Here is a 144,179-nt window from a genome sequence, read left to right as displayed (position 1 = left end):
TAGTTCCAATTCCACCATGGTCATTTACTAGCTGTGTGATCTTGGGCAAATTATTTAACTTCTCTGTGTTTTCATTTCCTCATTTATACAGTGGGGATTAAAGCTACCTTACAGGGATTTTTAGAAGGAATTAATGCACACAAAATGCTTATAACAGTGCCAGGCATGTGCATGCTACTGGAAATCTAAATGTTATAAATGCTTGTAGGACTTTCTAAATCTAATATAAATTCATGATATAGTGAATGCTACTTTTATTCTTATCCAGTAGCATTGGATTTTCGTATTAGTGTTTGCTTTTTATACAAATAATGTCATGATCACTTCATAGCTTTTAGATTTATGTCTCCATCTCACCTGATCTCCAGGTTCTTTTCTCAACCACCATGTTTCTGATATTGGTGCCTCCATTATTAAGTCTAAACCCAAAACCTTGAGATCAAAGAGGGGTGACTTGACCAGATTTGAGCCAAGGTCGGAAGCCAGGAGACAGAGACAGAGTCCCATCTCACCACTAACAGTTGTGTGACTTGGAGGTGAGGATGTCTCTGTGCTTCTCTTGTCTATAAAATGAATATAAATATTTCTCTTGAGCCTATGAGGGGCTGTCGTAGGAGTCAGTTCCAAACCCTTACAGTCCGTCTTCCTTGTACAGGGTGCAAATGTGGATCTGAGTGGTTCCTAAACTGGGAGCTTCCTGAGGCGACGGTCACACCTGCCTATTCACCATTGTATCCCTCTGCCAGGCCACATGGTTGACGCTGAAATGTTTGTTGAATAAGTGGCTTACAGGTAAGAGCTGCTTCAACTCTAGTGATGACAACTGCCTAATTGCCTCAAGGATAGCACACAGGGACTACCCTTAATAAGCATTTATTCAGCACAAAAAAAAATTAGGCCAAATCACTTTCTGGGTCTCTAATATTGTTAATCCCAGTGACTAATCATCCCAAGTGAAGGCTGAAATTTATTTGTTTGTAATACTGCTTTCATTTTAATTTTAGTCTGACAGGCTTTTTTACATCATGGATTAGTGCTGCCTGCAGGGATATGCCTTTAATTTATTTCTTTTCATAAGACTTCATTTTTTTAAAAAAGGAGAAAATAATTGAAATTGCTTGCGTAAGTTTCAGGAACAAACCATGAAATTTTTGGGGGGGCATTTTATGAATGTGTTTATAATAGTTCCTTCCTCATGCAGTCACATCGAGGAAAATACATTGCCCTTATGTGTTATGTTTCTTTGTTTCTGTTGGTAAGTTTAGAATAACCTTTGGCAAGGTTGACTATAGATTATATTTGTAAAGCTATATCGAGGCTTCATTATTCACTGTATCATGGATTTATATTAGATTTAGAAAGTCTTACAAGCATTTGTAAATTTTAGGTCTCCAATAACTTGCTAAAAGGGGGATCTTAAATAATTTGTTGTGTAAGGCATCAATGAAACCAAAAAGGACTTTATTAAGGCAATAGTTGCTGCAACCTCTTGGAACAAAAGCCCTTTTCCTGTCGTATTTACTGTGTTCAATCTCTAGTGTGTGAGTTTGAGAACTAAATGTTTAAAGACTGAAATTTGATGGTGGCACCAAACAGAGCATTCAGATGAGCATTAATTTTTTTGGCATTAAGTATTAATAGGAGGTATTTGTTATGATACTATACCTATATAGTATCATATATTACATTAAATTTATGATATATATATTTCAGAACTTTAATAAACACCTCCGGCTTATTACATAGATAACAAAAATAAATGCGTTTGTAAGCCTTGAGACATCTCAAATTCAGTCTGGATTTGTGAAATCCAGAGAAGGGCTCTATTTATTGAAAAGTTGTGCCACAAACAGGGCAAAAAAATCACCTCACTGGGCTTGCCATGAATAGCGAACATGAGAAGTGCAACTGAATTGGGCCCCATTCATCCACTGAACAAATATTAAATGAAATTCTGAGCCTCAAGTCTCCATTAAAGGTGGAAGGAAAGGCAAGAACCAGTCGATAGAGTCCTAGTTTGATTTTTCTAGTGGTTGTATAATTAAAATGTCAAGGTATGCAATACATAATAGGAATATTATTCATTCATCCCACACTTATTAAACCTCACCATAAGAAATCCCTGAAGTAAGGGCATGAAAGCAGGAATAAAATCCAATCCCAAGCCTCTCGGTTATGGCAATTACTTGGAATATAGAAATAATATGGAAAAACACAGTGTTGGTCCAAAAACCCGAAGCAGGAGATCACTAAATCCCAACTTTATTTCTCCTGTTTACATACAGTCTAAGTGGTAAAAGCTGCTGCGGGTCTGGGCAGTGCTTCCAACTATGATTTCACTGGGCCCTTCAAGTTCAGTTCTGTTTACTGGGCTTCCCTCCATGTTGTGCCTGCCCAAGAGGAACTCAACTGCCCTTTTCTAAAAAAACAGCCTGCAGTCTCCAAGAAGCCTCATCAGTCCAGTTGTTCTCTCTGGCAGGAAGCCGAGCTACAGGCTCTGGCTTTGGCGGTGTGCCTGTTCACAGGCTTCTTGACTTCTCTGCACTCAGCCATAGCTTATGAGCCACATCGTGGCCTATGCATTGTGCTGTTTGCTTCTTTTTCTGGTCCTGCTTGTCTCTGGGAAATAAATGTGTTGTGTTCTGTATTCGTTGCACTATAGTCCACAGCATGTCTGCCTTTATCTCATCTCCTTCAGTTGTCTTGATGCAGCATTTGGTATAGTGAAGTAGAAGGACAAGGTCTGACCCTACCTTTGCTGTTTATAGGAGTTGTGCAATCTTGCAAAACAGTTAACCCTCTCAGCCATCCACTTAAAAATTTGTTTAGAAATACATTATTTTAGAGATGGGGTCTCACTCTATTGCCCAGTGGAGTGCAGTTGGTGTGATCATAGCTCACTACAACCTTGAATCCCTGAGCTCAAGCAATCCTCTTGGCTCAGACTCCTAAGTAGCTCCGAATACAGGCATGTGCCAACTTGCCTAGCTAATACTTAAAAATTTTTTGCAGCAATGGGGTCTCGCTATCTTGTTCGGGCTGGTCACAAACTCCCAGCCTCAAGCAATCCTCCCACCTCAGCTTCCCAAAATGCTGGGATTATGGGTGTGAACCACTGTGCCTGGCCAGTCCTCCAACTTTAAAGGGGATAACAGTTTTTTAACTTCATCTGATTGCTATGAGGACTAAACGAGCTAGTTTAGGTAAAATGCTCAGCATATAATTGTGCTCAATACATTGTAGTTAGCATCTCTTCCCTTCCAGTTCCCCACTCTAATTAGCCAACCTCCATACTTACGCACCTGAACAATTTACCAGTTTAGCTCCTAAAAATTCACTTATTACACTCATCAACCAAGCTTCCTCCAGCCCTCCAGAGCCCCAGGCCCCTTGCCCATTGCCAGTCAGGGAAGGGGCAGTTTTCATTACCCATCCACTGTTCATGAAATGAAAGTGGTTCCCACGGACAAGCTCATGCATCTTATACACAATCAGTGCTCAAAAAGTGATTATTCAAATGAAGGGGATGATGGGTATAAGAATGAAGGCTTAGCTCAGACTAATTCCTGATGGAGCACATATCATACGCCAGGCAGTAAGCTGGGTAATGAATAAGCCAAGTATGGATCCAGTTGTCCTGGGGCTTTCAGGACAACTTTTTACTTTGTTTTGTAACTCCTCTGAACACCAAGTAAAATGGTTTACATGCAATGGATTTTGATAAACTTGTTAGACTCTAAGATCAGTTAACAGGGAGCCAGAACAGAATTCTTATGGCAACAAGGCTGTGTCCCCTTGGTTAAGTGACTTACCTGTGTGGAGTTTCTGATTCCTTATCTGTATGATGATAGGCTTGGCCTATGTTGTCTTCAAAGATCCCTGCGTGCTCTAAATGGTTGTAACATTTTAAGGTAATTTTGAGGCAGGTACACTAGTGTAACCTGTGTTTTAAGTGAGGGGGTAGGACTTTGAAAAATAAGATAAATTACCATAGCATTTCTGAAAGGAACATGAAAGTCTTTAAGATCAGTTTTGTCGATTGATTTTGAGTTATCACGGCCTCAGTGATAAGATTTTTGTTTCAAAACGAGAATATAAAAATTCAAAATGAGTTAAGCTAACATCAGGTACAGCATGGAGTTAATATTGGGTCGTTTAAAGCCGCTGATATGAAATTTTTGTTTCTCTATAAATATTTGGTGACAAAGTCTCTTCTTCCTGAGAAAGGTAAATATGCCACTTATCCAAAAATCACTACATAAAGGGTAAAATTATTCACAAAACTTAGCTCAGAATGAGTCTGAGGTAATGACTTCCATGGACCATTAGGTGTATGCATCCAAGTTTTCTACAAATTATACATATTTGTATTTACAGTTTGATTTGTATTTATTAAATGACTGATGATTGAGAGAAAAGTATTTATTGTATAATCCATGCTTCTAAAATAAAAAAAAACAACCTAAATCCCACCATAATCAATTTTGTTAAGTGCAAAAATGTCAGGGAAAGTATATTATAGGTTCCCCCATTTTTTCCTTACATCAATATTTGAAGTTGGGTTATACCCACACAGACTTTTAAGAAACCTAAAAGGTAGTTCATTAAAAATCTGCCATTTTGCAGAGCCTAAAATAAGTGACCTACTCAAGGTCACTCCATGAATTAATAGCAAAGCCAGGATTCTAATTCTCTTCTTTGATCAATTAATCCCAAAGATTCTGTACTCTGAATGTGGAGCAAATGGACACAGATCATATTTGCTACTTGTCTTTTAGAGGTGTTCAGTTTAGACAGCTCAGAATGTCCATACTTTAGGGATCCTTGTTTAGCTATTTCTTTCAGTCAACCTGCTCATTCCTCGGCTATCTATTTTATTTCTTCTTATAACTAAATACTCCTTATACCTTTAACAGTTTCCATTCTACCTTTGTCTTTGTTTCTATTTCTGCATCTTGTATATTTACCTTCACTTATTTCACTTTTGATCTCACTGGACTTGGTCCAAGTGGCAATGCAGGTCCGATGAGCTCTATGACATCTCTATTCAGGGTTCTTAGAAGGATTTTACTTTTGATTTTGAAAGTTGGTGCATGTGCATTCATATTTGGTATTTTTTTTTATTTCAATTATCTTTGAGTTGATATCAAACATTTAATGTTGACTGTGGAAACTTTTTATCTCTCTCGTCTGACACTTTGAAGACAAATTCCTTTATCCTGGATCATCCTAGGGAACCACACTATTAAGTACTGGATGGAATGCCAGATATTACCTGACAGACTTGTTTGCTAACAGTAACCTTTTAGAGAAGACAGGAGGTGGGGCAATAAGCACATAAAATAACTGAAGGAGAAAGTAATTAAATTTTTGATGCTACTTAGGTGAAGAAAGTTGTTACATTAACTGATGCAGGTGGTTAAATACCAGATTCTCTCATTCTAAACTGGTGAAACACATTCTCTAAGAAATACAGAGAAAAACACACTTTTCTTCACCTCAGCTTCCTCCTGGAACTAAAGTCATTTCCCACAGCTAAGTGAATCTATAGGTTTATAATATCTCAGTTTCCAATATAGGCTAACTGAGCTAAAGGGAAATTAATCACTGGGACACTGAGTTAATAACATACCTCTAGAAGAGTCAATGTAAAAATTGATGGGGAGGAGTTCTTCATCTGGTTATATCAGATTAGCTTGTATCAGACCAACCCTCCCATTCAATACAATTATAAAAGCTAGATAAAGAAAAATGTTTCAAGGCATCCAAGAGCTTCCTCTCTGTGCTTGAGAGAATGTGATGCTGGACAGAAGGAAAGCACAGAAAGAATCTGACATTTGGCTCAAAATTTCATCGGAGCCATTTTCTTATTTATAAGCAGTGGCTGAAATATAGAGAAGCTGAGTGGAGTTTTTGGCAGGCTCACGGAGATGATGAGATAAAAATTGGAGTATAAGACCCAAGGAAGAAAAGAGCTGGTTAAAAACTTCAGGCTTTCAGTCCCCACCCTACACTAACTCCCCCACACTTGATGACTTAAATCTTAAAACAAATAAGAAATAGACCAGCCCTCACAAAAACAAAAACCAAGATTTGAGTCACCTCAGTCCCCAATTAGATTAAAGTGATCTGTTTCTAACCTAATTGCCTGACAGAGGCTGAAGTATATTTTATCTAGGAGGAAGGTGACATCATCCAGAGCCTCAAATTATCTCTACAATCTTTCAAAAACAATGTCTGGCATTTAATAAAAAATTAGTTGGATAAAAAAAGAAGAAAAAAGTCTTTATCAGTCTAGTTTAGGCAAAGATTTCTTAAGCATGATACCAAAAGCACAACGTACCAAATAACAAATTGATATATTGAACTTCCTTAAAAATGAGACTTTTTGTTTTTCAGAAGACATTGTTAAGAGAATGAAAAGACAGCTACAGAATGAGAGAAAATATTTGCAAATCACATTTCTGATAAAGGACTTGTATCCAAAATATGTAAAGAACTCACAAAACACAATAATAGGAAAAGAAGGAATTCAATTTTTAAAATGGGCAAAAGGACACTTCACCAAAAACAATATGTAGATGAAACTAAGCACATACAAATGTTAAAAATCATTAGTCATTAGGGAAATTTAACTCAAAGTCAGAAGATATTACCACACACCAGTTATAATGGCCAAAAAATAGACAAAACCAAATACTTGCAAGGATGTGAAGTTGCTGGTACTGTCATATATTGCTGGTGGGAAGGAAAATGGTACAGCCACTTTGGAAAACAAAATTTGCTGTTCCTTATAAAGTTGTGCATACACTTAAAATATGACCTAGCAATCCTATACCTTTCTTATTTTCCCAAGTTAAATGAAAATTTGTATTCATACCAAAACCTATAATGTGTATAGTGGCTTTACTTATAGTTACCCCAAACAGGAAACAACCCAAATATCTTTCATCTGGGAAGCAGGTAAAGAAACTACAGTACAAGCTTTCAATTAAACACTATTCAGCAATAGAAAAGGACAATGTACTGATACACACAACAATATGGATGACTCTCATGTGCTCTGTGCTAAGTTAAAGAAACCAGTATCAAAAGGCCACATACATGTTGTGTGATTCTATTTATATGACATTCTAGAAAAGGCAAAACTATAGGGACAGAAAACAGATTAGCAGGGTGAAGGAAGGAGTTGAGCAAGAAGGGGTATGGGGGAGTTTGGGGATGATGGTAGTTGTTACATGATTATATGTGTTTGTCAAAATTCTCAGAAATGAATTTCTCCTTCTTGAAACATATTTTACACCAAGACATAAACATAAATAGACACATTATTCACGAAAGACAATGAAAAACTCTGGCCTTTATGCATAAAACAAACAAGACTGAGAAGTAGAGAGAAAGCATACCAGCTAGAGACCTTGGGTCCCAAGGAAAAACACCAACAGACTGTGATCAGTTATGTAAAAATAATGTGATAATGTAACAAATAATAGAACCACTGGAAAACTGTATAAAGGGATACACATTGCAACAATTTAGATAAATTAAAAAGGAATTCTAAAGAATGTTCAAGTAACCCACAAGGAGAACAGAAAAAAGAAAACAGAAAAACAAAGAAGAAACGGAAAACAAAAAATAAGATGGCAAATTTAAGCCCTAACAGATCAATAACAACATTAATACAAATAGTCTAGTACACTCATTAGAAGACAGAGATTGACAGAGTGGATTAAAAAACATGACCCATCTATATGCTATGTATAAGAACCTTTCTTCAAATATAGCAAAATAGGCAAGTTTAAAGTAAAAAGATGAAAGATGTATTATGCAAACATTAAACAAAAGAAAGTAGAAATAGCTATGTTAATATCAGATACAGTAGAATTCAGAGAAAAAGAATATTAACAGAGACAGAGAGGGATATAACATAATAGTAAAAAGATTACTTTACCAAGAAGATGTCACAATCCTAAATCTGTATGCAACAAACAAGAGAGCTAAAATGTATGTGAAGTAAAAACTGATGGAACTGAAAGAGGAAACAGACAAATCAACAATTATATTCAAATCTTTAACACTTATTTCTCAACAATTGAAAGAACAACTAGACAGAAAATCAAGAATGCAGAAAACTCAACATCATTAACCAATAGGATCTAATCTATATATAGAACACTCCACTGAACAACAGCAGAATACACATTATTTTCAAATACCTATGGAGCATATACCAAGTTGCACTACATCCTGGGCCATGAAACAAATCCAAAAAATTTAAAAGAATTGAATTATACAAAAGAATCAAAATGAAGTCAAACTAGAAACCAATAGTTTAAAATAATCTCCAAAAAATTGGAAATTACATGACACACTTCCAAATAATGCATAGGTTAAAGAGAATGACTCAGGGGGAAAAAAAACTTGAACTAAATTAAAATGAAAAAACAACATGTCAAAATTTGTAGGACGTGGCTAAAGTAGTGCCAAGAAGGAAATTTATAGCATTAAAAATACAGCATTAAATAGCATAAACATATGCACATATTAGGATATAAAATGTCCTAAATAATCTAAATTTTCACTTCAAGAACATAGAAGAACAAAATAAATTCAAAGCAAGCATAAAGAAAGAAATCATAAAAATATAAGTACAAATTACTGAAATTGAAAACAGAAAAATAATAGGGAAAATCAGTGAAAGAGCTGGTTCTTTAAAAAGATCAAAACAAATCAGAAACTTCTACCAACACTAACAAAGAAAAAAGAAAAAAAAAAGAGAAGACATAAATTACTAATATCAGGAATGAAACAAGGGATATCGTTACAGACCCTGCAAATACCAATAGGATAATAAGATAATACTGTGAACTTTACATTCATAAATTTGACAACTTAGGTGAAATTTATTAATTCTTTAAAAAGTACAAACTACTGAAATCCATCCAATATGAAATAATTTGAATAGCTCACTCACTATTAAGAAAATTGAATTCATAATTATCAGCTTTCACAAAAGCAATCTCTAGATTCTGATAATTTCACTAGAGAATTTTTATAAACATTTAAAGAACAATTAATAGCTGTTCTATACAGTGTCTTCCAGGAAATAGAAGAGGAATGAACACTTCCAAATTTACTTCATGAAGCTAGTACCAGACAAAGTACATAAAAAGAAAACTACAGAACAATAGCCTTAATGCATATAGATGCAAAACCTCTTAGTAAAATATTGCAAATAGAATTCAGAAATATAAGAATTCTGTATCTTGACCAAGTGGAGTTTAGTACAGGGATGTAAGACAGGTTCAATATGTCCAAATCATTCAATATAATTTAACACATTAACAGGCTAAAGTAGAATAATTACATGATCACATCAATTGATACAGATAAAACATTTGACGAAAGTTAAAATTAATTTATGGTAAAAACTCTCAGGAAAAATGGGAACAGAGGGGAACTTCCTTAACTGAATAAAGAGCATCTACAACAACTTACACCTAAAATTATATTTAATGGTGAAAGATTGAAAGCTTTCTCCCTAAGATTCAGGACAGGGCGAGGATATTCACTTTTACCAATTGTATTCAGTAGAGTGCTTGATGTTCTAGCCAGTGCAATAAGGCAAGAAAAGGAAATAAAAATCATATAGATTTGAAAGAAAGAAATAAAACGGTCCTTATTTGCAAGTGACATAATTATCCATATAATCCCAAAGAACCTGTTAAAAAATTCCCACAACTAATAAGTGAGTTTGGCAAGGATGCAGGATATAAGGTAAACATTGAAAAAAAATCAACAGGCAGCAGTCTTTGCTGTTCTGAAGCCTCCACTGGTGATACCCAGGCAAACAGAGTCTGGAGTGGACCTCCAGCAAACTCCAGCAGACCTGCAGCAGAGGGACCTGTTAGAAGAAAAACTAACAAACAGAAAAAAAATAGCTTCAAAATCAACAAAAAGGACTTCCACACAGAAACTCCATCCAAAGGTCACCAACATAAAAGACCAAAGGTAGATAAATCCTCAAATATGAAGAAAAACCAGCTCAAAAAGGCTGAAAATTTCAAAAACCAGAATGCCTCTTCTCCAAAGGATCACAACTCCTTGCCAGCAAGGGAACAAAACTGGATGGAGAATGAGTTTGACGAATTTAAAGAAGCAGGCTTCAGAAGGTGAGTAATAATAAACGCCTCCGAGTTAAAGGAGCATGTTCTAACCCAAAGTAAGGAAGCTAAGAATCTGGAAAAAATGTTAGAGAAATATCTAACTAGAATAGCCAGTTTAGAGAAGAACATAAATGACCTGATGGAGCTGAAAAACACAGCACGAGAACTTTGTGAATCATACCCAAGTACCAATAGCTGAATTCATTGAGTGGAAGAAAGGATATCAGAGATTGAAGATCAGCTTAATGAAATAAAGCATGAAGACACGACTAGAGAAAAAAAGAATGAAAAAGAATGAATAAAGTCTCCAAGAAATACGGGATTATGTGAAAAGACCAAACCTACATTTGATTGGTGTACCTGAAATTGATGGAAAGAATGAAACCAAATTGGAAAACACTCTTCAGGATATTATCCAGGAGAACTTCCCAACCTAGCAAGACAGACCAACATACAAATTCAGGAAATACGGAGAACATCACAAAGATACTCCTCGAGAAGAGCAACCCCAAAACACATAATCATCAGATTCACCAAGGTTGAAATGAAGGAAAAAATGTTAAGGGCAGCCAAAGAGCAAGATTGGGTTACCCACAAAGGGAAGCTCATCAGACTAACAGCGGATCTCCCTGCAGAAACCCTACAAGCCAGAAGAGAGCGGGGGCCAATATTCAACATTCTTAAAAAAAAGAATTTTTAACCCATAATTTCATATCCAGCCAAACTAAGCTTCATAAGTGAAGGATAAATAAAATCCTTTACAGACAAGCAAATGCTGAGAGATTTTGTTACCACCAGGCCTGCCTTACAAGATTTTCTGAAAGAAGCACTAAATATGGGAAGGAAAAACTGGTACCAGCCACTGCAAAAACATACAAAATTGTAAAGACCATCAACACTATGAAGAAACTGCATCAACTAATGGGCAAAATAACCAGCTAGCATCATAATGACAGGATCAAATTCACACATAACAATATTTACCTTAAATGTAAATAGGCTAAATGCTCCAATTAAAAGAAACAGACTGGCAAATTGGATAAAGAGTCAAGACTCATCAGTGTGCTGTATTCAGGAGGCCCATCTCATGTGCAAAGACACACACAGGCTCAAAATAAAGGGATGGAGGAATATTTACCATGCAAATGGAAAGCAAAAAAAAAAAAAAAAAAAAAAAACAGAAAAAAAGAAAAAAAAAAAAGCCACGGTTGCAATCTTAGTCTCTGATAAAACAGACTTTAAACCAACAAAGATCAAAAAAGACAAAGAAGAGCATTACATAATGGTAAAGGGATCAATGCAACAAGAAGAGCTAACTATCTGAAATATATATGCACCCAATACAGAGGCACCCAGATTCATAAAGCAAGTTCTTAGTGACCTACACAGACTTACACACCCACACAGTAATAGTGGGAGACTTTAACACCCCACTGTCAATATTAGACAGATCAATGAGACAGAAAATTAACAAGGATATTTAGGACTTGAACTCAGCTCTGGACCAAGTGGACCTAATAGACATCTAAAGAGCTCTCCACCCCAAATCAACAGAATATACATTCTTCTCAGCACCACACTGCGCTTATTCTAAAATTGACCACATAATTGGAAGTAAAACACTCCTCAGTAAATGCAAAAGAACAGAAATCATAACAAACAGTCTTTCAGACCACAGTGCAATCAAATTAGAGCTCAGGATTAAGAAACTCACTCAAAACCGCACAACTACATGGAAACTGAACAACATGCTCCTGAATGACTACTGGGTAAATAGTGAAATTAAGGCAGAAATAAATAAATTCTTTGAAACCAATGAGAACAAAGACACAAAGTACCAGAATCTCTGTGTCACAGCTAAAGCAGTGTTTGGAGGGAAATTTATAGCAGTAAATACCCACAGGAGAAAGCAGGAAAGATCTAAAATTGACACCCTAACATCACAATTAAAAGAACTAGAGAAGCAAGAGCAAACAAATTTAAAAGCTAGTGGAAGACAAGAAATAACTAAGATCAGAGCAGAACTGAAGGCGATAGAGACACGAAAAACTCTTCAAAAAATCAATGAATCTGGGAGCTGGTTTTTTGAAAAGATTAACAAAATACATAAACCACTAGCCAGACTAATAAAGAAGAAAACAGAGAAGAATCAAATAGTCACAATAAAAAATGATAAATGGGATATCACCACTGATCCCACAGAAATACAAACTACCATCACAGAATACTATAAAAACGTCTATGCAAATAAACTAGAAAATCTAGAAGAACTGGATAAATTCCTGGACACATACACCCTCCCAAGACTAAACCAGGAATAAGTCAAATCCCTGAATAGACCAATAACAAGTTCTGAAATTGAGGCAGTAATTAATAGCCTACCAACCAAAAAAAGCCAAGGACCAGATGGAGTCACAGTCGAATTCTACCAGAGGTACAAAGAGGAGCTGGTACCATTCCTTCTGAAACTTCTAAACAATAGAAAAAGAGGGACTCCTCCCTAACTCATTTTATGAGGTCAGCATCATCCTGATACCACAACCTGGCAAAGACACAACAAGAAAAGAACATTTCAGGCCAGTATCCCTGATGAACATCGATGCAAAAATCCTCAATAAAATACGGTCAAACTGAATGCAGCAGCACATCAAAAAGCTTACCCACCACGATTAAGTTGACTTCATCCTGGGATGCAAGGCTGGTTCAACATGCAAATCAATCAACATACTCCACCACAAAAACAGAACCAATGACAAAAACCACATGATTATCTCAATAGATGCAGAAAAGGCCTTCGATAAAATTCAACACCCCTTTATGCTTAAAAACTCTCAATAAACTAGGTATTGATGGAATGTATCTCAAACTAATAAGTGCTATTTATGACAAACCCACAGCCAACATCATACTGAATGGGCAAAAGCTGGAAGCATTCCCTTTGACAACTGCCATAAGACAAGGATGCCCTCTCTCACCACTCCTATTCAACATAGTATTGGAAGTTCTGGCCAGGGCAATCAGGCAAGAGAAAGAAATAAATGTACTTAAACAGGAAGAGAGGAAGTCAAACTGTCTCTGTTTGCAGATGACCTGAATGTATATTTAGAAAACCCCATCATCTCAGGCCAAAATCTCCTTAAGCTGATAAGCAACTTTAGCAAAGTCTCAGGATACAAAATCAATGTGCAAAAATCACAAGCATTCCTATATACCAATAATAGACAAACAGTGCCAAATCATGAGTGAACTCCCATTCACAGTTGCTACAAAGAGAATAAAGGACCTAGGAATAAAACCTACAAGGAGGCCGGGCACAGATGTTTCACGCCTCTAATCCCGCATTTTGGGAGGCTGAGGCGGGTGGATCACGAGGTCAGGAGATGGAGACCATCCTGGCTAACACGGTGAAACCCTGTCTCTACTAAAAATACAAAAAATTAGCCGGGCAAGGTGGCGGGCGCCTGTAGTCCCAGCTACTTGGGAGGCTAAGGGAGGAGAAGGGCATGAACCCGGGAGGCGGAGCTTGCAGTGAGCCGAGAGTGCACCACTGCACTCCAGCCTGATCAACAGAGTGAGACTCTGTCTCAAAATAAAAAAAGAAAAGAAAAGAAAAGAAAAAACACCTACAAGAAATGTGAAAGCCCTCTTCAAGGAGAACTATAAACCACTGCTCAAGGAAATAAGAGAGGACACAAACAAATGGAAAATTATTCCATGCTCATGGATAGGAAGAATCAATATTGTGAAAATGACCATGCTGCCCAAAGTAATTTATAGATTCAATACCATCCCCATCAAGCTACCATTGACTTTCTTCACAGAATTAGAAAAAAACTACTTTAAATTCATATGGAATCAAAAAAGAGCCCATATAGCCAAGACAATCCTGCAAAAAGAAAAAAGCTGGAGGCATCACGCTAACTGACTTCAAACTATACTACATGGCTACAGTAACCAAAACAGAATGGTACCAGTATCAAAACAGATATATAGACCAATAGAACAGAAAAGAGGCCTCAGAAATAACGCCACCCACCTACAACCATCTGATGTTTGACAAACCTGATGAAAACAAGCAATAGGGAAAGGATTCCATATTTAATAAATGATGTTAGGAAAGCTGTCTAGTCATATGCAGAAAGCTGAAATTGGATCCCTTCCTTACACCTTATACAAAAATTAACTCAAGATGGATTAAAGACTTAAACGTAAGACCTAAAACCATAAAAACCCTTGAAGGTAGGCAATACCTAGGCAATACCATTTGGGACATAGGCATGGGCAAAGACTTCATGACTAAAACACCAAAAGCAATTCCAGCAAAAGCCAAAATTGACAAATGGTATCTAATTAAACTAAAGAGCTTCTGCACAGTAAAAGAAGCTATCAGAGTGAACAGGCAACCTAGAGAAAATTTTTGCAATCTATCCATCTGACAAAGGGCTAATATTCAGAATCTACAAAGAACTTAAACAAATTTACATGAAAAAAACAAGCAACCCCATCAAAAAGTGGGTGAAGGATATGAACAGACGCTTCTCAAAAGAAGACATTTATGTGTCCAACAAACATTTGAAAAAAATCTTATCATCACTGGTCATTAGAAAAATGCAAATCAAAACCACAATGAGATATCATCTCACCCCAGTCAGAATAGCGATCATTAAAAAGTCAGGAAACTACAGATGCTGGAGAGGATGTGGAGAAGCAGGAATGCTTTTACACTGTTGGTGGGAGTGTAAATTAGTTCAACCGTTATGCAAGACAGTGTGGTGATTCCTCAAGGACCTAGAACCAGAGATACCATTTGACTCAGCAATCCCATTATGGCTATATACCCAAAGGATTATAAATCATTCCACTATCAAGACACATGAACACGTACATTTATTGCAGCACTATTCGCAACAGCAAAGACTTGGAACCAACCCAAATGCCCATCAATGATAGACTGGATAAAGAAAATGTGGCACATATACACCATGGAATACTATGCATCCATAAAGAAGGATGCGCTCATGTCCTTTGCAGGGACATGGATGAAGCTGGGAATCATCATTCTCAGCAAACTAACACAGGACCAAAAAACCAAACACTGCATGTTCTCACTTATAAGTGGGAGTTGAACAATGAGAACACATGGACACAGGGAGGGGAACATCACAAACCAGGGCCTGTTATGGCGTGGGGGACTAGGGGAGGGTAGGATTAGGAAAATACCTAATGTAGATGATGGGTTGATGGGTGCAGCAAACCACCATGGCATGTGTATACCTATGTAACAAACCTGCACGTTCTGCACATGTATCCCAGAACTTAAAGTATAATAATAAAAATAAATAAAATGCAATACCATTTATAATTGCTGAAAGAAAATGAAATAGGTGTAAATGTAACAAAACATGTATAGTATTTGTCTGTTAAAAAATACAAAGTGTTGATAAAATTAAAGAATTAAATAAAAGTAAAGAGATATTGTGATTTGAATGAATAAATATAATAAAGATATAGTAATGTATAGTATGTCAATTATCATTGTATCAAAATACAGTAAAAATGTCAATCCTCCCCTAAATTATATACACATTAAACACAATTCCTATCAAAATACCAGCCAGATTTTCTTTTAGATGTAGACAAAATTATTTTTTTAAAATTTTTATTTATTTATTATTTTTGAGACGGAGTCTCACTCTATCAGTCAGCTGCAGTGCAGTGGTATGATCTTGACTCACAGCAACCTCTGCCTCCCGGGTTCAAGTGATTCTTTTCTCTCAGCCTCCTGAGTAGCTGCGATTTCAGGCGACTGCCACCACACCTGGCTAATTTTTGTATTTTTAATAGAGACAGGGTTTCACCAGGTTGGCCAGGCTGGTCTCGAACTCCTGACTTTAAGTGATCTGCCTGCCTCAGCCTCCCAAAGTGCTAGGATTGAGCCACCACATCTGGCTTATTATTACTATTATTAACTTTTAAGTTCGGGGTACATGTTCATGTTTGTTACATAGGTAAAAATGTGTCAAGGGGGTTTGTTATGCAGATTATTTCACCACCCAGGGATTAAGCCTAGTAACCATTAGTTATTTTTCCTGATCCTCTCCCTCTTCCAACCCACCACCCTCCAATAGGTCTCAGTGTGAGTTGTTCCCTTCTATGTGTCCATGTGTTCTCATCATTTAACTCCCTCTTATAAGTAAGAACATGTGGTATTTGGTTTTCTGTTTCTGCATTAGTTTGCTAAGGATAATGGCTTCCAGCTTATTCTTTTTTATGACTGCATAGTATTCCATTGTGTATATGTACCTCATTTTCTTTATCCAGTCTATCATTGATGGACATTTAGGTTAATTCCATGTTCTTGCTATTGTGAATAGTGCTGCAATGAACATATGTGTGCTTGTGTCTTTATAACAGAATGATTTATATTCCTTTGGGTATATACCCAGTAATGGGATTGCTGGGTCAAATGGTATTTCTGTTTTTAGGTCTTTGAGGAATCACCACACTGTCTTCCACAATGGTTGAACCAATAGCGTATAAGCATTCCTTTTTTCCACAACCTCGCCAGCATCTGTTATCTTTGACCTTTTAATAATAGCCATTCTGACTGGTGTGAGATGGTATCTCATTGTGGTTTTAATTTTTATTTCTCTAATGATCAGCAATGTTGAGCTGTGTTTTCATATGATTGTTGGCTGCATGTATGTTTTCTTTTGAGAAGTGTCTGTTTATGTTTTTTGCCCACTTTCTAATTTTTTTTCTTGTAAATCTGTTTAGGTTCCTTATAGATGCTGGATATTAGACCTTTGTGAGATACACAGCTTGCAAAAATGTTCTCCCATTCTGTAGGTTGTCTGTTTATTCTGTTGATCATTTCCTTCGCTATGCAGAAGTTCTTTAATTAGATCCCATGACAAAATTATTTTAAAATTATATTGATAGGCAAATAAGCTAGTTAAAATAATTTTGAAAGTAATGAAGAAAATGGACGAAATCAGTGCACCAAATTTTAAGACTTATTATGTAGCTAAAGTAATCAAGATTTTTATTGGATGGATAGACATATAGATCAATGAAACAGAATAGATAAAAAACAGAGACCCATACAAATACAGTAATTCATTGCAAACAACATTTCTATCAACAATGGACTGCATATATGACGATGGTCCATAAGATTACAAAAGAGCTGAAAATTTCTATCACTTATTGACTTCCTGATGACACTGACCCTTTGTAGGTCTAGGCTGATGTTTGTGTTTGTGTCTTAGTTTTTTAACAAAAAAGTATAAAAAGTAAAAAAAAAAAAAAAAAATGTAATTAATTAAAAATAAATAAATTAAAAAGCTTATGGAATAAGGATATAAAGACAATATTATTATACAACTGGGCAATGCATTTTTTTATGCTAAGTGTTATTAAATAAGAGTAAAAAAGTTAAAAAAATTAAAATTTTATAAAGTAATAAAGTTACAATAAACTAAGGTTAATTTATTATTAAATAAAAATATTTTAAGATAAATTTAGTGTAGCCTAAATGTACGGTGTTTATAAAGTCTACTGTAGTGTATAATAATGTCCTAAACTTTCATATTCATTTACCACTCACTAACTCACCCAGAGCACCTTCAGGTCCTACAAGCTCCATTAATGGTAAGTGCTCTATACAGGTGTACCATTTTTTGTCTTTTATACCACATTCTTATTGTACCCTTTCCATGATTAAATATGTTTAGATACATAAATAATTATTATTGTGTTACAATTGCCAAGAGTATTCAGTACAGTAACACGCTATACAAGTTTGTAGCCTAGGAGCACTAAGCTATACCACATAGCCCAAGATTTACTTGACTATACCATCTAGGTTTATGTACGTTTGCACAACAACAAGATTGCCTGATGATGTATTTCTCAGAATGCATCCCCAGCATTAAGCAATGCATGTCTTTATGCCCAACTGAGAGTTGACAAGAGTGCCATACCAATTCCATGGAGAAAGGATAGCCTTTTCAACAAATGGTGCTGAATCAATTGGGCCTCCATAGTAGGGTAAAATTCCTTGCCTTAATTCTCACACTTCATACAAAAATAAACTCAAAATGGGAAATTGATTACCTGTGAATAGTACAACTGTAAAACTTTAAGAAATAACACAGAAGAAAATCTTCAGGATCTAGAGTTAGGCAATTCTTAGGTTTGAAACCAATGGCGCAATTCATAAAAGAGATAATTGGTAAACTGGATTTTATCAAAATTAAAAGCATTTCTTCTGTGAAAGATACTATTGAAAGGATGTAAAAACAAGCTGCAGATTGGGAGAACATATTTGCACACCATATAACCAAGAAAGAATAGTATCTAGAATATATAAAGAATTCTCAGAAACTAACAGAAAAAAACAATCTAATTAGGACATGGGCAAATGATATAAAAAGATTTAAGAGAATCTACAAATGGAATATCAGCACATAAAAAGACACTTAACATCGTTAGCTATTAGGGATATGCAAACTGAAACCACAATGAGATTGTTATACACTTACCCTGAATGACTAAAATACTGTAACAACATTTTTACTTTTACTGGAAATGTCAAATGCTAAAATCACTCTGGAAAAAGTTTGGCTGAGACAGAATGAAGCAAAAGGAATAACTGAAAAGAGAATGGTCATAAATTTTCAAGTGACAGATTCAGCAGATGGTACCAAAAAAAAAAAAAGGATAAATGCAAAGAAAAACACACCTAGGCACATCACTGTAAAACTGTTAAAAACCAAGACAAAGAGGAAAATTTAAAAACAGCTAGAGAAAAAAAATACTATCAAAAAGGCAAAAAAGAAAGACTGCACAACAACAAAAAGCAGAAAAAAAAAAACCAAACAACCCATCTTACTTTGCAATAGAAATAATAAAACCCAGAAGACAATGCAGTAGCATTATCAAATAGTAGACCCAAGAGAGCCATGCTTATACTTTCTCAGTATAAGAAAACTGAAAAATAGATGAAAATGAGTGAAAATGGATTGCACCCATTTTCTTATACTTTCTTAGTGTAAGAAAGCTGAGGTAACTATATTAACATCAGAGAAAATAGAACTATTACTAGAGACAAATGAGACATCTCATAATGATAAAAGATCAAAAGTTTAGGAAGATATAACAAATATAAACACATACACAGCTAACAACAGAGGCCCATAATATATGAAAAATGTATTCCAAATAAAACTTAAAGAAAAAAAGACAATTATAGTTGAAGATTTTTAATATTTCACATACAACAACTATTAATTTATAAGCACTCATGATCATATCTTTAAAATTTATAAAGAAAATATTAACAGAAGTAAGAGGAGAAATAGACAAAGGGGAAATTTTATCACACTTCTGTCAGTAACAGATTGAAGAAGCATACAAGATTAACAAGAATACAGACAATTTAAACAATATGACTTACAAAATTGAACTTGTATCTTGGAAACTCGATGCCAAAACTGCAGAATATACTTTAGTTTCAAGTGTTTTTGAATTATTTACAAATTGAACTACACTGGGCCATAAAATACGTCTCTACAAATTTCAAAGAATTGAAATAACAGCAAATTCCCCGACCACAGTGAAATTAAGCTTAAAAAGTCTGTCTAAAAACCTAGGCAATATCATTCAGGACACAGGCATGGACAAGGACTTCATGTCTAAAACACCAAAAGCAATAGCAACAAAAGCCAAAATTGACAAATAGGATCTAATTAAACTAAAGAGCTTCTGCACAGCAAAAGAAACTACCATCAGAGTGAACAGGCAACCTACAGAATGGGAGAAAATTTTTGCAATCTACTCATCTGACAAAGGGCTAATATCCAGAACCTATAAAGAACTCAAACAAATTTACAAGAAAAAAACAAACAACCCCATCAAAAAGTGGGCAAAGGATATGAACAGATACTTCTCAAAAGAAGACATTCATACAGCCAACAGACACATGAAAAAATGCTCATCATCACTCACCATCAGAGAAAAGACACCTGAAAATGTGAAAAGACACCTGAAAATGTGAAAGCAACTTTGGAACTGGGTAACAGGCAGAAACTGGAACAGTTTGGAGGGCTCAGAAGAAGACAGGACCGTATGAGAAGGTTTGGAACTTCCTAGAGACTTGTTGAATGGCTTTGCCCAAAATGCTGATACTCACATGGACGACAAAGTCCAGGCTGAGGTGGTTTCAGGTGGAAATGAGGAACTTGTTGGGAACTGGAGCAAAGGTGACTCATTATGTCTTAGCAAATAGACTAACAGTATTTTACCCCTGCCCCAGAGATGTGTGGAACTTTGAACTTGAGAGAGATGATTTAGAGTATCTGGAAGAATAAATTTCTAAGTAGCAAAACATTCAAGATGTGACTTGGGTGCTGTTAAAGGCATTCAGTTTTATAGGGAAAGCAGAGCATAAAAAGATCGGAAAATTTGCAGCCTGACAATACTACAGAAAAGAAAAATCCCATTTTCAGAGAAGAAATACAAGCCGGTTGCAGAAATTTGCATAAGTAACAAGGAGCCAAATGTTAATCCTCAAGACAATGGGAAAAATGTCTCCAGGGCATGTCAGAGGTCTTCACAGCAGCCCCTCCTATCACAGGCTGGAGGCCTAGGAGGAAAAAATGGTTTTGCGGGCCAGACCCAGGGTCCCCCTGCTGAGTGCAGCCTAGAGACATGGTGCCTTGCATCTCAGCCACTCCAACCATGGCTGAAAGGGGGCAACATATAGCTCAGGCTGTGGCTTCAGAGAGTGCAAGCCCCAAACCATGGCAGCTTCCATGTGGTGTTAAGCCTGTGAGTGCACAGAAGCCAAGAACTGGGGTTGGGAACCTCTGCCTAGATTTCAGAGGCTGTATGGAAACGCCTGGATGCCAAGGCAGAAATTTGCTGCAGGGGTGAGGCCCTCATGGAGAACTTCTGCTAGGGTAGTGCAGAAGGGAAATGTGGGGTCAGAGCCCCACACAGAGTCCCTACTGGGACACTGCCTAGTGGATCTGTGAGAAGAGGGCCACCATCCTCCAGAACCCAGAATGGTAGATCCACTGACAGCTTGCACCGTGTGCCTAGAAAAGTCACAGCCACTCAATGCCATCCCATGAAAACAGCCGGGAGGGAGTCTGCACCCTGCAAAGTCACAGACGCAGAGCTGCCCAAGACCATGAGAACCCACCTCTTGCATTAGCATGACCTGGATGGGAGACATGGAGTCAAAGATCATTCTGGAACTTTAAGATTTGACTGCCCTGCTGGATTTTAGACTTGCCTGGGGCCTGTAGCCCCTTTGTTTTGGCCAATTTCTCCCATTTGGAACAGCTGTATTTACCCAATGCCTGTACACCCATTGTATCTAGGAAGTAACTAACTTGCTTTTGATTTTACAGGCTCATAGGTGGAAGGGACTTGCCTTGTCTCAGATGAGACTTTGGACTGTGGACTTTTGAATTAATGCTGAAATGAGGTAAGACTTTGGGGACTGTTGGAAGGCATGATTGGTTTTGAAATGTGAGGACATGAGATTTGGCAGGGCCTAGGGACGGAATGATATAGTTTGGTTCTGTGTCTTCACCATATCTCATCTTGAATTGTACTCCCATAATTACCACATATTGTGGGAGGGACACAGGGGGAGATAATTGAATAATGGGGGTGGTTTCCCCCATACTGTTCTCACGGTAGTGAATAAATCTTATGTGATCTGATGGTTTTATAAGGGATTTCTGCTTTTGTTCTCTCATTCTTTCTTGCTGCTGCCATGTAAGAAGTGCCTTTCACCTTCCACCATGATTGTGAGGCCTCCCCCAGCCACATGGAACTGTGAGTCAATTAAACCTATTTTTCTTCCCGGTTTGGAGTATATCTTTATCAGTAATGTGTAAACGAACAAATACTAAGTTTTATCTAACAAAAGCCTATAGCTAGTATCATACTAAATAATAAAAGAGCAAAAGCATTCCTCTGAGATTGTGAATGAGGCAAGGACATTTGCTACTGATACTTCTATTCGACATTGTCATGGAGATTCTGGACTGAGCAAAAAGTCAAAAAAAAAAAAAAAGTAAAAGATGTCAAGATTGGAAAAGAAATTGTCATTATTCATTGACAACATGGTGTTATACAACGAAAATCCATCAGAATCTATAGATACTCTATCAGAATTAATAAGTGAAGCAGATGAACATACCTATCAAAAAGAAGTAATAAATGAATATAGCAGTTTCTTCATACTAGAGCAGCAAACAAAAGCAGCAACAACGGCTATACATAGAAAAGCAGTTTCTATATATAAGTAGCAAACAAGACAGTAAAAATTTAAATAATACCATTTTGAGTAGCATAAAATCCAAATTCCTAAAACTAAGTCTAATAAAAACTATATAACACCTTTACACACACACACAATTTAGAGAAAATATGGTTCAAATAAATAAGGAGATATGTCACCTTCAACCATTGGAAGACACAATATCATAAAGATGTAAATATTCTCCATCTTACCTTCAGATTCAATGCAATCCCAACCAAAATCTATTTTTTAATGATTTTTTGGTGAAATTAACAAGCATATTCTAAAATCTAGGTGGGAATATAGAAGGTTCATTCGGGATGGCTGAGAAAATCTTGAAAAAGATCAAAGTTGGAGGACTTACATGAGCTGACGTCAGGATGATAATCAGGACACCATGTTATTGGTGCAAGGATGGACAAATAGGTAAATGGAAAAAATTAAGTTTAGAAACAATTCCACATGTATGGGCACTTGATTGTTCACAATGTTGTCAGTGCAGAACAGTGGGGGAAATATTCTTTTTAATTTGGTGGTGGTGGTGAATCAATGGACAACTGAAAAAAATAAGCCTTTATCCCTACCTCACACCTTACAAATAATAAACTCAATTGTGGGTTGTTGGGCTAAATGAGAAAGGTAAAATAAAGTCTCTGGATGATAATATAGAAGATCTTTATGACTTGGGGAGGGGGGTTGCAAAGACTTTTCAAACAAGATCAAAAAGTATTATCCAAAAAGGAACTATTGGTAAATTGGACCACATTAAAATCATGAACAGTTCATCAAGGACCAGGAAGAGAAGAAAAGAACTCACAGAGTGAGTGCATTAGTCTGTTCTCATGCTGTTAATAAAGACATACGTGAGACTGAGTAATTTATAAAGGAAAGGGGTTTATTTGACTAACAGTTCCACACAGCTGGGAAGGCTTCACAATCACGGTGGAAGGTGAAGGGGAAGCAAAACATGTCTTACATGGCAGCATGCAAGAGACAGCATGTGCAGGGAACTCCCCTTTGTAAAATCATCAGATCTCATGAGACTTACTCACTATAACGAGAACAGCATGGGAAAAGCCTGCCCCCATGACTCAATTACCTCCCACTGCATCTCTCCCATGACATGTGGGAATTATGGGAGCTATAATTCAAGATGAGATTTGGGTGGGGACACAGCCAAACCATATCATTGGGAGAATATATTTGTAATACATAAAATCAAAGAAAGGATTTGTAAGAGGATATATAAAAACATCCTAGAAATCAAAATAAAAAGACAGAAATCAATAGAAAACAATGGACAAACCCTAGAACTGGACCAAATTTATGAAAGAGGATATCTGAATGAATAATAAAATTATGAGAAAGTATTCAATACAATTAATCATTAGGGAAATGCAAATTTAAACAACAGTGATATACCACTACATACCCAGCAAATTCATTAATTTTTAAGAGACTGACTATGGTGAGTTGGCAAGGACATGGTACAACTGAAACTTTCATCTTTTTCTGGTACAACTACTTCAGAAAAGAGTTTTGCAACATATACTAAATCTGAAAAATTACATGTCTAATGATTCAGAAATCAACTTCTAGGTATATGCCTGACAGAAATGCATAAATATGAAAGCTAAAATATGTATAAAAATTGATAGTAGCATTATTTCATAATATCCAAAACCTGGAGATAACCCAAATGTCCGTCAACCATAAAACAGATAGATACATTGTAGTAGACTTACATAATGAAAAACTAAGCAGCAATGAAAAAGAACAAATGACTGCTATGCATGGCAACATATACTTACCTCAAAAATATAATATTAAGGGAAAAAGATACAAAAGAGTAAATACTGTATAATTCCATTTATATAAAGTTAAAAAGCAGTTAAGACTACTGTGGCATTGGAAGTCTGAATGGGTGTTACTTTTGGAGTGTAAAAGGGCTGAAGGGAACACAAAGGTTCTGTTGTGCTGGAAAGGTTCTGTTTCTTGATTTGTGTGGCAATTACAAGGATGTGCTCATAGCACAGGAATTAATTGAGCTGTACATTTATAAGTTTTATGTGTATATATGTGTGTGTGTGTGTGTGTGTGTATGTATTATTTCAATAAAAATTGTTTGAATAAGACTAGTGGGAAGTCTTAGGTAGGAGCACCTCCCAGTTAAAGGAATAGCAGAGCAATAAAATTATTTCTCCATAAAAATGAAAAATGTTCTGTCATCCAAAGTGGTAAGTAGCATCATTTAGACAGAATTAATTCATGCAAATAGTCTTATGCTCTAGGTGTTTTTATTTCTCTCATAGGAAAGGCAGGTTGTACGTTAATGTGACATTATAGAAAAATACTTTTCAATATTTATAATGAGCATTTCCTTTGTTCTTTATTTTATCTCTTAAAAGTGCATTTAAGGAAGTGGCTATTTCCTTGTGAACACTATGTTCTAAAAAATGAAAGAAAGCTGAAGTATTTCTTGTTCAATCACATTTGTGCTGCTACTGAAGAGGGGCCAGCAGAAAAGCAATATTCCATGTTAATAAAAGTGCTTGTCACAAAAGAAGGGAAAAGGACACACACAAAAAGATGCATTGTCAGAGTTGGAATTGGCTTTAAATGCCCCTAAAATTAGTAGGCATGTTCTTTAACTGGTTAAAAATAGATAACTAGAATTGTATAGAGATAGGAATAAGGCCAGTGAAAGAAGGTCTTGGGGAAGCATAAAAGACAATATGAACTAAGAATGGATGTTTTCTATTTTTAATTGAAAAGAATACATCAAATTGTAGAAAATTTGAAAATTAGAGGGAGAAATAAAAAAACGTAAAAATTACTCATAATCCTACTACCCAGAGATTAAAATTTGCCAGTGTGAGTCTATTACTCACAGTTTATTTTTCGAGCCTGTATTTAGAAAGATTTTATTATAACAAGCTTTCCACCTTTGCCATTATTCTGGAACATTTCCCCAAGTTGTTATGTATTGTGCTGTATTTAATGGTTTTCAGTTCTTCACAGAATCATTTGTTTGGATTTTTAAAAATACAGAGATCTAGATTTTTCTCCAGATCTAGTGATTAGACTTTCTTTAGATGGATCCAGGCATTTGTATTAAAAAAATATATAGTAGTGCTGGGCGTGGTGGCTCATGCCTGTAATCCCAGCACTCTGGGAAGGTGTGGCAGGCGGATCACCTGAGGTCAGGAGTTCGAGACCATCCTGACCAACATGAGGAAACCCCATCTCTACAGAAAAAAAAAAAAAAAATTAGCTGGGCATGGTGGCATGTGCCTATAGTCCCAGCTACTGGAAAGGCTGAGGCAGGAGAATCGCTTGAACCCAGGAGGTGGAGGTTGCAGTGAGCCGAGATCGCACCATTGCACTCCAGCCTGGTCAACAAGAGTGAAACTCCCTCTCAAAAATAAATAAATAAATAAATAAATAAATAAATAAATAAATAAATACAGTAGTGTACAGCCAGGATTTAGACTTCTCAGGCAGGGTTGAGTAATATTGTTAATTGATGCATGGGATTCTATCCTATGCATATTCTATAACTTATTTAATTTGTTTCCAGTATTATTGGACATTTATGTTGTTCCTCCTTTTTTTGGGAGGAGAGCATAAGTAATCCTGTGGTGAGTATCCATTTGTGTATACATCTCTGATTATTTACTAAGATTAAAGTCTTAGAAGGAAAATTGCTAGTTCAGTTCAACTGAAGGCTTTTGATTACCAAATTATCTTCTAGAAATGTTTGTCAAAGTATTCTAGCACCAGCATGTATGAGGCTCCCTGTTTTCCTGAATCGTCACCAAATAGTAGTAAATATTATAATTGTAAGGTAATTTTTGCCAATTTTATTATTTTGATAAATGCATTTCTTTGATTACCAATTACATTGAACAGTTTTTCATCAGTGAATTGCCTCTATCAGAGAAATTGCTTTTATATGGAATACGAATTGAGCAAAAGCCTAAAATTTTAAAGTAGAAATGAAAATAACTTGGTATTCAGTGATCCAAATCAAGAACCGAAGCAAATTTGAAGTTTTTACTGGGAGTGTAGAGTTATCTTAAATACGTTTGTTTTAAATTTACGTAAATAGAAAAAATTAAAGCACTCAAGGAAAGATGGGTGACTTTTATGGTTAACTTTGAAACAACATCTATAAATGTACTTTGTGGGTTATCCATAAAATAATTAAAATCCAAATGTAATTCCAGACCACCATTCTGTACCACTTCCTATCTAAACATTTACTGAACATAGTTTCAGCTGGAGTTCCAAGAGGAAACAGACAGTACATGCAAGTAGCATCATTTCAGGAGGGTGTATTTACAAAGAACTCATTAGAAAGAGTGGGTCGGGTAGAAGGAAACTGTAAGAGATAGCATAGGACCCCAGGGCCGGCATGGGCAAGGCTGCCTCCATCTCCAGTCCTGGAAGAAAAGAGTGTTACTTGGGTTGGAACTAGAACACCCTGGGAGTCAGTGATGTTGGATGGAGGGACCCAGCCAGTCTATGATGACTTCATAGGGAAGATGCTAGGGAATAAATTTCCTGACAACAGGGTTCTCCAGAATTTGGTTCCATCTCACTCTCCAACTTCATCTCCTTCTATTCTCTCCTCACATCTTTGTATGCCTCATTCCCTTACTTCAGTCAGATCTTAACTCAAATGTTACCTCCTCAGAGAGGCCTTCCCTGTCATGCACAGGAGTCAGGAGAGACCTGTTCAATCTCCCCCAACTCCTTACTGTGCTTTACTTTGCCTTATAATCCTTCTTGCATGCCTTTGTTGGCTTCTTTCTCTACTGCTGTCTCCATCAGAAGGCAAGCTTTATGAGGGTATGGACATTGTCAGTGTTATGTGCACCTGTATTTTCAGTGCCTACAACAGCGTCTGGTTCATCACAGGCACTCAATATTTTTCATCTTTGCAAACATGCTTAGTAAACTGCCATGTACCACAGAAACATGAAATATCATTATATGAATAACACTGAGTAAATATACACATTTAAAAAATGATCCCCTTTTTCCTCATGCTCCTTTATTAGCACAAATAACTCATTTTGTATCTAATTATATTTCCCATAGATTCTCCCTGCAGTATATGTCTCTAACCTGTCCACTTCTCTCCATCTCTACTGACACCATGCAAGACTGAACTACCATCTCCCACCTGGACATCAGAATAGCTTTCTAGCTGGTCTCCTTGCTCTATTCTTGGGTCTTTCAATCTTTCTCCACACAGAGCCAGAACAGGCTTTTAAAAATATGGTGTTTCTTTTCTGCTTAAAAAGCTTCAAAGGTTTCCTTTTGCCCTCATGAAAGAATTTAAAATATTTAACCTAACCTAGAAGGACCTGAATAATCTCATTCACTTGCCTCTAATCCCTTTTCTTTCACTTGTAATGCTGTGGTCACTGAAGTTTATTCTGTTTCTTGAACACCCTCTGCCCTTTCCTGCCTCAGCATCAACTCCTGCTGTCTTCAGACCCTGGAACTCTCATTCCCCACACCTTAACCATTTAGCTTCTGCTCATTCTTCACATCTCAGCTTAAGACGCTTTCTCCAGGAAGGGCTTTCCTGACTCCTTGGTCTTCATGGGACCTTCTCTCATAAGCTTTTAGAGTACTGTGCAATTTTCCTCCTTAAGACTTTTGTCATTGTAGTTCTATTGTTTCTGTGATAATTTGCTTAAAGTCTGTCTTCATCACTAGATTGTAAGCTCCATGGAGGCGAGGTTATGCCATTTTGTTTCCTTTCTGTCTCCAACAGGTAAAATAATGTCTGGCATGTACTGATTAATTGCACATTTCTGTGAATAAGTAATATGGTTAAAGTGTTTAAAATTCTTACCTTTAACATTTCAGTATGTGAAAATGGCATTTAGGACTCAAGCTCTGTAGCAACTGCTTCTATTTCCTAACACAGCATCTCTTATTAATAGACCTAGAATAAACATTTTTGAAGAATTCATGAATGTTCCATAACAGCATCTTTTTTCTTCATGTCTGGTTAGATTCTTGACTCCTCAGGGTGAGGGGAGGGGCACATGGCCCAGATCTCCACACAAAGTGAAAGTTTGCTGGATGATGCAACAATATATTTCTTTATTGCATTCTACTGTCATCCAAGTGTTACATGGTGGTATCAGACAATTTTCCTAGTTAAAATGGGGTTCTGAACTGTATAGTGAGGAGGAGTCTCAAGTCTGCTGCTAACTCATGCAATGCCATTGGTGGCTCAGAAAAAGGCACCTCTTCCTCAAGAGACTTTACTTCTGTTTGCAAATTATTATAATGTTACCATTGATTTTGTTAGAATTGTGCTGCCAAAATTGTCCTGATAATTCCGTAAGTCTATAACATCCACAATGTCCATGGTGCCCCATAAGTGGTGCCATTGTATCTGCCCAAATGTCCACAGTGGTGCACCCTGGGATGTGTACCAGATGTAACACCAAAAATGTATCATCCATTATATACTTTGCAGTGGTTTTTCTTCACCAGTGATACAAAGTACTGTAAATATCAAAAATCTTTCTTTATGCTCAGTGAGATTTTTCTGAAAAAAGACTGTAGCCACATACACAGGACGTAAATATTTGATTTCCCTCTTCTCATTTCTTCTCCTCAAACCCCATCAGTTTTGCTCGATTCCATTTTGCCCATGTCACTCTGACTGATCTCTTACTTCATTTTTATGATAGGCCTTTAAATTCATTCTTTAAGTTCGTCCCGGAGGGCATCATTTTTCCTGCCTTGAGGAAACAACAACAAATAACCCAGGTAGTCTCCCGGATAAGTTAGAGTAAAATATAATTAAATTTGAAAGTAGCTGTTTTGTTGGCATGAATTTTCTCTGTTGCTGTGAACCTTATCCTCTCCTCCAGCATTTCCCAAAGTGGTGTTCTGTAGGCTGCTAAGAGTAGTATCGTAGAAAAAGTATTCTGTGCTGTGAAAATTAGGGAACTGCTAGTTCAACACATTTAACAGATGTTGTAAGTTTTTCCTATGACTTGGTTTTCTGGTAGTTTTTAACCTAGATCTTTACTTACATTATTATGTATTGTGAATTTGGAGTGTTTTATAATTTAGTTAACCGTGAGCCCTTTGTAGTGCCTGTTAACGGTTAACGAAACCCTGAAAAAGCTTCCGGAGAACCCCAGTTTGGGAAGTGTTGGTTTACTGATTAGTCCATTTGTGCCTGTCCTCAGGAAGCAGGGTATTAAAGTGGAAAGGTTTTGACTGACAACTAGGAGACCTGGTTTCCAGGCCTTCTTTCTATTACGTAGTACACAGTTTGGTAAATTAATCAAATATTTCTATACTTGAAGTTTCTTCTTTGTTTAATATTTGTTCAGAGTGACTGCTAAATATCCTTACTTTTCTGTGCACTAATTTCCTAGGCTGACCATAACAAAGTAGCCAAAACTAGGTGGCTTAGAACAACATAAACTCCTTTTTCTCACGGTTCTGGGGGCTAAGAGTTGGAAATCAAGGTGACGGCAGGGCTGCACTCTCCGGCAGCTCTCAGGGAGATACCCCTTCTTGGCCTCTTCTAGCTTCTGATTCCCCAGCAATCCTTGACATGCATTGTCTGGTAGTTGCATCACTGCAATCACATGGCCATTTTCTCCCTGTGGGTCTTCACATCATCTCCCTCTGTGCATGTCTGTCTCCGTATCCAAATTTCCCCTTTTGATGAAGACATCAGGCATACCAGATTAGAACCCACCCTAATGACCTCATTTTAACTCGATTACCTCTTTAAGACCTGGTTTCCAAATAAGGTCACATTCTGAGGTTCTGGGATTAGGACTTCAGCATATCTTTTTGGGGGGACACAATTCAACTGATAACAGACAGCCATCAACAAAGTTTGCTTTGTCATCTGAGATACATTAAATTTGCAAATCCTGCCCTTTTTTTTTAGGAACTGTACTTCCCCAACACTGCTGCCCTGCCAACTCCATTCCCCTCGCTCTAGTCAGCTCTTTTTATTGTCTGCTTTGCCTATCTCTGGGCTGGTCTAAGACTTTGCTGCACAATCTACAGTTCCTGGATCAGCAGCAGCATCAGTATCATCTAGAAGCTTGTTAGAAATGAGAATCCTAGGCCCCATCTCAGACCTCTGGAATCATTATCTGCATTTTAAAAGATCTCTAAAGGATTCACAGGCACATTTTTTTGTTGCCTTTATTTTTAGTTGATCTGTAATAATTGTACATATTTATGGAATGCAGAGTGATATTTTGAATGTATAATAATCAAATCAGGGGAATAAGTATATTCATCACTTCAAACATTTATCATTTCTTTGTGTTGTGAACATTCTCACAGCTTTTTGAAAATATACGGTCAATTAGAGTTAACCATATTCACCCTAGAATGCGGCAGAACACCCGAACTTTTTTCTCCTATCTAGCTGTACTTTTGTGTCTGTTAACCAACCTCTTCTAACTGGGGTGAGATTCACATTAAGGTTTAGAAGGAGTGGACTGAAGAATCAGCTCCTATGAGATCAGCCTGTTTCTAAAGGTGAAATAGGAAATTGCCTCTACTCTTAAACCTTATTTCGCCCTAACGATAGAGACCTGCTCTCCAGGTGTTCTCTGGTGCTACCATCCTGGTTTCCTATCATCTGTACACCTGACTTGTTCCATGTGGCCCCTTGTTTGCATTATCTGCTTTGACTCATCTCTAGGTATCAGCCTCTGTCATCAGGACTTCCTAAGTCTTTCTCCTTTCCTGGCTAGCCACCTTCCACTTATATTCTGCTGCTGCTGCCTGAACCTCCCCCACCCCTACACTCCCCAGCCTCTAGTACCCACAGATCTATCCTCTACTTCCATGAGCTCAAGCATTTTTTTTAGTCCCACAAGAGTAAGAACATGTGGTATTTATCTTTCTGTGCCTGACTTATTTCAGTTAACATAATGTCCTCCATGCTCATCCATGTTGCCATGAGTAATAGGACTTTAATCTTATTTTAGGGCCAAAGAGTATAATATTTCATTGTGTGTATATATACATTTTCTTTATCCATTCTCTGTTGATGGACATTTAGGTTGCTTCCATATCTTAGTTATTGTGAATAGTGCTGCAATAAACACAGAGGTGCAGATATCCCTTTGATAAACCGACTTCCTTTCCTCTGGTTAAATACCCAGTAGTAGAATTCCTGGATCATATGGTAGTTCTAGTTTTAGTTTTTTGAGAAACCTCCACACTGTTTTCCATAATGGTTGTCCTAGTTTACATTCCCACCAGCAGTGTATAGGAGCTCCCTTTTCTCCACATCCTTGCCAGCATTTGTTATTTTTTGTCATTTTGAAAATAGCCATTCTAACTGGGGTGAGATTCACATTAAGGTTTAGAAGGAGTGGACTGAAGAATTAGCTCCCATGAGATCAGCCTGTTTCTAAAGGTGAAATAGGAAATTGCCTCTACTCTTAAACCTTATTTGGCCCTAACGATAGAGACCTGCTCTCCAGGCGTTCTCTGGTGCTACTGTCCTGGTTTCTTGTCCTCTGCAACCCTGACTTGTTCTGTGTGGCCCCTTGTTTGCAATATCTGGTTTGACTCATCTCTAGGTATCAGCCTCTGTCATCAGGACTTCCTAAGTCTTTCTCCTCTCCTGGCTAGCCACCTTGCACTTATATTCTGCTACTGCTGCCTGAGCCCCAGTATGCTATAAATAAGTGTCACTGTGCCTGGATTACAGGAGTTATAACAACAAAGCAAGTCAAAGACTTATCAAACAGATGTATTCCTGTATCCTCAAATGACACCAGAATGTTGGTCTCATTAGTTTCACAATGTGTATGATGTCTCTTTCCCGTTACTAATATAATCCACGAAGCTAAAACAGAAGCTGCCCACCAGCTGGGAAAGTGTGTGATGTAAAGCAAAATCAAAATATTATGATATTGAAGTTATAATAGTATGTATATAATTATGCTGGCTCTCTTTTGCATTGGATTCTCTCCGAGGTAGAAAATGAAATTGCCTTCTTTTGATAAAAAAAGTAAAATCCCATTTTTATAGGACACCATTTGTAACAGAAATATCAGGAACATGAAAATGAAAGTGACTGGTACAAAGGCAATTAATGAGCATGGAGGACATGTCATTTTTATTCTATTTATAAATTCTAATTCTCCAATAAAAGGAAAACAGAAGAACACTAAATTTATTATACTTTATTATTAAGGCAAATGTTAACTTTAAATAAAATGTTGGGATTAATTTCCAGTTTCTCTTTTTCATTTTAAAATTATTATTTAAATAAGTAGATATTTATGGTATACAACATGAAGTTTTGAAATGTGCATACACAGTGGAATAACTAAGTTAGGCTTAACAATGTAAGCATTACCTCACGTACTTACCATTTTTTTCTGGTGAGAACATTAAAATCTACTCTTAGCAATGTTCAAGTATACAATACATTGTTATTAACTGCAGCCAATCTGCTGTACAATAGATCCCTTGAACTCATTGCTCCCGTCTAACTGAAATTTTGTATCCTTTGACCAACATTTCCCCAGTCACCCTGACACTTCAGCTCCAGGTAAACACCATTCTACTCTCTGCTTTGGTAGGTTCAACTTTTTGACATTCCACACATAAGTGAAATCATGTGATATTTGTCTTTCTCTTTGTGGCTTATTTCACTTAGCATAATGTCCTGCAGGTTCATCCATGTGGCTAATGACAGACTTTCCTTATTTTTAAGGATGAATAGCAGTTAATTGTGTACCTATACCACATTTTCCTTTTTTAAATTAAAATTTTAAATTGGACATAAAAATTGTACATATTTATGGCGTATAGTACGTAGAGATGTTGCAATATATACAGTGTATAATGATCGATTCAGGGTAATTACCATATCGATAATCTCAAACATCTACCATTTTTTTGTGTTGGGAGCATTCAATATCCTCCTTCTAGCTATTTGAAACTAATATATTATTGTTAGCTATAGTTATCCTACAGTGCTATGGAACACTAGAACTTTTTTTCCTTTCTAGCTGTAACTTTGTATCCTTTAAAAGATTCCTCCCTATCCTCCCCTTCTCATTACTCTAGCCTCTAATATACTCTGTTCTGCTTTTTACTTCTCTGAAATCAACTTTTTTTTTGTTTGGTTTTAGCTTCCACATATGAATGAGAACATGTGGTGTTTAGCTTTCTGTTCCTGGCTTATCTCACATAACATAATGTCTTGCAATTCCATCCATGTTGTCACAAATGACAGGATTTCGTTATTTTTATGGCTGAATGGTACTCCTCTGTGCGTATCTATCTAACCATTTATCTATCTATCTACGTATATGTATATATAACATTTACCTTTCCACACACTGGCTATTGTAAATAGTGCTACAATAAATACGAGAGTGCAGATGTCTGTTTGATATACTGATTTCCTTTCCCTTGGATAAATGGCTACCAGTGGGATTCCTGGATCATATGGTAGTTCTGTTTGTAGTTTTCTGAGGAACCCCCATGCTGTTCTCCATAGTGGCTGTACTAGCTTATATTTCCACCAGCAGTGTACGGGCGTTCTCCTTCCTCCACATACTTGCCAGCATTTGTTATTTTCTGTCTTTCTGATAGTAGCCATCCTAACTGGGGTGAGATAATACTTCATTGTGATTTTGATTTGTATTTCCCTGACGATTAGTAATACTGAGCTTTTTTTCCCCATATATTTGTTGGCCACTTTGTGTTTTCTTTTGCAAAATGTCTGTTGAGATTATTGGCTCATTTATTTATTATTATTATACTTTAGGTTTTGTGATACATCTGCAGAATGTGCAGGTTTGTTACACAGGTATACATGTGCCATGGTAGTTTGCTGCACCCATCAACCCATCATCTAGGTTTAAAACCCCACAGGCATTAGGTATTTGTCCTAATGCTCTCCCTCTCCTTGCCCCCTACCTCCCAGCAAGCCCCAGTGTGTGATGTTCTCTTCCCTGTGTCCATGTGTTCTCACTGTTCAACCCCCATTTATGAGTGAGAACATGCAGTGTTTGGTTTTCTGTTCCCGTGTTAGTTTGTTGAGAATGATGGTTTCCAGCTTCATCCATGTCCCTGCAAAGGACATGAACTCATCCTTTTTTATGGCTGCATAGTATTCCATGGTGTATATGTGTCACATTTTCTTTATCCAGTCTATCATTGATGAGCATTTGGGTTGGTTCCAAGTCTTTGCTGTCATAAATAGTGCTGTAATTGGCTCATTTTAAAATCAGATTCTTTGCTTGTTTCGCTGTTGAGTTCTTTGAGTTTTTTATATATTCTGGATATTAATCTCTGTTGGATGAGTAGTTCGCAAATATTTTCTCCCATTCTGTAGGTTGTCTTTTCACTCTATGATTCTTTCCTTTATTGTGCAAAAGCCTTTCAGTTTCATATAATCCTATTTATTTGTGCTTATGTTGCCTGTGCTTTTGAGGTCTTATTCATAAAATCTTTTCCCAGACCAATGTCCTGAAGCATTTTCAATATGTTTTATTCCAGTAGTTTTATAGTTTCAGGTCTTACACTTAGGTCTTGGATCCATTTTGAGTTGATTTTTATACAAAGTGAAAGGAGAAAGTCTAGTTTCATTCTTCTACATATGATCCAGTTTTCCCAGCACCATTTATTGACGCGACTGTCCTTTCCCCAATGTATGTTCTTGGTGTCTTTGTCAAAAGTCAGTTGGCTGTAGCTACACGAATTAATTTCTCTGTGCTCTATTCTGCTCCATTGGTCTCTGTGTCTGTTTTTATGCTAGCACCATGCTGTTTTAGTTACTGCAGTTTGCAGTATATTTTGAGGTCTGATAGTATGATGCCTGCAGTTTTACTCTTTTTAACTCATGATTGCTTTGACTATTTGGGGCCTTTTGTGGCTCGATACAAATTTTGGGATTTTAAAAATATTTCTGTGAAAAATGTCATTGGCATTTTGATACAGATTGCACTGAATCTGTGGATTGCTTTGGGCTGAAATTTCTTTATTCATTCATCCGTTAATGGATACTTTGATTCCATATCTTGGCTATTGTGAATAATGCTGCAATGAACATGGAAGTGCAGATATCTAATGACAAATCACATCACACCTGTTAGAATAGCTATCATAAAAAAGACAAAGAATAACAAGTGTCAGCAAGGATGTGGAGAAAAGGAAACACTTGTACACTGTTGGTGGGAATGTAAATCAGTACAGTCATTATGGAGAACGGTACAGAGGATCCTCAGAAAATTAAAAAATAGAACTACTGCATTATCCAGCAATCCCACTGTTTGGTATTTATTCAAAGCAACTTATGTTTTTTAGAAGAGAAAACTAATTTGGATCATCTTTACTGCTACTTACTCCATTAAAATAAGGAATTACTACCCTCTTATGAGAAATATCCATTTTTTTCCATTGTTACTAACAATATGTTTTGTGGAGCTAGAGACTCTTTTTAAATTAGAAATATTTATTACCCGTTTTTCTTTTTTTCTACAAATCCAAATAATGTGTTTCACTTAATGCACGTTGCCACTATCTATATACAATTATATGAAATTCTTTAGCTTTATTTAAAAAATCTATACTAGTTATTTTTCACAAGTCCATTTTTTTTTAGTGTGAGTAATGTTTTAAATTGAGTTGTTTGCCTGACACTTGATTATCAACAATCCTTATTGATGCCGTCCAGTTAGATTGAGATGTTGAAATCCAAATGGGAAACAGTCAGCAACAGGTGCTATCTTGTTAACATAGCATGTGTCATGCTCTATCATTAAATGTATTTGTGGCTAGGTATCCTAGAAAGAAAACATTTCCTGGTTGCCTATTACCAGGAGAGTGCATGCACTGAAAAACAGAGGAGGCAGGAAGTAGACTGGCAAAGATTGACTCAGATGAGATAGAACTGGAGCTCAGTGTTTCTTGTTCTGCTACTAAATCACTTATAGGACTCTAGGCCCTTAATTAACCTCTCTGGATCTCACTTTCTTTCTATACAGGAGAGTGGTTGTAATATGAAATATGGAAATGAGCTAAATGGAAACAATTTAAGTAAGAATGCTTTACTATTCATTTACTTAGTTATTAAACAAACAGTTTTGAACACCAATCTATTGCCAAGCATCATCTCTGACTTGAGGAGCTAACTCACAGTCTAAGGAATATATCATACACTGGCAACTGAGGGCAGTGGGAGGCAGGAGACAGGTCTTTCATGCACAGTAGGAAGGACCAGACTTGACTCTTATTAGCTGGGCAAACCTGGGTATATCATCCACCTTCGTTTTTCCATCTGAAAAATTAAGCAATATTCTCATCTGCCAGGGAAAGAGGACTATAAATTTAAAAGCACTCTACAAGCATTAGTTATTATCCTTATTAATAAGAACTTAGCAAAAGCATGTTGCTAAACTCACAACTAAAGGAACAGCTATAACGCTTTAAACTTTTCTTGAATACTGAGAAAAGTTCAGGATAGAAAGTAGAAATTATTGTAAATACATTGTACTAAAATATGTTATGGAAATCCGTGACTCTAATTTATTTTCTCAACTCCAACCTAGAACTTACTAAAAATCTAACTAATCACTCATCTCTTAACTACAAAGACCTTTTAGATGAAAGATTCTCTATGACTTCAAAGTAATATTATTGATGAAGTTTCATCATCCACCCTCAATTCACAGACTGGTTGATCAGCCCCTAAATAACATTAGTTGTCTCGGAGAGATGCAATTATTTTGCATGAATATTGCTTAAACAGGAGTCAGCACTGATCTGCTCCTTGTGCAGACAGGGGGAGTTAAATTCCTACAGCCAGAAAAGGCAGTTGTATTCCCTGAAGACCCCTTTAGTAGCTCTCGTCGGACCTAGAAGAGTATCCACAGGATGCAGATATATAAGTAAGGTTGGAAGAAGGAAAGGAGAATCTCTGAAGGAGACACTGAAGAGATGTCCCAAGTGACAGAGGCGCTAGGAGATTCCAAACTGCAGGTTAGGATTCAACAGTGAGCTTGCACAAGTCTCATGGCCTCTCTGCTTGTAAGTTTTCTCATTGGTAATAATGATTTCTGAGGATCATTCAGAGGAGGATGTAAATGAAATGATAGGTAAGCACTGACACAGTGCCTGCCATATAGTACATGCCCTATGAGCTAGCTATTCATCATTGTCATTGTCATTTAATTCTCCTTTCCTTCCTCTAGAATCAGATGCCCACGAGCAGCCCTGCTTCCCGAAATCTGGGGTTCAGGCTGTGCCTGTAGCTAGGGTTTCTTGCTGATGGAACGGTGACTTTTAATTAATGTTCTAAATCTCTCAGAGATAAGCTCTTGTTACTTGTTATCTACGGGGTCTCTCAGGCCCTCTCGGCCTTTTCCCCTGTGATATAGAACATGTTGCCATTTTTTTCTGTCTCCCATCACTTAAAAAAAATAACCAAACTATTATCTTTGTAACATTTATGACCCTGTTTCCTTGGTCACGAGCAAATTATCATGTCTGTTGCATGATTTTAGTGTTATTCCACATTTTCAGTCTTGCCATTCTATAATGGATGGAATTCCTACCTTTTGCAAAACGTTGCAACCAGCCTGGATCTTCCCAAATTTTGGGGGAATCATTCTTAAATTGGCCCCTGATTTTTCTTAAAAACTTTAAAATACAACACAGCACAACTTTTGTTATTTCTTTTAACATTTAGAAAAAGATGTTTCTTGTAGAAGCTAGCAATTTAGATACATATTTGTATGTTATTTAAGTAGTATTTATGCCATTCTCTTGTACTCTAATAGCTAAGAGGTGATTATGTGTATTACCACTTCTAACGTTCTTATTAATTACAGGAATTATAGAAAATACAGTCTATGTTCACTTCATTTTTGTGTCCCCAGTGCTTAATGTAACACCCGGTATAATAAACTAGGCAGTATAATTTTAAATGAATAAATAAAGGATTTTTATGCAGGAAAAAAATGTCAGTACTTATAAGTTTATTTATGGTTAAGAATTTATGGAAAAAATCGAAGCTATATCAAAGAAAAAATTAGACAAGAAAGTTAGAGATTAATCTTTACAATGTAATTATGGCTTTAACACCAAAACAGCCAGTGGTCTTATCTAAAAGTGTGAGTACTGTTTTCTACAGATAAGATGCCTGTAATAAACAAGAGTCTTTATTCTGCTGTAGAATTCTGCAGTTCAAATGCTCAGAAGGAAAACCCAGGTACTATAATTTTCCTTCCAAACTTTTTGCTTTCAGGATATTTAGAGACAATTTTCTCCAAAGAGTAAAATTAAATTATATGCAAAGAAGAGTAGAATATTAGACTGCTGAGGAAAGATATTCCATTGAGAAAGCATTTGTCAGGGTCATGGCTATACTTTGAGGGGAAAATTTCAAATTACAGCATACAGGCACCACATACAGATAGCTACCACAAGAATAGTGAGTCACTGAGAAATATAAGCTCAAGTGAGGGAAATTACCACAGTCTTTTACAGAAATAAATTATCACTTACATAACCTTAAAAATTAAGATTAAGGTAATCCAGGACTTATTTACTAGGTTACAAAAGTAAGGATTCTATGATCAAAAGCACTTTTTAGTGATGCTATTAGTAGTAACAGCATTAATTATAAAAGATAGAACATAGCACAATGCATATTCAAGATATTATTTTCTCCTGTCATGAAGTAGATAATTATAAGGTAAATCATATTATAGTCAAAATTTTCCAGAGACAAGCATAGAAAACTTAAATTCAAGCAGCATTAATTCAGAGTTTAATGAATGCAAGACTACTTGTCACTCAAGAGGATAGTGAAGAAAAGATGTCTGCAATCCAGCCCATGCATAATGATACTAGCTAACAATTATATTGCACCTACTATGTAATAAAAATGATTAGATCCTCACAACTCCTCTCTGCGGTTGTTATTTTTATGTCCATTATTACTTATAAAGTGCTATGATTATGCCCATTTTATAGGTGGGGAAATGGAGGCACAGGAAAGTACTATAACTTGCTCAATGTAACAGTGGTTAATGATGTGATTTGAATCCTGGCAACTTTCACTCAAAACCAGACTCATATTCTACACCATCTTTTTTTTTTTTTTTTCTTTTTTTTTGAGACAGAGTCTTGCTCTGCCACCCAGGCTAGAGTGCAGTGGTGCCATCTCAGCTCACTGCAACCTCTGCCTCCCAGGCTCAAGCGATTCTCACGCCTCAGCCTCCAGAGTAGCTAGGATTACAGGTGTGCGCCACTATGCCCAGCTAATTTCTGTTTTTGTTTTGTTTTGTTTTGTTTTTTGAGACGGAGTTACATTCTTGTTGCCCAGCCTGGAGTGCAATGGCATGATCTCGGCTCACTGCAACCTCTACCTCCCAGGTTCAAGCTATTCTCCTGTCTCAGGAGTAACTGGGGTTACGGGAGCGCACCACCATGCTGGACTAATTTGGTATTTTTAGTAGAGACGGGGTTTCATCATCTAGGTCAGGCAGGTCTCGAACTCCTGACCTCATGTGATCTGCCTACCTCAGCTTCCCAAAGTGCTGGAATTACAGGTATGAGCCACCACACCCGGCCCACTATCCTATTTTCGAGAAAGTAAAATACCAAAACATTGTGTTAATTCTTAAAAAGATAAACCATTTAGACTTTAGTGCACAAAATGATGTGTGTTCTATAACTTACCCAGTTCAGCTAACAGCAGTAACTATTCTATTTTAAGCAATTCTACTTCACATTAGCTGGATTCAGTTTTTCAGTTTGTCTGCTGGATTTCTCCAGTCACGGGTCATGCCATGGCTATTGTGTGGAGCAGTAATAAATGTTCAGACCACCTGGAAGAACCAGTACACAGGGAGATTTTCAGGTCTTGCCTGAAGGGAGCTTCCCCACCCTTCATCTGAAGGGAGGTCCCAGAGAGCAGCCAACCTGCTGTGCTTTTTAATTGTGCCAAATCTTCACTGCAATTAGGAAACTGGGTAGTCAGATACAGTGCCTTCAGTTGACTCAATTTCGTTTAAACAATTAAAAAATGTAGTATCTAGCACAAAAAGATGTCTAAAGTTAGGAAAATTTCAGTATTACATTCAGTGGCTCAACAATGTCATCAAGGATCTGGGTTTTCCCTTTTAATCCTCTGCCATCCATAGTGAGTTGGCTTTGTCTGGTCACAGGATAGGAGTTACGGTCAGATCCAATAATGTACAGAGGAAGAGGAAATCATTTTCCCTAGAAGACATTTTCTCATGTCTTATTGATCAGAACTAGGTAACTCCTAGGCCAACCACTGGCAAGGGGAATGGAGCTGCTATGATTGGATTTGACAGAAGCCCTGTAACTGGGGAATCTCTTCGGTCACCGGGAGGAAGGATACACAGATACCTTACTCTGCTGCTGGCAAGAGAAAGAGAAAAGGATCTTGGATTGGCCACCAACAGCATCCACTGTAGGATAAACTGCTCACTTCAACTGCTTATTTTGACTACCTTCAATAAGATATATTCGTAATACTGCCTGTATGTCTAGTTATGAGAAAGGTTCATTGTTGTTTCCTGCATTCAGAGAAATTTTTTGTATGGCTAGTTTTAATTTAACCCTAGGCTCTTTAACTTTACAAGAAAAACGTTGTGCAAACATGGCACCCAAATAGAGGAAGCAGAGGCATGATGCACCAACTACTACTTTAGTAACTGAAGAGAGAGAGAAGAGCCTGAAGTCATTCAACAGATAGATCAAATAATTTACTAATGGATAATTTGTCTTCCCTTCCAATGTAAGTTTAAATTCTTATTCCAGATAGACACAAAGAAATGGTGGAGAAAACGCAGAGAATTTGAGATTCCTAGAACCTAAATCTTGGCCCAACTACAAGTACCAGAAAATCAAAATTCCAACACCTTGAATGAACAGGAATTCATCCTTTTCTCCCAGGTAGGTAGGCAGGCAAGTATAGAGCTCCACGGCAACATCAATGACACAGGATCCTTTTATTTTTCTATTCCAGCTTCCTTAGCAAGTTGGCTAATTGCTCCATGGTCACAAGATAGCTGCTAAATCTCTAGAAATCATTCCCATGTCCCATTCAGGAAGAAAGTAAAAGGGTGCATTGGCCTTTTCTGTTTCCCTCTTCTCAGAACTATCTCAGCAGACTTTCACTCACGTGTTATAGTCCAGAACTGGATGGCATGGCTCCCCACCAAGTGCAAGGGAGATTCAACAGGATTTGGTTTTTCAGCCTCTGTTGGGAGAAAGCAAGGGACAGAAGGAGACTGGGTGACACTGTCCACAGTATAACCACTTTGTGTAGTGATAACCACTAGGTTACAACTGTTACCTTTTCTCACAGAAAGACAATTCGAGAACAGACCTCAAATGAAAATGCTACATAAATAATGGATTAATTGGGTACCATTTCTACTCTTCTCATCATGTTTTACAAGCAGTTGAAATAATATGTGCCCTTCCCACTCCCTTTTTAGTATGTGTCAGTAGAATAGAGTGTCAAAAACGACTTACAATGCCTAAAACATTTAGAAATTAAAATAGCATGTGGTGGTGCCATGACCTTTTCAATATGCTAGTTTTTCAATTGTTCAGCCATTCCTCTTGTTCTTTTTCCTGACTGTTCTTTATGAGAGGAAAAGGTAAATTGGCACCTAAAGTATGGAGTATTCAAAGGAACAAAACAGCACATCATTGAAACAATTCAGAGGCAATCCCGCATGGCTTCCAAGTGGCAGGGAAACAAAAGAGGGTAACTTTATTAATTGTGAAAGGCTGGGGGAATGAATTTAGTATCTTGCTTTGCCAATTTTCCTCTAGTGCACACTATAGGTTCCAGGACCTACATATAAACGTCAGTTCATGATCAAAATGTGACCCTGCCTGTCCCGATGAATAAAAACTAATAAATTGCCCAATGGTATGCTTATTATGCTTCTCTGAGGGAAGATGGTTGCTTTCATGTCATTATGGTTCCATAATATCTCTTGGAAGGAGGCTTCTGAGGATGCCCAAGCTGCTCCTCTGGGTTTCCCTAACACCCTGCATGGGCTCACCGTGTAGAAATTGCCACATAACATTACAGGTTTCTGTTCATTCATTTCGTCTGCCCAATGGGAATGTGATTTCCTGAAGGGCACCTAGCACATGGCTAAAACACAAAAGGACTTCAATAAACATTTTCTGAATAAATACCACCTGTGCCAAGAAGCAGACCAGCTTCCGCTGCAACTGACAGCCCTTCTCTCCTGCTAGTCAGAGATTCTCTGTCTTGGAAGAGACTTTAGGAAACAGCAGATATCTTGGATGTGTGCTCGCCTGCTCTACCACCTTCCAGTTTTATCCTAAAGCTGACTTCAATACAGCTGTCCCCAAACTATGCAAACTTTGGATGACTACCTAAGAACTCCACAAATGCAAGCAGCTTTAAAGCCACTCTGCTACTTTCCTACAATGAAAGAGGAGGCAGGTACCATTCTCAGATAATACTGATGCATTCAGAAACCAAAATAAATCTTAAAAATGTAGTGCTTCACACACTTATATTTATAACCTTCTCCCTTCTTGCTTTGTTCCCCAGAAGTGAGTAGCTCCTGAAACTGATAGCCAAGAGATGTTCAGGAAGAACCTGTCCCCAAACAGATGTTTGCACATCGAAGTTAAGTAGGTGTCTGAGTAGAGCATGTACTGATATGTGAAATTATATATTTAGCAAGGAGGAAACCCACTACTTTTCTATCTGACTCCATTAAAAAAGGAGAATGAGCAAGCCATAACACATGTGACAGTGACTGATAAAGCGTACTATATTAGCTGAGTGAGGCCTCTGGAATGGAAGGGTGAATTCCAGATCTGCCACTTTGTAGCTGTGTGATCTTGGTCACTTAACTTCTTTAATCCTGGGTGGCCACATATGTATTAGAATAAAGATAACGACAGGGCCTACATCACATGGGGTCGTTAGGAGAATTAGCTGTAGTGTACTGAGCTTGGCTATTGGTGAATTCTCAACAAGTATTAGCTGTAACTATCAGTTATTATTCTGTGACAATGGCCTGCCATGGCTATTCCAGGAGACTGGATATTTAGAGTGGAGAGAGGGCAAGAGAGAGGAGACCTAACTGCAGACCCAGCTCTATGAAAAAATATTGAAACAGTCTGGACCATTCTTAGGGCCTCAGTTTTCTCATCTAATAAATGACAGGTTTGGATTAATCATCTCCTACCTGATTGTTCTGGAGACTGACTTATAGCAACCAGTGCAAAACAATCTTAACACTTTGCTGAGTATTTTGTATGAGATTGAATGAAACAAAGATCAGTTTCCTAAAAGCATCCCTTCACACGTACAGGCTTGAAGCCTGTATGAGATCCGTGCTTGCAAAAAAGAAATGTGCATTTACAGAGCATAGCTACTAATCCTCCCTGCCGGCGCACAATTGAGTACAAAAGACTCTGAGAGCACATTGCCCTAACTGGCTCCACCTTTTTCACAGCCCTAAGAGTCACCTAATTCCTCCATGCCTCAAATGCCTATTTTCCTTGGCCACTGCCCAAGGACACCTTTCTGGTCATGCTTCACCTCGCTGACTTTCATCCTAATAATGCTTTGTCCTTCTTCTCCCTGGTCCAGTTTCTCACTTTCCCCCACACCTGTTAAACTCTTCCCTTGAGTCATTTAAACTCCTCTTCCATGGCTCCAAATCATGGCCTTTATCCACTTCTTCAGGCAACAGTCCCTCAATCTTTTCACCTCCACAGAAATTTGACCATCACCTTGTAAGACCACTTGTCCCACAGCCTTTTTGCTTAGAGGCTGCTTTTTCTCTGCCATACCCTGTGAAGCTCAGAATTGAAAGGTAGGGCCTGTAGCCCACTTACTTCTCCTCCCCACTCATCAACTGATGACACTGGCAACAAGCTCACTGTCTTCCTCTCTACCTTAATTCCTGCCACCATTCAAATGTGCATGTGAGGAATTCAAGTGTGCATGCGTCTGGCCTGCTTAGCACACAGCCTCTCCATTCTATGACCTCTCTTGTTCAAACATCCCTCCAGCTGAGTCACTCCATTCCATTTTCATATCTTATACCTTGTCATGACCAGAAGTTTTGCCAGAATCTCAGAATCTTCAAAAATCTCTAATTAAATCACCCTGTGATTCAATCATAACTCCTTATTTTAGAAGTCTATTTATCTACTTTTTCTACAAATAAGTATTTCCACTTTATGAAAATAGGCAGTCCCTTGACCCATCTACCTTCTCTTTGCTCACTGGCCTCCTCTTGCTTGACCTCCCTCCTAGTCAAGCTGAAATTTCATGATCTGTAGTTTCAAGTACTGTCTTGTCAAAATCCTAAAATCCTTTTCTTACAATTACCTGACAAAATTCCAGCCCCAGATGAATTCTCTGTCTGCTTTCTGTGCCTACAATTGAGCCACTGAATACAACTGTAGGAAAAGAAATCCCACAATCAGACAAACGTATCAGTATAAATCCATCATTTTTATCAGTCAGGGTAGGCTAGGTTCTGCTGCAGTAACAAGCAACCTAAAACAAGAAGAAGCAAAACAAAACCTAAGCAAAACAACAAATCTCAAAATCAAGGGCTTGACATAATACAAATTTCTTTCATATGTTGCAGGACCAGAGTGGGCTGGCAGGGGCTCTTCTCCTCTTAGACATTCAGGGATTCAGGGTGATGGAGGCTCCACCTCAGCTCACTATCCACAGCCCCTGTAACAAGGGGAAAGGTTCTGTTCATCTTTCATTGGCCAAAGAAATTCAGGTAGCCCTACCTGCATTCAAGGGTCTGGAAAAGTAAAATCTTATCATGTACCAGGAAGGAGAAGAACCAAATACTAGTATTTATGAACAGCCAACGACTGTCACAGCCATCAATCTCAACTGCTCCTGGCATTCTTAATAAGTTTCTCCAGTTAGCATTTTCTCCTTCTGTCTCTTTTGCTCTCACTCTTACTTTGTGGCAACTATTTCAAGCTTTTATTCAGCCTCTGACTCTACCTCTTTGTAGTACTCTCACAGTTGTGTAGATTGAAGAGAGACTATACGAGTCCTAGGACAGTGGCTGCAGGAATATATCATCTACAGTTTCCTCACCAGTAACAGAGAGATAGTAATATCTGCCAAGCTTACTTCAAGGCCAGGGACATGTGAAAATTAACTGAGAACGTGCAGGCATACCTCAGAGATATCGCAGGTTCAGTTTTAGGCCTCTACAATGAAATGATATTGCAACCATGGGATTTATGCAAACTTTTTGGTTTCCAAATCCATATAAATGTATGTTTATACTATAATATAGCCTACTAAGTGTGAAGTAGCATTATATCTAAGAAAAACACACTTAATTTAAAAAGGTCTTTGCTAAAAAAAATCTTTGCTAAAAAAGGTCGTTGCTAAAAATCGCTAAAAAATGCTAACAATCATCTGAGCCTTCAGTGAGTTGTAATCTTTTTGCTGGTGAAGGGTCTTGCCTTGATGTTGATGGCTGGTGACTGATCAGGGCAGCGGTTGAGGAAGGTTTAGGTGGCTATGGCAATTTCTTAAAATAAGACAACAATGAAGTCAGCCACATTAATTGACTTTTTTTTTTTTTTTTTTTTTTTTAACAAAGACGTCGCTGTAATATGTGATGCTGTTTGATAGCATTTTACTCACAGTGGAACTTCTTTAAAAATTTGTAGCTGTTTGATCTTGGTTACTTAACTTACTCTTCTCAAACCCTTCTGCTACTTTATCAACCAGGTTTATGTACTATTGTAAATACTTTGTTGTCATTTCAACAATTTTCACAGCATTTTCACCAGAAGTAGATTCCATCTCAAGAAATCACCTTCTTTGCTCATCCATAAAAAGCAACTTCTCATCACTCACATTTTATCATGAGATTGCAGCAATTCAGTCAGATCTTTAGGCTCCATTTCTAATTCTATTTCTCTTGCTATTTCCACCACATCTGTAGTTACTTTCTCCACTGGTCTGGAACTCCTCAAAATCACCCATGAGGGTTGGAATCAACTTCTTCCAAATTCCTTTAATGTTGATATTTTAACCTCCTCTCATGAATCATGAATGTCCTTAATGGTATCTCGAATGGTGAATATTTTCCAGAAGATTTTTAATTTAATTTGCCCAGATCCATCAGAGGAATCACTTTCTATGGCTTCTATAGCCTTATGAAATGTATTTCTTTTTTTTTTTTTTTTTTTGAGACAGAGTCTCGCTCTGTCGCCCAGGCTGGAGTGCAGTGGCGCGATCCTGGCTCACTGAAAGCTCCGCCTCCTGGGTTCACGCCATTCTCCTGCCTCAGCCTCCGGAGTAGCTGGGACTACAGGCACCCGCCACCGCGCCCGGCTCATTTTTTGTATTTTTAGTAGAGACGGGGTTTCACTGTGGTCTCGATCTCCTGACCTTGTGATCCGCCCGCCTCAGCCTCCCAAAGTGCTGGGATTACAGGCGTGAGCCACCGCGCCCGGCTGAAATGTATTTCTTAAATCACACTTGAAAGTTGAAATTACTCCTTGATCCCACAGGCTGAAGAATAGATATTGTGTTATCAGGCATGAAACCAACATCAGTCTCCTCGTACATCTCTGTCAGAGCCCTTTGGTGAAAAGGTACATTGTCAATGTGGTAATATGTTGAAAGATTTTTTTTTTTTTTTTTTTTTTTTTTTTTGTGAGAAGTAAGTCTCAACAATGGGCTTAAAATATTGAGTAAACCATGCTGTAAATAGATGTGCTGCCATCCAGGCTTTGTTGCTCCATTTCTAGAGCACAGGCAGAATAGATTTAGCATCATTCTTTAGGGCCCTAGGATATTTCGAATGGTAAAGGAGCACTGGCTTTAATGTAAAGTCACCAGCTGCATTATCGATAACAAGAGTCAGTCTGTCCTTTGAAGATTTGAAGCCAGGTATTGACATCTCCTCTCTAGCTATGAAAGTCCTAGATGGCATTTTCTTCCAACAGAAGCTGTTTCATCCCCAGTGAAAATGTGTTGCTTAGAGTAGCCACCCCTGCCAATGATCTTAGCTAGATCTTCTGGATAACTAGCGCAGCTTCTCCATCAGCACTTGCTGCTTCACCTTGCACTTTTACATTATAAAGACAGTTCTTTTCCTTAAACCTCATGAACTAACCTTTGGTAGCTTTAAATTTTTCTTCTACAGCTTTGTTACCTCTCTCATTCTTCACAGATTTGAAGAAAGTTAGGGTTTTGCTCTGGATTAGGCTTTGGCTTAAAGGGATGCTGTATCTGATCTGATCTTCTATCCAGGTCACTCAAACTTTCTCCATATCAGCAATAAGGCTGCTTTGCTTTCTTATCATTTGTGTGTTCACTGGAGTAGCACTTTTCATTTCCTTCAAAAACTTTTTCTTTGCATTCACAACTTGGCCAGCTGTTTGATGCAAGAAACCTTGCTTTTGGCCTATCTCAGTTTTCAATGTGCCTTTCTCATAGCTTAATTATTTTTAGCTTTGACTTAACATGAGAGAGATGTGCAATTCTTTCTTTTGAACACTAAGAAGCCATTGTAGGGCTGTTTATTGGCCTCATTTCAGTATCACTGTGTCTCAGGGAATAGGGAGGTCTGAAGAGGAGGGCAGAGGTGGGGAAAAGGCTAATTGGTGGAGCAGTCGGAACACACACGACACTTATCCATTAAGTTTGCCATCTTATATGGATGTGGTTCATGGAACCCCAAAACTATTTAAATAGTCACCTGAAAAATCAATGAATACAGATCACCATAACAGATTTAATAATAATGAACAGTCTTGAAATACTGTGAGAATTCTCAAAATGTGACATAGCTACACAGAGCGAGCACATGCTGTTGAAAAAATCATGCTGATTGATGGACTTGCTCAACGTAGCATTGCCACAAACCTTCAATTTGTAAAAAGCTCAGTATCTGCAAAGCACGATGAAGTGAAACACAATAAGACAATTTGTGCCTGCATTTGAAAGTACTTTGAAAACTTAAACACTGTATTTTATAATTCTAATTATAAATATTTATGAATTATAAATAATTATAGTATTATTTCAGAATATGTAATAAGCACAAAATGCAAAACGGGGCTAAAAATGTAATGGCTTAGAATTTAAGCTCCAGGTGGGCTTTTTCTGTCTGTACACTGATACCGTCCTGGTGCCTACAATGCCCAACACACAGTAGGCATTCAGTAAATATTTGTTAAGTGAATTTTTTTGAGATGAGGTCTGGTTAGTTCACCCAGCCTGGTTTTGAACTTATGGGCTCAAGTGATCCTCCTACCTCAGCCCCCCTAGCAGCTGGGGCTACAGGCACACACCTTCGTGCCTGGCTAATTATTATTGAATATGTGCCAGTTTATAAGGTGTTTTGACCTAAGTTCATATGCTAACAACTATTACCTAATTCTGTATCCAGTTGAATATTTTCTTGTTTATACAGTATAAAATTAGAAACGTGTGTTGGGGAGGGTGAGGGGCTGGTTATCACAAAGAAATAAGATCTAAAGTCCCATAAAATGACATTTTGGAACCAAAGTTTTGCTTACTAAAATTTTCGTATTCTATAGGGTCTTAAAATTCATGAGTTTTGTATATGCATAATAAAATACTGTCATTATTATGAATCTAAAATGCATTATAACATATGGCAAAATTTGCAAAAATGCTTTCATTATATATTACACAAAACAAATACTTAATGCATGGTATAATTTAACAGGAAATATTTACAATTGATCTTTTTAAAATAAATTGGGTGCAACTCAATATTGACTCAGCAAATTATCAGTCTTTCTGTAGTTTATTTAAAACAGTTCTTGTTTTCACTTCTAGCCACATTATGTAGCAGTAGTGAATATGAATAGATATGCAGCTATTATTTATTTGGTTTCCTTTGTAAGTGCACTGCCTGCTAATTTCATTTTTAAAATGTCATTATTTTTGAGTTATTACTCTTTGAAAACATTTATATGTCTGGGCAGGTTTTTCAACTTGAAAAATTCAAAAACCAAGTCCATTTCTTTAGCCTTTTCTGCAAACCTTTCTTTATACGCTATGGTTCTATTCAGAGTGGACATTTGAAGTTATGTTTAAGGTGACCATCATAAATCAGCAGTCTTCTTGATAAGTTGTATTCAGCAGTGGCAGCCATAGCACTGCTTGGTATTGCAGAAACAAAGCCTTAAGCCTCACTATGACCTGGGGCAGGAGACACTTGGACAAGACCCGGGGACTTGCTCTTTGAATTTTTCAAATTGAAAAAACTGCCCAGAGTTATAAATGTTTTCAAAGAGTAATAACTAAAAAATAATGACGTTTTAGAAATGAAATTAGCAAGCAGGGTTTATTGTGTCACCAAGTCCCCCAAAGGTCCAGGGTTCTCACACATTCCCATTCTTGTTCAGAAATCACTGAGATGCTTCATTGTACCTCCTGAGGGCAGCATTTAATATCTCTTTTGACCTATTTCTCCTTATCAAAATCATCCATCTTATGTTCCTTAATCTTAAGCCTTAGGACATATCTTGCTTCTCATCTTATAAGCAAAATCAAACCAGGTTGTTAACGAACAGTTGGTGTGTTTCCCTTCTACAGTGCACAAGTGATGTGCTAGGCTCTGGGGTGTATATAAAAGGAGTAAGAAAAAATTCTTTTGTTAAGGATTTCTACCTGTAGAATTAGACAAGACACAATTTTATTCGATTCTTGAAAACTTAACTAAAGGTAACAGATATTTAATGAGAAGGTATCACGTGCCAGTCATTGTCCTGAGCTCTTATACACAAGTGAATAAGAACCATTTCTTGCCCTCAAGGAACTCATGCTACCGCAGGCAGAAGTTGCAAATTGTTGCCTGGAGGCCCATTCCTGCCTGTGGACTCCTTTAGTTTCTGACTGGCACACTGCTGTAGCAAATTTGAGGCTAAACTTGAAATTGTACAATTTCACATAAAAATCTGAATTTCCAGTTTCTACAAAACAGCAGCAACAACAACAACAACAACAGCAACAACAACAAAAACCCCAGGATCTGGCCCCATTTTTCCACCGTACACTCACCGGGAACTGAGTGTAGCCTCTCCATTTTGACAGGATGAGTTTTTCAGCTTGCTACAGTCGTCACTAGTCCCTCTTTCCCAGCACGGAGGTTGAGTCTTAGTGGCCATTTCTTAACAAGTGTGAAAAAACACTATGGAAATATTTTTGTACCTATGTCTGTATCAAAAGTGGGAAATGAAAGGTCCAAAGGACGCCATGTTTTAAGAAATATGGACGACAGCATATTCCCTTTGAGAAGTAAAAACAACCCAATGGATTTAAGGTGCAACTGCCAGGCCTTTGTCACACATTCAAGTAACCTGCCTCACCTCTTCAAGCATTTGAATTTCAGGCCCCTTGATTAGGGCATATTGGTGTAAAGTGCAAGACAGGGGAAGACACAGAATAAATTATATAGGTATAAGAAAGGGAGAGAGTGATAATTAGTGACAAATCCAGAAAGGCTTTAATCAGGTGACAGCTTTGCGGGCTGGGTGGCAAAGGTCACTCAGAGAGAAGCACCATCTTGAAACGAATCCTGAAGGTGGGAGAGCATCTAGTGAATAGTGAATAAATGGTAGCCAGAGTGAGGGGCTGTGGAGGGGAATAGCAGTGGGTGGATGATAGGAAAACACTGGAATCTTAAGCTCTGATACATAAAATGTAATGTTGTATACAGGCATCAGGGAGACTAATGTAAGAATCTCTTTCTTATCCTTTTGGTGGCTCCTTCTTATAAACATCATGGACCATTCACTATGCTCTTGAGGACTAGCCATGAATAAAGCTGAAATGCTGTACCACTCCATTTTAGCATAGTGCCAGTATACCATGCAGAATTATCTCAAAATCAGATCATCTCAAAATCAGGTCCAAGTTGTTTCTTTCTCAGAACTAATCATAGTGCTGTAAGTGAGGGCCAGGGGAGAGGTGACAACGAGCAGGGAGTAGGTGCCAGGGAAACTGAGCCAACTGCTCCCACAGCTTATCTGTGCCTTCAAGGCCTGCTTGAACATGGTCTTGTTTATACTACAGTTGGCCCTTGAACGAGAGGGTTAGGGGCACCAACCCCTGCACAGTTGACAATTTGTGTATGTCTTTTGACTCCCCCAAAACTTAACTACTAGTGGCTTATTGTTGGCCAGAAGGCTTACCAATAACATAAACAGATAATTAACGGCTATTTTCTATGATATATGTATCACATACTATATATTTACAATAAAATACGCTAGAGAAAAGAAAATGTTACTAAGAAAATCATAAAGAAGAGAAAATGTATTTAGTATTCATTAAGTGGAAGTGGATCATCAAAAAGGTTTTCACCCTTATAGTCTTCACATTAGGAAGCCTGAAGAGGAGAAGGAAGAGGAGGGATTGGTTTTGCTGTCTCAGGGGTGGCAGAGGAGGAGGAGATGGAGGAAGTGGAAAGAGAGGCAGGGGAGATTTATTGAAAAAAAAAAAAAACCAAAACACCCCACGTCTAAGTGGACCCATGCAGTTCAAACCTGCATTGTTTAACCATCAACTGTACTTGCACTTGGTTCTGGAGTGCTGATGCTGATACCCAAGTAGGTGGCATTAGATAACTTCAGTTCCTGATGGGCAGCTCAGGCTATATGGTTGTTGAATGGACCTTGTTCAATCATTCCGTCTCTGCTTGGGTCCAGGAGTATTCCAGAAGTTATTCTTTAGAAGAAGAATTATCTGTGGAAAAGAACATGATTTTTCTCAAAAACCCCAAAGGGCCTGCACTGTAATTCTCTTATCTGGATTTGTCAGAGTCTTAATACATCATTTCTGTATGCAACAAGTGGTCTTTATGAATTGGTATATAGAACAAAGCATTTACTAGATCAATAGTAGCATACCTGATGCCAGAGGATGCATTGATTTGCTCCGAAAAGATAGCGCTTTGGGGCAGTAGTTGTAATTGGTGTCACAACCTGATTAAATTTAAAATAATTTACTGTTACTCTCAAAAATTCATCTTTCTTCTGCACAAGACAAATAGTGGAGATTTACGTGAATGTGATGGAAATCACCACCCCTGTAACTTTCAGGTTTTTGGTGATGATATTAATCTCTGAAAGTCTCCCAGGGTTGTGTAATTATTATTAATGTATTACTTTGGTAGAAAAGGGGTTGTTCAACGGGCTTCCTCTTGGCTATTCCTATTACAATAGCCCTTACTTCAAGGGTCAGGAAGTGGGAGTTCTGCCAGTTGCTAAATATGTTTTTGGAACCTGGGAAAATAACTATGAGAGACCCACTTGGCCCACTGGAAGATGGATTTAAGCCAAAACTTTGTGTGTTATCTGAAATCCATAAATCCCCAATCTAACTGGTGGGTCCTAAAATTTGGGGGTTATCTAAAGATTAGTCATTTCACAGCCAGTGTCCAGAAACCTAGAATCATCTGGGTATTTTCCTTTCTCCAGAGTATAATCACCATGATAAATAGGTACACTACTTTTTGGGCAAAGCTAGAAGGAAATTTCATGTTCTTGTTGCAACCTCATTGGATCCTTCCTTAAGAGGTCCAAGCCCCACTTTATTTTAAGGGATCTTATTACCTGGCTCATTTCTAAAAACTGGTGAGAGTCTTCTACTCTTCATTATGGCTATTTAAGTCAGATATCTGTACACTAGACTTAATTTTTAAAAATTTTACAGGTGAACTAAGACTTTATCAGACTGAAAAACCATTTGAATTCCATAAACACTATGACAAAAAAAAAGTCACTGCCAAAGATATCTGTGAATAAAACCATTTGGATTGGGACTTTATTCTTTTATTCAATAATATGCTCTTGGTCACCTTATCTCTGGTGGCTAAGTGCTGTCAATTGGCCTCTGTAACTCCTGGGAGCCAATCCGAATAGTGTTATACTATACTTTCACCTCTGATCTGCAAAAGGACAGATACCACTGAGATTTTCAAGGATACTGGTTCTCCTTTCACGATATATTTCTTAATGCCTTCATGATTGGAATGTCCTCTGGGCCATAGGAAGGTGTGGGTTAAAAGTTACATATGGTTGATCTACACCAAAAATTTAATCTTCCTAATCCTTTGCATTTCTTATTATATAAATTTTATTTAATGAAGCCCATTGTTGGGTCAGGCTTTAGTCAACCAATTGAAAAACTTTTTATAGATTTATTCCCAACCCTCAAACTAAATATTGAATCTAAAATTCATGGTAACTGCACCCATATTAACAAATTTGCCCATATCCAAAACTGTTTCTCCTTCTCTTGTCTAAAATCATTAGATTGCATTCCCACAATTGTTTTCCAGGTTGCTGGTAATATAAATCTTGCAGTTCTTCAATGTGAATATTATATCCTTCTGGGTGAGACTCTGTACTTACCTTCCCAGAGCCTACTGGTCTGTGATTCGAGTTAAGAATCTGGGAGCAATAAGAAGTGATGGAGGTGAATCATTACTGTATCCCTGTGCAAGGTAATTGTTTCAAGGTCTTTAAGCAAAGGGAGGCTAATCTCAAATAGGAAAAAGGGAAAGCTGAGAGGCACTTGGAAGTTCGTGATTCTCAGAGTCATTGGAATCTATCCAAATGTCCTCATTCCAATTTTCACTTTGACTCAATCAATGCCCTAACTTTTATATAAGAGACCTGGCAAGTCTGTGAATTTCATTTCAGTTATAATTATCCAACCTACAGATGAAAAAAAATTTTTACATTAGCCATATGGCTATAAGAGATATTTTTAGGGCAGTCCTAGACGCTCTCTTGTTCTCTGTCTGTGCCTTGAGCTAAGAATATGAAATCCTAACCTTTTATTTAGATGCAGTCAGCCCATTTCATAGTCCTTACAGTCTTTATTTCCTCTTAAAATCCTATTGTAATAGCAATCTCTCAAAGGCTCTTCTACAATAAACACTTCATTCCTCAAAGCTATAGATAATTATTTTGCCACTTCTGTCTGTGGATGGCCAGTATCCCATCTTTCACTGGTGAAGAGGTCGTAATTGCTTTCCAATCTAACAAGGCTAGATAACTAAATCCCCAATTCCTGTTTTTAAGCTTTTGCATCTTGGAACCAACTTTTGGAAACAGACTCTGTTATCAGGCAGAGCTTTTCCAGGAAAGTACTTGCCTCTCTAGGCTTAGCAGGAAGGGATGATTAAATACAAAGGGAATTACAAACTTACAAAACTGTTGGAGGACTGGGGAAATTAAGGTTCATGGAAACACTGCTTCCTTTGAAGAAATGTGGAAATTGAGGAACCACAGTAAGTGACTAGTAATTACAGCTGCTTGAAGAACTCAAGTAGGTAATTCACAAGAACTCACTCAAAAGGAGCTGTAAACTTCATGTTTGCTATCAACCTGGGTATCTACCAGCCATGGCTGGGGAAGAATAATGGCTGTGCTCTCTTCTACCTTCCAAATATTATGTAAGATGCTTTGTCACTAGCAGTGAGAGAGTCTAAGCAATGTATTTTGCAGGCTTCCAGACCCTGTTATATAGCAAAGAGTTATAGACATTCAAATTGACATTATGGACAGTCAATATTTGGCACAATATATAACCATCAGCTTCTCAAAAATATTTAAAATATGGCCTCAAAAATAATATATGACCATTCATTTTTCTTATTGCCTTTCCAATAAGTAGAGGATTATAGTGTTCTCATGATCTGCTGTTTATTTTTCCTCCTGTCTCTGACCAGTTATTTTGAGCCTTTAAAATGAGACTAAGCAGGTAAGTGGTATATAGAAAAGGATTTAAGGCCCTTGGGCAGTGACTAGGGAGGGAGCTTTTAGAGGGTTGGAGAGAAAGGCACAAGAGTAGTTACAATTTGAGAACTTTGGATGGAAGGGGAAAATCACTTTTAGAACCATTGTTTTGAATATATGTTTATTTAATGGTGCTTAAGAAACACAAATGAAGGATTTTAGCCATTTTTAAATATCTTTTGGTTGTTGCATTTTGTTTGTATGTTTGTTTATGGCAGAGACTCTCTTAGTGTGTTACACAGGTTCCCAGAAGTCCCCAACAAGCTTTCGGGGATTCTATGAGGTCAAAATTATGTTCTTCATAACATGAAGATATTGTTTGCCTCTTCTTAGCATGCTAAAATTTCTACTGATGTGCAAGAACAATGGTGGGTAAAAAATACTGGCAATTTAGCAAGAATTGTAGCAATGGCACCAAGCTGTACCTAAATCAGTATGTTCTTCACCACCATGCATTTGCATTACAAAAACAAAACAAAATAAATTAAATTCCACTTAATAATATCCATGATGAAGTAGTCAAAATTATTAAGGTTAATATTAAAAATTAAGATTCAATATTTGTTGACTCTTAATCCTTGAGTATGCATCACATTAGTATTGTGGGACAAAATGAGAAGTACCTCTGTGAAGTACTTCAGCTGTATATCAACATATAATGTCCCAAGGAAATGCATTCCTGTGACTGTGTTGTGAGCCAGACCACAGAAAACCATTTTTACTTGAAAGAACAATTTAAGACAAACTATTATTATTCAGACTAGAGGATTTGGCAAACATGGTCTCCAAAATGAACAAAATGAGCCTATTCCTTTAAGGGAAATAATTTACACTACATGTTGCCAATGATAAAATTCAAGCGTTTGAGTAAAAATTAGCATTTTAAAAAACTTGTATCAAAACTATGAGCTTGACAGCTTCCCAGTACTTAAAGACTTTTATGATGAGATTAGTGGTGATATTAAATATGTGAAGTTTTTGTATTAGATAATGAAATATGTCAACATTTGGAAGACATGCATAACTCAGTGAACCAATATTTTCCAGATGGTCAATGGATGATGTCACAAAATCAAGTATGGGTTAAAGATTCCATTAAAGTGCAAGACAGACCAATAGATTTTATTGTAAGAGTACTGAGAGGTCACTGATATAGTTTCATATGCTGCATTATAACTCACTTTTAACTAACCACCACTTATTGAATTTTGGTGTAGTATAAAAGAAGAATATCCACAGCTATCTGAAATAATTATTAAAATATTTCTTTTTCAACTACATACCTGTTTGAGGCTAGAATATATGTATACGTATATATATATATATATGGCAGAATATGCCACCCCCAAATATGTCACTTTGGCATAGAATTATTTGGGGCCAAAAGCACTTAAAAAATCACCACCAACAACAGTAGGTGCAAGAAGTGTGCTCTGGCCCCGCTCTTTTTCTTCCTGAAATCGGGAGATAAAACCCCTATATGGATGATGTTCTCCCTGTGTCAGAAGGAAAGTAATATCATCAGCAAGGATGAGAAGTGTGGCGAAGAGAATTCTGTACAAACAGACTTTGTTAATAATTTATGTCTTCCTTTAGCCTCTCCTCATAGGTTAGTAACTTTTCCATAAAAGTTACCTTTGTGGAACCTAATATAAAAGCACTTAGAATTTGCCACATCTTTGGGCCTTCATTTCCTTATGAAGTATCATGTAAAAGATTAAATAAATTTGTATGCTTTTCTCCTGCTAATTTGTCTACATTAATTTAGTTCTCAGGCCTAGTCAAAAAAACTCTGAGAGAATAGGGGTAAAATTTGCCTCTCCTGTATGTAGTGTGTGTGTGTGTGTGTGTGTGTGTGTTTATTTTTATATATATATGTTTATATACATATATATATGTTTATTTATTTTACAGACTTTATGTTTGTACAGCAGCTGTTTTAGGTTCCCAGCAAAACCAAGCAGAAGATAGAGAGATTTTCCATATACTCCCTGCCTTACACATGCATAGCCTTCCCCATTACCAACATATTTGGCAGTTTCTTACAAAACTAAACATTTACCATATGAACCAACAATCATGCTCCTTGGTGTCTACAGGGAGTTGAAAACTTATGTCCGCACAAAAACCTGCACATGGATGTTTCTAGCAACTTTATTCATAATTGTCAAAACCTGGAAGCAATCAAGACCTCCTTCAAAGGCAAACGAATACCTAAACTGTGGTACATCCACACAGTGGAATATTATTTGGAACTAGAAAGAAATAAGCTATCAAGCCAGAAAAACCATAAAGAAAACTTAAATGCATATTATGAAGTGAAAGACATCAATCTGAAAAGGCTACATTACTATATGATTCCAACTCTATGACATTCTGGAAAAGGCACAATTATGGAACCAGTAGAGAGATCACTTGTTGCCAAAAGTTGGGGTTGGGGTTGGGAGAATGAATAGGCAAGTCACAGAGAATTTTTAGGATGATAAAAATATATGATTATGTTGTTGGCAAAGCCCGAGTCCTGTCCTCTCGCTCTCCTCCCGGACAGCATGAGCTTCACCACTCGCTCCACCTTCTCCACCAACTACCAGTCCCTGGGCTCTGTCCTGGCGCCCAGTTACGGTGCCCTGCTAGTCAGCAGCGCAGCCAGCATCTATGCAGGAGCAGGGGGCTCCGGTTCCCGGATCTGCATGTCCCACTCCTCCAGCTTCCAAGACATGGCAGCATGGGGCCCAGGGGCCTGGCAGGAATGGGAGGCATCCAGAATAAGGAGACCATGCAAAGCCTGAACAACCTACCTGGACAGAGTAAGGAGCCTGGAGACTGAGAACTGGAAGCTAGAGAGCAAAATCTGGGAGCACCTGGAGAAGAAGGGACCCCAGGTCAGAGACTGGAGCCATTACTTCAAGACCATCGAGAACCTGAGGGCTCAGATCTTCGCAAATACTGTGCCTGCATCGTTCTGCAGATCGACAATGCCTGTCTTGCTGCGGCCGACTTTAGAGTCAAGTAGGAGACAGAGCTGGCCATGAGCCAATCTGTGGAAAGCAACATCCATGGGCTCTGCAAGGTCGTTGATGATACCAGTGTCACTCGGCTGCAGCTGGAGACAGAGATTGAGGCTCTGGAGGAGGAGCTGCTCTTCGTGAAGAAGAACCACGAAGAGAAAGTAAAAGGCCTACAAGCCCAGATTGCCAGCTCTGGGTTGACCACGGAGGCAGATGCCCCCAAATCTCAGGACCTTGCCAAAATCATGGCAGACATCTGGGCCCAATATGACAAGCTGGCTCGGAAAAACCAACAGGAGCTGGACAAGTACTGGTCTCAGCAGATTGAGGAGAGCACCACAGTGGTCACCATGCAGTCCGCCGAGGTTGGAGCTGCTGAGATGATGCTCACGGAGCTGAGATGACGCTCACGGAGCTGAGATGTACTGTTGGAGACTGACCTGAACTTCATGAGAAATCTGAATGCCAGTTTGGAGAACAGCCTGAGGGAGGTGAAGGCCCGCTACGTCATGCAGATGGAGAAGCTCAATGGGATTCTGCTGCACCTGGTGTTAGAGCTGGCACAGACCTGGGCAGAGGGACAGCACCAGGGCCAGGACTACCAGGCCCTGATGAACATCAAGGTCAAGTTGGAGGCTGAGATGGCTACCTACCACCGCCTGCTGGAAAATGGTGACGACTTCAATCTTGGTGATGCCCTGGACAGCAGCAAGTCTATGGAAACCATCCAAAGACCACCACCTGCTGGATAGTGGATGTCTGAGACCAACGACATTAAAGTTCTGAGACATTAAGGCAGCAGAAGCAGGGTACTCTTTGGGGAGCAGGAGGCCAATAAAAAGCTCAGAGGTCAAAAAAATATACTATGATGGTAGATATGCCATTGTTCATTTGTCCAAAAACTGTCCTTAGAATGTGCAACATGAAGAGTGAACTGTAATGTGAACTATGGATTTTGGGTGATAATGATGTGTCAATGTAAGTTCATCAATTGTAACAAGTGTACCACCTGTCGATACCATTAGGTCCAATTTCTTTGAATATACAGGGAATGAATAATACATTGTAATTAAGGGATATTACCACTTTAGAATAAATTTAGTGATATGTTCCATTCCTTCTTCTCTTTCCTGTATTCTCAGTGTGAAAACCCAAAACAATTTATGTGGAGGAGCAAAAATTTCTTAGTTTGCGGGGAGAAGAGAGAAAACGAAGCAAGGAAAGCTAGCACCCTATTTGTAGGGTCAGAATAGGTACTTATCAGAACAACTGAAAGGCACAATAGGTGAGTTTCATAGGAAGTGGGGAGAATGGGGTTCAGAGCCAGGCCTCAGCCCTGAGAGGGCAGGTCTTAGTGAAAATATGTGGGCATTAGGTGCTCCTGATGGGAGAGAAGGCAACAAAAGGGGGCACTAGAGGTGTTGGTATCAAAGCAGCTGTTTCACATATTTTTTCACAGACTCAGCCACACTTTAGCTTTGCTGCACCCACATTTATCTAGAGACAAATAAGGTGCATGAAAGCTCCTAGGGCTTTAAGCTTTTAAAAAGCTCAGTGCAATTTCCAGCTTTTGCAGTTATTTAATCAAGGCAAGCAAGAGGGTTATAAATTCAACAACTTTGTGATTGAGATTAATGTGCTCAGAAGTTAACTCTTGCCTTCACAGTCAACTGAGAAGAGAACATCAGACATTAAAAATTCTCTAAATTAAATCTGCCTGCTTGGTGGCCTAAAACAAAACATGGCTCCTGGAATATAACCTTTTCATGGTTGGCAGCAGAGCCAGATTAAGTGGTGGCCAGTCAGGACATTAACCTAGACTTGCAATCTGTAAAGGCTGATAAAGCATCACTAATAATGTCACAAAATGAGTAAACATGGTCTCAAATCAGAATTTCTTTCTGGAAGACTGTCCCATGACTAGAAGGAAACTTTTTATTATGTTATATAAGGTTGATGATAAACTAGTCAAAGAGTTTCCTTAAAACTCTCTCTGTCTGAACAGACTCCTCAGAAATAATACCACACATCTACAGCCATATGATCTTTGACAAACCTGAGAGAAACAAGAAATGGGGAAAGGATTCCCTATTTAATAAATGGTGCTGGGAAAATTGGCTAGCCATAAGTAGAAAGCTGAAACTGGATCCTTTCCTTACTCCTTATACGAAAATTAATTCAAGATGGATTAGAGACTTAAATGTTAGACCTAATACCATAAAAACCCTAGAGGAAAACCTAGGTAGTACCATTCAAGACATAGGCATGGGCAAAGACTTCATGTCTAAAACACCAAAAGCAACGGCAGCAAAAGCCAAAATTGACAAATGGGATCTAATTAAACTAAAGAGCTTCTGCACAGCAAAAGAAACTACCATCAGAGTGAACAGGCAACCTACAGAATGGGAGAAAATTTTTGCAATCTACTCATCTGACAAAGGGCTAATATCCAGAACCTATAAAGAACTCAAACAAATTTACAAGAAAAAAACAAACAACCCCATCAAAAAGTGGGCAAAGGATATGAACAGACATTTTTCAAAAGAAGACATTCATACAGCCAACAGACACATGAAAAAATGCTCATCATCACTGGCCATCAGAGAAATGCAAATCAAAACCACAATGAGATACCATCTCACACCAGTTAGAATGGCGATCATTAAAAAGTCAGGAAACAACAGGTGCTGGAGAGGATGTGGAGAAATAGGAACACTTTTACACTGTTGGTGGGATTGTAAACTAGTTCCACCATTATGGAAAACAGTATGGCGATTCCTCAAGGATCTAGAACTAGATGTACCATATGACCCAGCCATCCCATTACTGGGGATATACCCAAAGGATTATAAATCATGCTGCTATAAAGACACATGCACACGTATGTTCACTGCGGCACTATTCACAATAGCAAAGACTTGGAATCAACCCAAATGTCCATCAGTGACAGACTGGATTAAGAAAATGTGGCACATATACACCATGGAATACTATGCAGCCATAAAAAAGGATGAGTTTGTGTCCTTTGTAGGGACATGGATGCAGCTGGAAACCATCATTCTTAGCAAACTATCACAAGAACAGAAAACCAAACACCGCATGTTCTCACTCATAGGTGGGAACTGAACAATGAGATCACTTGGACTCAGGAAGGGGGACATCACACACCGGGGCCTATTATGGGGAGGGGAGAGGGGGAGGGATTGCATTGGGAGTTATACCTGATGTAAATGATGAGTTGTTGGGTGCTGACGAGTTGATGGGTGCAGCACAGCAACATGGCACAAGTATACATATGTAACAAACCTGCACGTTATGCACATGTACCCTAGAATTTAAAGTATAATAATAAAAAAAAAAACTCTGTCTTCATTTAAGCTGAGACTTCAAAAGCTGAGAATAACACAATGAGTTATAGATATCAAGTGATGCTCATATTCTTCAAATAAAGTGTTAATTCACCATGCAAAGAAGCTCCACCAATTTTGCAGGTTTAGGCAAACACCCATTTGAGGCTATAGACAGGTGTGAGTTGACGATGTTGGGTTGGGGGAGAGTCGTGGTTTTGGAGAAAGTTAGTGGAGTACTGTGGCTGTCCCATTCTAGGCAATGTTAGGGTGGTAGAGTGTGTTTACCCCCACCTTAAGAAAGAAGAGCTTAAAGAAAATTACTTAAAAAGTTTGACTTATGTTCCTGAGGTTTGTAGGGAGCCATGACTGGAAAAGTATAAAGATGGGAGACTATGGCTGGCTTGCTGGCATCAAGAGACAAAGCAGCACAGCGGGTACAAGGCTCACAGAGGCCAGTATGTAGATTGCCAGGCTGGCTGGTCACACTTTGAGATTCAGCTGGTAGCAAGTAAGGAGACAAACTCTCATGAAATGTTTTTTTCCAGGTGGTTTCAGTTAGATTCCTACCACACAGCAAAAGCAAGATCAATCATGGTGTTAGTTCCCCACCTCTCTAATGCTGGAATACAGGGCCAGGGGCTGGTCGCATGTAGTGAAAGGGGTGGTGTGGTGGTGGTTATTCTGCCGCTGAGGAGCAGACTCTAAACTACAGCCAAGCACTTTTACAGACTTACACAAAAACCTACAGCCATACTCTAAGGGGAGGGTGGGGGAGGAGAGAAGCCAGTAGAGAGCCCTGTTCTCAATTGAAATTAGGGAGATGTATGAGAAATAGTCTTGTGGCTATCTGCCACCAGATGGAAAGACAGATGAGAAACTGCCTCATGGCAGCTCCTCGCAAGGCTGCTTCTCTTCCTCTGCTTCCGGGAGGAATCACAGGGCTTTCAGCAAAGACTTGGGTCAGACTGTGATAAAGCCTTGCATACAGTGGCCCATGCGGAAACATTCAAGGTGGTCAGGAAACTATGGTGATGCTGTCTCCCAGAGTCGGCCTCGGTATGACAGGTAGAAGACGACTGCATTGGGAAGTGGTTGCTTTGAATTTTGCTTGAGTGGATAGCCTGGAGGGTTGATGGGATCCCACATTGTGGGGATCAACTGCACGCAGAGACCAGAGTCTAGGGCAGGAATCAGGAGCTGCAAGCAGAAGGAGGTACACACTCAAATCGTCTGAGTATAGTTGGAGGCTCTCAGTTCAGAAATCTCAGAAAAACTTTCAGAAACTGCCAACAAGGAAAAAGTCAGCCTTGAACATGCACCAAGCTAAGAGACTGGCAATGCCTTATCACAACAGCACCAACAAGTACAGCCTCTCCTGCTGCTCTTTCAACAGCACCCCAGAGTCAGAATCTGTCTAATCAGAGTGGAGTGCTCTGAAAGAAGTACAGAAAAAAAAAGAAAAGGCTGATCATGCATCCTCTTTGCCATTAGAGATTTTCAGCTGGAAGTCACCCAATATGGAAGAAGAGAGAAGCTTTACATTTGACTAAAGTTTGCACTTTTGATGACGACTAACGACTGATACTGAGGTTTGACTAGAAGTTCCTGGGGGACTTTTTTTGTTTCTGTTTTTTGTGGGTTTTTTTGTTTTGTTTTGTTTTTTAAATTTTGCTCTGTCACTAGGCTGGAGTGCAATGGTGCGATCTCAGCTCACTGCATCCTCTGCCTCCTGGGTTCAGCTACTGCCTTAGCCTCCTGAGTAGCTGGAATTATAGGTGCCTGCCACCATGCTCAGCTAATTTTTGTATTTTTAGTAGGCACAGGATTTCGCCATGTTGGCCAGGCTGGTTTTGAACTCCTAACCTCAGGTGATCCACCTGCCTCAGCCTCCAAAAGTGCTGAGATTACAGCTGTGAGCCACCATGCCTGGCCCTGGAGGACTTTTAAGACATTATCTATAAGTGAACAGAAAAGCCAAAATTTCATTTATTGGAGGGAAAGAACTAGCCCATGAGAGGATTTAAGGAACAGTAATAAAAAGAATAACATTATTTTCTCCTTGTATCCTACTTAGTTCCACTTTTTTTACATCAAAGCTACATCAAGGAGTATGCTTAAGTAACAGAAGATGGTGAGAAACTAACAACAGCAAGGTAAGTTTCTTTTTGTTGAGTAGGGTATGCAAGTTTGAGCTGGAGTCGAATTGCCTAGGGAAATTGAAGAAGGAAATTGAACCTGACCCCCAGATCCTTCTTTTCTGCCTCCCTCCCCTCCCCACATTTAAATAAATATTGAAAAAATGTTTAAGAAATATAGGTGTAAAGGAGTGCCAGATTTTTAGTCTGCTTGCTGAGGCACATAATTTGGTCCAGCCCTGGTCCAAGATTTGTTTCCCAGTTAGACTAAGAATCAAGTTGAAGGTAATTCTAAGGTGAATAGTTTTGAAATAAGAGCTGGAGTACTTCCTATTCCCAACCTGGCCATCTTTATGACCATTTACTTGGGCTTTTAAAAATGGATCAGAGAATATGACTGTCTTCCTGAGTAGGTCACAGGTTTAATATGGAGGTGATTTATTACATATATTTATAATAACATGCTTTCTTATTAGGGCACATAGTGTCTGGCAAGTTTCAGTGTTTTTGAGAAGTGAAACAACTTTTACATATATCTGCAGTTTCCATATGAAGATAGTGTGTTTTCAAAACATAATTTTTTTAAACATAACAACTTGTTATAATCAGGCCCCATTCAACAGTTCTCAGCTCTGCAAAAACTTGTACCTAGGTAAAAACTGGTTGATGATTCATGGCTGGACGAGAACTAGAGCATTTGGCCGCTAAAAATAGTGCTTAAGAGTTTCAGAGATTTTGTTATTGTCTTAACAACCAATCAGAATATTTTTTTCTTCATTCCACATAACCAACATAAATATTCAACCTTTGTTTCCTAAATACCAAGACTAATACATCTCTGATCAAATAGAAGTTGAATGTCAGAGCTCAGATTTCATAGAATGGTAGAACTCAAAAGAACTTCAAATTATCTGTTGGCTCCATCTACGTGAATGTCCCTATACCAGGAGTTTTAATTTGTTTTTGTGGCATCCCACATATAAACCAGGGAACCACAAGGTGAAATTTTAAATACTCAGAATTAATTAACTTTAAAATAATGTGCTTTAACATACTCTTGGTAGTATTGTTGGAGTGTAATAAAATAAAGCATATAATGAAAATGTCTTAAGTCCAAAAGGTTGGATTTCAGTGTCTGAAACCTGTCAAAGTGGAAGGTGGTCTGCTTAGAGTTTCCAGGAAGGGAACACCAAGAGACTGCCTCAGAACCCATTCCAGTATTTTTTCAATACATATTGGGTAAGCAGGCAATCCCCATGGTAGGCACTGTCTAATGTCCCACATACTACATGAGGGAAAAATTAGTATATTCCCTGTGAATATAATTGGGATGAGAAGAATTCTGTTTAGTGTAAAATGTATCAGGGCAATTCTCACATCCACATACCTGGGGTAGGAGGACATGATGGTGATGGTTGGACACGGAGCAAGTAGAATCTTCCCCGTCAACTTATACTCACAAAGATGACAATTATTTCACATAAAAACCATTCAAAACATATATACTACCACCAAAGCAAAACTCAAGAGATCTCCCCACTTCCTTTCCCTAAAGTCAAATAGTACCCACATTTTTCTGTCCAAGCTGTCCCTTGTGTTAATTTAAACATGGCTGTTTTTGTGTGAACATTATTTCAAGCTCTGAGTACCTAGATAATTTGTTCTGGATCTTTAACTGCTTAGATGGTTCTGGACCTCTTCCCAACTGGAAATAATTGCAAAGGGAGGAACAAAGAGTCATCCAAACCTCTGCCCACATATAAGCTGTTGTTCACTGTCACCAGAAGGCCTCATAAACCATCTCGCCATCTAATGTCTTCCTTACAGTCTTGGCCCAATCCCTGATGTATTTCTCCAGGTGCTCTTTGGGTTCCCCTTGAGACCTTGCAGGATTCTTCCATTCTGCTCTTGCACCGAACCACCGAAGAATAGCATCTTTCTGACTTCCACAAGAAATCCCAAACCATCAACTATATCACGATATTTGGAGGTTTGTGGGGTCTGAGGGAAGGATCACATTGGTGCCATCCTACTGGTCCCTGTTTGTGTCTGCTTCCTCAGATCCTCCTCTAGTTGTCATGTGCTGCCTTCCCAATGTCTGTGTTTCTACTATGTGACACTCTTTCCTACTTTCTTGCTTCAACTGCCTTGGAAAAAGCATTTTTTCCCCTGCAATTCTGGCAAATTAAATATTTTCACCTTGTTATATAAATATTTAAAAACTCTGATAGTTCTTAAACCTAGTAAATATTTTTTAAGAGTAAGATGAAGAGCAAAAAACATTTCAACTGTCATGAATGGGCTTTCCTGGGGGAGAGGAGAAGAAGTCTAAAGTTCATACATAACCTATAGGTAAATATACTTAAAGCTGCCCACAAAGGCTTTCAAATTTGTCTAAAGTGGGCTGTGATGTGTAACTGAAATATGTTCTAAAGGCATAATTTACCAAATGATGGGAAAAATTTCCTGGAAGTTAAATATTGGTTTTAAACGAATTGTTTCTTTCCATTTATGGGGACTAAGACTGTCAACATACTGCTGTGTGCTCTTCCTTTTTCTCATGTGATTAATCAGAACAACTTAATTGTGCCTTCTTCTCAGCTAGGCACATACATTGTTAGTATGTTATATATGTTATTGTCTTGGTTGTCTCTACATACATGTAGATCTATGAATATAAATTATCAATTAGATTAACTGAAAATTGAGTTCAAGGAAAATACACAACTCTCATGATATGATCAACTCATGTTTCGAGCAAAAATTATAAAAATAAGCCAGGTTTTCTTTCGGTCTTACATAAAAATACACAGAGAAATTTAACAGTATTCTAAAATTTCAGTCTGGCAGGTATCTTCAAGGAAAAGAGACATTTCAGAGAGAAATATTTATGATATATGGTTAGATATAAATGGCAGAATAGTTGTTGTTAGACGGAGTAGGTTATTTGTGTTTTCACATAAGGTAAAAGGCATACTCTGAGAAAAAATTTTTTATAAAGTATGATGTACTCAGTAAAAATGGAAATTGGCTTGAATTATACTTGGAATTGGTCTAATATTGTGATAGATTATCTTGATTATAACAGAAGTGAGTCTTTCTAGACTTAAGGCATTCTATAGTGGTGTATAGGTTGTCATGGAAACTCTCCAAAATGTATTCATACACTATTTGGGGGCATCTCCACTGTACCGATTGACAAGTGGCTGACAGAGAAAGACTGTTCAGTTGGTACATTACCAGAGTAGTTTTGGATTGGACCTCAGAGGAAAAGATAATGATTAGTTAGAATGCATGTGTTGCTTTGCATTTTTCAAACTATTTTGACATTCAAGTTTGACATTCTTCACAAAATTTATGCTGTAGGTCAGTATTCTGATTGCCCTCTTTATTTAGCTGAGAAAACGAAGGACTGTAGGCTTAGGAAGCATTTTCAAGGCACAGTCCTTAAGCAAGACCATTATTAAGTCACTAGGAATAAGTTGTTCTGCATTTTATTCTAAAAAATCTTGAATTTATTTGCAACCTTCTAACGAAAAAGGTTTTTTTAAATTCAGTCTATATCTCTCCAAATAAAATTTCAGCACATTTATCACCAACAATAACATTAAATACAAGATTTCAGTGTACTGAACACTGGATATGCACGAAGTACTCTACTAAACTTGTTCCATTCATTGTATTACTTTTTCTCTCACAACGGTTCTGTGAAGTAGGTCTTGTTAACACTATTTACAGAAGAGAAACCTGATTCAGATTAATTAGCTTGCCCAAGTTTATTATTAAGTGGTAGAAGCAGAATTAGAAACCAGGTCTGTTTGATTCATAAGCCTAAGGGCTTACTCATTTTGCCTCACTTTTTGTTGCCATTTTATAGTTGCATCCAAAATGCATTTGTTGTGCATAGCACTGGGATAAATATTGTACATGTAACATGCTTTTGAAGTAGTGGGGGGCTAAAAAAACAAAAGTGCTAGGATTAGGGAAGCAGGGTTCAAACCCAGACAGGACTAGTTTGTAGCTACTGCCCTCTCTAATTATTCAAAATCTTTCACGAGGTTAAATTACAATGCCAGCCTCAGGGCTTGGTGTAGAGGTATAGAACAGATGGTCAACCCATTCTCCCTAACTTTCACAAGAAGAACTATTCTCACCCAATTCATTCCCCTCACTTCAAGGAGTTAGCCTATCCAGAACACAAACATTCCTTCCTTCAACAGATACTTGCTGAACTCTTACTGCCAAACACTGCCCTAAGTGTGCTGATACAATAGTCAACAACATGGACCATACTTTAGCTCCTCTAGTGCCATTTTCCTGCTAAAATCCTTCAAGGATGCGCCATTATTTATGGGATAATATTCACACCCCTTAGCAAGGAACAATTCATAAATTAGAGGAATTTACCAGATAGTTTGGAGAACATGCTAAAAATAGGAGACCTGATAGGGAGAAAGAAGGCAGGAAGGGTGAGAGAGGCTGTAAAGAAGGCAGAGGGCTGATAGCCTATGCAGGACCATGGACTAGGGTTCAGGAGAGCATGAATTCTGCCTCCAGCTTTGAGCAACGTATACGTTGTTCACTTCTCTGCCCTGACTCCTCGTTACCATCTAAGTTCCGTGATGACAGGATTATGACCTCATCATCGGCATATCCCTATGGACTGAGCCAGGCTTGGCACATACAAAGAGTCTGAGTGCTCCAAAATAAAGGTTCTAAGTATTTGTGGAAACTTAAGTTTCTAAAACCATCCGGGTCATAGTTTTCTTCTGAAAATGAGGTCACATAGATCCTTGCAATACAAAATGTGGACCACAGATACACAATATTGGCTACACCTGTGAACTTTTTCCAAGCAAAGAATCCCAGCCTTCATCCCAAATAACTGTGAGTCTGTTTTATCACAAGATCCTCAGGTGATTTGTGTGCACATTAATGTTTAAGATACACTGGACCCAATCCTTTTTATAACTGATTAGTAATTTTAAGACGAAATATGATCAATTCTATAATACTACACTCTAATAGTGTGTGCAGTTTTTATAAATATCAGGGGACAAAAAGCAAGGGCAGGGCCCCAATAAGCTGCAACAGGATAGACTGAAATCTTGTAAACCTCCTCGGAAACACCAGCACCCAAGAGAGAAGGACTTTATAGCTCCTGACAAAGTTAGAAGGCTGTAGACAGAACAGATTGCATTTGTCAACCTGGAAACATTAAAGAAAGTTTGTTCTTTTGTGCAATCATTTAGCAATAAGGTAAGGTTTGCCGGCTAGATTTATTGGGATATTGGATTTTATGTTTCTTATATCGAATAATATTTTTTACATTGTTTATGTCTAAATAAATCTGTCTTCTATTTTACATCGCCCTGTTGTATTGCTGCTTACAGATAAAGGGTTCAGGTAGCATAATTTGCTCTGCCCTTGGGACATGCTGCCATACGTTAAAACCCAGTCACAAAGAGACTATAGCAGAGAATTTCAATGTGCTCTGAAAAGCTGCACAGAAATAGTGATGAAAAAGAGCCCACCAAGAAGAGGTGGTTTCTGATTGTGCTCTACCTAGTCTTTGCCTGGCAGGTACTGATTATGAGTGAAATTCAGACCCAAAGATGATAATTTCAAAGTAAAGTCTATGCTGTAAAAACCTTGCATACAATCCAATCCTTGCAACAGCTGTTTTGTAACATACGGCTTTATGTCCATCAATATTCATTAATGTTTGACTCTTTTTATGGTATACATACAAAAATTAAATCACTAAATAATAGTAAAAAGAAAAAAGGACAACTAGATTAGTTTAAAATATAACTTAAAATTTTGCAAAGGAAATAATGACTATTGTAAGGAAAATTAATGTAGACTTTTCTTTGTGCTTATAAAAGGAATAGAAATGTGCTCTCACGTTGAAAAAGCAGGATAAAATATGTCCATTTGTATTACAGTCTTTATCCGTTAGTCTGTTTTATGATTTGATTTCAGGTTTTCATTGTTCCAACGCAATTTTCCAGATTGAATCTTAAAAGGATTATAAACCACAAAAGTCATTTTAGATTCTACACGGACTTAATACACCTACTGCAATTCTATGCATTTGTCTTTCAAATTCTATAAAATATTTGTTGACATTTTCCCTTTCACTTGTTTTTTACAATATATTTTGTATAAAAATTTGTCAAACACTGATGCCTGTCTTATTTGATATGTTTTAAAATGTGGCAGCCAATCAAGCATAATTTCAATGTCAAATATTCTGGTGGTTTAAATTTTTTTCTATATTAAAATACTATCCCCAATTTAAATCAGTTGACAATGCAACAGAAATACAAGCTTAAGTTCAGAAAAAAAGCACTTTTTTTCCTCTCCTAAGTCTCCATCTGACAAAAGGATGGCTGTGTCTTTCTCTTCCACTGTAAAATGGGACCACTATTGATAGCACTGGGAAACTTAAATGGTCCGTCTTCCTGGGCACCCTTGGAAGACGGACTGTGTTTGAAATGGAACTGGGAAAAGAGAAGAGAAATGAATTCCTCTATCTGGATAAATAAGAACAGCAGACCCAGATTATTTAAGCAAGTTGGCTAACAGGACACTTATTTTTCAAGTCTTAAAAAAAAATGTAGCCAATATCTCCCTCGATTATTCTCCTTATAATTCAAGGAGATGGTTCTTACTATTTGCCTGAGATCCAAGTGTAATGCCCTAGGCCAGGTTTACCTGGGAGATTCAGACATGTTCAAGAGGTAGGTGAGGCTTCCAGAGAAGCTTCAGGGGAATAATTACATTTGGAGCAGACAAAGGATAGAGAAGAAGCTTTATTGGAAGGAATTCAGCCTAAGGGAGTCAGAATTGAGGCAGGCACATCACCTCTGAAGATAAATTTCGCATGCATTAATGCGTGTGCACTGCTGGCATGTCCTCTGGTCTTTCCACCTCTGTCCCCACTTTTCTGTTCTTGAGATTTGTTCCTAAGCTCAAGGAAGAGAAACCTGAGAACCTGAGGTAGCTCTGCCTCTGACTCACATAACAGAGGGGCACACAAATGTGGCATGAGATATTTTATCCCTTTCAGGAAAACTAGTATTGAGGGATGGTGAAGTATGAAACAGAGGATTGGCAGTGAGTTCAAAATAGCAACAAACTATGTCTTTGCAATGGCCACGTCTATGTGGCTAGTGTGAGAAGTAGACGCAGCACTTTGGGAGGCCAAGGCCGGTGAATTGCTTGAGGCCAGGAGTTCAAAACTGGCCTGGCCAACATGGCAAAACCCCGTGGCGCGTGCCTGTAATCTCAGCTACTCAGGAGGCTGAGGCAGGAGAATGGCTTGAACTTGGGAGGTAGAGGGTGCAGTGAGTGGAGACTATGCCACTGCACTCCAGCTTGGGCAAAAGAGTGACACTCTGTTTCAAAAAATAAATACATAAATAAAAATAAGAAGTATAGGAGGCCCATAGGCCCTCTGTCTCATGTCAAAGCTATCTGTTTCCATCTCTTCCCTGATTGTTAGCTTATTGACAGCAGAGGAAACTAACCTTCACTCTGCAATTCTCAAAGCCAATATCTCAGGTGAGGGATATGTGGGCTTTAGGCATGACTAGCCCATTATAGATTTCTATTATACTCTATTGCCTTTGGAAGGAAACCTACCAGCAAGAGTGTTTGTTTATTTGTGATTTTATTGGCTTTTATTCAACCTTTGGCTCAAAAGACAGCAATTAGCTTTAGGCATCATGTAGATACCTGATTATTGATAATCATGCAATATCTGCATGTTAATACTACTGTGAGAGTCAGCACTGGTAGAAATGATCTGTATATAATCTGTATACATAATCTGTATAAATGAAATGAGACCACTGTTAATTGTTAGAGAGTAACTTTTTTACTTTAGGGGGAACTGGCTCCTCTTTGAAGCTTGCCTATAAATGAAACAAAGTGAGCTCAAATCTCCTAAACGTGCAGGAGATCCCAACCACATACTCTTCTGAGTGTCTAACTGTGGCAGGACCACCCGCTTGCGTGGAGGCTTACCTCCTGGTAGTCCTGGCTATGTGATGTTGGCAAGTATCACTTTCCATACTGGCAGTTGGGCAGTGGAGAAAGAAATTCTTCTTTTCCAGATGAATTTTTAAAATTTTAAAATATTTTCCAGAAAACTGGTTTGTGTTCCATCCTCCTTCCTCACCTTCTTTTTAACTTTCAGTCATGTAGCACCACTTTTGGATGGGTTGACTGCAGCCCATAATGGAGTGTGTACTTCTCTCTGCTGGTATTGAAGCAGCCATTAATTTTCAAATTGACACTCCAGTCACCTGACGCATGCTGGAAGTGGGCTTTTATTCTTATTGGGAGACGTGATTCCAAATCGTCCAGTCTTTCTGACGGCCATTTTTCATGCTGGTGCTACTAATGACATCCAAAATATTCCCAGTAGATTGCACAACTGGAGAAGCAATGTCTAGCACATGACTACACAATAACTGTTTTTATTTGACAAAGGGCTTCTATCAAATAGACAAAAATCAGAGCCTATTTTGTGCTCACTTTGAATTTGTAGTTACCGATGAACACATTTTTGTCAGATACTAATCCAGAATATACCTATGTTGCTTAAAAAAAAGAAAAAAAGTCCAAATTAGGGCAGTTGTAAGAGTAACCTTTTGCTTTATTTCCACAAAAGATAATAAAATTTTTCCTGAAACATGTGTAGTCAAAATCTTGAGTTCACTACTCACTTTCCTGTATTCCTACACATGTTCACAACTCAAACTACTTGCCCTTTCTCCACAACACAGACCTAAGGGTACCCAGAAATCTCTGCACACTTCCTGATATGTATGGTGAGTGAGCCAAAGATAAAGATCTGCTATGGGCATGCAACTATCTCTTAGCTAGCTATGCCTCACCTCTCTCATTCTCCACTGCCCAACTGCCAGTGTGAAATATGATACTTGACAACGTCACATAGCCAGGACTACCAGGAGGTCAGCCTCCACAGGAGTGGCTGGTCCTGCTACACTTAGACACTCAGAAGAGTATGTGGTTGGGATCTCCTGCACATTTAGAAGACTTGAGCTCACTTGGTTTCATTTATAGGTGGGCTTCAGGAGGAGCCAGTTCCCCCTAAAGTAAAAAAGTTACTCTATTAATTAACAGTGGTCTCATTTCATTTAACATTTAAAAACAAGTTTGTGAATATCTTCCAGGAGGCAGAATCACAAAGTTTCCATGAGAGGAACCAAATGAACAGGTATCAGTTTGCTTGTCCAACTCCCAGAGGCATCATCGTGCTCGGCCTTTTCCAGGGCTAAACGGCTTTCAAAAACATAGCTTGGTATAGGTAGCACTTTATGGCTAGGATGGGAAAAATCTTAGCGCTTATCTGGTCCTATCTCCTAATTTTACAGATGAAGATACTGAAATCCATAGAGGATGACTAAATAAGATAATTCATGTAGATTGCTTCCCACACTAATAGATAAGGGCTCAACAAATATTAGCAATTATTACATTGTTCTGCAGTTTGCTCTCTCTTGAAATATGTATTCTTAGAACTATATATATGAGAGTCTTTCTTGGTCTATTTCATCCAGTTGTATCCATGTATCACTTTTTAAATAGTTCTCAATTAATGGACATTTCGGTTATTTGGATTATTTCTAATTTTTTTCCTATTTCGAACAAAGTACAATGAACATGCTTACTGGTGGAGCTTTCCATACCCATGTATTATTCATGTAGGCTAGATTCCTAGACGTGGGATTCCTGAATGTGCATATTTAAATTTTAAAAACTACTGGCAAATTTTTTTTTCTAGGGCTATTCCATGAATTTCAACTTCTTCAACCATGTATAAAAATATTTCCCCACAACCTTGCCTATCCTGGAGGCGATCAATCAATAAAACTTTTTTTTTCAATCCAGAAGGTTAAAAAGAAGAAAATTTGTTATTGTTTTAGTTGGCATTTCCATTATAATTATTGCATTTGGGCTTCTTTCCATGTGTCTGCAAACATTTGCATTTTTCTGTATATATCCTACCATATCCTTTGCTTATTTTCTATGGGTTATCTTTTTTTCTCATTGATTTATAAAGTTATTTACTCAACAAATGCTTATTGCATGTCTGTATGTGCCAGATGATGTCCTGGCACCGAGGCTGTAACAGTGATCAATGACTATCATTTGTGTAATACTTAGAATAAACTAGAGATAATGCCAGGTGATTCTCACAAAACAAAAATCCTGTGAGCTGAGTTCTGTTGCTATCCACTGTGGGTCATTAAACAAGCTGAGATCTAGAGACTTGCTCAACGTCATATAGCTTGTGAATGGCAGAGCCAGAACTTCATCCCAGGCATATTTAACATTCCTGATGATCCCAGGAACTGTGGATGAGGAGAGACTCAAGAACTTACCCAGAGGGATGGTGGCCTGGAGACAAAGTTCCTTGCAGCAAGTGCCTCAGTTTGAAGTTAATTCTGAGACCATTAGGGAGTAAAGCTGAGGATAGTCCAATTAAGGACATTTAACTCTTTGTTTGTTACAAGTGTCACAAATATTTCTTCTCAGATTTATTGCTTGACTTTTCTTTGGAGTTTCTGGAGTATGTTTGGTGCAAATGTAAATTTAAAAATTGTTACATATCTGTCAATTATTTTCCTGTATGGTTTCTAGATTTTCTTACTTAGAAAAGCATTTTCCAAGTTTAGATTATGAAAAATTACCTTTTTTTTTTTTTTGAGATGCAGTCTCGCTCTGTCGCCCAGGCCAGAGTGCAGTGGTATGACCTTGAGAGGTGACAACATGCTAGCAGCCCTCGCTCTCCGCACCTCCTCAGCCTCCGCGTCCACTCCGGCGGCGCTTGGGAGCCCCTCTCTGGGCTGGCTAAGGCTGGAGCCAGCTCCCTCTGCTGGCGCGGAGGTGTGCAGGGAGAAGCGCGAGCGGGAACCGGGGCTGTGCGCGGTGCTTACAGGCCAGCGCGAGTTCGGGCAGGCCCGGGCTCTGCTGGCACCAGCACTGGGAGCGGCCGGCTGCCGCCACCGGCCAAGGGCAGTGAAGGGCTTAGCACCCGGGCCAGCAGCTGCAGAGGGTGCCCCGGGTCCCCTAGCAGTGCTGGACCGCCGGCGCTGCGCTCCAATTCGCGCTGGGCCTCAGCTGCCTCCCCGCGGGGCAGGGCCCGTGGACCTGCAGCCCGCCATGCCAAGCCTCACCCCACCCCCCGCGGCTCCTGCGTGGCCTGAGCCTCCCTGACGGGCGCCGCCCCCTACTCCCTGGCGCCGGGTCCCATGGACTGCCCAAGGGCTGAGGAGTGCAGGCGGGGCGCTGGACTGGCGGGCAGCTCCCCCCACGGCCCTGGAGTGGGATCCACTAGGTGAAGCCAGCTGGGCTTCCAAGCCTGGTGGGAACTTGGAGAAAGTTTATGCCTAGCTAAGGGATTGTAAATACACCAATCAGCACCCTGTGTCTAGCTCAAGGTTTGTAAATGTACCAATCAGTGCTCTGTATCTAGCTAACCTAGTGGGGACTTGGAGAACTTTTCTGTCTAGCACTCTGTGTCTAGCTAAAGGATTGTAAATGCACCAATCAGCACTCTGTGTCTAGCCCAGGGTTTGTAAATGCACTAGTCAGCACCCTGTGTCTAGCTCAAGGTTTGTAAATACACCAATCAGTACTCTGTATCTAGCTAACCTAGTGGGGACTTGGAGAACTTTCTTGTCTAGCACTCTGTGTCTAGCTAAAGGATTATAAATGCACCAATCAGCACTCTGTTTCTAGCTCAAGATTTGTAAATACACCAATCAGTACTGTGTCTAGCTAACATAGTGGGGACTTGGAGAACTTTTCTGTCTAGCACTCTTTGCCTTGCTAAAGGATTGTAAATGCACCAGTCAGCACGCTGTGTCTAGCTCAGGGATTGTAAATGCACCAATCAGCACTCTGTCAAAATGGACCAATCAGCAATCTGTAAAACGGACCAATCAGCTCTCTGTAAAATGGACTAATCAGCAGGATGTGGGTGGCATCCGATAAGGGAATAAAAGCAGGCTGCGGGAACTAGCCAGCGGCAGTTTGCTGGGGGTCCCATTACTTGACGTGGGAGCTTTCTTCTTTTGCTCTTTGCAGTAAGTTTTTGCCATTGCTCACTCTTTGGGTCTGTACTGCGTTTATGAGCTGTAACACTCACCTGCAAAGGTTTGCAGCTTCACTTCTGAAGCCAGTGAGACCACGAGCCCAGCAGAAGGGGGAAGCTCTGAACACATCCAAACATCAGAAGGAACAAACTCTGGACACACCGTTTTTAGGAACTGTAACACTCTGCAAGGGTCCGCGGCTTCTGTTGAAGTCAGTGAGACCAAGAACCCACCAATTCCGGACACAGTCTCGGCTCACTGCAAGCTCTGCCTCCCGAGTTCATGCCATTCTACTGCCTCAGCCTCCCAAGTAGCTGGGACTACAGGTGTCTGCCACCATGCTCAGCTAATTTTTTTGTATTTTTAGTAAAGATGGAGTTTCAGCATGTTAACCAGGATGGTCTTGATCTCCTGACCTCGTGATCAGCCTACCTCGGCCTCCCAAAGTGCTGGGATTACAGGCATGAGCCACCGTGCCCGGCCATGACTTTGATTTTTAATGCTTATATATTTATTTCATTTGCATTTATTTTGGGCCTGATTCTAGATAAGCCAAATAAGCCTTTTTCTAAATGAAAAAAAGTTCTGTCTCATTCCTTGCCTTTATTACTCATAGTTACTAAGTTATTTGTTGCTTAAAGAATCTCAGGTTGTGGCTGAGTGTGATGGCTCACACTCATAATCTCAGCACTGGGAAACTGAGGTGGGAGGACTACTTGAGACGAGCCTGGGCAACATAGTGAGACAGTGTCTACAAAAACAAACAAAAATTTTAAGTTACCTGGGTGCAGGGATGCATGCCTGTAGTCACAGCTACTCAGGAGGCTGAGGTTGGAGGATCACTTGAGCCCAGGATTTTGAGGCAGTATGGTGTAATCATGCCACTTCACTCCAGACTGGGTGACAGACCAAGACCCTTTCTCAAAAAAAAAAAAAAAAAAAAAAAAAAAGTTCAGAGATGAATATAGAAACAAAGACATTGATAAAAAGTCTGTATCAAAGAATTTTGATATTTTGGTTGCTTTCAAGAGGATTTTAGTATGTCTTTCTGACCTTGGGCACGTTAGTACATGCACACTAGACAAGAACATCAGCCATTAAACACTTCATCAAATAAGTGGTTTCTTACGTATATTTCTTACTTAAATGATGAAAAAAATCAATAACAATTTTAAAGCTTCAGAGCTATGAACAATTAGCTTAGTTGACACATATGTTACAAATGTAAGGGAGGAACCCATTAGAAGAGCAGCATTAGCTAAGTGGCAAAGGAAGGAAACAAAGACCCTAGGGGTAAAAAAACACATTCTATATCATGTTGCTAATTTCGGAAGTAACTCCCAGAGAGGCATACAAGAGCTAGAATCAAAACACCATCCCAGGCATTCAAAGATTGTACCGGACTGTGAGAGGCTAATTTGTCAAAAGTAGAAATAAGCAGGTACATTTAAACAAAAACAGTAGGAGCTTCCATTTTCACCCAATGTGGAATGCTAGGGACCAGATTTACTCTCTCACATGAAACAACAACAAAAAGGGATACCATATAGGAAATGATGGTTTGCAAGACACTGAATGTAGGACAACACAGGATTGTGATCCTTGGGAGATGGGAAACAAAAAGGTGAACCCTGCAATCACCCCAGCGTACTGCCTTGAGGATCTTTCCAGGGTGAGGCACATGAAAAGGGAACCCAGTTAGATCTTCGTGATATGCTGGAGTTGAAGAGATAAAGCTGGGCCTGGCACGGTGGCTCACACCTGTAATCCCAGCACTTTGGGAGGCCAAGGTGGGCAGATCACCTGAGGTCAGGAGTTTCAGACCAGCCTGGCCAAAATACAAAAATTAGTGGGGTGTGGTGGCGCATGCTTGTAATCCCAGCTACTCGGGAGGCTGAGGCAGGAGAATAGCTGAACCAGGGAGACAGAAGTTGCAGTGAGCCGAGATCACGCCACCGCACTCCAGCCTGGGCAACAGAGCCAGAATCCATTTCAAAAAGAAAAAAAGAGAGAGAGAGATGGAGCTGGATGTCCAGGGATCATGGGACAGAGTGCCAGAGGAGAGAGAGCTGCACAGAGTGAAAACTCCAGAGATTTGCAGACTAGGCTTCGTTGAGCACTGAGCAGAGCACACCTGTGAGGAAACTACCTGATGCAAGGGAAAGAAACCTTCAAGAGGATTAGAGGGAACCGCACCTGACTCACACAGAGCTAGGAACAGTGTTTGTCCCTGCGAGCGAGAACAGAAAACCTCAGGATTCATAAGAAGCTGAGCAAAATACACAAAAATTCTCGCCTCAGTAGTGGGGAATAAATATCCCTAGACTGAACATTGCTCTGATTCTAACAAATTTTAAAAGTAAGATCTGAAAAGATCAAACCATTTCAAAATAACACATTCCAGAGTAAAGCTCAAGTATATTTATAGGCATACAAAAATATCCAGTACCCAAAAAAGTAAAATTCACAAGATCTGGCATATATAAAAAATTGCCAGGCATGCAAAGAGACAGGAAAATATGACTCATAATAAGGAGGAAAATCAACCTACCTAAACCGACACAGAACTAACACAGATGTTAGAATTAGCAGATAAGAACATTAAAACAATTATAACTGCATTTTATATGTTCAAAAGGTTAAGATTTTAAAAAGATTCAAGTCAAATTTCTAGAGATTATAACTACAATGGGTAAGATGAAAAATACACTGGATGGAATTATTGGCACATTGGATATTGCAGAAGAAAAGATTAGTGAACTCGAAGACATAGCAATAGAACTATATTGAATGAAACACAGTGAACAGATAAACTTTTAAATGAGCTGTGGAACAATTTTAAGCCACTGCTATATGTGTAACTGGAGTCCAGAAGGGCAGGAAGACAAAAAATATTTGAGGGAATAAGACTAAAAATGTTCTAAATTTGATGAAAATTATACATTTATAGATCCAAGAAGCTCAATGAATCTCAGACACAAGAAACATGACGAAAACTCTACAAGGCACATTGTAATTGAATTGCTCAAAAAGATAAATAGAAAATACTAAAAAGTGGCCAGTAAAGGAGGTTACACTACCTGAAGTGGAACAAAGGTAGAGACGAGAATGTTCTCACTGGAAACAATGCAAGCTAAAAGACAGTGAAGCAACGTATTTAAAGTACTGAAAGAAAAAAAGCTGCCAATCTAGACTTCTATGTGCAGTGAAAATAGCTTTCAAAAATAAAGGAAAAATAGTATTATTTTCAGACACACAAAAGCTAAAAGGATTCACCACCAGATCCATCCCACAAGAAAAAAATCTTAAAGGTAGTGTTTAGGCAGAAAAAAAAAATGATGCCAGATGGGAAAAAAAAGATGTACAAAAAAGAATTGAAGAACACTAGCAGTGGCAACTATATGGGTATATATACAATTTTTTCTTTATTATTTAAATTTATTTAAAAGACAATTGAGTGTTTAAACAAACAAATAGCAATGTAGTATGCAGTTTAAAACACAGGAGAAGTAAAACGTGGAACAACCACAGTACATAGACCAGAAGGGAAGAAATGGAAGTGGGATGGACTGAACATTTGTACTCTTGTACTCCAAAATTCATATATTGAAGCCGTAACTCTTCATGTGATGATATTAGGAGGTGGGGCTTTTGGGAGGTAATTAAGTTTAGATGAGATTTTAAAGCCCTATCTCCATAATGGGGTGAAGCCCCATGATATTAGTGCCCTTATAAGAAGAGAGACACCGTAGATTCATCTATCCACTATGTGAGGATGCAGCAAAAGGCAAGTCAGGAAGAGGACCTGACCAGGAGCTGACTTGACCAGCACCTTGATTTTGGACTTTGTTCATAGATGCCAGAACTGTGAGAAATAAATATCTGCTGTTTAAGCCACCCAGTCTATGATATTCTTTTTTTTTTTTTTCTTTTGAGACAGTCTCACTCTGTTGCCCAGGTTGGAGTGCAGTGGCATGATCTCGGCTTACTGCAACCTCCGCCTCCCAGGTTCAAGGGATTTTCAGCCTCCCAAGTAGCTGGGATTACAGGTGCATGCCACCGCACCTGGCTAAGTTTTGTATTTTTAGTAGAGGTGGGGTTTCACCATGTTGGCCAGGCTGGTCTTGAACTCCTGACTTCAAGTGATCCGCCTGCCTCAGCCTCCCAAAGTGCTGGGATTACAGGCGTGAGCCACTGTGCCTGGCCATTCTATGATATTCTATTATAGCAGCCAGAACAGACTAACCCTTAATACAACAAAGGAGATAAATGAAAATAATAAAAAATTAAATAGGTTAATTAATTATCTTAAAAAAAAAAAACAAAGCAGAAGAGAAGAAAAAGAAACAAAGAAGCAATGGGGAAAATAGAAAACAAATAAGATAATGAATGTAAACCTAACCATACCAATAGTCACATTAATTGTAAATCACCTAAATACTCCAATTAAAAAACAAAGATTGTTGGACCCAAATAAATTCCACCACAAGAAACTTACTTTAAATATAAAGACACACATAGATTAAATTTAAAATGATGAAAAAAGGCATGCCAAGATACCAGCTACTATGTTACTACTATACCATGAAGTGAAATAGATTCCTGAACAGCAAAATACTATAATGGATGAATAAAATTATTTCTTAATTATAAAGGGGTCAATTTATTAAGATGACACATACATTCTAAACATTAATTCACCTAATAACAGAGCATCAAAATACATGAAGCAAAACTGATAGAACTTCAAGGTGAAATAAAAAATCTACATTTATAGTGGAAATTTCAATACCCCTCTCTCAGTAATTGATAAAACAAGATGACAAAATTTAGTAAGTATTCAGAAGATTTGAAAAGCAGTTTTAACCCATTGACCTGACTGACATTTATAGAACAGCAGAATACAAATTTCACATTCTCTTCAAATACACACTGGACATGTAGATCATATTCTGGGCCATAAAATAAGCCTTAATACAGTTATAAAGGATTCAAGTAATAAGAAGTATGTTCTCTAGAGCGAGTTATTGAATTAGAAAGAAAGAAATGACAGAAGTATTTCTGGAAAATCCCCAAATATTTAGAGCTTGAATAAGGTACTTCTGAATAATCTATGGATCAAAGAAAAAAATCAAAAGAGAAATTAGGAAACATTTTGAACTAATAAAAAAAGAAAAAAATACATTTTAATTTTTGCAATGCCACTAGAGCAGTACTGGTGGGGAAATTTACATCACTAAACATCTACTTTATAAAAAAGGAAAGTTCTCAAATCAATGATCTTAAGTTCTACCTTAAAAAACTAGAAAGAGAATAGCAGTTAAAACTCAAAGTAAGAAGAAGAAATGAAATAATAATGATCAGGGCAAGAATCAATGAAATAGAAAACAAAAATACAATAGAAAAAAATTACCAAGATTATAAGCCTGTTCTTAGACAAGCCCAAGAAAACTGATAAACCTCTAACCTGAATAATCAAGATAAAAAGAGAGTTGTCAGTGAGTACCAACTACCAACATCAGAAATAAAAGAGGTGACATCATTCAAATTCTACAAATGTTAAAATATAATAAGAGAATATTATAAACAACTGTACACTAATCTAAAAACTTAGCTAACATACGCAAATTTCTTGAAAGACAGCATATTTTTTCACATAAGAAGAAATGAATAACCTATATAGTCATATATTTGTTAAAGAAAACAAATAGATTTAATAATTAAAAGCCCTCCTCCCTGACAATCCCCTTTCCCAAATTTTCATGTCTAGATGGCTTTACTGGTGAATTCTACAAACTGTTGGAAGAAGCAATACCAATTCTATAAAAGTTCTTCCAGAAAACTGAAAAGACAGTAGTAGTTCCCAACTCATTCTATGCTGCCATTCTATGCGTGAACATAGATTCACGAAGAATGAACATAAAATTCTAAACAGAAGTTTAGTGAATCAAATCCAACAGTAGATAAAAAGAATAATATGTCATGATCAAGTGATGTTTATCCCAACAATGCAAACTTGGTTAAGCATTCAAAAGTCAAATCATGAACCCTTTCAATGAACCTATTCTGTATTGTCTCAATCGATGCAGAAAATTTATTTGACAAAATCAAGTATCTATTCCTGATTTTTAAAAAAATTATCATTAAACAAGGAGTAAAATGGAGCCTCCTCAAAGAGCATCTATCAAAAAGGTACATTTAAGAGTGAAAGACTGAATGCTTTTCCCTCAAGATTAGAAATGAAACAAAGATTTCTGCTTTTGCCACTCATATTCTATTCAACATCATATAAAACAAGAGTGCCTATGATATGGTTCCATTTATATAAAGTTCTGGAAAATGCTAACTAATCCATAGTGACAGAAAGCAGATGAGTGATTGATTAGGATTCTGCCTGAGACCATGATAGGTAGGAAGGAAGAAAGGAAGGAAGGACTACAAGGGGGCATGAGAAAATTTTGGGAGGTGATGGACTTGATAGGTTCATTAACTTAACTTTGGTGTTGACTTCACAGATGACATAGAGTTGACCAGTCATATCCATGGGATTGAAATAAAATGGCTCCATGGATTCAACCAACCAGGGATTGAAAATATTTAGGAAAAAAACCAATAAAAAATAACAATACAACAGTAAAAATAATACAAATAAAAAACTGTACAGTATGACAACTATTTTCATAGCATTTACATTGTATTGGGTATTATAAGTAGTCTAGAGACAATTTAAAGTACAGTTGACCCTTGAACAACATGCGTTTGAACTGCATGGGTCCACTTATACGTCAATTTTTTTCGACTAAACTTGAATCAGAAATGCAGTATTCACAGAATGAGAAACCCTCGTACATATGGGAGACTGACTTCTCCTATATGTGGGTTCCAAAAGCCTCACTGTGGACATGAGTAAATAGATTTTGGTGCCCTCCTGGGGGCCTGGAACCAATTCCAGGCAGATACTGAGGAGCATCTGTATGTCAAAACTATCAGATTGCATGCTTAAAATATATATAGTTTTTGTATGTCAATTATACATCAATCAAGTTGTTAAAAAATAAATAAAGGGATGGATAAAGGGGGAAAAAGAGAAAGGGTTATAAATCCAAGGATCAGTGTATGGGGTAAACTACTTATAGTCTGGATTAGGAAACATATAAATGAATTTATTTATTAATGAGTCAGATTGTGTCTAGTGTCTAAGCAATTTTCTAATAGGAAGTTAGGTATATAGGTTGAAAAATATCTTTTTCTAGTCATCAGGGTGCCATTTAGTGGCTTTCTAGAAAACCAGCTATAATTGTAGTAATGCACTAATTGCCCAGAGAGGAGCCAGTGACTTCCAGGGGGCTCAGCATAGCTCTCAAGACTTGGAGCATCTGCTGCTCAGCCAGAGGTCTCAGCAGCATGCAGAGGGAGTGACATGGAATCCTGAATGGCCTGTCCTGGTGAACCTGTACTAACTGAAAAATGTTAACTGGTTTCCTGAGTCTCACTGTGTACCCTGGGCCATCTCTAAGGCTGCCTACTAAGAAGAACTGGCCCAGCCATGGTAAAGGAGGTGGCCACAGTAGTCCTTCCTGCCAAACATTTATGGAGCCCCTGCACTGTTCCAACCACTGAGCTCCTTCCATTTAAGTTTGGGGCCATGGATAACAAGCTCAGTCCTGACTTCTGAGGCAGAATGGACTCATGATCACAGCTAGTTCTGGGAACTTTGGTAGCCTTTTCTTACCAGATTATTTCTCAAGGTTAAAATATGCAAATAAGTACCAAGCTTGTCTCCTTATCCCAATATATCTTAACCATTAAGCTTGACTTTGTGGCTGTTTATGTATGCATGCATTTTAGATATCATCTACTTAAGTCTTTCCACAAGTCAGACACTGTTCTCAGAAACAGGCATATTAACACACTTAATCCACATAAGAACCCTTTGGGTAGGTAGTAGCATTATCCTCATTTAGAGATGAGAAACTGGGATGCAGCAGAGGTTAAATAACTAGTCTAACATTTCAGAGTTAGTAATAAATGGTGGGGCCAGAATGTGAATGCAGGCATTCCAACGCAAGAGTCCACACTCAATTGATCACAATACTAATGAAACCAAGTGAGGGTGAGGAAATAATTGGCTAAGAGCCAATCTCCTTTGCCCACTGAAAAACATTTTGTTTGGTGGTCACAGACTCCTTAAAATGTTTACTTATTGGTGACAAGCAGTATCAAGCAAAAGAAACAGAATGGCTCATTGTAAAGCCATCCAAATGACTAGAAAAACAGCCCCCAGCTCAATGTCAGTATTGTCATCGTCACCCAGGGGGCCTGAGTTTTCTTCCGTGTCATCTCTGCCCAAACTTTGCTCCTGTGAGGAGTGGGAGCCACAGGGTTAGTGGGAAAGGCCGGTTGTCCTGCATCAGCTAGTGGAGAATTGTTGCCATTGTCCTAAGCTGTCAGAGAAAAGTCCTCTGGCTGAGCTTTGTTCTGTGACACTTTGCAGGGAAAAGACAAAGGAATCAGATTTTAGATCAAAGTAAGGAAGAGCTAGAAGGAAATACTCCAATATTTCAGCAGCAGGTATCTCTAGTTGGTAGTATTATGGATATTCTGAATGTTTCCCTTTATTCATCTGTATTTTCTACCAAAAAGCAATAGTTAATGTTATAACCTTTAAAGTATAAAGACATAGGTAAGCATTTTCTGCCAGAGCTACCAAAGGATTGACAAGGATGCAAAACTTAATAACAGGACTTAGGAAATGAGCATATGCACACAAGTTGTTCAGGTGGGAGGGATGAAGTTTGAATGAGCCCCATCAGAGGTAATGACATTGCTTTAATAGGAGATAATCAAGCATATGTCTAATGACTTCTTGATGGGAGTATAGTGGAGAAGATTCAAGCATCTGTCCGAGAGTCAGCCTAGGACCCTGTTACTCAAAGTGTGGTCCACGAACTGGCAGCATAGGTATCTCCTTGGAGCTTGTTTGAAATACAGAATCTCTGGCCCTCACCCCAGGTCACAAAAATCACCTGAGTATTTAAGTATTTGGCTTGGTTCAAACGTGAGGGCTTCTTATACAGTAGTGCTAGGTCCAGGGCAGGTTTGGGAACTGAATGAACTTAGACTCTCCAGCTGGCAAGGGCTCTGGAAGGTCATCCTTGGGCCGGATGACCTTTTGGAGTCCTTGTCAGCTGGAGATTCTAAGCTTCTCAGCACCTGGTGAGCCATTCACCACGAGGCTGGTTACTTGTTCCTTCTACCCTGGATGTAAAAATTCCACCAGCCTGGATACCTGGGGCATCCTTCCCTCTTGGGGCATATTTCATGGCTTTGACTCTCACCCAGATGGGACCTTCATCTGAGCATTCAGAGTATCTTCTCAACTTGCCCTGCCTCTGTCTTTGCCAGCATTTCACTCATGGGCCCACTGATGGCCTACTTTTGCAGGTTTACTTCTGCCTTGGTTCCATCTTAAGCCAATTCTGTGGGAATGGGAGCAAGAGCTACAACCTCAAGCCCCAGGATGTGAAGCAGGTTTAGTTAAGCCCCATACCCAGTTCATGGTACATGAAGGGAGTCACCCTGTGGCTCAGTAGAGGGCCGTGTGGGTGATCTATGAATACTCGTGTTGTGCCTTAAAGTGCAGCAAGTACTAACCTTCCTCCTCTTATATTGACCATGTGACTCTTCTTGTCTCTCATCCTGGGTTCTGATTAATTCATCTTCATTGTATACTTTAGAATCTTTCTAGAACCCAGGGCAAAGGAACTAGTCATATTTGAGCACCTATCCTGTGCTAGGGACTTTGTTTGTTGTCATATTTGGTCTTCACTGTCACAACAAGAGGAAGTTTGTAATGATCCATTTTACAGAAGAGAAAATCAAGGCCCAGAAAGAGTAAGTAACATACTCAATGTTGTACAATCAGTAAGAGGCAGAAATTTGACCCCAGAGTCCTCTGATCTCAAATTTCTCTGTTGATTCCATCATCCCACATAGCCTCCTAAATATTGTCAGTTGGCAGCAGGATGGCCCAGTGACCTGTCAGTTCTTATCAGTCTGGCTCCATGGCATTGGAGAAGCTTGTGTAACAAAATGGAGAGATTTGACTTGTGTAACAAAACTCTGACATTCTGCCAGAATTCCAAGGTTTGTAAAAAACAAAGCAATGTGGTGGGGCTACAGAGTCATATATCAGACCACAGGCTTCAGAGAGCTACATGACAGAACTGCTCCAGAGAAGAAGAGGGGGAAATAGTTGGAATAAAGGAAGCTGGCAGGTGGCCACACCCTCCTTGGAATTTGTCATCAGTCTCCCCCACTGTATTGGAAGCTCCAGGAAGACAGGGATTTTGTCTGTCTTGTTCACTACCATATCTATTGCAATTAGAATAGTAATTAAAACATAGTGGGTACTCAATAAGTGAATGGATGTGACCAGCCCCTACCCTTTGACCCCACAAATATTCAATAAAGCTACAAAAATTATAATATACTCTGTGTGACTGAGTTTCTTGTAAAAATTGACGAGGGATGGGGTATTGCACCTGGGTTAGTTCCATAGGAACCTAAAATACATACATAGATACAGGTGTAGAGACAGAGAAAACCATAAAAAATAAGTCTGGAAATGTGTATTAATTATGGTGTGGGTCTTCAAGTCTCTACTTATGAGCTTAGGGATATTAGGAAAGTTTTTCTAAATCTCAGAGGGTGGGAAAGCGTGCAAGTGACTCCTGGAAGACCTCGAATAGACAAATACTCCAGGCAACAACCACCTTCTTCTTATCTTTTAAACACCAACCAACATGCTTGCCCTGCATGCTTATTGGACCAATGCCAAGAGTTATCAAAATGAGGAGTGGAACTATATTTCCTCTTGAGCACTAGACTTCAGCTTCCCTGCTACCCTACTGGTATTCATTCTCCAGAAGGACTAGTTTAGTCCAGTTGCTGCCTAACTCTTGTACTCTCATCCATGTTGTCCCTAGTGATACCTGATGTTTTGAACCCAAAGAATCCAGGACTTTGACCAGGACCCTCATTCTTCTCTGGCTTTTGCGTTGGCTCTACCAGGCCTGACTGATGGCCTAACTGTCCCATCCTTTGCTGCCCATAAACTGGTATTAGAAAGCACCCGAAAGTCTCAGGGACATAGGCTGCAGATCTCTGCTCACTTCTCATGACATAATCATTGCTGTATCAAGCATGCTCTTCCCCAGGCTTGAGAGCTGCCCGAGGCTGGTGCTTCCCTTTCAAATCCTTCACAGGTCTTGTGCACACACATAACATGTACTCAGTAAGTGTGGTTGACCAAGGAGAAGCTGGATTCCTCTAATTTTAAAAGTCCTGTAGGGCAACAGTTGTTTCCACATGACTTGATATCAGGTAAGGGGATCCTGAAGACAGGGGTGAAAACTCTAACATTCCTTAGTTATGATTCTGCATAAATTTTGTGTGATCATATTTTTTTCTGAATCAAAGATTCCACATTCATTTAAATTCAGTGAGATCTCAGCAAAGGGAAAAAAAGTGTTAGAGGGACATATTCCAGAGAAGACTCAAAACATAACCCATGACTTTGTAAAAGGAAAAAGAAGTCATTATCATTTTTTTCTTATGTCCTGTATAATAGGTCCATACCGATGATAAACTATAGCAGTGTTAACGAGATTAGATGTAAATGATAACTATTATGGATCATTATTATGGTTATTGTGATTTACACGGTTCTATTCTTGATGTATTCAGTAATGTCTAGCGATTACGAGATTTAAACTAGATCTCAAACATAAGGCTTTGGGTATTAAGAAAAAAATCACATGCAGGAAAGCATTAAGGAGCAACTGGGGTTTAAAGCTGTAGAATTGACATATAAATGGGTGTGGATTCCAGGAAGAGTGGCAATGCGGCAGAGGGTCTTAGTGATGAGAAATGGTACACTGCATTGCACACTGCTCTCCCCATTTCAGGGATAGAAAGGGAGGGTTCTTGTCCTCAACCTGTGTTGTCCTCTGCCTCTTAATTGACCTCCTGCCTTTAATCTCATACTGCCTCTTTTCATAAGATCTGTCCTGTGACCACCTTGAAATGCTCTCTCCTCCCAATTTACTTTTTCCTTCCTGAACCATACCCCTCCCACATCCCATATCGTGCTGGCTCTTTTCCTTTCTCCTATCCTTGAAATACAGCCCTCTCCACATTTCTATTCTCAGCTGCCTGTTCTTTTCACTCTACACCTTCCCTCAGGGACCTTATTCACTATCAAGGGATCAACTACCACTTTCGAATCTTTATTTCCTCCCCTAACTTCTCTTTCCAGGCAAGGGCACACATTGCTTACTTGATTTCCTACTCAATTTCCACAGGTTTTGGCACTTGAAGTTCAAGATGCTTTAAGTTGAACTCTGTCCAAATTAGTTCCTTTTCCAGAAGTCTCTCTTTCTAAGCAAGGTACTACTGTTCTCTCCATTCTTAGCTGTCCTTCACTCTCCATATCTAATATCTAATCAGTCCTCAAGTAATGTGCCTTTAACCTTCAGAGTTCTCTCATCTGTCCCATATTTCCTTGCTTATTGCCGCTGCCTGAGTTTAGACTGTTATCCTCCTTTATTTGGACAATGAAAATAGCTGCCTAATTGATCTCCCTGCCTTTAATCTCATCCTGCCTCTTTTCATAAGACCTGCTGTCAAGTGAGCTTTTCTTTATTACTACTGGGATTGTCTCATTCCCTTACTCAAAACTCTTATGTCTCCTCATTACTCATTGACTAAAAAAAACTTACACACTCATTCATTGAACAAATATTTATGGAGCACCTACCATGTGCCCTGCATTCACTCAGTGCCAGGGTTTCAGCAGTGAACCAGACAGAAAAGATTTCTGTTTTCATGGCACTTGTCTTCTAGTAAGAAGATAGTAAACAGGTAAACAAACCAGATAATTTAATGTTGTGAAAAGAAATGCAACGTATGAATGGGCTAGAGGGTAACCTGCAGAGGAGAGGTGGCACTGCTTTAACAGGTTGATCAAGGTAGACCTCTAGAAGAAATGACTTTGATTAAAGACTTGAACAATGAGAAGGTTGTACAGAGATCTGGGGGAAGAGCAAAAGAGCACTCCACATAGAAAGAACAGCATGTGCAAATGCTCTGAGGAGGGAAGGTAAATCATTTGTCATTCTTGCCCCTGTACCGTGTTTACCCTAGCTAGCGTTTCAGTTTAATCTCAGACAAGTCCTCTACACAATACTCAGGTTCCAGCCAAGTTATTCTCCTTGTTGTTGTCCAAACATAGCTTTGCATTCCCGACCCCATTTTTCTGTTTTTTTCCTTTCAGCTGGAAAGTTCTCCTTTTTCTTACCTATAAAAATTTAAATCCAACAAAATGCAGTTCTGAGGCCACTCCTTCTGTGAAAGCATCACTGATCACTACCAGCAAAAAGTCCACCCCTTCATTGAAATCGAAAAGCCCACATTGGAACCTCTCAGTCTTACTTGCCACCCAGACAGTTTTATAGAGAGCTGCATTCGTGGAGGAGGCATTGTAATCTGACATATGTAAGCCAAGTCAGAACTTTCTCATGGAGAATGTGTCATAATGATGGTTATACTTCTAGTCAAGAACCTAATCACTGAGGTATATAGAGAAATGTTCAGAAACAACAAATTCATATTCTACCTCACAGCTATTTAAACCTATTTTTTAAGCCATTGAACCTTGTCCCGCAATAACATATAACTATATTTTCCACTATAATGTTTTACTAAACATAAAAGCAGAGTTGATCTGGTTGAATCAGGAAAAGGAGACCCACAAGTCTCCCCACTCAGCATCTTTACCCTTCCCAAGCAATAGATCTTCCATCTCCACTCCTCACTTTCTTTCCCTTAGCCTGAGAACTTGGTGGAACTCTAGGGTTTCAGGAACATGATTCAATAAAGCACAACCCTACCCTACACAAAACATGTGTAAATCTTTAACATATATGATTTACACAGTATATGCAATTAAGTTAATCAGATTTTAGATTTGTTTAGGAGAGCTCCAATAGAGACTTTGAGGATGGTGAGGCCATGGGAGGCCATTGCTATAGGGTTCCACAGGAGTGAGCCAGCCAGAGAATTGAGAGGTGATGTTTCTAAGCTCCTATTTACATCCACCTTTGGTTAGCCAACTCCTTATTTTCCTTTGAGTCTCCGATATAATTTATTCCTGGAAACCAGTCTTGAACCTAAGCCTGGGTTAGATTCCACTGTTACAGGTTGGTACATTCCCCATGCACCTTCCCAACCACAGCTCCCTACTGTAACTGCTTGTTGCACTCTAACTGTAATAGGGCTCCTCCATCTTCTGCTTCTGAGCAGAGACTGTGCCCTCAACTGTTCACTCTAGAACTCCCAGTGCCAACAATGCCTGGCGCAAGGTAGGTGTTCCGTTATCTGTAGAATTAATGGATGTATGAAAATAGGTGAGAAGTCATTCAGGGCAGGTGAAGGCCAGGAATGGGGCCTTACCAACCAGTGCCCACCCGCAGGCATCCTGATGGTATGACAGTGAGTAGCCTGCTGCAGTGCTATAAAGAATGTGGTTGAGTGTCTTCTACTGCGGCTCTTACATACCTGTTTTGCTTTCCTTCTAAACTGTAAGCCTATTGGAGACTCCACCTACAGCTTCTATGTATGTCCTTTTAAGGAACATTTGCTGTTTGCTGCCTGGTATCCATTTCTCTTCTCTTAGTTATTGTGGCAAGTATTTCTCCACCTTTCTCAGTCATGCGTTGTCAATAGACTGGCCACACTCCTAGCTCTCGGGTGAGTCCTAATTGCTTTAAGCCAATCAACATATCCTGTCATCAGCAGCCCACAGTGATTAGTTCAAGAAGGGGCACATAACCCAATTCGAACCAATAGCTGTCATCAGCTCTTAGCTGGGGCTGTAAGAGGAGGAACTCAGCAAAGAAGTTATGAGCATAAAATTTAGCTCCAGAATGGGTTCCAGTCCTGGTTGCTCTCCATCTAGCTGAAGATCTTTGGGGATGTTACTTAACCTCTCTGAGTCTTAGTTTCTTCATCTGTAAAATAGACATAATGAGATTGAAGTGGGGAGTATACCTATAAACTGCTCAGAAAGGCACCTGACACAGGTCAATACATATAAGCAGTTGTTGCCATTATTTCATAGGATATATTAATACCAGCATATGGATGTGAAGCTTTGGACTACTGTAGTAATTTTGCTGCCTGGAGGGAGTCCCGCCTGAGTGTGGGGCCAGCACAGGGAAAAACTGATCCTGGGACATAGAGAAATGAGCCAAAGGACATGATTCGAATCTCTGGATTAAGCCATGCCTGAAGCCAACATTATCCCCAGACTTTTTGAGATGTGAGCTGATGAATTTCCTTCTTGTGCAAGCCATTTTGAGCTGTATTTGCTATTATTTGGAGTAAAAAGATTCCTGGCTAGCTCACTGTTCTTTGGTGGCAAGGGAACAAATATCTCTTTGAGTTCCTATTGCATGCCAGCATAAACATCTGCAACCAAGTCATCTGCTACTCTCTGTGTCAGTTGGTTCTGCATGTACTAAATTATTTAATCTTCATTATCACTTTTAAGATAGATATCAATGATAGTAATTATCCCCTTGTGTGAATGTAGAAGCTAAAGCTTCAAGAGATTAAGTGATCTGCCTAAGGTTTTATGGCTAGTCATGGATGACATTGAACCCTTGACCCTGATTCTCTGACACCAAGGTCTGTGTTCTTTTCACCATACTCTTTACTTCTTTCCACAGGAGAGGAACAGATAGGGCCCCAAAGCATAAGTGCTCCATATATTTGGATGCTTAGAAAACATGGAGTGAAATTCAGTCCTTCCTAATTTCAATACAGCCTCAGTATCATGCAATAAAACTATCCTAGGGACAAGTGCTGATTAGCAACCAAATGTTTAGAGAATCAATAATCTAATTTTGAAAAAGAGAATTAATGCCATACTTAAATTTTAAGGCTGTAGATCTCATTTTCTTAGAACTTCTTTAAACCAGCTGAACATTAAAAATAGAAAGGATCATGAAATTAGTGTGTAGAGGTGTGTGGGTTTTTTCCTTTTCTTTTTCCCTTTCCTACTTTGTAACCGCAGGCTCTAGATGGGTGGCAATCCTAATTAGGAAATCATTTCCTTTAAATTAATTGTAGATGGCCATAGTCACACTAAAGGCTATAATCCACAGCTCAATATTAGTACCTTGGGCCCAAATTTTATGTTGGCAAATGTTCCTGTGGTGAATTGTGATTGTCCTGTTTTTAATAGTTATTTCCCTCCTGCTCTCTGCAGAATTAACCTCTTATGAATCCACTTATAAACTGTTAGCAAGAATGTTAATTGTGAAGAAAATTACATGGATTCTGGGCTATTTCCTGACACCTGCTCTGCAGATGAGGTTCTCCACATAATGATGTTGGGCCCTGACTTGATCTGAAGGCTGTCACCCACACAGTGGGTTGAAGGCTGCTAGTGACAAGGATGGAAGCTTGTGGTAATTCTAACCCTTTCGTGAAAGATCTCCAGGTTTTCTGCCACTGCTGTTTAGCAATTCATTATTCCTGATGTCACTTATGGTGTTCATTTTTGCAAAAGCACAAGTTGCAAAATATTCTTTGTTAGAACAAATTCTTTTTCCCATAATAACCCTAATTAAGAAAAAGATTACTAATTAAAAGTTGCTTTCTGAAATGCAAACATTGTGAAAGAAAACAGAAATAATTTTTGAAGTAATAATTTAAAGAGAAATATTGATAGAGGCATCTTTTCAAGGATGTATAATTAATTCTCCTTTCAGCATACTTTTTTCTGATGATATTTGGTATTAATTTTGTCTACGTAGTTTAAAATAATTGATTTTGTATAAAAAGGCAAAGGGAGAAGAAGAACTCTGTCCCTGAAGTCTCTTGGGGGTATTTATTTGAAGATAAACTGGATTATACTTTTAGGAACTATTTAATATATACTTTTTAACATAATCAGGAATCTTTAGTGTAAACCAGTAAAGCTGTGTTTTTCTTCTTCTTCTTTGTTTTTTGTGTTTTGTTTTTTTTTGAGACGGAGTTTTGCTCTTGTTGCCCAGGCTGTAGTATAATGGCACAATCTCAGCTCACTCCAACCTCTGCCTCCCAGGTTCAAGCGATTCTCTTGCCTCAGCACCCTGAGTAGCTGGGATTACAGGTGCACACCACCATGCCTGGCTAATTTTTTGTATTTCTAGTAGAGATGGGTTTTCACCATGTTGGCCAGGCTGGTCTCAAACTCCTGACTGGTGATCCACCTGCCTCGGCCTCCCAAAGTCCTCAGATTACAGGCATGAGCCACCACGCCCAGATGCCAGTGAAGTTTTATCAGGTAGAATTTGTATGGAAACTTGTTGGAGTGGGTTCATGGGATACTTTATACTTTTTGTTGTTGTTATTTTTCAGAATTTAGGACAAACAATGTGATTTCACAGTGAAGCCTCAAGAAGAGGGAGACCGACAGCCTCAGGAATTGTAGGCCCTTTTCCTTCTCCTTTGCAGTTTAAACCTGGGAGATTGTACCCTGGATGAAGTATCATGTTTAGGATGCAATTTCAAAGCAGATAAAAATGGCATACTTTTATCATAACCTACCATGCTTGTTCATCAAAATCCAGTTTATGGTTCAAACTGTACAGAAAGGTCTTTGGACATGAAGTGTCATGTTTAGGATGCAATTTCAAAGCAGATAAAAATGGCATGCTTTTATCATAACTTACCATGCTGGTTCATCAAAATCGAGTTTATGGTTCAAGCTGTACAGAAAGGTCTTTGGACAACACCTCAGGAAATGTAACCAAAGGTAGATTTGTTAAGTCATGCTCCCTGTGCTCTGTGAGCATGCCATATCCAGGTCAACTCCTCTCTCCATCAAGTGCCTAACACTTATATCTGTCTGCATCTCTGTAATCTGGGCCTTATGCCTCATACCAAGAAGAGATGCAGGTGGGATAGTCAGATGGTCTTTACCAGACAGCGGATTGGTTGATCCACCATGGCTTACTACGACGTCTCCACCTTCCATTCTGGTAGAAATGAGCATGTCTATAGACCAGGGACAGGGCGTGGGAAGGTGTTTAACAGTTTCTCTCCTCCCTCAGCCAGGCAAATGTTACAAAGAGTTCCTAAGATTATTCCATTACTTCTTTACATTCAGATAATATAACCTACTGTGGACAGAATCCACAGTGTGATGGGTGCTTCTAGTCTGGCTGACACTTGTTTCCCTGCCTTGTCTGTAGGGATGGTGACACATTTCTAGCCTTTTGAGGAGCTGCACGTGTTCACCGTATCAGTTGCTGACTGATTCTCCATGGAGTCTCTCCTTCATGTTCTTTTAACCCCTTTCCATCCTCTCTATCCCAAGTATCTGTCTGCTCACCTATTACATTCTCCGGCCTTGGGTTTAGTCATTCTCTACACCAGATAGAGAATGGGGGGATGTACAGCTGGAGGAATCTGACCTGAGGCTTCCATATCCTTCTAAAAGTCATATTTTTTACACAATGAAGGTCACATACTCACAGACTGTTCTTCAGCCACTCCCACGTGGCTTTAGCACAACTTTATACATTTCTGTACATGTCCAATTAGCAGTGAATGTCTTTGCATGTTTCTACTGCTATCCTGTAAATGTTTCTATCTATTTTCATTTGTAACTGTCCCATTCTCTTGCCTGTATATTTTATTCCCTCCATTAGATTTCACACTCCTAAAAGGAAGGGGCCATATCTTCTATTTCATTTTAATTCCCTAAATTCTCTACAAACAGTGCTTCATGGGAGATTTTTGACAGACTGATATGTCTTAACAGATAGTTTTGATTCTGCTGGTGCCCTGGGTTTTCACAGGAAACTTGTTGCGTGGAGGTGCCCCCTTTGACCTTGAGCAAAACTCTAAAGCTGCGTGTTTTGCTCTCATTATAAAAATGCTGCTGCCAAGGAGTTTTGACCCAACACAAACTCAGGAATCAAACACAAATTTGACCCCTCTGTCAAGAGTGAGGACAAAGGGACTAAAAGTCACACTCTGGACGTAGGTTTTCTAGCTCTGGAGAAATCATGTGTAATGCATAGTTCTGCTGACATAGAGTTAACCACTCTCCTCCTCTGAGAACAGTTTGCCTGACAGGCTCAGGATAAATTTTTTTAAAATCCCTTTCTTGTATTCTAAAAAACAGGCTATCTTCAGAATAATGACATCAAAATAATACCAGGCTTGTGAATGAGCATAATGAATATAGAGAAAATTATGGACAATTAAGGCTGAAATATCGTCCCTGTCTTTCTAGGCACAGCAATGCCTTTCCTAAACTGCTTTCTTCCTCTTCCATTCTGTTCAGGTTTTTTGAGGACATTTAGATTTGGTCATTTTAGCTTTTGTTAAGTGTTTTACCTGATATTTGTTGAGGAATTTGTTGTTTGCTCTTTTAGCATTAAGACCCCTTTCGTATATTAAGATTTTCTATGAATGATCCTATAGAGGACAATGTTTCAAAAGCTCCTAAATTGACAGAGAATGATGAATTGGGTAAACCAGTAAAGCAAAGAAAGCAAAATTCAGCCTAGGGTTTGGGGAAAATTGGCATTCAAAGCTGGTAAAGAAATTGAAGGTCATTAGATCAGGCACTTAAAAACCCTTCATGGGTTACCGGTGGTGCCAAATGATGAGGAATATGGGTCAGGAGACAAATGGCATCATGTTTGAATGATGATGGGAGATGTAGGGTCAGATGCTTTTACTTTGACTGATTATACTTTGTAACCAAAGTGGTAAATGATGGGCTTCATTGTTTATCAGTTAAACGCTGTCTAAGAAAGTTGAAAATCATGTTCCTTTAACTCTCACTTTGTCTTTGGATTAGGATCCTGAGCTTCATTGGCTGTCAATCCAGTGAAAAATGATGGACACCCAAAGTTTTAATTTTCCTATTTCTTTAGAAGAATATTGCCTTATTTCTATATCTCACTTCCAAATTCTCCTTTTCATTTCTGTATAAGTAGCTCTCCCTCGCTTAAGTATAATCTTAAGGGGAAATTCAGCATGTATTTATCAGAGTAAGTTTCCCCAGTAAGGAAGAAATTCACACTTCCTCTATGTTATCCTAGGCCAGAGAGCAGTCCCTTCATACACTAATCATGAATCTACCTTAAACCTCATAGCTTTTTTTCTTAATGTATGCTGATACTCTTTGACTTATCTAAAATTAATTTTTTGTTTCCATGCCCTTAGCCACTTTGATATGGAGACCTGTGCTTGTGATTTCTTTTAATACCCCAAATGTTTGAAATCATACTGAGAGTCTTCACAATTTAACAGACAGAGAAGTATAATGTATTTATCCTGTACCTATAGATATGCAGGCCTGTCTTACAAAGAAAATTAATTCATCTCTAAGACTCAGGGCTTCCCAACTGTGTCAAAGTCGTGCACTCATACCCATTGATGTGAATATGTACATATACATACAGGGCTTAAGAAATAGAGTCCCCTGTGCATTTGCTGCAGCTGGGATCAGGGACTAGTGAAATGCAGCTGGGAATTCTTTTCAGCTTGTAATGGGCTTCACTCCAAGCTTCAACCATCACACTGCCTGTTTAAAAGCACTTATTCAACTCCCAGGGAATGTACAAATTCCTGCAGAGAGTTGTGGGGAAGGAAGGTACAATCCTGCCTGATGAGGTCTAGAGGGCATGAGCCAGCCTCTCCTAAGGGATGAATTCAAGCAGAGAGAAAAGAGTTGAGCATTTCCTTCATTTGTCCCTCATTTACCCTCTGGCAGTAACTAAAGTCAAGACCAAAAGTTGATTGAAAGGAAAGGGAGATAGTTTTGATTATAAGGTTAAAGCCTTCCCAAATCATTTCTACTGCCTTCCTATTGCAAAGAAAAGATTCAACCAAGAGAAGGCAGTCAAGTTAGCCTGAAACACATTCTTCTAAGGGAAGAACTTCCAAAGACAGTGAGAGTTAAGTAAACCCCATGCTAAAATCGAAGCACAAAACTTGAGGCTTTTGAGCTAACACCTATTGATTTTGTTTTTTATTATTATACTTTAAGTTCTAGGGTACATGTGCACAACGGTGCAGGTTTGATACATAGGTATATATGTCCCATGTTGGTTTGCTGCACCCATCAACTCATCATTTACATTAGGTGTGTCTCCTAATGCTATCCCTCCCCCAGACCCCCACCCCCCGACAGGCCTCAGTGTGTGGTGTGCCCCGCCCTGTGTCCAAGTGGATCTCATTGTTCAATTCCCACCTATGAGTGAGGCTAACACCTATTCTTAAGAAGGCAATATGTACTTGCTATAGCAAAAGATTCATCCACAAAATGTCCTCCCCCCTCCCTTGTATATTTGGTTTAATCATAAAAGTGTACGTCAAAAAGAATTTATGAATGTTAATGTTTGCTCTGGGTGCTACAGCTTCTATCTGCTGAAGTTTCTCTTCTTTTCTGGCCATGGCTGAAGACATTGGTCAGCATACATTTACCAGCTTTTTAGGAAACAGCAGCCAAATTGGGCAGTGTGCATGTGTATATAAACATAAAATTTAAGTATTATTGTCAGCACTAAAGTCTGAAAGGATGAGAAACTGGCTCTGTGCCCTGTCATGACTTGGAATTGTTCTGTTGATGCATAAACTTTTGTTGGAGGAAAATTGGTCCTCTGACAATAATTCTGAACGTTAATTTTAAGTGCTCTTCTATAGATTTATTTAACTTCTGAAAATATCATACTTCAAATTAATAGTCCATTTGTTTGAATAGAAGTGATGCAAACACAGTGAGCATAGCACTCTCAGTTCAGGGACAGGGGCTCTGGGTCCCCTGTTTAGGTTATCCTGGGAATGGAGAGAAGGATACAGCAGACGTCACTGTCAGCGTTCCTGACCCCAGAGAAACAGAGAAACAGAGAAATATGAGTGTGTGAATCAAGATAAATGACAACACTTTTTGAAACATAAAAGAATTAGTAGTTACCATGGATTGGGGGAGGGAGGGATGAATAAGTGAAGCACAAGATTTTTTAGGGCAATGTAACTACTCTATAATGGTGGATACATATATATGTCATTGCCCTAAAAATGACATTTACTCAAACCCATACCTACTACCATACCAAATACCTACTGTATGTAATAACAATATATCTTGAAAATCATCCCAAATCAATAGATTAAACAGTCCCCCTATGCTTTTTAAGCTTCCTAGTGTTCTATTGTACAGATATAGCATATAATGGTGCTGTTATACAGACATTTTTTGATCTTACCAATAATCTTGCAGCAGTAACCTTGTACATTTCCATAGGTTAAATTTCCAGGAGGTGAATTGCTGGATAAAATGTTACGTGCATTGTAATTTTGTTAGATATTGACAAATTGTCTTCCAAAGAGGTTGTGTCAATTTACACTCCTATCAGTAATGTACAAGAGTGCATATTTCCTCACATTCTGTATAATATTTGGATCTTTACCCATCCAATAGATAAAAATGATATGATAAATCAAATTATTTTTAATTTGCTTTTATTTTATTGTCAATGAAGTTGAGTATTTTTAACCTTTTAAAAGAGCTATTTGTATGACCTTTTATATGAGTTGTTCATGCAGAAATTTTGACTCAATTTGTATTGTTTTGACTCTTTTTAGTTTGAGGGAGCTTTTTGTAGAAAGGGATACGATATATATGGCAAGTAGTTTTCCTACACTCGGCTTAGTGTGGGCCTAAATATTTTCGAGGCCTAAACTTATCTTACTGTCTAGTGTGGAAATGAGGTCTTAAGTACTGGTTCAAGTGGTGTAGAGAATTCAGAACTGCTTCCTGAGAAATATCTTACTTGGATTTCAATACCCCTGCCCTACCATGTTAAGGAGAATATGACTTATTTTCCTTACATTCTTGCCCCTTACTCATCTACATGGTTTCCAAAGCCAGTGAATTAGCAGTGACAACATCATTCCATTTCCATGCCCTCTTCATAAAGTAGACTCTCTGTGCACAAAAAAACAGCTTCCACAGAGAGCTGTTTGAAGGCAGTGTCTTCCAGGTGAATGAGGCTCTCTCTCTCTCTCTCTCTCTCTCTCTCTCTCACCCACCTTGCTGACCAACCACACATACACCCTGGAGTGCTGGAATAAAAAGTTTGTGCATTACTTTCCTACAAAACAAGGTTGGTTCCTAGAATTTTTTATTTTTTATTATACTTTAAGTTCTGGGGTACATGTGCAGAACATGCAGGTTTGTTCCATAGGTATACACATGCCATGGTGGTTTGCTGCACACATCAACCCGTCATCTACATTACGTATTTCTCCTAATTCTATCCCTCCCCTAGCCCCCCACCCCCTGACAGGCCCCAGTGTGTGATGTTCCCCTCCCTGTGTCCATGTGTTCTCATTGTTCAATTCCCACTTATGAATTAGAACATGTGGTGTTTGGTTTTCTGTTCCTGTGTTAGTTTGCTGAGAATGATGGTTTCCAGCATCATCCATGCCCTGGCAAAAGACATGAACTCATCCTTTTCTTGTGGCTGCATAGTATTCCATGGTGTATATGTGCCACATTTTCTTTATCCAGTCTATCATTGATGGGCATTTGGGTTGGTTCCAAGTCTTTGCTATTGTGAACAGTGCTGCAATAAACATACGTGTGCATGTGTCTTTATAGTAGAATGATTTATAATCCTTTGGGCATATACCCAGTAATGGGATTGCTGGGTCAAATGGTATTTTTAGTTCTAGATCCTTGAGGAATTGCCACACTGTCTTCCACAATGGTTGAACTAATTTACACTCCCACAAACAGTGTGAAAGCATTCCAGTTCCTAGAAAATTTCACTGAAGAACTAGTGTTGTCCTGGGCTTTTTGAGGTGGGATTTTGTCATTTCTTCATCTTCCCACTTTGTGGAGCTTATTGAGGAAAAACATGTCTTCAAAGCTTTGTATACTCATTGTTTTCCATGTGTGGGGCATATAATTGGTATTTAATAAATGTTCGTGAAAGTAAAGGAGAAATTAAGTTTAAGATTTTTTTCAGTTACCCAGGAATATCATAAACATCCTATAACTGTTTTTGTCATATTATACTACATTTAATCACACAACTGGAAAGCTTGTTATGAAAACAAACTTCTCTTTAAAAATTACTAGATAAATATCCCATGAAAAGGACATTAAAGTATACACAAACTGGACCCGTAACTGTGTTGTATATTCCATCCCACTCTGTATATGTATCTACCTATTTTATCTCTTTTTCATCTCTTTGTGATTTCATCTCTATGGAAAGAAATGGAATCAGTGTGGAAGAAATGATTTTAGAAATAGAAAGAGAGAGGAGGCTGGAGAAGATGGTTGACTAGAAGTAACCAATGTGCTCTACTCTAATGGAAAGAAATAGAAGGGGCAAGTAAATACAGAACCTTAAACTGAATCATCCAGGTACGCTCAGTGGGATTCATAAAAAAAAAAAAAACAACTTAAACCACAGAGAATGGAGGAAAGCAATGCCTGCCTACTCAAGAGCAACACAAAGCCAGGGGAGCCTACCTTGCCTAGAAAAATGGTCCCAGTCCTCACTTCTCCTCACTGGGTAGAGCTGTCTGACCTGGGACTAGAGCACAACCACCTTGCCCCTTTCTGACCACTTCGATCAGAGACAGCCCAGCAGTTAAAGGAACACCCACATGGAGAGATAGGAAAGAACCAATGCAAGAACTTTGACAACTCAAATGGCCAGAATGTCTTATGTCCTTTAAATAACTACAGTAGTTCTCCAACAAGGGTTATTAACCAGGCTGAATTGGCAGAAATGACAGAAACAGAATTCAGAATATGGATAGGAACAAAGATCATTGAGAGTCAGGAGAATGGCAAAACTCAATCTAAGGAAATTAAGAATCACAATAAAATGTTACACAAAGCTGGGTGCAGTAGTTCATGCCTGTATTCCCAGTACTTTGGGAGGCCGAGATGAGTGGATCACCTGAGGTCAGGAGTTTAAGATCAGCCTGGCCAACATGGTGAAACCCTATCTCTACTAAAAATACAAAAAGTTGCCAAGGGTGGTGGCACACATCTATAATCCCAGCTACTTGAGAGGCTGAGGCTGGAGAATTGCACGAACCCTGAAGGTGGAGGTTGCAGTGTGCCAAGATCATACCACTGCACTCCAGCCTGGACAACAGAGCAAGTAGTCTGTCTCAAAAAAACAAAAACAAAAACAAAACAAAACAAAACAAAAAGAAAAGAAAAGTTATAGGAGATGATGGACAAACAGCCAGAAAAAAAAGATCCTAACTGATCTGATGGAGCTAAAAAACACACTATAAGACTTTCACAATGCCATCACAAGTATTAACAGCAGAATAGATCAAGCCAAGTAAAGAATCTTGGAACTTGAAGACTAGCCCTCTGAAATAAGATAGTCAGACAAAAGTAAAGAAAAAAGAATGAAAAGGAATGAACAAAATCTCTGAGAAATATGGGATTATGTAAAGAGGCCAAATAAACAAATGCCAAATTACATTGGCATCTATGAAAGGGACAGGAAGAAAGCAAACAACTTGGAAACCATATGTAAGGATATTGTCCATGAAAACATCACCAACCTTGCTAGAGAGGCCAACAGTCAAATTCAGGAAATACAGAGAACACCTGCAAGATTCTACACAAGAAGATCATGCCCAAGACACATAATCATCAGATTTTCCAAAGATGAAATGAAAGAAAGAATGTTAAAGGCAGCTAAAGAGAAAGGGCAGGTCATCTACAAAGCGAACCCCTCAGGCTAATGGTAGACCTTTCAGCAGAATTCCTACAAGCAAGAAGAGGTTGGGAGGCTATATTCAATATTCTGAAAGAAAAAACTCTTCAACCAAGAATTTCATATTCAGACAAACTATACTTACTCAGCAAAGGAGAAATAAGATGCTTTTCAGATAGGCAAATGCTGAGGGAGTTCATTACCACCAGATCCACCTTACAAGAGATCCTGAAAGGGGCACTAAATATGGAAAAGCAAGACCATTTCCAGTGAATATAAAAACACACTTAAATACACAGACCAGTGACACTGTAAAGCAACCACACAAACAAGCCAACATAATAACCAGCTAACAGCACAATAACAGGATCAAATCCACACATATCAATAACTAACCTTGAATGTAAACAAGCTACATGCCCCAATTAAAAGGCACAGAGTGACAAGCTGGATAAAAAAGCAAGACCCAATGGTATGCCGTCTTCAAAAACCCATCTTACAGGCAATGACACCCATAGGACCAAAATAAAGGGATGTAGGAAAATCTACCGAGCAAATAGAAATAAAAAAAGCAAGAGTTTCAATTCTAATTTCAGACAAAACAGACTTAAGCCAACAAAGATCAAAAAAGACAAAGAAGGGCATTACATAAGACCTAACTCTCTTAAATATATATGTACCCAACACAGGAGTACCCAGATTCATAAAGCAAGTTCTTAGAGATCTACCAAGAGACTTAGACTCCCACACAATAATAGGAGACTTCAACACGCCACTGACAGTATTAAAAAGATCGTCGAGGCAGAAAATTAACAAAGATATTCAGGACCTCAGTATTGGGCAATATGCATCTGATAGACCTCTATAGAACTCTCCACCCCAAAGCAACAGAATATACATTCTTCTCATCACCACATACTACATACTCTAAAATCAACCATACAATTGGACATAAAACAATCCTCAGCAAATGCAAAAGAACTGAAACACACTCTTGGACCACAGTTCAAGAAAAATAGAAAGCAAAACTAAAAAAAGTGCTTCAAACCATGCAATTATACTGAAATTTTAAAACGTGCTCCTGAATGACTTTTGGGTAAATGATGAAATTAAAGAAAAAAATCAAGAAGTTCTTTGAAACTAATGAGAATCAAGATATAACATATAAGAATCTCTGGGACACTGCTAAGGCAGTGTTCAGAGGGAAACTTATGGCACTAAATGTCCACATCAAAAAGTTAGAAAGATCTCAAATTAATAATCTAACATCACAACTAGAGGAACTACAGAAGCAAGAGAAAAACAACTTCACAGCTAGCAAAAGATAAGAAATAAACAAAATCAGAGCTAAACTGAAGGAGATTCTGACACGAAAACCACTGAAAATATCAACAAATCCAGGAATTTGTTTTTTGAAAACATTAATAGGATAGATAGACAAATAACTAGACTAATAAAGAAAAGAGAGAAGATCCAAACAAACACAATTTGAAATGATAAAGGGATGTTACCACTGACCCCACAGAAACACAAACAACCATGAGACTACTATGAACACCTCTATGCACATGAACTAGAACACCTAGAAGGGATGGATAAATTTCTGGACAAAAACACCCTCCTAACACTGAACTAGGAAGCAATTGATTTCCTGAACAGACCAATAACAAGCTCTGAAATTGAATCAGTAATAAATAGCCTACCAACAAAAAAGTCCCGGGACCAGTTGGATTCACAGCCAAATTCTACCAGATGTACAAAGAAGAGCTGATACCATTCTTACTGTAAGTTTTCAAAAAAATTGAGGAGGAAGGACCTCTCCCTGACTCATTCTATGAGGCCAGCATCATCCTGATACCAAAACCTGGCAGAGTACAACAAAAAAGAAAACTTCAATGATGAACATTGATGCAATGATCCTCAACAAAATACTTGCAAACTGGATTCAGCAGTACATCATAAAGCTAATCTACCACAATCAAATAGGCTTTATCCTTGAGATACAAGGTTAGTTCAACATACACAATTCAATAAATATGATTCATCACATAAACAGAACTAAGGACAAAAACTACATGATTATTGCAATAGATACAGAAAAGGCTTTTGATAAAATTCAACATCTCTTCATGTTAAAAACTCTCAATAAACTAGGTATTGAAAGAACATACCTCAAAATAATAAGATCCACATATGACAAACCCACAGCCAACACCATACAGAATGGGCAAAAGCTAGAAGCATTCCCCCTGAAAACTGGCACAAGACAAGGATGACCTCTCTCACCACTCATATTTAACATAGTTTTGGAAGTACTGGCCAGATCAATCAGTCAAGAGGAAGTAATAAAGGGCATCCAAATAAAAAGAGAGGAAGTCAAACTATCGCTGTTTGCAGACAACATGATTCTATGTCTAGAGCCCAAAAGCTCCTTCAGCTGATAAACAACTTCAGCAAAGATTCAGGATACAAAATCAACATATAAAAAATCACTAGTATTCCTATACACCAACAACAGCCAAGCTGAGAGCTAAATCAGGAACACAATCTCATTTCCAATTGCCACAGAAAGAATAAAATACCTAGGAACATAGATAACCAGGGAGGTGAAAGATTTCTATAAGGAGAACTACAAAGAATTGCTCAAGGAAATCAGAGATGACAGAAGCAAATGGAAAAATATTCCATGCTGATGGATACAGGGAATAAATATCATTAAAATGGCCACACTGCCCAGAGCAATTTATAGATTCTGTGTCATTCCTACCAAACTACCAATGACATTCTTCACAGAACTAGAAGAAAACTATTTTAAAATTCATATGGAATCAAAAAAGAGCCCAATAATATCCAGAACCTACAAAGAACTCAAACAAATTTACAAGAAAAAAACAAACAACCCCATCAAAAAGTGGGCAAGGGATATGAACAGACATTTCTCAAAAGAAGACATGCATACAGCCAACAAACACATGAAAAAATGCTCTTCATCACTGGCCATCAGAGAAATGCAAATCAAAACCACAATGAGATACCATCTCACACCAGTTAGAATGGCAATCATTAAAAAGTCAGGAAACAACAGGTGCTGGAGAGGATGTGGAGAAATAGGAACACTTTTACACTGTTGGTGGGATTGTAAACTAGTTCAACCATTATGGAAAACAGTATGGTGATTCCTCAAGGATCTAGAACTAGAAGTACCATACGACCCAGCCATCCCATTACTGGGAATATACCCAAAGGATTATAAATCATGCTGCTATAAAGACACATGCACATGTATGTTCACTGCGGCACTATTCACAATAGCAAAGACTTGGAATCAACCCAAATATCCATCAGTGACAGACTGGATTAAGAAAATGTGGCAATATACACCATGGAATACTATGCAGCCATAAAAAAGGATGAGTTTGTGTCCTTTGTAGGGACATGGATGCAGCTGGAAACCATCATTCTCAGCAAACTATCGCAAGAACAGAAAACCAGACACTGCATGTTCTCACTCATAGGTGGGAACTGAACAATGAGATCACTTGGACTCGGGAAGGGGAACATCACACACCGGGGCCTATTATGGGGAGGGGGGAGGGGAGAGGGATTGCACTGGGAGTTATACCTGATGTAAATGACGAGTTGATGGGTGCTGACGAGTTGATGGGTACAGCACAGCAACATGGCACAAGTATACATATGTAACAAACCTGCACGTTATGCACATGTACCCTAGAACTTAAAGTATAAAAAAAAAAAAAAAAAAGAGCCTGAATAGTCAAGGCAAATCTAACCAAAAAGAATAAAGCTGTAGGCATCACATTACTGACCTCAAACTATACCATAGGGCTACAGTAATCAAAACAGCATGGTACTGGTACAAAAACAGACACATAGACCAATGGAACAGAATAGAGAGTCCCCGATAAAGCTGCACATCTACAACTATCTGATCTTTGACAAAGCTGAAAAATACATGCAATGGGGAAAAGACTCCCTATTCAATAAACAGTGCTGGGATAAGTGGCTAGCCATATGCAGAAGATTGAAACTGGACCTCTTCCTTATACCGAATACAAAAATCAACTCAAGATGGATTAAAGACTTAAATGTAAACCCCCAAACTATAAAAACCCTGGAAGACAACTTGGCAATACCATTCTGGACACAGGCATGGCCAAAGGTTTCAGGATGATAATGCCAAAAGCAATCGCAACAAAAGCAAAAATTGACAAATGGGATCTAATTAAACTTAAGAGCATCTGCAGAGCAAAACAAACTATCAACAGAGTAACAGAGAAAATATTTGCAAACTATATGTCTGACAAAGACCCTTATAAGAAACTTAAATTTACAATTAAAAAAACATTAAAAAGTGGGAAAAAGACATGAACAGACACTTTTCAAAAGAAGTCATATATGCAGCCAACAAGCATATGAAAAAAAGCTCAATATCACTGATTACTAGAGAAATGTAAATCAAAACTTCAGTGGGATACCATCTCACACCAGTTAGAATGGCTATTATTAAAAAGTCTAAAAACAACAGATGCTGGCATGGTTGTGGAGAAAAGTGAACACTTATATGCTGCAGGTGAGAGCGTATATTAGTTTAACCATTGTGGAAAGCAGTGTGGTGATTTCTTAAAGAGCTAAAAGCAGCATTTGTCCAGCAGTCCCATTACTGGTTATATCAAAGGAATATAAATCATTCTACGATAAAGACACAGGCTTGCGTATGCTCATTGCAGCACTATTCACAATAACAAAGACATAAAATCACCCTAAATGACCATCAATGACAGATTAGATAAGGAAAATGCACTACATATACACCATGGAATATTCTGCAGTCATAAAAAAGAATAAAATCATGTCTTTGCTGGAACATGGATGGAGCAAGAGGCCATTATCCTTACCAAATTAATGCGGGAACAAACAACCAAATACTGCATGCTCTCACTTATAAGTGGGAACTAAATGATGTGAACACATGGACACAAAGAGGGGAACAATAGACACTGGGGCCTACTTGAGGGTGGAGGTAGGAGGAGATAAAGGATCAGAAAAAAAATAACTATTGGGTACTAGGCTTAGTACCTGGGTGATGAAATCATCTGTACAAAAATCCCCTGTGACATGAGTTTACCTATATAACAAACCTACACATGTACCATTGAACCTAAAATAAAGGTTTTTTTTAAAAAAGAGGAAGAGATGGGAGTGGAAAGAGAGATGGGGTTAGGGAGAAAGAAAGAGCAAAAGAAGAGAGTTAAAGAAAAGGGAACAAAAGTCCAAAGTAAGGATTAGTTCTATGTGATATGCTCTTATTGTTAAAAAGTTGAAAGTAATATTCATGAAATTTTAAAAATAGGAATCGATCCTTCAGATATAGCTCAGGAAGGGGATGAAGAGAATAGGAGAGTGTAGTAAAGAAGCCCTGACCTGTAGAAAGAGTGCCCAAACCAACTACAAATCATGTATTATTAAAGCCAGTTCCACCAGCATCCATTTTATTATGGCTCCACAGTCCCCTCCCATTTCCATTAATTTAGTACAAGTTCACTGGGTACTTATGTGCAAGATATGGTGTTTGATATAGTTTGGCTGTGTCCCCTCCCAAATCTCATCTTGAATTGTATCTTCCATAATTCCCATTGTTGTGGGAGGGACCTGATGGGAGATAATTGAACCATGGTGGTGGTTTCCCTCATACTGTTCTCGTGGTAGTGAATAAGTCTCACAAGATCCGATGGTTTTCTAAGAAGAAATCCCTTTCACTTGGCTCTTACTCTGTCTTTGCCTGCCGCCATCATGTAAGACATGATTTGTTCCCTTTGCCTTTAGGCATGATTGTGAGGCTTCCCCAGCCACGTGGAACTGTTAAGTCCAATTAAATCTCTTTTGTAAATTTTCCCGTATTGGGTATGTCTTTATCAGCAGTGTGAAAATGAACTGATACAGTAAATTGGTACCAAGAGACCAAGAGTGAGGTGCTGCTGAAAAGATACCAGAAAATGTGGAAGCAACTTTGGAACTGGGTAACAGGCCAAGGTTGGAACTATTTGGAGGGCTCAGAAGAAGACAGGAAAATGTGGGAAAGTTTGAAACTTCCTACAGACTTGTTGAATGGCTTTGACCAAAATGCTGATAATGATCTGGATAATGAAATCTGGTCTGAGGTGGTCTCAGATGGAGAAAAGGAACTTTTTGGGAACTGGAGCAAAGGTGACTCTTGTTATGTTTTAGCAAAGAGACTGGTGGCATTTTGCCCTGCCCTACAGATTTGTGGAGCTTTGAATTTGAGAGAGTAGGGTATCTGGTGAAAGAAATGTCTAAGTAGCAAATAATTTAAGAGGTGACTTGGGTGCCATTAAAGGCATTCAGTTTTATAAGAGAAGCAGAGCATAAAAGTTCAGAAAATTTGCAGCCTGACAATGAGATAGAAAAGAAAATCCCATTTTCTGAGGAGAAACTCAAGCTGGCTGCTGAAATTTGCATAAGCAACAAGTTGCTGAATGTTAATCCCCAAGACAGTGGGGAAAATGTCTCCAGGGCATGTCAGAGACCTTTGTGGCAGCCCCTCCCATGATAGGCCCAGAGGCCTAGGAGGAAAAAATGGTTTAATGGGCCAGGCCTAGGGTCCCTGTGCTGTGTGCAGCCTAGGGACATGGTGCCCTGCGTCCTAGCTGCTTCTGCCATGGCTGAAAGGGGAAAATGTAGAGCTTGGGCTACGGTTCAGAGGGTGTGAGCCTCAAGTCTTGGCAGCTTCCAAGTGGTGTTGAGCCTGCTGGTACACAGAAGCCAAGAATTGGGGTTTGGGAACCTCTGCCTAGGTTTCAGAGGATGTATGAAAATGGCTGAATGTCCAGGCAAAATTTTGCTTCGGGGTGGGGCTGTCATGGAGAATCTCTGCTAGGTCAGTGGAGAAGGGAAATGTGGGGACAGAGCACCCACACAGAGTCCCTACTGGGGCACCACCTAGTGGAGCTGTGAGAAGAGGGCTGCCGTACTCCAGATCCCAGAATGATAGATCCACCAAAAGCTTGCACCGTGCACCTGAAAAGCTGCAGACACAACACCAGTCCATGAAAGCAGCTGGGAGTGAGTTTGTACCTTGCAAAGCCATAGGGGTGGAGCTGCCCAAGACCATGGGGACCTACTTCTTGCCTCAGTGTGACCTGTATGTGAGACATGGAGTCAAAGGAGATCACTTTGCAACTTTAAGATTTGACTGCCTCACTAGATTTCAAGCTTGCATGGGGCCTGTAGCCCCTTTGTTTTGGCCAATTTCTCCCATTTGGAATGGCTGTATTTACCCATTGTATGAGTAATAGCCTATACCCCCATTGTATCTAGGAAATAACTAACTTGCTTTTGATTTTACAGGCTCATAGGCAGAAGGGACTTGCCTTGTCTCACATGAGACTTTGGATTGCAAACTTTTAAGTTAACGCTGAAATGAATTAAGACTTTAGGGGACTGTTGGGAAGGCATGATTGGTTTTGAAATGTGAAGACATGAGATTTGGGAAGGGTTAGGGGCAGAATGATATAGTTTGGCTCTGTCCCCATCCAAATTTCATCTTTAATTGTATCTCCCATAATTCCTATTATTGCGGGAGGGACCTGGTGGGAGATAATTGAATCATGGTGGTGGTTTTCCTCATAATGTTCTCATGGTAGTGAATAAGTCTCATGAGATCTGATGGTTTTACAAAGAGAAACCCCTTTTGCTTGGTTCTCACTCTGTCTTTGCCTGCCACCATCCATGTAAGATGTGACTTGCTCCTCCTTGCCTTTCACCATGATTGTGAGGCTTTCCCAGTCATGTGGAACTGTAAGTCCAATTACAATTCTTTCTTCTGTAAGTTTCCCAGTCTCAAGTTGTCTTTATCAGCAGCATGAAAAATGGGCTAATACAGTGTTTATGTAAACACTATATTATATAAGGAATGTATCAAGATGACTGCAACAGGGATCCTGCCCTTAGGAATCTTATATCTATACCTTCAACTACATAGAAATTAACATTTGCCATAAAAGGTACAGATACTATGGAATTTTATAACAGAGACTGATTTTTACTTACACCAATTCCTAGTTTAGTAGCCTTCTGATGTTTCCTTTCCAAAATGATATTATTCTTAAATGTCTAAACTTCCTAGAGTCAATCTATTATGCATAAAAGGAAATAACTCATCATTCTAAAGTATTAAGTCCAGATTTTTACTAAGGTGCTTCTCAATTCTTCAGTTCCACACAATTGTCATTAAACAGTATTTTTAGAGGCCAAATATATACGTTACAGCTCTAGATTATACTTTTAAACAGGCACAGTCTTTGGCCTTAAGGAATGGAAAATCTCAGTGGGACATCAAATAATTTATGTATATACATATAAATGATATGATGGAACTCCCTGATTATTTATAACAATGAAGTAAGAACTGACATAGACATCTTTAGAGGCTCTTCCATTACTGGGACCAATTAATTGCAGTATAATAAAGAGTAGATAGAGCCAGACTTGATACCAGGGAAAATCTTATATAAGAGTTGGGATTTTGGTTAATGTAAAGGGTGGAATAGAGCTAACTTCAAAATGTGATTCAAGTGGGTACTCTGTCACTTTAAGCTAGCTCTAATGAAATAAGATGAATAGGTTCATGTTTGGGGGGCATGGAAGAGAAAGATCCATTTTTTAAAAACCTAGATTGAAATGCTCTGACATACTTGTAGTATGCACAATTTTGCCATTTTATGATTAATGATGGTTTTGGAAAGGGTTTCTCTAGGTACATCTTAAGAATGCACTAAGAGAACCTAATGAGAACTGACAACCCTGAAGTATGCCAATCATCTCTCCTCATACTCTGAAGAAATAGAACTCTATGACTAGTCCAGTAGGAAAACACTGATTCCAAAGAGGAAAGGGCCAGGCCAAAGGCCTTAAACTTGTCATATTCTATGCTTTGATACCTGTTTGATGTTCACTTGGTTTTCAAATGAAAAAATTTCTTTTGAAAAAAAAGTGGTAATTCTGTTTCAGTGAACCAATGGCCTGGGGATTGATTGATCCTCATTTCAGTCAGTGCAGTCAAGGAACACGATGGTGCTCGAGGGACAGGTAGTCATGGCAGCAGTAGCTGAAGCTGCCTTGGTTCAGACTCTCTAGGATCCATGGAGGCTTCAGTGAAACTAGAAACAAAAATGCCAGATGAATGGGCTAGGAGGCAAGGACACTGACTTTTCTTCACCCGGGTATGTCCTTTATTAAGTAGCCAACACTCAACTGATCTGGGCTAAGAAAATGAGGAAAGGCTAAAGAAGAACAAGTAGAGGTGATTAGTTCATCAGAGCACCTTTGTCAAGAACTCAAGACTGATTCACTAAGGAGGAGTGGGTGGACTCTAGGGAGCTGCTAAGGAGAAAAGCAACATTGTCAAGGAGGGGCAGAGAACTCCTCTAGGCAGCAGCATGAGCGTTTAGCATAAACCCTTTTCTCCTCGCATTTTCTTAAGGCAGGGCGAGCAAATCCTGTGGACTGCTGCTGTGAATCTGGCTGAGTTGGTTCCTAACACTTCATATTGTACATGTCATTGTCAATTTGGTAAACCAGGCAGTGACTGTAACCACCATTTCAGGAGTCTCATAAAGTGAAACTGCATTATAATTTCAGCAGTGTTAAGAGAAACTGAAGTTTTCAACAAAATGAAACCCTGTAACTATAGATATCAAACTCTATGTTCCCTGAAAGTAGCTTTACAGCATATAAAACCAACCTTCCTTTGTGCAATTAAACCAGAACAAGATAGATGTGTCTCATTCCTTGACGTAATGGCCTTGAGGCATCTTAATGGAAACACTCTAATAAAAGTTTATCTCAAATACTGACCAATACTTTATCTCTGGCTGCAGTGAGAATGGTGGGCAGCAGCCTTCAGCATTCAGCCTTATCGAAAAAGAAGCGTCAGTGTCAAAACATGGCAATGAAGAAATCAGGATAAACTGTGAGAACCATGAGCACAAGAAAAACACAATTACTTCTGGCCTGAGCCCCTCACCTCACAATTTCAGAGAAGTGATATGTGATCTCTCAGCCAAAAGGTCTTCTGAAGACCTCCTGATACCATTGTCAAACCATCTATGGTGGCCAGAAGATGAATAGAGTATTCTCCAATTTCTCCGTTCTCTGAGAGGCGTGTGAAAGAGAACAGGGCATTGCTGTACTTCTCACAGTGGAACTGAGCCCTTTGAAAAGAAAATCGCTTTTTAATCTCTAAAAGAAAGGAAAAGAAAGGCAAATCTTTGAGCAGCTATAAAGAAAATCCTAAGAAGTGTTCAGAGGGAAAAGCGCTCCCAGGAAATGCACCTACTTGCCACCTCTTCGCATTAATATGACACCTTCAGCATGGATGGAAAGCTGAATTTCATTTCCCTCACAGCGTCTTCCATTTCCCCAGGAATCATGACGTTTCCAAGCTTTGCCTTCCATAATGACTGTATTCCACAAACTTCAGGCCCAACTCACACATACATATTCTACTCTCCAAGTCTGTCCCCTCAGCAGGAGACTAGGGTTTGATTGATCCTCATTTCCCATCAATGCAGTCAGGGGACAAGATGGTGCTCAAGGTACGGAAACAAACAATAATCAAGACACCTTTATATTAAAGGAAACCGTGAGGTTTGGGATATGTTCCGTAGTTATTTTCATGTCCAGAATGATTACTTAGTATCTTTAGCTTTATTTACTGAAGGGGAAAGGAGACACAGTGTACACTGAAATTTAGCAGCCCAAAATGAAATTTAATCACTAAATTCATTTTATGTCATTAATTTTTGCTTGGAAGTACCATCTTCTTTTAGTACTATGATCTGACCAGAAAAACCATCTCTGTTTAAATGACAGTCACTATTATTGGACTTTAGAAACTCACTCAGTTGTGGGTCAGGGCCTTGGACTTTTGAGTAAGTCCTTGCTTGAGTTGGTGTCAGTTTGAGTCTGTTTTACAAGCTACTGGTATGCAACCTTGGCCAAGTTATGCACCTCCCTAAATATCAGGTTTTTCAGCTCTAAAATGGCAGCTATGGCAGTTACGCTACGAGCATATTGGGAAGATAAATTCAGACAATTGTTATAAACAGTGATGCCTGATTATCTGGTAAGTGCTCCATAAATGGTAGGTGTTATTATTAGCAGCAGTAGTATTCAGTTTCTCAGGCCAGGGATGTATAAACTAGTCAGGATAGGCTGAGGCTAAAATATTCAATGTGTCTTCTGTTTCCTTTTGTTGTGTTCCACTTTCTGGCAATGAAAGGACATCAGTGAGGCTTTCAAAAAAGAAACAGACCCAATTTTTTTTTTTTTCCTGTATTCAACTGGTGCCCTCTTTGTTTGGCCATGCACACACAGTCTCAGTGAATAATAAAAATTCTCTAATGTTTTCACTCGACTTCTGCCTCTTGGCAGCCATGACCAAAATCACCCTGCAGCTGTCATTTACAACAGGGATCCCCAGCCAGTCACTTGGAGCCACCCTGCTGTGAGGGGCAGCTGCTCAAGAATATTTCAAGCAGGAAAGTGACAGAGCCAGATGCTATCAGGAATCCCTCATTGAGTTCTAGGCATTAGAAAACAGTAAGCCTTGCTCCCCGAAAGGATGGGGACGCCTGCTTCCAACCCATGCCAGTCAGCTAACCATACGATCTTTCTGAGATCTTGTTAATCACAACAGTGAAAACAATGAAACATAAAGGCCCAGATACTTTACAGTGCCCAGAGCCCTCAAAATTAGGAGAAAACCACTGAAGCACAGTCAGACAGTTTCAGGGAAAGGTAGTCTGTTATGACATCCTTTAAACCTTCCTAGCAGGAGTTTAGAAATTTTAAATGCAATTATATATGTGATAATAATGCATAACTTGAACATATATACAATGTTCTCAAAGATATAACACATTCTCTCTTTAAAACACTCTGAATTCAATAACCTATTTGGGAAATCTAGGATCCTGGAGTTTTCCTCAAATTCTTCTTCCACTAGAATAGCCAAGATATCAAGAAGAGCATTTTGAGAAATACTAGTTCTTGGACTGTCAACAGGTGTTACTCAAAAGGTATGCCTAAACTTATCTGGGTGAAATCAAATTAAATACCATATGATCCTTTATCTCCAGACACTCGGTGCTTTTAATATGCTAATGTGCCCTGTGATGATGCACATTGTATAGTTCCATTTACATAAAGCCCAACCAAAAAAAAGGAATATATATTATCTGTGTGTGGAAAAAGATATGCCAATCTTGTTAGTGGGGCAGGAGCAGACACTAAAATTAATAGTAGTAGTCAATGAAGATACTACCTTTCAAATTAATGTTCTGTTTATTTTTGAAAAGAATATATAAATGTATTACTTGTATAATTAAAATGCCATACAGGCCAGGCGTAGTGGCTCATGCCTGTAATCCCAGCACTTTGGGAGGCCGAGGTGGGCGGATCATGAGGTCAGGAGATCGAGACCAGCCTGGCTAACATGGTGAAATCCTATCTCTACTAAAAATACAAAAATTTAGCCAAGTGTGGTGGCATGTGCCTGTAGTCACAGCTACTTGGGAGGCTGCGGTGGGAGAATTGCTTGAACCTGGGAGGTGGAGGTTGCAGTGAGTCGATATCATGCCACTGCACTCTAGCCTGGGTGACAGTGCAAGACTCTGTCTCAAAAAAATAAAAAATAAAATAAAATAAAATAAACCATACGAAGTAAAAAACAATCAAGTGGCTCATCAGGAAAAATTAAACGAAACACAAAACAAACCAAGTAAACAAGAAGACAAATCAAATAGAGCAGTTGAGCTTAGCTTTCCATCACCATAATTTTTGGACTTGCCTAATGTACATATAAAGGAGATCCTTCAAGTTTTATCCTTTCACTCATTTTCTGAAAACTTCATATTTTTATTACTCATCACTCATGTTCTTAAAATATTATATTACTTATTCTGAGAGTAGGCTGGTCAAGAATTGTTGGTAGCCTGGTAAATTAACTACATTTTGTGTTGAAGGCAAAGAAGGTGTTATTTGCATAAAGTCAGATAATTCAGTTGCAATTTTTCAGTATACTTTTAAATCTCTGGCAGAATATCTATAATCAAGCAAAGTCTCCTCTTCTATGCCAGCAGTTGCTGCATTTTAAGTGCTTTCCTAGGGATTCTATGTTGCCAAAAAGTACAATTACTTTTCAGTTACTTCAGAAAACTTTTAAACAAGCTCTAAGAAAATGTCAGAATCCGAAATAAGAATCTGCAAAGAAACTTGTTTCAATCACATCCATTTTGGCTGCGAGGTGCAAGCTTGGGGATTCCATCTTGATAGATTGTGTTTCATTTGCCTTGTAAGCACCATGTAATTTATGTCTGGAGTTGAATTCTATCAGAGGAAATCTGAGCTCTGCAGGATTTGCTGTCGGGCTTCTCTTTGTGTAAGTTACCCCGTGAAGGCCTAGGATCTGTCTTCTGGTCGAGTCTGGTGTTTCCTTGGATCGGCTGCACACACGGCTATAAACACAATGAATATCCAAACTGATCTCACATAATTAGAAAGTATATCCTCATAATTAGAAAGAGGCAGTTGGCATTAGAGACTTCTAACAAACTTTCAACATTTCTGAAATGGCTGTAGACTTCTATTTTCTATGATGATTTTCAAACTAGAAGATCACTGTCTCTAACAGAGCATAGGAAGATGGACAGGAAACCATACTATTCCCAGGGTCTTAGCCGATCTCTGGAAATGTGGGGAAAACTGAGATTGAGTGCCTACTGTGTGCTACTAATGCTACTTCAAAGTATCACATATGTTATCTTATTTAACAAACTTCTACAGTGTTGGCATTCTTCTTTCCGTTTTCCAAGATGGGACACTGAGGTACTAAGAAATTTAGTCATATGACATAATACAATGTATTATGTGTCAGAGGCAGAATTTGAACCTGGATTTGTCTCCTAAGTCCAGACTCTTTCCACAAAATAACCAAGAAGTATATTAATTTAGTCAGTCCGTTGAGATGGTATTTGAGATACTATTGAGCTATTCTGTTCAATAGAAAGAGATCAGAATAATTTACTGACTTTCTTAATATGCAGAACCCTAATTGAGGACCAAGCAAGGGGAGATAGTATACAGGACTGTTCTTGTGCCTGTGATTTCAATACACTCATACACCTTACAATGTAGTGGGCTGAATTCAGGCAGCCGCCACAGGAAACCACCTGAATCAGAGAGTTACACTGGCGTTGGGAAAGTGTGGCCCATTCAGATGAAGCCCATGTTCATTTTTCATGCTGCACCACACTGAGGTGGGATGAATTTCTTTTAGCCCCACCAGTTCTCACTATCACCTGCCACTCCCATCAACTGTCCCTGTTTGCTCCCACTAGTATCAATTGCCCAGAGTGTGGGACGCTTGATCTCATTATCAGAGGAAAGCAAGCATTAGTTGAAAAGGAAGAATGTGTCCTCCTTGTCCTCTTAAAGCCATGACAATCAATGGCAGGCGCAGTCTTCAATAACAAGCCCAAGGCCACACTGGCAGAACCTGAAGCTCTTATCAGGCCTGAAGCTGCTGCATCCTGCCAGAGTAGAGACTTGAAACAGCTCAGAAGAAAGTGCAAAGGATGGAGTGATTCATTAATTCACTGTTTCTCTCTCAGTAGCGACTGTGGCTCTGCTCTGCCTGGAACCTGAGGGCATTCAGTTTAGCACAAAACTGAACATCCTTTTAGGAGCTTCTGGGCACTTTAACATTCCAGCTGTCTTTTATTAAAGTATTTATTTATGACATTTACAACATGCCAGGTACTGTTTTAGGTACTTAATGGATATTCACCGAGGGGAAAATAAAAACAGTGAATAACCACTAAAAGGCATTCATGAAAATAATCAAAGTAATACACATTTGAGTTTGTGCTACAATTGTGACTATATAAGATATGTGTGCACCAGGCTTAAGAATGCAATAGCAGATACACAATGGGAAATAATTATATGGGTATCCAGAAAGTCGATTTTTTTCAACCTTTCAACAATTTTCCTTGATGTTGATTTTATATTGATTTTATGATTTTAAGAAAACAAACAAAAATAGTAGTCAAATTAGGCTCTCCAGGTAACTTGTTTGAACTGCATGTTTTGAGGGTCTCTAATTTTTTTGATATAGTGGGGAGCAAATTTTTTCTAATTTTAATTAGGAACTTGGATTATCTGAGTACTGGAACTACTGTCATTTGGAATAACAGCTGGGGATGGTTGTAGTAATAAATATATAAAGCAGAGAAAAATATAGCTTCTAAAAGAAGCACCTATTGAATTTTGATGTTAATTTGTTATATTGTCAAATTGTAATTTCTAGTTATGGGGGGGATAAGTGGATACTGTAGCCAAGAATTACAAAATAGGGCTATGCATTGAAGTATATCCTCATATACTGTTGCCTAATTGAATTTATTATTTGAGACATTGTTGTAGAAACCATCCCAAGTTGCCCAAAATTTATGTTAATGTATTGTTTCTGAAGAGCCTTTATGCATATGTTAGTTATGCTGCTTAACCAGTCAAACATTATGTGAGTGTTATTGGCAAATAGATGATGATAAACACTATATTTGAATTTTGTGCTTTCTCTCCTTTACCATCATCTTTTCATCTGTGTGAATAGCAGCGGATATGGGATCATCCTTGAGGCTAAGTGCCATCTCATCTAGGTTGTTGGATTTTTGTCATTCGTTTAACAAGCAAAGATCTTGTACTGTTTTATTTACATATTTTGTATTAATGAAAGAATTAATATATTATCACCACCAACTCATTTGACCAATTTCTCATTATGAATTTGCAACATTTTCTGATTATTAAATGCCTTCAAGCATTACATAAACAATTTCCAATTGAGCAGGTCTTCAGGAACTTTAACGTAATACCAAACATCACTTTTAATGTTTTTTACTTAAGTGTGTAGAGACTTTTTGCACTATCCCTGAAAACAATCTGGTGGTTCATTTTACTGCATCTAGAAAGAATTCAGTTTCATACTATGGTTAAAAAAATAAATAAAATGCACAAAATGAGAAGCATTTCCATGAGTAATTTCACACATGCTGCTAAGTACTGCAGAGTATTGCCAAGCCTAGCCTTTAATCTCTATGGGAAGTCATACAGCTGTGAACTCTTATTTGCTGTCGAATGTCTTTTGCAAGGTTATTAGAAAAGACAGGAGACCGGAAATCCTTCCATGTTACCTTACTTTATTTTTTGGCCAGCATTTATTATCATTACCCCTTTATCTCTGTTGATAGCTCAACATGCGCATATTTCACCAACCTCAGGCAAAATTATGAAGTAGGATTCATGAGGCTTTGGTGTTCTCCCCACTCTGCCTTCTGGGCCCTCACCTGCATTCCCTCCCTGCAAGTTTCTCGCTTTCTGAACACAGCCCCTGCTCTCTGTCCAGTCTACTTATTGACAATGTTAAGGATGTATTTTCAGCCAAATGCAGACCAGCGTGGTCCATTCATGGATCACCGTGCTTTGTCTCCCAGGTAAGAATCTCATGTGATAAAACTTGGGCTTACTGAAGTGGTCAATCTCTTGGAGTGGGGATGCATACTTCTAGATCTTCGGCAGGCTCTAAATTTGCTTCGGCTTGTCTTCTTGCAAGACTCAACAGATATGCTTTGGAACATTACTGAATTCCTTTGCCCTGACTTCCGTCACTCTGGGCTGAAACTCAAACTGCTGTGCAGTTTCTCAGCTTTGATGTTCCCCTGTTAGTACTGGAAACAGTTCCTGAAATCCTTTAGAACTTGTAAGAAATAATAATTTCCACTGTTAACTATGTGAGGAGGGTACGGTGAGTGGAGTAGGGAATGGTTTCAGCAGTGTGCTGAGCTTGGAGAACTGATTATTAAATTTTCAGGAATTTTGTGAGCCAATTCCCATCACCTTGATAGCTTACAATCAGCCACAGGTGGGAGAATTTACACCACGAATTGGCAAACTAGCTACACAAACTAGCTGTCCCCCACCTCTAGCCAGTGTGGGAAGAGCCAAGATTGGCATGAAAAGCAGTGGTACTGCTTCCTCACCAGACCGTGCGCTCAGTGTGTCTAGCTAGCCTGCATCCATATTTCTCACTCTTGGACCCCGCCTTGCTTCACACATGTTAAGCATTCATTAAGAATTTATTGAATGAATGAATGAGTTTGAGACAAAGGATTTTTTTTTACACAGTGTATACTATTTGTTCTGATCTTTGCCAAACTGTCAAAAAGTCAAGGCCTCTTCCCCCTTTGCTCCTATTTGCCTATTTAGAAGTTCCCATGGTTAATTGCCTCCTCGTCTGTGACTTCTATCATTCTTTTATTCCTGGAACTAGAGTTCACTATCCACTGTATTGCCCCATTGCTCACTCATATCCTACAGGATATATTCTAATAAGGTTAGGAAGAAAGAATAAAGGAATCTTAACTTTTCAGAAAACCTGGTTTCTAGTCTCAATTCAGCCACATGATATCCTTGTGACCTCAGAGAACACACAGCCTCTCAGATCCTCAGTGCCTTCATGTGTAAGTGAAAATGTTATTACTGCTATGCTCACCTCAGGTGGGCTCCTGAGGATCAAAGGAGTTGTTGCATGTGACAGGGCTTTGTAGACTATAAAGTGCTCCACAAATGTTAGTTCTTGTTAAAAGTAGACAGATGCAATGAAATATCATTGACTTCAGAAACAGCAAGAGTTAGTTGAAATCCACCTCTATGATTGTAAGCAAAACTCACCTTTCCTGAGTTTCTGTTTCTTCATCCTCAAAACAGGAATAATACCCCCTAACATTCAGGGTTGTGAGAGTTCAGTGAAACAATGTCAACAAAGGGCCTGACTAACACAGTTTCCCAGTAACTTCTTCCCTTTTCTGATTTCCAGGCTCAAATGTCTTTGGGATGATATTATCATCATTGCTATTGGTCCATCCTTAAGTTTCCCCTGTCCTCAACAAATGACATTTATATATTATTATTGGTATATTATTATTGGTTATGTGCAGGCTCTGGAGTAGGACCACCTGGCTTTAATCCTGGCTCTGCACTTGCTAATGATGTGATCTTGAGCAAGTCACTGTGCTTCTCTCGGCCTCCGTTATCTTTTATAGGGAACAGTACCTCCCTGAAGTGACAAACCATCCCAGTTTTGTCTGTGACAGGACTTTCAGTGCTGAAATCAAGAAAGTCCTAAGCAAACAGGGATGAGCTGATGACCCTATTACCTACCTCACAGGTTTGTAACGAGGATGAAATGTGTTATAAATGTGAAGTGCTTAGAACGACCCCTGCAGTTAATATTACGTCTCGCTATTATTTCTCCAGAAACATTCCTTTGGTCCAAAAATTGAATAGTGGGTTTAAGGGCACAAGGACAAATCACAGCAGAGATAGAGAGGCCTCCTCAGAACCACTCATCCAAGCCCAGGCACAGCCACCTCCCCGGGGCCTGCTGCTGACGCCGTTCTGAATCATCCTCTGTTTTACAGGGTCATACACAGAGGGGAACCACTGCAACTGCTGTCCTTGTCTACTGCTGTGACTGTCCTTCTGGTCACTTTGAACCTGATGCCCTAAGGGAAGAGAGAGGATGGAGAAAAAAAAGCAACTACCTGATTGTTTGATACTTCTTGTGAGGATTGACCAAGCCCTAGAGGGTGAGGGGAGGTAAGGCCAGGGTTGAGCTTCAACTTCCTGACTTCCCTATCCTACCTCTGAACAGGCTCCACTGGGGTCCATGAAGTGTGTTTCTGATGCTGTATATTGAACATGATTGAGGGAACTTGACATATTAATTCTGTTCCTCTCCCTGGGTCTGAAATAGCACTGCCTATAGTCCAGTCTTGCATCTGCCTCTGCTAGGTAGGTGACCTTGGAACTGTTATTTAACCTCTCAGTTCTTTCATCTGTAACACAGGGAATAGTAAAAACAGGACCGACACCATAAGAGTGTTGTGTTATATGAGATAATTCATGTCAGGAAATTTTCTCAGAGCCTGGCCTCGTATGGTAAACTAGGTACAACTATGGTAAACTATAGTAAACTATATATAGGCACTGAGGGGAAATGAATATGTTGGTATGCATTTTGTTGGTATGCATACACTTCCAAATACTAACATCTTCCTTTTAGATAACTTACATATAAAATTTAGGTTCACTCATTTTTACCATCCCTTTGAAATTAGAATGTTAAAATTATGACAATATTTTTCTAGGCCTAATGTTGAAATGGAAATTCTGTGTGGTTTCTGTGCTTTGTTAAGAGTTTGTTTGCTTATTGTCAATAACCAATAAGAATTTAAAATCTGAGCTTTCAAAAACTGGTTCCAGAAATTAGGTTTTAGTGTGTCATCAATCCTACCAGAAAGAATGCCAGAAATAAACATCAAACAATAAAGTTATATTTTGCATGTTTAATTGCTTACATGTTTACCAAAGTCACTCTTTTCATAACAATAAAACTCTTGATCCTCTCTCTTATCAGTGTTTCCAAAGCAGTTTTAGTTGTGACAAGGCAATCAAACAATGTCCTAAGTTCCTTGTTCTATTTTCCCTAGCTTAGTGCTCCTCTGGGTTTGATTCCCTCATACTCATTGGTATATTTCCATGCAGATGATCTTATGTTTGGAAGCACAACACAAGGCAAGGTTTTTGCCTTTAGACATGCTATTGCTGCCAGAATCCCCTGTGAGCTCCCTTTTCCATCGTTTCCAAGCATAATAACAGGTTCAACCAAGGGTCTTTATTAAAGCATTGGGGCCAAGATTGTACCACAAAGAACAGCCCTCTGGTCTCACTTTTTTATACTGATTCCTCTATAACAAGCTTTCAGGTTATGTCAATGATATGACTCACAAAGGGAAATAATCTTCTGACCTCCCAATGCATTGTCTTCCCAGAGTTAACTGATGTGCAGTGTGAATCCAGTGTTTCAGCATACATAACCTAAAATGAAAAGCATTATATATAGTGACTCTTGCCAAATTGTACTGTGTGAGTAAGTGCAGTCCAAAATATACTTTAAAGGTAATTTGAACAATTATTTCCATTTCTACTAGATCTCTGAATTTCCTCTATCCTTATAGAATTCAACGTGCAAATTGAAGTTCAAAGAATGTTCATCTCTGAATTTTATGGCATCTAAGTTTAAAAAACTGCACCCGTTCATCAAACTTTAGACCAAAAATCTATGTGTACTACTCTATGTAAATTAAACCTCATTTTTAAAATGGAGTGAAGTGTTGATGGGGAGGAATGCCCAAAGATCAAGTAATTCAGAACTTCTTGGTGGTGGAGCCTGGATATGGGTATATTTTCAAAACTCTCCAGGTGACTCTAATACACAATTGGCTGGGATACCCTATGATAAAGGAAAATTGAGAGTCATTTAGGTACAGGGTTTGGGCGCTCCTGCAATATCTGGACATAGCTATGTCTCCTAGCACTGAACTCCTACCGTCAACCTCAATTAGTATGCTACAGAAACTTCATAATGCCATTGCATTTTAAGCTGGTTGCCACCTTTCTAACCCTTTCCACCTAGACCATCTAGAACTTTTATTAAGTATGATTTTGTGAAGGGTATTTATGAAGTGGCAATGACCCCAGACTCTCTCCGCCTTTCATGGCCAGAATAAACATTTGCCTTATTGTAAAAAGAAATGCATGAAAAAACTGAGCTTACTCAGGGTGTAAAATTATTATTTGAATCACAGCAAAACAAGTTTGACTCTTTTTCTTGCCATGCTTCTCTTTTCCTGTTGCCACGGGAGCAATTCCACATGACACATTTAGACCTAAGAAGGAACTGCCAGTTTTGCACAATAAGGAATGAACATATTCACCGCAGACCATAGGAAGCATGACTAGCAGCTTCCTGGGCCAACCCAGAAATGTGGCTTGCACCAGGAATGATGGAATAGTTTGTATCTCTTCCCTCTGTCATGCTTTTGTACTCTACTGGCATACCGGCAGAATTTTTTGTTTGGAAAAACGACATTGTTGATCAGAATGTTCCAGTGGAACTGCTGGTTGCAGAAAAAAGTGCAGCCTTCACAGTTCACCACTAAATGGTCTTACTCCTCGGGCCCAAAGCTACTAGTTCTAGCCTGATTTTCCACTATTTATCTGCACTATTTCTTGCTGTTCCTTAAGTGAGTTCTTCTTTCTCCCACCCCACTTCCTTCCCTGTGCCTTATTCCTGGAATACCTTCGCTCCAAACCTCACTTCTCTTTCTAGTTTTGGTGTCCCTGACCACATCAGCATAGGCCTTCTCCTTTCCTGAAAGTTTAAGCCTGTGTTCCTGCTAGACTGAACATGAGCTTTGGACTCAGAGAGATCCACTTTAAAATCCTATGACCTTCAGGAAGTTCTTTCGTTTTTTATCTTTAAAAAAGGGGAATGATAATAATACTCTTGGGAGTGGATTGCTGTAAGAATTATATGAGATCACATATGAATGCACTTAGATGATCAATACATATTTTCCTTCCCGTTACCACTCAAATAGCATTGCTTTCTACTGTGGGTTTTTGAGAGCACATCTTACTGTCTCTATAAAAGCCTAGGGTCCTTGAAAGCAAGGGTTGTTTTTTTTTTTTTTTTTTTTATAACTTATTTGAATACTCTCTAACACTAAGAAGAGTGCTTGCATGTAGAAAGTACTCCACAAATATTTCTGATGGTTGAATAAATAAATAAATGAATTTTCTGGCTCTCTGTTGGATAAAAGATAATGGCATGGAGGGGGATATGATAGAGAGAGCCAGTTTACTTAAAATATGGTGCCTTGACAAAATATTGTAATGATTAGCATTAATGATAATTATGGAAAACACATTAAATAACTTATCCAGTCATATACTAACCTATTTAGGCTTCTCGGGCAAAAAGAAATGTTGAGTGTTGCATACAACAGCAAAGAGGTACTCAGGATCACACAAAAATAAATCCATTGACATTTGATGTTCTTACTCTTACAAAGTAAAGAATAAAATGGGCTCTTGTTTCCTTTTTTAAAAACTTCCCTTTAATAAACTGCCCACTACTGTATGGTCCAGACGGCTGTTTTGTATATCAATGTGAAATAATGCTTTACATTCCGTGAAAATAGAGAGGAAAAACACAGAGGGATGCCTTATGGACAATCCAGGCAGAGATTGTCAGTCCCTCTCTCACAATAGGGACACACTTTGTTTGTTTGTTTGTTTGTTTTTAAGATTCTGTATATAGAAAGGTTATTGCTTCATTATGAGGTGAACTGTTTAACAAAGAGATGATGCCAGAGAGTTCATATTCCTTAGGAGGAGATATCTTTGTCCTCTCTCAAGAGAGAAAGAAAAAAGAACTAGATGTGATGCTTTAGAGTATTTACTGCCAATGCTGCTAAAAAAACACTCATAGTCTTATTAGATGACACAAGAACAGACTCAGTTTTGTATTGCAAGGTAGAAATGGGTCATTTATTGATGTTTAAGATCCATCAAGACTTGCAGGTAAATTGAGACTCTTGACAGATGACCTTGAAACAAAACAATGCAATATGATATTTCTCTACCACCAGAAAAAAAGACATTTTTGACAGCTGAGAAATAGTGGCCAGATCTTGAAGTCGTTTTTATCCTTCTTAGAGGAATTTGAAATATAAAACTTAGGACAGAGGTCACATCTTTGCTAGGCTCTTCAAGAGCTTAAAGTAATATCAAGATTCCACAGATAAACAATGACTTCTAATCATTACGTTTTTAAGGAAAAATATGTGATAGAATTTACGGAGAAGTAAATTTATAGCATATTTTAACAAATGCCTCACCATTTTATATGTTTACTCATTTGTGCCTACATTTCCATATCTAATACTGATGGAAAAATATAGGTTAATGTAAAAGTAGTTGATGTAAATGCATGATAATAGTACCATAGTTATCTCCTCACCCAGTACTCTTTCGGGTAATAAGTATGACCAAAATTAAACAATGCTACAGTTTATTAGCACCTTCAGAAATTTTACAATCTGGAGTATTCTTTCAGGACTCATAAAGCTATTTCAAAAGGGAGAAAATAACTTTTACATTAGTAGTATGATATTAGAGCTAATGGGTAATCAATTGCACATTTTTTTTCTTCTAGTGAGTTAGATTTGCAGCAGGAAGGAAATTTGAAGGGAAACAAGAGAATAAAATTCTAGGACCTATCACTCTCACCAAGATACAAAACATTTACCAAGAATCAACTGATGTAATGTTATTGTTACTCTCTTTACCAAATATAGATACTAATGCTAGAGACTTTTTCCCAGTTTCTTTCTAATCTAAGTCTGACTCTGAAACATACATGAAGAAAAATATATTACAATTTGTTATTTTACTCTCTTACTGGAAGAAGGCTTTTGCTGACACCCTATCTGAAATGGAAACCTTTTGCAGCATAAACTGTGCTTCTGAACTTTTGTCTCATGATGTGCAAGCATAACAGACAGTCAAAAGACAGAGGATACAAAAATGGGGATTCAGAGTTTAATGTATGCCCTTTTTCATATTTTTCTCCAATCACACTTCTGTCATTTTGAACGACATTGCTTTCCTAATCAATGATAGTGTAGATGGAAGAATTTTCAAAAAATGTTATACCTAAAACTGATAAAAATGTATTAGTCCACTTTCTCCCTAATTATTCTAAATCAACACTGTTTTCTAGAAGTTTTCATTTCTTTATTTTTTTCCTTTTAATCTCCAAGGTACTCTAATTGCTTCCATATTATAAAGATTGTGAATATTGTCATGACAACTAAGGAAACTTTGCTACCAGAAGTTATTCAAAATACAAAGAAATACTTACTGTGGGTTTTTCTAGTGTTGACTGAGATTATAAAAATGTGCTTTGTGCTTCCCACCTCAATCTAGATCAAGGTGTTTTGAACTAATTTGTCTGCTTACATCAGGAAAAAGTGTTTGCTTTTAATCATTGTGTGGGTTTGGTTGAATATATTTTAGCTGTAGTAATGATACATTGAAGGAAGGAATGTTTAAGGCAATAAAACCTAATTACTTTTCATGGATTGAAAAGGTAGTGAACATTCAATGTGATAAACATGCAGTCTGTCTTCAGGGATATGGAGCCTCAGAAACATATACCAAGATTTAAAAAAATGTGCAAGGCTAAACAATCAAATCTAGGTTTGCAAGCTTGGATAATAAAACTGTAAAGCAAAGCAAGATGGAATAATTATAAAGATCAGGTGTGTGGCTACTTTTCTAGGAAGGGAATGGTTCTGGTTGAGACAGTTTGCATGAGACAGTTTGAGGCTTTTGAGGTGACCTAGGAGGTAGTTAAAAGGACGTTTGTCTTAAATTGTTAAGCTATGCATTCATCTAGCCTGCTCTATCTGCATTTATTTTACAATAAAGTGATTTTTAAAATGTTAAGGCTATGCAGCTTCAGATTCTGAGCATAACTCTGTAGGCTATTTATAATCTGGAGGAGGTTTCTTGGACTTTAAGCAATGCCTCTGCCTTTGTATGTCTCAATATTGTATTGACAGGGTTAGAGATCAAACAGAAAGATTAAGAACTGCCATAAAGACAAAGACAAAAGAATTTGAAAGTAAAATTTCAATTTAAAATTGTTTTAAAATTATTAAAATATTTGATGTAATTATGATACTTTTTCCTAATAGACACATGCTGAAGTCTTTATAAATGAAATGAAATAATACAGTATCTGAGCTTTGCTTCAATAATAATGTAGTCAGGGTATGTACACAATGGAATACTGTCCAGCCTTAAAAAAGAAGGAAATCCTGTCATTTGCAACAACATGGATGAACCTGAAGGACATCTTGTTAAGAGAAACAAGCCAGGCACAGAAAGGCAAGTGCTGCAGACCTTACCTACACGTGAAATTCTAAGAAGTTGAACTTACAAGTTGAGAATAGAATTACGGTTACCGGGGTGGGGGAGGGGCGCACTGGGGAGAAAGTCAAGAGATACAAAATTTTTTAAAAGAAAAGAGATAATTGAGCTTATAGTTGAAACCACGTTGATAACTGGTGAAGCCGCATTATAGGTACATGAGAGTTCATCATACGATGCTCTCTACTTTGTATATTTGAACACTTCCATAATAAAATAGTTTTAAAAGTAAAGTCTAAAGTATACAGTAGGAACATACGTATTTTAAAAGTTGCCTTAGGATACTATAGTCTACATGCGGGTTTGTGGCATTTCAATCAATTTTATATACTTGAATATGACTATTTGTAAAAAATCTAACTGAACGATCTTAGAGATTAGTCTTTCATTTGGGACTAGTTCAATTACAAATTAGTTGCTTAATATAATTACAATCAAATAATCCTAAACCTGAAATAAGATAAATCTAAGTGGATGAGCACATGGGCGTGTTTGCATTTCCTGGCATTCAGAGAATCTTTGCATTATTGTTAACCCACAATGAAGACAGAGACACAAGGAAAGACACAATTAAAATGGAGTAGAGAATTGGATTAATTTCTTAGGTAACTCACAGGAGAAAATACAAGAAGACAGTGATTATTTCTAAAGAAGCATTGTAATTTTTGCTTTTTGTCTTCTCAAGATATACCTGTACCATGGAAAATGAAGTAGTTTGTTTACTCTCACATATCATCATTTATTTAACATAAAATGTTGAAGCTATATATGAATGTGCTATAATTCACAATATTATGTTCTTCCTGTTAAAATTTTGTTCATTCTTGAGCTAACTCCTCAATGTAAAAAAAAATCTGTCATCTATCTTCAATAGTGTGTATGTGTGTGCATATACATATTTTTTCCTGAACGATTTGAGAGTAATATGCACACATCATGCTCTTTACCCCCTAAATATTTTAATGTATATCTCATAATAATAGACACTTTTATATACATAACTGCAATATGATGTTCAACTTCAGTAAATATAACAATGAATTTTACCCTAGTCTACCATCTAGATGTCTGTTTTATCCATTAACACAATAACTAACATCTTGGCCGGGTGTGGTGGCTCAAGCCTGTAATCCCAGCACTTTGGGAGGCCGAGACGGGTGGATCACGAGGTCAGGAGATCGAGACCATCCTGGCTAACACGGTGAAACCCCGTCTCTACTAAAAAATACAAAAAACCAGCCGGGCGAGGTGGCAGGCGCCTGTAGTCCCAGCTACTCGGGAGGCTGAGGCAGGAGAATGGCGTGAACCCGGGAGGCGGAGCTTGCAGTGAGCTGAGATCTGGCCGCTGCACTCCAGCCTGGGTGACAAAGCAAGACTCCCTCTCAAAAAAAAACAAAAAAACAAAAAAACAACAAAAAAAAAACAACAAAAAAAATAACTAACATCTTTACAGCATTTTTTCTTGCAATATGTGGGATCGGGGTTCAGTCTAGGATCAAATATTATATTTAATTATTAAACTTTCATTAAAATATTTTCACAGGCTTTCTTTGTCTTCTGTGATATTGATGTTTTGAATTACACAAAAATATACAATATTCCTTATTTGGAGTTGTTTGACATTTCCTTGTGATTTAATTCAAATTATAAACTCCTGGCTAGACTATCACATAAGCAGTATTGTGTCTTTTTCTTTTTCTTTTTTTTTATTATGCTTTATGTTCTAGGGTACATGTGCACAACGTGCAGGTTTGTTACATATGTATACATGTGCCATGTTAATGTGCTGCACCCATTAACTCGTCATTTACGTTAGGTATATCTCCTAATGCTATCCCTCCCCACTTCCCCCACCCCACAACAGGTCCTGGTGTGTGATGTTCCCCTTCCTGTGTCCAAGTGATCTCATTGTTCAATTCCCACCTATGAGTGAGCACATGCGGTGTTTGGTTTTCTGTTCTTGCGATAGTTTGCTGAGAATGATGGTTTCCAGCTGCATCCATGTCCCTACAAAGGACACGAACTCATCCTTTTATATGGCTGCATAGTATTCCATGGTGTATATGTGCCACATTTTCTTAATCCAGTCTATCATTGATGGACATTTGAGTTGGTTCTAAGTCTTTGCTATTGTGAATAGTGCCACAATAAACATACATGTGCATGTGTCTTTATAGCAGCATGATTTATAATCCTTTGGGTATATACCCAGTCATGGGATGGCTGGGTCAAATGGTATTTCTAGTTCTATATCCTTGAGGAATCGCCACACTGTCTTCCACAATGGTTGAACTAATTTACAGTCCTACCAACAGTGTAAAAGTGTTCCTATTTCTCCACATCCTCTCCAGCACCTGTTGTTTCCTGACTTTTTAATGATTGCCATTCTAACTGGTGTGAGATGGTATCTCATTGTGGTTTTGATTTGCATTTCTCTGATGGTTAGGGAAAAAGCAGTGCAGAAAAGCTCAAAATTCAAAAAATCAAAGCGCCTCTCCCCCCATCCAAAGGAACGCAGCTCCTTGCCAGCAATGGAACAAAGCTGGACGGAGAATAACTTTGATGAGTTGAGAGAAGAAGGCTTCAGTCGATCAAACTTCTCAGAGCTAAAGGAGGAACTACGAACCCAACACAAAGAAACTAAAAACCTTGAAAAAAGATTTGACGAATGGATAACTAGTGTCTTTTTCATTGTATCACATCTGGAAGCAAATGATGTCTATTTGTCCTTCATTAGTAATAATAATGTTGATGACACAGTGAAGGTGTTACACTATTTGTTTACTATATAATTATTTTTTTCCTTGTAACTAATGAGAAACCCAAGGATTGTTTGAAAAACATCCTGCTCCCCATCAAAATTTCCCCTATATTTGTCATTCATTGGTGACTTTTGCCTGAATCAATATTTGCAAACAAATAATTATTCAACTCCAGCCTTTCTTCCACATTTGACACTTGACACAGTAGTCTACTGTAAGCAAGAGGTCTCACTTTTTACTTGCGGATTTATCTATTAATATTCATTATTAGTATGAATGCATGAACTTCAGTCTTATAATTTCATTTATAATTAATTACTATACTCACTGATTTTGTCATTAAAATTTTTCCATATTTGGCCAGTATCAGCTCCTTCAAGCTGGTTTCCATCTTTTTTTTTTTTCTGGTACTTTATTTTTGTTATAACCAAACAGTGTAGGCTCATCTTGTACCTATCCCACTCCAATCTTGTAATCAATCATTTCTCTGAGAAGCCCTACTTCCTTTTAGGGAGAAATATTAGATACCAAAATAGGCATGATAAGTGTGCTAACTACTACTGTGGTGGCTTTGTTTCTAGGTGCTTTCAGTGGCCAGAGCTAGGAAATATTTGCATGTAGGTAGACGTAGTCATGCACACCTCTATATACACATATACATGTATATGGGTAGTTATATACGCCTATACACACATATGCATATTTTAGAAGTCATAAATTCACACTGATGCTTTTCATTTTAATTCATTCCCACATAATTCTTTATTGTCTTTTTCAGTTCTATATTTATAAGTTCCTTCTTCCACAGCGAGAACCCTGGATCTCAACAACATCAGCACATTTATTCATTTGCTTAATTCTGTAATGCACCTAAAATGATCCCCAGATTGCTCTTCCCATATCACTACAAAATAAATAAATAAACCTACTAAACAGAATTCAGGATTCATTTTCAGTATTTATTCCATTACACCCCCCAACGAAGACTGACAATACATAGTCAAATATTGTATTTATAAATTACTTGAATTAGTTCTTTTGCTTGCTTCAGTTTAGCTATGGCATACATTTGAATTAAAATTGCCGTTTAATTTTTGTTTTAGTTTTCCCCTTCTCATCCTGGTTGATTTAATTTTATCTTTGATTAGCAAAACATTAAAATACTTCCAAAAGTTAAAACTATGTGAAGAGTATATCTGTATCCCTTCTGTATCATTTCCACCCTATTTACTGATCCCATTGTAGGTAACCAACTTGATTGCCTTCATAGTCTTGATAATTATTAAACTGTGTGACCTCTCTGAGCTCTTTTTAAAATAGAGTTGTGATAATTTGGAAAATATGTGCAGTTTGGTTGGTACAGTGCTTGACATATACTAGGTTGCCAATAAGTGGTTATAAGAATCATCAGTGGTAAAAATATTTACCAGTAAACACACAAAATCTTTTCTATAAGGAAGAGGTCTTTTTCTTACGCCAGTGTGGAACTTGGGCAGAAAAGGACATGAGAGAAGATTCAAATGGGACCAGCTCAAGGCTTCCTTTGGTGAAGGATTTGGGGGTTATGGTTAGAACCATACTACACGATATTTGTAGGTCTAATTATCTATTTATGATCCTGCATATTCATTCCCCAGTGTGGATTCAGGCATTCTTATTTTCTTCTTTCCATTGTTATAATAAAGTTAGGCATTTATGAGAATCCCCTGTGGTTTTCAACATGAATGCTGAAAGCAGTGAAATGGTTGACACATCTGATGATAACAGGCATAGTTTGGCCCAGTGTGGGTAAAGCAATGGAAGAGCTTCTCTCACCCTGAAGCCTGCCTATCCTTTTGCAAATGTCATGTGTTAAATGACCATTTGACATGCCACAAAAAATGCATATGTTCATTCGAAGTGTTTCTTTACCTTGTAAGAGTATGGTTGCAGCAGCTATTCCAATGAGAAGAATGTCTACATTTAGATGTCGATATTTTAGGTGGGTCATGAAATTAAATTTCTCTTCAGGAGTGAGCATATGTTGATAGTGCATAGCAGAGCTGTGTGTGCGTGAGTGTGGTTAGGAAGAAGGAAAAGAGGCCTTCTGTCTTTTAGATGCATATTCATAGGGAAACTCATAAAGTTCTTTGAGAAAAGTTCCATTTATATATTTGATTCTTGATAATTAAAGCAAATCGACTGCAAGGGAACCATTCGCTTCATAGTTTTGTTTGTAGTTTAATGCTGCTACCACATGGCAACTTAAGTGTTTAATGTATTGTTTAGCATTTATGTTCTGGTTGTTTTATTTTAGAGTCACACGACATTTCTTCTTACTGAAAATTATCTCATTTTTTGGACTAAATAACAATTTCACTTTCTTAAGACTTCATTTTTTTCTTTGATATATTTGATATTTGCCATTCACTGCACTTACAGATTTTGTATTAATTTTTTTTCAGTTTTAAAATAGTTTATATTATGGTAATTCATGCTCATGGTTAAAAAACTCAAAGACATGAAAGTATATAAACTGAAAAGCACAAATACAGCCCTTACCACAGTCTTACTCCTAGCACTGTTCATAATTTCTTGTGTATCCTTCCAGATATAATTATATATATATTTTCCTTTTATTAGTTTAATTTAATTTTTTTTAAGAGACAGTTTCACACTGTTGCCCCAGCTAGAGTATAGTGGCATGATCATAGCTCACTGTAACCTCGAACTTCTGTGCTCAAGGAATCCTCCTGCCTCAGCCTTCCAAGTAGCTAGGACTGCAAGTGCATGCCAGCACATTCAGCTAATTAATTTTTTTTTTCAGAGCTGAGATTTTGGTTTGTTACCCAGGCTGATCTCGAACTCCTGGCCTCAAGTGATCCTCCCACTTTGGCCTCTCAAAGTGCCGGGATTATAGGCATGAGCCACCATGCTTGGCCTGTATTTTTCTTTTAAAAAAGAGTATCAAACTATGCATATGATACAATAATATAACTAGAATTTTAAAATGTAATACCTATCTTGAATCTTTCCATATCTGTGATATATATATACATATACTAATTATTCATGTGATTCCCATAACATTTTTAAATACATTTGTGTGTGTGTGTGTTATTTTAACAGCTGATTTGTATTCCATAGCATTGGAATTATAAGTTTTAGTGTTCAATTTATGAAGATTTAGGATAGTTTAATGGGCATTTTTTACAAGATTACTTTTAATATAAATGACTGACATTAATTAAATTGTCCCTCCTATTAGTAAATAATGGACATCAACTGACCAGAAAAAAAAATTTGCCAGTACTCAACCTATGGCACCCTCTGTTGCAACAATAATTCATATGCTGCTTCTCTAGCAGTGTTAGGTAATCATCTAACGAAGGCAAGTAAAATACATCTACTCTCTCATTTCCGGGTGAGAGTTTGCTAAGATTTAAGAAAGTCAATTATTTTGATGATCAATTGTACCATTTCTTTTTGATGAGAATGAATGCTTTTCAGAAAGACATGGATCAGTAAGATCTCAGTGTAGCCTGTATACATCATAATTGCTCATGTGATTCCCATAAGAAATGCAATAGCAGTGAGACAATTCGAAGTAAAAAAGAGGATTTGAAAGCTGTCTTACAGAATGTACAAAAAGCTTCCTACTTATTTATTTTTAGGGAGTTTTTGTTGTTATTTTGTTTGGGCATTTAACAAGTTTTTAAAAATTGTAATTGTATTCTTCCCATTCTGTTAATGGATAGATTTGCCTTTTTTGGTTGACACTTCCTATTTTGTGATACCTATCAACATTAAGGTAATAGTAAATACAAATGATTTTAACTCTAAGTTTTTGAGCTTGTTTTCCTTTTCTTCCGTTTCCTTAAGGCCTCAATTTCATAAATAGTCCCTTTTTCATATTTTTATTGTCTCTTTATTTCTGTTTATTTCTAAAACATCACTATTGCCGATATCCCATGATGCATTGGATATCAAAATATGTTACCTGAACCACTTTTATTCTTCTTCTTTTAATAGTATTATTCTTACCTTTACCTTTTCTGTAATATAAGTAATTCCTAATGCCTCTTACAGTGGGCCCCGCTAGTATACATAAATTGGTCAGCCCTTCTTTAGTCACTTCTCTATTTTACTATCAGCCCTGAAATAGAGATTACCTTCTGTTTCTTAACTATTCCTCTAATTCTGTAGCAGTATGTGAAAATCCTTATACTGTGGGGAAAAAAAAAAGACATGCTAGCAAAACAAAAAAAATATTTTATTTAGATTGACTGTAAATTTTTCAAGGTGTTCATTCTCACCAGCTAGAGTCCAGTGGTTTTTCCTTAGGATAGGGCCTGATACTTAGTAGGCAGTCAACACTTGCTTGTCAGGGGACTATTTGCTTTTTCGATGAATCCAAACTGCTTTAAGAGCAACTGCAAAATTCTGGTTGAATATGGACAATGTCAATAAAGAATATAGAAAAATAATGATTGATTTGTCAGGTGGGGGAGTAGTAAGTACTTTACTGCCATTTTTGTCTTTTGGTATTTTTACAGTGCTGATTGAAAAATAAAAAGTTCTGTTAGAGCTTATATGTTACAGGTCCATGCCTATGGATGACTGAAGTTAGCATGCTCCCTTCCTTTACTATTGGCTGATCACATTGTAGCCTTCCTCTGACTTACAACATTTTTTTGATACAGTAAAATTGTAACTTAAATGAATATCCAGATTAAGATTAAGAACAATGATGAAAATAAAAGCCAATATTGCATATTCACTCATGGGCCAAGTACAATATTTAGCACTTTGCTTGTCTTACTTCATGTAATCCTCCCCAACATTGTTAGGATGTAGGATTATTATTGTTTCTATTTAGAGATGAGGGATGAGGGAGGACAGACTCTGAGAGGCTAAATAATTTATTTAGAAAAATACAACTTCTTGAGTCTGTCTCCACAGCTCCTGAAAGTAACTGTGACAGAGCCTGAGATAGTGGATTAGAAGTGAGGGCAGGCAGGCACATCTACTTTGCTCCAACAGCGATTAATGGTTTGACTGACCACTATTTTTTTTTTTCAGAGATGGTGGCTGTAGCCTCTGCTTTGTTTACCCAAGACTCAGACAAGTCAGAATATAACTGAAGAACAAATAGGTGGTGTCCGGAGCTGCACGCCCCGGCCATAGCGAATAATAATTGAGGATTAAAACGCCTGAGCTATATTCATTTCCACCCCACACCTTCTCCCTATCTTTGCCTTTTTTCCCCTGTACTAATACCTCATTAAAGATGGCGCTCTTCCTGCTTCTTCTTCACTCACTTTTCCCGCGCCCAGGAAAATTGTTACTTAATAGCCAAGCGCAACATGACGTCCGACCGGAGAAACCAAAACTAACCTGGCCACGCCCTCGGCAATGAGATCATTTCCGCCTTAGCCCAACCCCTTCCCTTCCAAGTATATATAAGGCAGTGCATTACCGCCATTAAAGGAGACTTGATCAGCGCACTGTCTTGTCTCTGTTTCTCCTGTCTCTTGTTCCCCAAATTCCCACCCCCTCCTCCAGGGCCTGCTCTGACTATCCCGCAGGCCGGGATAAGGTGGACCCATCAGAAAAATTATTTGCATAAAAGACCAAGGTACTAGCTGGGGAGATGAAAAATAAGGAAAACAACAAAAATCACATTTCATTCGCAGGAATGAGAGAGGGAAGACTACAAATTTGATCTAAGGCTAATCACTCAGGATCACAGGAAAGGTCTGTTCATTTTCACAACAGTCCCTGAATCCAAGGTCAAGGTGCTTTGAGCAAGAAATGATGGGGCTCACTCATGCCATTTCTCCAATACTTTGGGAACACTGCTTTTAAGACACATAACAACAGACTCCAGATGGAGAAAGAATAGAACGTAGGGAGAGAAATCCTTTACACCGCAGCCTCAAGAGTCTTGGTCACAGAAAGCTAAAGCAGGTGAGAAAAAAAAAAAAAAAAGATTGGTTGAAGTCACAGGGTATCTGGGATGGATCTGCTCATGGGTTCATGTGAGATAGCCCTAGTGTTCACTATTCAGAGCTACCATGTTTCCTTCCTGGCCTTCTGACTGCTTCCCTGAGTTATGCCGCATGGGATAGGGGTCCTGCCAGAATTCACTATAGCCGAGGGACAGCAACATGTTATTGTTTTTGTTATTAAATATTGTTGTTCTAAGAAATGGTGAACTCTTCAAGGGCAAAGACCATATTATTTTTCATATGTCTGGTAGGGCTTAGCACAATGTTGGGTATAGAGCAAGAAGTTGCTAATTCTTCTTTAACCTGATTTGACATTGATTTGGTTCTTACTGTTAGCCATTCAAAACTACAAGATTGCAGAAAGGTATAAATGAAAAAAGAATCTCTCCTTCCTGGCTATCACCAAGGACAACATTGCTTGGAAAGGATTGAAACATTTTATATCTCTACCAACCATTTCCCTGGGAAGCAAAGCCAAGCCTGTAATGCTGATTAACAATGTTAATGTTCTCCTGTAGGCGGACAGGCAACTCAGAGGCTTGCTTTTCACCTTCCCCCTATTCCTTAGATAGAATGACTTAACTCCTCTAATTTTTAGAGAAAGAATGAGACAGAGACACACACACACACAGAAAGAGACTTATTTACAGTTATGCAGTCTCTTCTTGGTATAATACATATCCTACAGGAATTTAGAAAGCAGTGAACTTTAAACTGCAACAACACAAATACCTCGTCTACCATATCAGAATAAATTAGGAACCAAGAACTGAGAAGGGAACTGATGCTTTAGGCCATTCAAGGGCCTTCTTGCCAAAGCCAATGAGGTTTCAGTATCAGAAATAGCTGCAGCCCGTAGATCTCAGTGACTGTGGAAAGAGATAAAGTACCACAACACACCTGGCAGATTATAGTTTTTCAGCTCAGTTGTTTACTTACATTTGACCGTACACTTATTTGACTCAGACACTCTGTTACCCTCACAAATTTTACTGCCAGACCTTACACATTGCCAGGATTTCCCTGATGATGACTGGGTATTTGTGAGTTTGTTCATCCTTTGACAGAATTTAAATGGTGGGATGACTTGTGGTTACAACTAAATTTGATAGAGCGTGTTTATCCATGGCAGCAAGGAGTGAGCACTGGTCTAGAGGTCAATACATTTCAGCCTAATTCCATTCTGACCTTTGGCAAGAACCTCACCTTTCTGGGCCCCGTTTCCTTACCTGTAAATTAGCAGGTTACACTAGCTTGTTTGGAGGATCTTTGCCAACTCTAATATGCTGTGCTATTGTTTATGAGATGTGGTGTAACAGAGGGATGTCCAAACGAAATCAAGAAGACATGACTTGAAGTCCCTGCATTTGCCATTTACCAACTCATTAATTCTCCCTGAGCCTTGGTTCTTTCATCTGTAAGGTTCATTCCAGTTCTAAATTCTACAATTTTATGACATTGCTTATTGAGTCTGGAAATATCACAAACATAAGGTCTCAGAAATTACCTTTAAGATTTTCGTACTGCACAGATTGTACCACATTAACAACACAATTTGATCGTCAACCACCAGCATTTTTGTACAAGCAAATGGTTTATCTGCGCAACTGTGCAGGGGTGAGAAGATGCGTATTTTGCAAATACCATTCAGTAGTGGTGGTTTTACTTTCCCCATCATAACTGAGTTTTAAATCACCATTAATATTTAGCATCAATTACCACCATGTGCTTTTGTTTTCATGAGGTTAAACACCATGTCAAGTTGATAAATTCTACATTTTTAACACTCTGGATTGCCTGTTCTCTAGGATGGTGCTATTGGCAAATAACCAAACAAACACAGATTGGTGCCTTCATACAATTGGCCCGAAGAAAATTGCATGCCTGTTGATGCGCTTATGGAGTCTGCATCCTGCAGTAGGTTCCACTTCAGGGTTTAACCAATTCAGATCCTTCCTCCCCCAGAAAATAAAGTGTCTCTTTTTTCTTGTATCAGCTTGATTATGGCTAGGCTGATGTCTGAGATGTGAGTGTGCACTGAGCAAAGAATGGCTGTTTTTAAAGGAATATTGGTAAAATGCAGAGGGAGCTTACAATGTTTTAGGGTGTGACTTTGTGCTCATTATTTTCCATTCTATCTTACTGGCTTTCCTCTGAAAGCAAGAAAGAGAAGCGTTGGCTGCCAAAGATGGTTTTAATCCTTGTCTGGCAGCTGCCAAAGTTAAAGAAGGAGGCAGAGATGGACAGTAACATTTATTGAGCATCTCTTGTATTGCCAGACAGTTTAACTCATTCAGTGCTCATGTAACATCAGACATGACAGAATTCAGGGACCCAGACAATGCACTCACTACTCTGATTTTCTCCATCTCTCAGTTCTGCCTTTCCCTACTGATTTCTTCTCAACAGGCTTTCTCCATAGGGTGGCAAGGCTAGCACCAGCAAATCTACTCTCACATTCACCTAGGTTAGTAAGCCCAGAGATGGAGAACCATACCATGCCTATATTAGCAATCCCGAGGAAGGTTCATATTGGCCTTACTGCATCACATGTTGACGATGGAATCAACCACTCTGCCAGGTCAGGCAAGCCTGTTCAGGAGTCAGGGTATGAGGCACAGTCGGGGGCAGCCCCTTTGTGGAGTGGGGGAGGAGATTCTTCAAGGAACCAAAGGAAGAGGGTGGCAACCCTTCCTAGACAAAAACTCTCACCATACTCCATGGCAATGGACTAGTTAAGAATACCGTTGGTTTGAGTTGTCAGTTTGAATGTCTTCTCTGGTAGAACTGAATCAAGAACCCAAAAAGTAAAGTTAAGTGTAGTTTACCAAGTCTCGGTGGACATATACATATTAGCTTACATTTGTCAGACAAGCTACATAAATCTGTCTTTTTTTCGTCTTTCGATGACACTTGCTGTGCAGTAGTGGCAGTTAGGTTTCTCTTGGATATGTATGCAGTCATCTAGATTTAAAGGCATATGGTCTGTCTTGGATCGCTTACAGATTGCAAGATGGCTCTGAAGCCAAACTTGCTGCTTATTTCATGCCCTGCACATTTAATTACTGCTTGATGCGAATGAACTGTTTTATCCGAAGATATGCGCCACTGAAATTTTAGCTGGGTAGAATCACAAAACAGTTTTCAGCAGATTGAGGCAATCTTAGAGGGAACTTTGTAAAGAAAGTTTGCTTGAAGTAGCTCACTGTAGGTCACAAATGTTTTGAGTCAGTTTGATCATTGCTAGATAAGACAACGAGTACAAGTATTCCTAGTCTCCTAATTTCCTGGAAAACTCTAGGGATAAGACAGAATTCTTCTGCTGGGGTTAAACAAATGGTAAATTGTTGGTCATTATTCAGGTGGCTTCTGAAAGAAAGGTACGGCATTTTCTCTAGTCACTTTTTTCTTTTGATTACATTTACCTGGTGCAAACGAATTTCTCTTCAATACAAGTTTTCTTAGTTTTTCTCTTTGGCTTACCTTCTGTGTCTTCATGTGAGTTAAACCAGTTTGCTAGCTGGTCATGACAGGTAGTACTAGCCAGGGCTAGGGCAGTAACAATAACCCAGAAGCCTGTATAGCCTGGTATTTAAGCAGGTAGAAAAGAACTTAAAAGTTCAGGTTGCTCTATCTCATGGGTTTCTCTACCAATTTCCAATTATGCAAATGTGAATGTCGGGAAATAGGTAGGCTTGTGGTGAGGACTGAACTAAATAATGCTAGCAAATTACCCAGCATATGTCCTTTATCCAAGGTGACTGCTGCGTTGCTATCAATCCAAGGCTACTGTGCATGCACATTCTTCACACTGAAACATGTGGGATGGTAGGAGGTGATAGTAGTTATTAGCCACATCTGGCTCCAAGAGGTCCTTTGTTTTTTCCTTCCCTACTGCCTTCCCTTCTGTGCTAAGTAACTTGGATAAAACAATGATCAAAACTCTAATCTCAAGAGATGGAATGGATGAAGAAAGTAATTTTATTGACTTCTTTAAATTCCTCCGAAGCATGGCATGCTCTCTCACCTTTCTGAGTCTTCATACAGACTGTTCCTTAATTCAGAAACACTTTTCCTCTTTTTTGTTAATGAGGCTTCTCACAGTCAAGGCCCTAGTTTATATTTTCCCTCTCCAGAAAGCCTTGCCTCACCTCTGCCCCGAAGTCGGGGTTAGGTGTCCCGTCTTCTAGGTTTTTTATGCCTTGCCTCCTACTAGTTGAACCTCTCTTATCAAAGTAGTGTTCTCACTGGAGCCTGACTTGGAAATCTTGCATACCTCATTGATTCTTATTGATCTTTGTTGATCATCACCCCCAGCACCTAGCACCATGCCTGGCTCAGAACAGGCACTCAGTAAATATCCTTGCTTGGAAATATATGTGAGATCCTTTTCTGAGGGGCTCAAGGATCATTTGCTTTGTTGTATCTGCTCAGTTATCTGTTTCCTAGAGCAACAATGCTGTTATGGTGGAAATGTCACATAGCTGTGCTGGCAGTAGAGTAGCCACTAGCCACATGCCACTATTGAGTGCTTGGAATGTGGCTAGTACAACTGAGGGGTTACGTTAATTTAATTTAGTAACCATATGTGGCGCTAGTGGCTGTCATATCAGCCAGCACAGTTCAAGGGCCAGAGGTTTAAAATTTTTTTTTTCGGGAGCCATAGCTCTAGGAACTTTCGTGTTTTCAAGGAAATAGAAATGCCACAAAATCCGGAAGTTTGTCAGTAATACTCATTTAGTTAATGTTTGGAACTGAGTTCTCAAATGATACATGTATCATGTCACTTGTTGGGTGATGCTGAGCATCTCAGTTTTAGGTAATGGAGGGCAGTGCCTTGGTTAGCATTAGCATGTCTGCTGACATCTTCTGGTATGTGATCTTAACATTTTGTGTCTCAGTTTTTTCAAGTATAAAATGGAGCTGATAATAGTTTGTACCTCAAATAATTGTGTTAAATGGGAATGTGTGTGTGTGTGTGTGTGTGTGAGAGAGAGAGAGAGAGAGAGAGAGAAAGTACTCAGTACAGTGCCTGGTACGTAGTATGCTCTCAAACATGCTAATCGCCATGATTAATCATTCCATTCTTCCATGTTTCTTCAGCAGCATGGCATTTGGATATCTATACATATGCATACATCCCAGTATACCCAGTAAATGTGCTTCACAAGTTTTGGTCAGGCAAAATGAAGGTGAATGTGAGTGTAAAGTACTATGAAAAGGTCAAAAGATAGGTGTAATAGACTATTAAACTGGACCATTATTAAGGAAGGTAACTCATTTTACAAAGATTAAAGTATCTTGAAATGTTATTTTTAAAAAGCATCCATGTTTGAAATGGAAAGTAGAATTCCTGCTTGCAGGAAGGCTTTGCTGTAAACATTTCTATACCTCTTTTCTATTTGTGTCTTCTGTCCAGGATGCTCTTTTGCCATCCTTTCAATAGGCAAAATGTTTAGGGAGCAGCTGCCCTGTGCCAAGCACCACAGGGGCTGATAGGGGCTGAAGCAAGGAGTCTAAAATCAACCTTTGAATTTTACTATTCAAATAAATATGCTATACAATGTGTGTATTCTTTGTTGCTCCAAAGCTCCATCAGGAAGCTGTGCGAGCCAGGGAGGGAGATTTGGGAGATGGTTCCCAGAATCAGTAGCTGATTTGCAAGCCTGAGGAGTTTGCATGAAAGGTAGCAGTAAAAGTCAGTCATCAGCTCTGATATTTATAGTGAGAGGGAGGAAAGAAAGTAGAGAAAGCCGTGAAATGTTATTAGGAAGTCAGGGAAATAGAGAGCTACTCAATATAACTCATACCTTACTACCTGTTCTTCATTTTTTTTTTAATGTGTGATATATATGTGGGATCTGTTTTTAGAAATGGAAACAAGAAAGTATCCTCTCTCTGATCAATGGTATAAAGTAAGTTACTATATTTTTTGATATACAAAATTGAATGAACTAAACAGAAATTCAGGCACTTGAGATCTAAAAAGCAATATGAGGTTTTCTCTTCCCCTTTGTTAATGTCAGAAATTGAGGAATCATACTGCCTGTTCCCAATACAAAATGTTGCATATTTTGCAAGTTTAGATACATTTTAAAGTATTTTATAAAATGTATTTGTATAGACAGAAGATAGAAGAAATAAAGCAATTCTCACATTATGTTAGAAGAATATCTAATGGTTTGCATATAAGTAACAATACAATATTGTACAAACAGAAAGCATTGATTTTATTGTGAATACAAATAAAGAGATAGCAATAACAGTGAGGGCAAACACTGAAAACTATTGGAAATACTGAAATGCCATAGAATTAGGGAGTTTTAATGTACCCTGATGAATTGTCACTATTGTAGATTCAGTATTATCTGGCCTTATAGCTTGTTTCTGTAACTCTGATTTATTATTATCCTGGAAAGATTAGATCATGATGCTTGGAATTCTAATTGACCCTCAAGCTCAGAGACTACTTCCTATACAATCTAGCATCTGGGAGGTAGGACAAGTGTTTGTGGGGAGAATATGCTCAAATATACAGTAAAGTGAAAAACATATCTATGTATACTCCTTCTTTAAAAGTCTTCTTGGGTGTTTGTAAAAGTGTAAGTCCTAGCACTAAAACTGCCCCTTGGATTAGAATTAGGATGCTTTAGGAGGGCTTATGAAAGCATTCATCTTTCTGAGGCCACTGTGTTTCCACTGCAGTGAGTTCACTAAACCAGCAGCAATCACAGAATATGAGAGACTGAGCAGCAGCCCTCCCTTGTCCTCCTCTTATTTTTTAGGTTAGAAAACTGGAGTCCCAGAGATTGATGGCCTTGCCCAGGCTATACACTGGTCAGAAGTAAGGCTGATTCTAGAGTGGCACTTTTCGAGCCTTATCCAGTGCTCCTCACCACAACATGCTCCCTGGCCATCCATGGTACCTAGCACCTAATCCAATGCATTTACATAGTAAATGTCTATGGACTGACCGAATGGCCTGAAAGCCTTACTATTTTTATAAATGATTTTAAATTAGCTAAAAGCACCAAACAAATTTGGTTTAGGAGAGGCTAGCCAGTTGTTAACAAGGCCATTATGAACAGGAAGAGAGGTTACTGAATAACATAAACAGAAGGAAAGAATTCAGCTGTAGCCCATACTAAAAATGCTGAAACTTATCTCATGATGGTAAGGGGCTGAAAGAGCTGGTAAACTGTGACTGTATCAAAAGGGATAAAACATCCTTGACTATGATGGAAAAAATGTGGTGTGAAATTCCTTTGCTTTCTGCTGCTATTCAAACAGCAGGTGTATGTTCAGAATGCTTCTTTTAGAGAAAACAGAGTGAAATTTTGACATCAAAAGGCCTTGAGATAACCATAGTAATGAGAATGACCACTGGGGGAAGAGCATCCTTTTTTGAAAATACTGATTTAGGATACAGCTGTTTTGAGCATTTTTATTCAAAAACATGGAAATTTTGCTTAATTTCCATTTACCTTGTTCTTAGTCTGCAAAGCAGAGGCATGATTGATCTTAAAATGTCAATCTCTCACTTAAAGAGAGGAAGAAAAGATTTATTTAAAGAATAAAATGTCATAGGGGTTCTTAGGGGAAAAACTCCAGGCTTGGATTTTCACTTGACAGCCAGGCTTCTAGGTGAGCGACTCTCCCTTTCCATCCATCTCGTAGTAGCTCCCCAGATAGCTATGAGCGAGACATCCAGACTGGCAAATGTTTCCTTGTTTTAGTTTCCTTTTTGGCAGTTCATCTACCTGAGCACTGGTTAGTTTCAGTAAACAGTTCTTGATACTGAAACAAAAAAATCCTCAGGATTATGACTTTGAGGAGTTCATAAAATCAGGCTCCTGGAGACACTCATCCCAACGAAAATGTGTCCACTGGCTGTTTTCTTTGGATTAATCCTGGAAGATTCGAGAGGCAGCTGAATTCCATGATTTGGAGAACCTACCTCAGTACAGTTTAATGTATAAGTAGGTATAGAAAATATGAACAGTTTATCAGAAGGTCCCAAGAACTCTCAGCATCTAGATGCAGTCTGCACACTGCAGGTTTAATAAACACACTATGCTGTATTTTCAGCATCTACAGCAGGGCCCACCTGGCACATAATTAGGCGTCTGAGAATAATTTGTTAAAATAATTCAGTGTTAAAATAAGAGAAAATCTACCACTGGCTAAGGTATGAGCATAAATGTATATTGTTTATGAAAGTTTTACTCGTTGTTTTATGACCCTGTGAATTAAAAAACAAAACAAGTAAAACATGAATTTAAAGACGCCTTGAGGTGTTATCTAAACTGGCCTCCTGTTTAAAAAAGAATCTTACTCAAATCACCCTAGATAAATGGGAGCTATACTAAAGATCTTCAGAGGGAGAATAGCTGTATATAAAAGTCCACTGACTGGTGCCTTGGTTTTCTTCGTATAAGGGTGCAAAATCCTTGTTCTTCATGTTTTCCGTGCTTTTCTGTGGTTGGCAGGATTTATGGGGTTTGTTGCCAATACTTTGGACTAGCTGGAGGGGCCGCTCATCCTCCTGACAAATAAGGTTAAAAATTCAGCCTCTACCAT

At 38.4% G+C, this 144,179-nt stretch overlaps 1 long non-coding RNA gene and 1 pseudogene across 2 annotated transcripts; both read left to right on the top strand.

Moving 5' to 3' along the window:
• The first annotated feature begins 57,926 nt into the window (after positions 1-57,926).
• LOC105471143 (keratin, type I cytoskeletal 18 pseudogene) lies at positions 57,927-59,137 on the top strand (annotated as a pseudogene).
• A 9,402-nt stretch (positions 59,138-68,539) lies between these two features.
• On the top strand, positions 68,540-137,577 carry LOC105471101 (uncharacterized). Of its 2 annotated transcripts, XR_980989.2 has the most exons (4): positions 68,540-68,757; positions 120,424-120,601; positions 134,671-135,558; positions 137,408-137,577. It is a non-coding gene; the product is annotated as an uncharacterized lncRNA (long non-coding RNA). The 2 variants fall into 2 exon arrangements; XR_011624243.1 differs by lacking the exons at positions 68,540-68,757; positions 120,424-120,601 and adding an exon at positions 133,204-133,399.
• Positions 137,578-144,179: the final 6,602 nt, after the last annotated feature.

This window comes from Macaca nemestrina, chromosome 6 (genome assembly GCF_043159975.1).
Source record: "Macaca nemestrina isolate mMacNem1 chromosome 6, mMacNem.hap1, whole genome shotgun sequence".
In the NCBI taxonomy this organism is placed as follows: domain Eukaryota; kingdom Metazoa; phylum Chordata; class Mammalia; order Primates; family Cercopithecidae; genus Macaca; species Macaca nemestrina.
This window is presented reverse-complemented; position numbering and strand designations above follow the sequence as displayed.